The sequence below is a fragment of the Malus domestica genome, chromosome 01 (genome assembly GCF_042453785.1).
Source record: "Malus domestica chromosome 01, GDT2T_hap1".
Taxonomy (NCBI): Eukaryota; Viridiplantae; Streptophyta; class Magnoliopsida; order Rosales; family Rosaceae; genus Malus; species Malus domestica.
The window spans coordinates 13,758,622-13,901,777 of NC_091661.1; the positions used below are offsets into that span (position 1 = coordinate 13,758,622).

Consider the following 143,156-nt stretch of genomic DNA (forward strand, 5'->3'; position numbering starts at 1 on the left):
CAGTTGTTCTTTCAATAAGTTGTGAATCTCAACACTTCAGATTAACCGTGAACAGCACTTTTTTAATCTTCAAGTTTTCCTTAAGTTATTGAATTGGACGGGAAAACGCATACAACAATTCAAAACATTCTTCAAAAGTCCCCTACGTGAAAAGCACAATAGAGATACAATCAAAGATCATTAGACTTTGTGAAAACTATAAGCATTGACGAGGCATTCGTAACTATGAAAAGCATGATACTCTTGCCAAGAATTTACTTAACACGATTGTGGATAACAACCTTCACTACTTGTGAATATAAGTTCATAACGATTAGGTGAAATTCACTTATATTCTAGCATCAAATTCATGCATGTAAATTAAGTATGCATCCTTAATCGACATACAAAAATAAGTTATCAATCAAGCAATTAAGCAAATTAAATCACAACTCAGAAATCACAACTGAAGGTAATCAATTCATATTACAAATATATTCATGGCTTTGAATTAACCTCTAGCCAAAATAAAATTAGTTACACATTATTAAAACAGAAATAAAATATAAGTTTGGAAAGATTTAACCGAGAGAGAAGAGTGTTTCTGTCTGTGCCTTTGAACCCCTGCGTGCTGCTCTCTGTTCTCTGTCCTCCTCAGTCTCTCTGTGTTTCTGTGCGTCTCTCTGCTCCTTACTGACCTCTCCTCTTCCCGCATCTGTTCTTCTCTCCTTTCCGCGCCAGTCTCCCGCTGCCCGTCTCTCCCCTTTCCGCTTCTATCCTTCCTGTCTTCCCACGCTGCCCAAAGGCAGCCTTCTGCTTCTCGCGCCTTTTTCCAATCCCCCCGTTTCTGTCACTTTTTCTGCTCCATTTTCCCCTGTCTTCTTTTTTATTTTATTCTTTTCTCTTTTTCTCTGGCAGCCTCGCTGCCTTCTCCCTTCTGCCCGTGTGTTCTGCTGCCAGTCTCTTATTTTATATCTTTTTTTCTGACCTTCTCAAAGCTGCAAGGGCAGCTTACTCCTTTCCTCCCTCACGCTTTGGATCCCTCCTTTTCTGATTTCTTTCTCCCCCGTATGCCTTTCTTTTCTTCTACAAAACAAAACCATCATGATGATGTTTCAAACATCATCATGACTTATCATTATTATATATATTTTTTAATTTAATTTAAAAGCTGATCTACACAGACAGTTTTGACGAATTTATTACATAAAATTTCACTTGTTCTATTTTTATTTTCTTTGCATAACAAATCCTATAAACACAAAAATAACGTAAATAGCTCAAAAATATAAGGAACTAACTAAGAAAAGACGAGTGAATTCGAAGTAAAAATATATATAAATATGATCCAATCAGTAAAATGCAACAAGTTTAACTCAAAAATATCACAAATGGACTAGGAATGGATGATATAAATATATGAAATATATGAGTTATCAAGAAATGACAAGTGGAAATTGAAAAAAAAAAGAAAAAAAAGGTGCTATGTTGACCCCTAGGCCGCCTAAGCATTAGCAAGCAAACTCTCATTCAAGCTTGAAATGGTTAGGTGTTGAAGTGTTGAGCTTGAGGACTTGAAGAAGTGTGAAAGACATTGAACTTTAATGTTTATTTGAAATTTTCTAGTTGAAATGTTTATTTTAATTCATAATATTTATTTGAAGCTATGACTTTGGATTTTTTATATTAAGTGTGGAAGACTTGAACTTTGGTTTTTTGTTTTAAGCTAGAAGACTCGAACTTTGATGTATAGTTTAAGTTTGGACTTTAGAAGACTTTAACTTGGGAATGTTTATTTTAAGTGTGGAAGACTTGAACTTGAAATGTTTATTTTATTATGATTCTAGTTGGAATGTTAACTTTGAATTAAAAATAAAAAAACAAAAAAAAACTGAAGCGAATCGAAATCGAATTGAGGAAATTGAACCAATATAAAACCAAGCGAAAAACCGAATCGAACAGTGACTTCCATTCGATTTTCAATTTCGGCAAAAAACCAAAACGAATCAAGCCCACCCTCTAAAAGAAAAGGGTGGAGAGTGCATTTACAAAGGATAAAACAAAGATTGACAAAGTTATTGAATTACATGATTTGTAGAGCACATGCGTTCAAGATTTTAACACATTAAAACTTGTTTATTTAAATGTTTCTACAAGAAAATCAATTGAACCGATTCTTCATTTTATGAGCATGGTGGTTTTTTTATTTTTTTATTATAATGGTAGTTGGTAGGAGATCCAATCGGCTACGAACATTGAAAATCCGGGTTTCTCAAACTCTCCGCCACGACTACCATTGCACATGGCAGTGTGTGTGACCCGCTATAATGTGTTATCTAAGCACTAGAGACCTTCTAGTGACCTTGTGAACCTGTGTCTAGTTTGGTCTCCCGAGATTCCATTGTTTGGTGTAGTGATCAAATTGGACCGTTACTCGTTTGTATGATTGGCGCTGTCAATTTGTAGAATGTTGTTGTTCATATGTTTTAAGGACCTTAGGAACTTACGGACCGGAAATCCAATGCACGAACTTTCTGGATTGGATTACTAAGGTTGTTGATCATACGACCGACCGTTGGATCGTCACGAAATTATAATAGGTTGTTATACATAATATTTGACAACCTTAGAAACTTATAGATTGGAAATTCAACATAAAAATATTCTAGATTGGATTATTAGGGTTGTTGATCGTACCGTTGGCCACATTGACCAAGGGTTGACTTTTGGTCAACATGTTCCGAGTTGTTCCTAAATATTGAAACTGGTATTACTAGAGACCCAATAAAGTTTAACAGACTTACTCCAGTTAGCAGGCGATCATGGGGATGTGCACCTTGTTGTGGTATGTTTATTGAACTTCTAGATGATATAGATGATATGTATGATTGCTTGTGTGAATATATGAGTCTGGAACCCTATTAGAAGTATTATGTAGAACTTGTATGTCTGTATGACAAGATATTTAGTTGTTATGTGAAATTGATAGTATATGTGCTCAAGTTGTAAATCATAGGTGTTGTTGTAGAAGGTATGATGTGTGATGATGCGACTGCACCATGAAACAATGGTGGATAGTCCTGCTTGGTATATTTGCGATGGGGACCATACATATTTAGGGGTGATCATGCTTGGTATATCCGCGATGGAAGACCATACATAATCTAGAAGTGATTATGCTTGGTGTGGGACCATTATTTTCCAGGGTTAGAGTAAGGCTTATCCAAATACAGTTGCCTTAGAAGTCCAGTCATGGATTTACTAGCTCCGCGCAAAGCTGTATTAGACGGAGTAGCGATGCCACCATCACCCTATTCCAGGGCAATAGATGGAGTCTTTACAACACTGTTGGATGACCATACTTGTTCCGCAAGACACTCAATCTGATCCAAATATGGACACAATCAGATCCTTTAAGTCTTGGAGTTCCTACAATCTAGGGATATTGGTGTGCACTACAAATAATCATAACTCTTAAGAAAGTGCAGTATCTACTCATAAACATCCTCTAGGATTCTCCTAGCTTAGAATGAGGATTCTATCCTAAAAATGTCTCTCTTCCAAGGTATAAATACACTCATTTAGGGTTTATCTCTAGACACTTGAATTTTCCTGCTTATTGCTTGAGTCTAAACTCATTCACTAACTTTACTATCGGAGCCTTTAGCCAACATACCCCTCTCGGTCTTAGGCTTACTCACAGATGTTTATTGTTTTGCAGGTTGCTCGAGTTTGTACACACCCATCACTCACAACAATGCGTGAATTTTAATTCCAACAATTAGTGCTTCATTGAGAGTGAACTCTCATTCTTGTCGGCCATATCAGTTTACCCACTGACATGTATGAAAGTTCAATTAACAACAACGACTTTGTTGTCTTCCATTGCAATGCCCACCAATAGTACGATGGGATCACCGCTATAAATGAGATGTAGGAGAATGTCATGGAAATATGTCTGTCTCTGAAAAGTGTTCGGCAAAGCCCACTGGTTATAGAACCCACTCGACTTGCCAACATGAAAGTGCGCGTTGAAGACTTAAAGGAAACTATTTCCCATTTCAAAGAATTGGTTACCCGAAGGACAAAAGTAATCAATCTGACCTCTGAAGAATCACCTCAACCTCTTACCCTAGAAGAACATTGCAGGAAACCTAGAAGGCTTCTGGGTCTCCACCTTGTCTAGTGCCCAAGAGAGAAAACGTTTTCTGGAGTTAACTGCATATACGGCGAGCAAGAATACTTGGAAATACTTGGAGAGAAAGAAATGATGCTTGCAAGAAGCAAAAAATGGTGGCTTCTATTAACAAGCCATTAGCCATCGATTCCAATATCTAGATGTTCTCAGACCGAGACCTGGAAGATGTCAACTTGCCTCATGACGATACCCTCGTCATCAAAATACAAATCTCCAATGCCCTAGTAAACCGCATCCTGGTCAACAACTGCTGCCCAAGTTTCGTTCAAGCAAAAGTCTTATTAGAGATAAAAGAGCTTAAGAAAACAATAAAATCCCAATAAGGGCATGGGTACCCAATGACAAATATCTATTTTGAATACAATGGCCATAGAGAATTGTGGAATTACAAAGTGATGATCATCAATGATATACATTGGTTTATATAATTGTAACCCAAAAGCTTGAAAACCTCCAATTTGTGGAGTGGGACCCGCTGAGTGTAATACCCTTAAAAATTTTAAATATGTGATTATTTGGATTTTTTTTTTGATAAGTGGAAATAACGGAAATGCCCTAAGGGGGTTAAACGTAATTTTACGAGCACATATTTTATCCTCGTATATTATGTTATGTTTCTTGACATATTTAGATAAAGCTCGATCTCACGAACGCGTAGGTGAAAACTGTTCATGAAACAGAGTTATAACAAAGAAGTTATTAACGATTGAAGTTAAGGGCAAAGTAAGGATTTTTCCATTAAATTGAATGGCTCCAGATTTTCTGGAGAAATGGGAGTGCCACGTGTGTGGCAGAGATGAAGAGGGAAGGAGAGAAAGGAGAGATAAAGGGAGAGGGTTGCCCAATCAGAAAGGGGAGCAAGGAGGGGAAAAGAAGAGAAGAGGGAACCGGCCACACCTAGATCTCTTCGACCCGTTGACTAGACCTAGCCTTAACTCCCTATTTCGGCCACCGTTGACGACGAGGTCGGTGTCAAAATGCTCCTCTCTTCGAACCTAGTCAAACCCTCCCCTTAATTCCACCTATGGGTTACTAGGAATAACGAAGAAAGCTCGAGGAACCTCACTGGTTCGCTGAAACCCTAGAACTGTTACCTTCCATTCTGGCAACAAACATGGTGGCGCACCACTTGGGGTTAGTAACCCTTCCTCGTAGGAGTAAAACCCGTCAAGAATCTCGGCCATCAGATCTCCGATGAAGGAACGACGGTGTTCTCAAATTACCGTCCACTGGGCCTTTCGAGGTGGTTTCAAGCCACTTCTCGGCCGAATTGGACTTTGGCCCAGGTATGAAAAATGTTCCTCTCCTTGAGTTGTGCATTCTTGCAAAATTTGGTAAATTTTGGAAATAGTTAAATTTTCGGACGAGTTGAGGCGGTCGACAGCCACCCATGGCGGCGAGTGGCCAAAGGGCCATCATTGTTATTTTTAGGTTAAATTAGATGTCATGAATTCAGTTTTGATATTCTTATGACGTAGGTTGATCGTTTGAATCTAAATTCACTACGATATGTGGCTTGGTCAATATATGAATCGACGATCCGACCATTGGATAGTCACTAAACTTTGACACATTATAATACATAATATTTGAGGACCTTAGGAACTTACAGATCGGGAATCCGACGTACGAATCTTCCCGAATTGGATTTGTAAGTTCGTAAAATAAAACATCAACTGACACTTGATTTTGTGTTTGGCAGAGATCCGACCGTTGAATCGAAATGAAATTTTAGTATGTTGTTCTAGAAGCTTAAGGTGAACTACGAATGACTTAATCCCTCTGCTTAGGGTATATAGGCAGTCTAACCAGGATGTTAGATTCAGCCATAAATTAAACAAAATGATTATTTTTTTAGTGTGGTTAGTTAGAATTATAATTAACCATTATTTTATTGTGGTCTACCTGTGCGTTTGGCTTCCAAATTAGAAATTTCGGGTCATTACACTGAGGCAAACGTAAAATTGGTTCCCGTCACTACTGGAGCTATGATGCCAACACGAAGAAGCATAAGCTCCTCCAAGATGGCAGATTGAAAGGTCAAGTGTGGGGCTGCTTGCATGGACAATAGATGGATGTTAGCGATTTTTCGTTTGGAAACCGTCTTGTCGAGCCACCAAGGTTGCCATGGAGTCTGAAATTTCCCGATTTGGGTCCAAGAAAACCTCCACAGAGGAAGAAGGCTCTATTGTGGCAGCCCTCTTACCCATGGCGGAGAAGGCTCTGAAAACCAATTGATGGGCTCACAACAATGTCGCAGCGCGAAAAGGAAAGGAAATAAGAAAGTACTCTTCTTCATTCATACGCCAAATAACTGCAGCTAGGGTTCTAAATACATGAGAACCTACTCTTACCCTACGAGACCACTATTACGGAGATTACGACACGTAGCAAACCAAACAAGAAATATAAAAGGATAATATTAGAGACTAGGCTTAATAGTTTGAATGCCTTGGGCCTCCCATGACTCGGAGTCCATCATAATATGTACTAAAGTTCTTTAGAGCTAAGATGGTTGAACATCGTTTATTAATAATGCGTGTGTGCGACAAACGGGGAATGATGCAAACACCAATAGAGAAAAAGGTTACTGTTTAGGCCTGAAATCTTGGGTTTGGGCTAAAATAGTCTCTACTTAATAAGGGCGTATTCAATTGAGAATTTGAACTATTTTAATTATTTTAATGAATTTAGCGGTATTCAATTAGGATTTTAAGTGATTCTCTGAAATTTAACGTGTATTCAATCAGGATTTTAAGATAGTTTATTAAAATCCTAAGAAATCCAAGTGTATTCAATTATGACTTCAAAGAAGTTTATAACATTCCAGGTGTATTCAATTAGGAATTTATTTTAAAGAATTTCAAAAAAGTTTAGGAATTCGAGAGAATTGAAGATATTCCGTGATGCAATTTAAGCATTCATAAATCTCTCATCTCCCCCTGAGATTCGAGAGAATTGAATCAAATTTTTTTTTTATAAAATCTCTATAAATCAATTAAACTCCCTTAGGGGAGTGTATTCAATTGGGAATTTGACGGATTTTAATGGATTTTTATGGAGTTTAACTGATTTGTAGAGATTCTATGTAAAATTTTGATTCAATTCCCTAAAAATCTCACGGGGAGATGTGAGATTTGTGGGTTTTTAAAATACACTACAAAATCTCTCAAATTCTCTCTAATTCCTCAACTTTTCCAAATTTTTTAAATTATAATTCTAATTGAATACACCTGGAATGTTATAAACTTCTTTAAAATTCTAATTAAATACACTCAGATTTCAAAGAATTTTAAGAAACTATCTTAAAATCCTGATTTAATACACATTGAATTTTAGAGAATCACTTAAAATCCTTATTGAATACCCCTATATTCATTAAAAGAATTAAAATATTTCAAAATCCTAATTGAATACCCCTTAAACTTCATAAATTTATAAATCTATTAAAATCTTATGTATTGTTAATGAAATGCATAGATGGGGTTTGGTCTTCAGGTAGTGGCACTTTTGAGAATGTCCAAAAAGGGCATTCTGTCCCTTTTTCTTCCGCCAACACTGAGCTCTGTCTCCCTCCTCTCTCTCTCTCTAAGATCGAAAGAAGATCTATCTTTTTTATTGCTGTGATCAGAGATGAACTGTCTCCAGAATCTCACAGGGTCTCTCGTCCATTTCCCTACACACATATTCCATAAATATTCACCGATTAATGGATCTTTTTTCATTTCATTTTTTCCAAATTTCAGATCCTCTGTTTTGCCTCTCCGGAGCTTCGGAAGCAGTCCCAGGAGGCCTTCCTTCTCTATCGCAACTCTGGTATGATCATCTTTCTCCCCCATTACATATAATCTGCGTATGCAGGCGTGGTACTGAATGTTATGCAGATTTTACGAACTTCACTCACTCAAGTGCAGGGAACAATGAGCTGCATCGATCTACCCAGAATTAAGAATTTTTGAAAACTTGTGCGATTTTTTCATGCTTGGATCTTATAAACTTGTCTTTTTATTTTATTTTATTGGGTTGATTTCTTTTTTGGGTAGTTTTTCTCTCTATTGTTTTTTTTCTCGTGTTAATGAAAATTAAGTCTGGGAGATGGAAGCAGTTATGAATGCATTTTGTGTCATTTGAATTGAAATTACTTGAGCTGTATCATTTTCAGAATTCGGGGTTCGGTATTTCTCAGAAGATAATTTGAAATGAATAAGTGTAGTTCACAGCCTGGTGTTACTGGTTTAAGCATCTAAAGTAAGTGGTAAATTGTCATGGTTTAGGACAAGTGGATAATGGATTCATTGTTGATGCGCTAAGATATTAACCCGCATATCATATAAGCCTTTGGACCATAATTTATATCTCCTAGTAATGACATAGTACGTGCTAGGGTATGAATTATGCTCATTCATAAGCATCAACGGGTGACATAGTACATGATAGGATCTAAGTCTTTTCGCACAACCACAATATCATTTGACTGTGATGGCCCAATTATGTTAAGTAGTTTCTGTGGATCTATGTGTTTTTCTGTAGAGTAATTGGGGATGAGCTGTATGCATGCCTTCATTCAATTAGTTGTTCAATTTGTGAGACATGTTGTCTTGTATCTGTCGTCGATCATGCTACTTGGTGTATTCTATAGGCAATTTCTGGTTCCACCTGTAATGCTGAGACAAGTGGGGCTGAAGCAAAAGAGGAAAAGTCTGAGATATATAGTAATAACATGACAGAAGCCATGGGTGCTGGTAAGTTAAAATGCTTAAAGTTTTCATAGGAATGGCTCAATATACTGAGAAACGAGATATGAAATTGTAGGATTTTTCAGTGTTGGAAATCTGGGTTGGAGGGTGTGAACAGTGTTTAGAATTTAGATATTTCGGTGTTACATTTTTATTGTTACTTTGTTTGTCATTATAGCTAACAATTTCTCATATAATCTTGATGCAGTCTTGACCTATAGGCATGAGCCATAAACTACAACTTCATACTTCCAGACTTGATTGTGGGGTCTTGCCTACAGGTGATCATTGTTTTTATAACTGGTCATAGTAACAACTTTTATCCATTGTTAAAGTTTCCTAGACTGAGTATTTCGTTTTACTTATAACCAGACTCGTAAAGATGTTGACAAACTTCAAAGCATCGGTGTGAATACTATATTTTGCTTGCAACAAGATTCAGATTTGGAGTATCCTGAATATTTTGTCTTCGAAGTTTTCTTTTGCCATAAACTCATTACTGGAAAAAAAAAAATTATATTCACGTGATTCACTTCATTAGGCATGAGGTAATATTTGTAATGTGTTGGCCATTTGAGGCAACTGTCACAATTTAAGTTTATTTAGAGGAAAATTAAACTATAATTTCCTTAATTAAAACTTCCAGATGTTTTAGTGTTGACATCGGTGCCATTCAAGAGTAAGTCAAAACATTTGATGACATTGAACACTTGCGTGCTGAAATAAGGTCAGTTATTTGAAAACTGTTGGTGTTTCTCTTATTGTTGTTCGTTTTCTGGATGAATTTCAGACATTGAAGCATGACAGTTTGTCTGTCATTACTGAAAAGTAGAAGCAGTTAACTTCAGCTTCTATTTCCCAATTCTATCTATGCCAATCATATCGAATGATCTTTTTTGTTGTTTGGAGAGCAATATCAATAACCAGCTTATAAACTTTCACATGCAGTTTTTTTTCATTAGAAATTACTAATTATTCGTCTGTCTGTATGTCTCTGTCCCTCTCTGGAGGAGAGTCTGTGTCTGGATGAGCATGTACATTAGCACACATGACACAATACATATATAGTTGCTTCATATATTCAGCCGGGTAATGTTTGATGTTGCAGGGAGTTTGATTCATATGATCTACGTCTCCGGCTTCCTGTTGTCCTTAGCAAATTATATAAAGCCATAAATCAAAATGGAGGTGTCACTTATGTGCATTGCACTGCTGGACTTGGAAGAGCTCCTGCAGCTGTGGTATGTTGTTAATGGTGTATTTAAAAATAATGTTATTCTTCCCAATGTTTGCGTAAAATAGCAGACACCTTATGGAACTAATGGATTTAACCATTCACATGGAAGCTCACCCACCCGCCTATCAATTTCTTATTACTTATAAAATTAGTGTTATGCGTTTGTGCTTTCGGTATGCGTATTTTCATCCATGACCATTTATGTTTGTGTTTAGTACTTTGCGGCTTCTTCATCATTATTTTTTTTCAGCCAGAATTAATGCAATTGTATTTAGTTCAATATGAATTAAAATGAACCTGTTTGACGTCCAAGGTTTACTATTAGTAAATGGACCAGGGAAAATGAACAAGGGGGAAAGGTTTTAGTAAATTAACCTAAAATGTAGGAATAGTTTTTTGTCAAAGCCAAAACATATGTTAGTAGATTACGTACAAGGGAAAGCTCATACTGTTTAGACAAGGAGAAAATGTGGGAGTATTTTAGTTTCTTGTATTGTAGTGAACCCATGTGACTTGTGTTTTCTGCGTGGGGTCTCATATATCCCTGCAGCTAAAAATTTTCTTTTTTCTTTAGACCATCAGCAGACCTGGCAGTTTTTGAGCCCTCTTGACAGACGCTTCCAATCCTGTGAAGAAAAATTTTCAGTTATCTTTACAGTCTGTCAAGATACCTCAAGAAACTGCCAGGTCTGGGAAACAGACTCATTAGTAATTACCTATGTAGGGGGAGATGTGGTATTATTTTAATGTTAAATGCGAAACCTTTAACCTACACAGTCAAGAATTTAGTAAATTTGTTAGAAAATCATTTAAATCATATGAAGCCAGCAACGATAGACAGGCCTACACAAATAAATGCATATCCAAATAAGTCTTTGAAAGTAAGAAAAAACAATGAGAACTGTTAGTAACATCAATTTTTTTTAACATTCACCTTGCATTGTCTTTCATTTCATATACTTGTTGAATTGTCCATTACACAGATCAGTCTGGTGTGTTGGTTATCTCGTTTTAATGTTCTTGAATGTTGTTATGATGGCAGTTGGCTTACATGTTCTGGGTACTGGGATACAAACTTACAGATGCTGTCAATTTACTTATGGTAACCCTTTTTTTTACTCATTCTGATGTGGAATTTATCAATAATTCAATACAACATATCTTTTTGGTAAAAGAGCTCCTGTGCATTTTATTTAGCAAAAATGAAAAATCCTAGAAGTTTAGTTTTGTATTCACAAATCTTTGACAAGAGAACCTTGCATGTCAAGCTTTAAAATCATTAATGAGTTTTATGCAGTTGTAAGACATTGCTATTTTCAGAAGAAAAAAGATTCAGAAAGTTCGAATCAATGATATGACAGCTAAGCCGCTGTACTGCATGAATTTATCTGGAACTTGATAACGTCTCAGAAGTATCTTTCTTTGAATTTAATGCAGAGAAAACATCCGTGCTTCCCAAAACTGGATGCTATAAAAAAATGCTACTGCAGATATTGTAAGTATTGTTTTTTCTTTAATGATATTTTATATAAATAATTGCTTAAGTCGTCTTTACATGTTACCAGTTTTTCACATGTATCAATTTTCAACTTGAAGATATGATGATATTGTAAAAGTTTCAGGGTGCATGGTGACCATCTATTTAATAGAAAGTTTAGAAACTAGACCAGTATTCAACTGCAACACAGTAATCGATCCATTCCTTAATGAAAAAATCTTGCCAAAATTGCCAGGTGGTAAATGCATGCTGGTGATTGTTTTCATTTATTAATGCTTGAATTCATTAGTAATATGAATTACTGAGGGTGGATAGTTTCCCTTTCTTCTGTTTTTTTATTGAAATTTGCACAAGCCACCCAGACTTTCGGGGCATGTACATTTGCCACCCGAAGATTTTTTTTTAACAATTAGCACCGAGACTTTAGATTTTTCGCCAATTTACCATCTCCATCTATCACTGCAACAGAGTAAGTTCATTTAATCTGATATCTGTCTTCTTTTGTTATATAAAGAGGAAGTTATTAAAAACTCACGTGTCACATATCTTCTCGTATAAAGCTTACAGGCATGACAAAAAGGTTGTCACGTTGACTTGGGGAGGTGATAATTGCTCTACAGTGGAAATCTCTGGACTTGATATTGGATGGGATCAGGTAGTATTCTTTTTTATTTCAACGTTAGCGGCAGATTTCTATTCTTGCTATAGCCTCAAATTGTGGTTTTAATGTATAGTGCATGCTATCTCTAAATGCGTAGTATGGTATGGACTGTTTTGGACTGACTCTTGGGTATTGCTTTTCCGATGCTCATTTTTCAAGATAAAGTGATAGAGATGATGGGGAAGATTAGTCTTATAAGAAGAGTATACGTATATAATCATGTATAGAGATGCTCGCACCTTAAGAAAGCATGTGGTTCTCCAAATGACCAAGAAACAAGTAGAGCTGTTGCAACATATTGTTCAAAGCAGATTTGCATGTCCTAGTAAAAGAATTTAATGATAGCTGTCTGGCCTGTTTGTAAAGAAGGTCCAAGTCGCGGCTTATTAGATACGATACAGATGTTACGATTAAACTCATCGTGGGTCACTACAAGACATAATATGTCATTGTGGTGCAAATACATTAGATTGATTGATTGTTCTGTGCAGGAAGGTCAAGAAAGTTGGTGACCTGATGACGGAGAGCCAGTGACGGCTCATGATGTTCATATCAATCTATTATGTGCCTGTGCATAAAACTTTGGTTCGATTTGAGCAAGCAATCCATTAAATTTGAATAATTAACAATACATATCATTAAGATGTTGAAGAAGATTATATGGTATTGGACATGAAAAAGCATAGAAATAATGAAGTTTTTGTTCAAACATCATAAGAACAGAACTGCTGTTGACTTGAATGGTGCTGAGAAAAAGTAGTTGCTTCTTCTTTGAGCAATGGCCAAGAAGTTTTCCATTTTACTTATATGTTTATTGAGGACAAATGAAACATAGTGATTTTGAATGCTTAAGATCTTATAATTTCAACTGTTGGAATTCTGGTGATAGTGATACTGATACATATTTTACAGTTTGTGTTCATTTCAATCTGTGACTTTCTCTTGTGATGCTTGTCCAGAGGATTCCTTTAGAGTTTAATGAGGAACAGGGTTCATGGTTTCTCAAGAGGAAATTGCCGGTAAGGATTTTTCTGAATAAAAAATTTGCTTATGTTTGGTCTTTCAGGTTCAGCATTGGTTTTCATAACATTCAAACTTTGAATGTTTCATTCATCGACCAGCTTATTAAAATGAACTTATGCTTTACAGGAAGGACGATATGAATATAAATACATTATTGATGGTGGATGGACGCACAATAACACGAGCCTTTCACCTCTCCCAACAAGGATGGCCATGTCAACAATTATGTTCATGTAAGGTTCAGCTTTGAGTCTTTGTACATAATTAAATAATCTAAAAGGAAAATATAAATATATTCTTTTATAAAACAATCTTGAGGTTCTTTTGCCTATTGGGGACAAGAAGAAAACGGTAAAATCCTAAGATATGATGCCCTTCAGGGCTTTGTTTTGGAAACTTTTGTCTGCACATAATTTTTTTGTATAAGGAAGCAATTTGGCCACTGGGCATCAAGAATATGCCAGATATCTTTCTTTCTTTGTTAAATAATGCCAGATATGTTTCAAGGAAATTGGAAAGGAAGTTTTATAAATTTGCTGCTTACTATGTGGGATTAGAAACTTTGATCGCATGAACGGATTTTAATTGTTCAGGTCGCACCAATTTTCTTCTCATTGGCTGAGGTTCTCATGCAGGTTGTTGAGGAGGATCCTAACACTGCTAGTGCGGCCATACAGAAGAGGATGACTGGTGATGATCCTCAACTTACAACAGAGGAACGACTGAAAATAAGACAGTTTCTCGAATCTTGTCCCAGTGATGAGTGAATTACAAAAGGGCAATACATTTGTTCTAGCATGTAAAGTAGTTACTGTACGAGTTCCCTATTATTATATGTTAACATATATGAAATAATGTGGTGTAGTTAATGATCAATAAATGTAAATTCCTATTCCAGCAACAACTTAATAATAGAAAGGAGCGAAATTTAAAGTGACTGACCTGATTTGTGAATGAAGAGATTGGAAACTGCTGAGAAATGTTGTAGAGATCTTTTCAGAAGGATGAAGATAGGAAAGCTGTGTTTGATTGTGGTAGAGGTAAGTCCCGCTCAACATGAATTTTCCACAGCCTTGTTTCATGATTATTTGTTTGAGTATATTTGATGCGAGTTTGTTAAGAGGTTGATGATAATTGAATAATCGGTACTGGCACAAAATTCTACTTATATTTGTTTGATCCCTAAACCGTAAACTCACCTATTGGGGGGTTCAAGACTTATTACAGATTATGGTAAATTGCGTTCTGCAGAGATTATTAGAGATTACAATATTCTCGGGGTTTCTGTTAGGAGACCGATTTGTGGTGAGCTTGATTTTTGAATTATGTTAAACTGTTTGTTGAGTTCCTTTCTGTTGGTTTTGTGAATTATAATGTAGCATAATTATGAAGTATCTGGTTGTTACTCGTGTTTGATGTGAGACGTTGGCATCTCTAAGTTCAAAAGGGAAATTGTTTTAGTGACCTACTCATTATCATTAGATTGAAACTTTTTGTTTACTTGTGGTGATGGATAAATTCTGCTTTCTGCGTTTGATACTCGTGTGTTGTTGATACAAGACTGGGAAACTGCTGATATGAATTGTTAACTTAGATGTGTGGTGGGCTCCTGATGTTGCATTTCCGTGTACTTGCACTAGTATTGTATCTTTGTTTGATGTATAATTCTTTTCACCTGTTGAGGTTTCTGGTATCAGATTCTACAGCTGCTGCGCTTCTGCTTTCCGAGTATTTGACCCAATATGGCCCCTAGCTCCAAATCCCACAGCACCCTACTCTCCCGCTACTCTTTTATTGTATTTGTTTTGCTTTTCTTTCCTCCCCGAACCATCAAATGAATCATCCCGAACATAGACTTCTCAAAGCTCAAATAAGGAAAGAAAATAGTACTAATTGCTTCGGTTGTGTTTACAAAGTGATCTCGGCCGTGACCATTTGGTGTCCCATGTCGGTGTTAAACGCTCCAAATTTATAGGTTAACAAACTTAAAATAATTAGCCCTTGGTAGGTTGGAATTGAAATTGAAATTGAAATGAAAGACTCAAGATTTAAGTAGTTCACTTCTCAAATTGGACTACATTCATTGTGTTGCTTAGGTTGTACTGATTTTAAAGGTTACGAATAGCGTTCAGCTAAAGACTTATCTTTTTCTCTCTTTAGTCGTCCAACCACCTTACAAGAGGTTCCCACCTATTTATATAGGCCCTCCATGAACCCAGAAAAAACTCTTACATTTCTAGCATTTAATGTGTCACATGCATCGACTAGCGGGTTGGAACTTTCTTTAACCATCAGTCGACATTCGGTGCGTGAAGTGATGCTTGCTCAGTCAGGGAACGTCTTTCTAGATCGATATGTACCGAGCAACCAGCTTAGCCTTGATTTATCAAAAATGTCATTTCAAACAGTGGACGAACCACCTTTATGTCCCGTCCTTGAGTTCTACTTTTGATTGGTGATTGACACGTGGTTTGATTGGTGTCTGAGTAGGCCTACTCCTAAAACTTTGGGCCATAAAGTTATTAGTCTTCCCACGTGTCTTTGGGGGTCAAAAAGTACATTATGTTGCTTAGTCGGACTAGGCTAGTGAGCGGTCCACTCTAGCACTCAGGTATATCCTTCCTTGGGCTTCTCAATCTTCTAGGTTTGAATTGGGCCTTTTGGATCTCTTCCCTGACTTGCACCATTTTATGAGCCGAAAATAATCCTGAATTGACAATCGGTTCATTGCTTTGATTAGGTCTAAAAGATCACTCTATACCTAAACATTGGACACATTTCGGTTTGAAAGGCTTGGCTATTTTTATAGTGGATAAGAATCAACTCCGGGAAAGCTGGTCTTTACACCTGCCGTCACTTTGCGAGAGGACAGTCGGAAGAAAAAGAACCTGTGAAGCGTAAACTCAAATAGCTTATACACACCATCTCCTCGACAGAATTTACTGCTCCGCGCGGAATTTACCAGTAAAGAGGCAAGACCAGCATAGGCTTTTTGTTCCCAAAACTATTCATTTCATTGAGAATACAAGGACCAAACAACAAGTTTTGGAGAGAGGAGGGCCTGAGCAAATTCAAAGATATACAAACATGTCAATTTAAATCCCACTAGCCAGAAGTCGAATGATAAAAGAATCAACGAAATTATCAAGCAACCATTTATCACAGTGGTGGAAAGGGTGTTGAATCCTTGCATGACGGCGTAGGTTCCAACCCCGTCAGTGACTAATCTAACATCTAATCTAACAAATCTATCGTTTAAAAAAAAAAAAAACGAAATTATCAATATTGGGTCATTGGACAGAGTTTTATCATACAAACTATAATTAAAAAAGGTAAAGTTATGTAAAATTTTGAATCACTGTATATATCAAACATTCAATACAAAACCTTTAGTATGCAATCTTTGTATCCCTACAAAAGCTCAATAAGACGCAAGGATATTGCCGGTCAATATGGTGGATCATGTACACGCTCGCTCTTACACAAGTTCATTTGTTCCAAAATATTCCTATCTTCCTGCGTGCGTGACTCAGACGACACTGAATGCTGATTGTATTGTAGACGAGAACCGGGATGCAATGGTCTGGGAGGCAAACTGTTGGATCTGCTTTTTCGCGTCTGGAAGCAAAATCAAAGTGTTATTAACCAAGAATATGAAGACAAATTATCCCATCAGAAACTACGGGGAGAAAGAAAAAGGAAAGCCAACTAGTGAATCTATCTTCAAATATGGAACCATTCCAATCTAACAGTTGTAGGTGATGAGTAACATGCGTGTTACCTGCAAGAATGAGAGCTTAATAGCTACAGTACAACATCATCTACTTATTTATACAAACCGTTCATATGTTTTGGGTGTAAAAGAAAACTTTTGGGGTTCTGTCTTATTTGTGAGTTTTCCACATTCTTGAGTTTTATGTTTGGGTTTTGTGGTTCCAAATTTGTTGGTTTTATCAATTATCATCATTAAAGATCGCCCCAACATAAGTAGAATCCCGAACCAACAACTGTAATAGGCTACATGATGTGCGTCCAGCATAACATGCACTTCATGTAAAATGTTTTTCATGTAATCTGTCCCAATAGTTTTTAAACCCCATCCATCCTGTGACACAAAACACAGAAAAATATCCTATATATCCATATATCTAACAACAAAATCAAATCAATGCTTCCATACCTTTACGGCATTTGGTAAAGCCAACAATATTCGCAATGCTAAGGGTCAAACACACTCCTACTACGAGGAGATAATCTGCCTGAAACTTTATTAGAGAAAATATTCCAAGCACAATCCATGCAACAGCCTGCCCAAACATGTAAAACAGCAACTTGAGACGTCAAAATAAAACAGTTCACAACTATGTGCACCTTTTACATTCACGCACAGTGGACCTTGCTATATATATTTTTAAAATACTTTTTCAGTTTCAATATTATTCATATCATCTTCAACTCCAAGCAGATCCATCCAGCTTCTTGTAGAACACACAAGTAACACAATGCTTTTAATATCTACTTTTATAACCTAATGCATATAATTTATCAGTATAAATCTTTATGAAAAATCGTATAAATGAAAATTGGTGCTGCACCACTTGTTATATTGAAGCTTATTTGCTTACCGTGATGTAAAGTGTCCACCAGAAGAGCCATGAATCCTTTTTGTTCATCCGAGCCAATGACTAAAGACATACAAGTCAGGTGGTAACAGGGTCAACAGTAAACACTCTTATATCATTGAGCTTAGTAACAAAGGGAAGAGAAAACGATAATACAGATTTTTGTGATGGTAATACTAACCTCCTGGTCAAGGCATTCAAATTTCCACACACTCTCACCAAGATCATTTATTTCATTCCACCACCTCAACCCAACTAAGATGCGTCCACTAACATTCTTAACTACCCAGAAATCAAGAGCGGAAAGAAGAACAGTCACAACAAAAATGATGACAAAGTTATCAAAAAAGAGGGCAGAAAGTATGTAAAAAGCCAATGCTCCAGCCTGTGAAAGAGAGGGAACATAATGTTACTTAGTGAAGGAGGCACCACATTTAAATGACAATCTTTCGTTTATAAGAAACAGTAAACAAGAAAACTATAGATACTAGACCTTGAAAAGAACGTGGAAGAAACAAGTCTTTGGGTTGGCATAGTTTTCCCCTTGTGGCTGCAGATGAAAGTAGAGTAGAATTAGCTAAATGGAAACAAAAATGAGAAATGGTTACAATATAATGGGTCCCCGAGTTCAAAACAACACCATCTTCCTTTCAACCACAACATAACGAGTCCCCCAGTTCATCGGAAAGGGCCAAAATTAAGGGGAAGTTTTCACATTCAGAGTTGCATTCATATTATTATCTAGTTTCTGCTAAGGGCAAAAAAGGTAACACCTTTGATAAGAAACTCAATCCTCTTGCGACATATTACACTCTGAAATTGAACTCTTTCTTTGGGTGACATAACAACATAAACCCTCTTCCTATTTTTTGTTTCCCTTCAATAAAACCCTTCCTATTCGAAAATTAGATTTAGCTGCTGATTGTACAGCAGATTAGAATTAAGTCCCTGCACAATGCTAGACCTCCTCGAAAATTAATGAATGATACTCAATTTCCTCTCCCTTTCCACAATTTTCTACTCAACCAAACAAATTACTAAGCTCAAAACATATCAACAAAAACATCCACCTTCAGAAAATCTGAAATCCAGATCTACCATGGAAAATTTCCAAATGAAATGTTAGCTAATATTCTAATCGTTTTCCATTATTTTCTCAGCAACCAAACAAGAATGCAAAACGCATAAGCCAGATCAAGTAATCGCAATCCCAACATTAAACCCAGCAACGAATGGCCCAGAAATCCGAGAAACTGGAGCAACTGAAATCGGAAATGGTAAGCAAGAAATTGAAGAAACGAGTCAACTCACCTGGCTGAGATCCATATTTCCCAGCTTGCGGATTTATGGGGTTATCTCCGCTCTTCTGTCTGGATTCCGAACAACAATTTTCTGAGCTCTCTTCTTCTTCCTCTTCTTCTTGTGTGTAACACGTTTGCTTCGTTGGATGTAGCATCTTTTTTTTTTTCTTTTCTTTTTTTAAATTTTCTTTTATTTTCACAATATTCAGGTGGCCTCGGCCTCAACTCAACTAACTTGGGCCCAAGATGGGCTTAGCCCTGTCCAAAGTAAACGTGGGTGGGAACATTTTTTTTTTTTTTGGACAGAAAGAAACATTCATTAAGTAAAAAAGGTTACAGGCCAATCCAAACAGAAAGGAAAAATAACCCAAAGCAAATTGGGGGGAATCATATACATAAAGCCCAGCCCAAAAAGCAAGCTAACGAAAATTAAAACCCTAATCCCTAACTTCCAAAAGCAGACTGCTGCCGCTGCCGGTATTACGAACGTCTTGCCAGTAGCCACCAAAGCAGCAATACTAGAGAAAGCAACCGAGAGGTCAATTCGACCAAGACATCGTAACAGAAAACGTACAAACTCGAAACTAACAGAACACCACAACCAAAAGTCAACACTGGAGATGCGAAACCGAGAAATGGTTACCATATCCGATACACCATCACAAATCCCTGCAAAGATAAACAAACATAGGAACACATGGATAGAAGGTGAGGCTAAGGGGGTATGTAAAATACCCTTACTTTGGTCGGAACCGCAGAACACTTGGCCTCGAGGGGATGCCGGCATGCCGGTTGGGGGGAGGGAAGTGAGCAAGGGAGATGGATCTGGCAACCATTTTCGAGGCGGCGCACACAGGTCGGGGCCCAGGAAGGGGTGCGGGTGGAGTATGAGGAGATGAGGTAGAGAGGAAAGGTGGGGGGAGAACAATTAATGAAATGTCTTTGTGAGTATTCTCGGCTTCTAAAATGGTAGACCACCGTAGGGAAGTCATCAGCTAGTCCCTAGTCCCCTTTTAAACAAAAAGAAAAATTAAAATATGGTATGAGCGATTTAAAAACAATACAATATACGGAACGATACGTATAACGTGAACGGAAAGATTGACGTCATATAACAATGTTAAATTGAGGTACTGGTACTAAGTATGGATGTGATATCAACGGAATCTCATAATGGCACCATATCAACAACATCACTGAATATCGTCAAATTTGCCGACGACGACCAAATAGAAGATGGTGCAGGATAACCCAGAGCGCAACAACATCCATATTAGATCTTCATCTTGGTGATAGCAGACATCGTTGAAACCATTACCACCACCAAGATTAAGTGGTTTTGGTGGTTGTAAGTTAAACCTCATTATTATCAGGTCCATTGTCTAAGATCCTTTTTTCGAATGCGGTCTTAAAAACTCCCTCATGAAACCTCCTTAGTGTAGAATTTTCAAATGTGAGTTGGGCCAGTTACAATTCGATATTTTTGTCTCTACATTACAATAGTTTAACGTTCTTTCTATTTCTTATACATCCTTGTTAAGTTTAGTCCCTTAATCTTTTTCAATTCATTCGGTTCAGCTATTAGAAACTGAAAAGCGGGTGTGAGATGTAAAAACTGGTTGTGGATAGCACCACTCGTTTACAATATGTCAAGTCTGCTAGGGTGGGCATCTGACTAAATAGATTATTAAAGTAATGGATGGTTTTGAGGACTCCAGTGGGTTAAGGTGTTTCAAATATGTTCACCATTTGGTCAGTGAAGTTACATTAAGCACACCCTAGATCACACGGGTTAGTGACCAGGATTCTCTCTTATTTTCTTTCCATCCCTTTCCATCCCCTCCTCTCACATTCTCTATTTTGTATTTCTTTTTTTATATATATAAAAAATTAATATAAGATGCTGACATGATTTAACCGTAACCGTTCAAATAGGAGGGGAGAGAAGGAGAGGGAAAAAAAAAAAAGAGGGAGAGAATCTTACTCCTTCGTTTTATGAGTGGTAGTATGACAACCTCATTCGCTATGAGCGGCAACAATCAATAGTTTACAACATCACTTGTATCCAAAAACCAATTTCAAAAAAGGCTTATTTTTAGCACATCCCTTGGAAGGCTATTTTATTTTTCACTTTGCTCCTTATAACTCAAAAGTTGCTACTTTATTAATTGAAACTCAAAATTTGCTCCACTTTGCCTTTTGGAACTCAATTTTGATCTCATTTTGCTCCTTGAAACCTAAAAGTTGTCTTTGTAAAACTCAAAATTCGCTCTACATTGCCTTATATCTATTAATTTCTTATGTGGGTTTGATTTAGGTGCACCAGACTAATCAATTTATTTATTTATTTTCTTTAAACTTAATATTCTCTGATTGTTGGATGTTAACGCATAATAAAGATTTATAATCTAATTTATTGCACACGTGACATAGTCATATTGGGTGTTGAGTTCCATATGTGTTTCAAGAGGCGGCCTATAATTTTTAGGGAGCAGAGAGAGTCCACATGCCAAAGTGAGACGAATTATGAATTTCAATGAGTAAAATAGTAACTTTTGAGTTACAAGAGGTAAAGTGAGATCAAAATAGAGTTTCAAAGGCCATAAATAAAAATACCAAAATATTATTATTACACTTGTATTATATTGAGCAGTGTGCCTGACACTTATTATACTGGATCGTGTGTTTGATACACTAAAAAATCTCTTTTATGGGCCGGGTCACACGCAACTCTCTCCAAACACAATAATGTAAGAAAGATAAGGTTTTGGGGTCAGGGGAGGAATGGAGAAAATCAGCATTGATTTCTTGTTGCTCCAACAGCAGGCACAAGCAAAAGCAACCATCTTACCCTAGTTCCCGTTATGGCTTTGTATCAATAAGATTCAGAGGTTTGCAAATTTGGACATTGGAGAAAGTCCAAATACCAAAATACTAGAAAACAACAATTGAGTGAAGCATCTTTGAGCCACCACAAATTTGCACATTTTGTTTGGAGGGATTCAATTTCCACTTCGTGAATTTTTATTTTATTTTTTTTTATACAAAGATATAGTATATACTAATGGGTCTGATCCCGTTACTTCAAATATTCAAATCTAAAAATTCTTATCTACAAATGCAGAGAAATATTGTTAATTGTAGTAATAAACGAAATCAATCCTTCCAATATAGGTTAGAAAGATCATTCTATATGCCTAAAACATGCAGAAATAACATACACGAAGCCGAAACATCCCATGTGATGTAATTCCCAGGTTCCTCCATGCAAAATTTGAACAGTTACTAACTGACTGTAGTGTCGGTGCTGCCTGGCTGGAGCACCAAAAGCCAATCTAGTAAGTATGGATAAGAATCCTCTCCTGATCTCTTTTGTAGAATTTCGGAAGTCATTTTTTATTGTTCATATATCGTACATCGTTCGATCAATTTTCATCAAATATTATTTGTGTTTAATTTTAAATAAAAAATAAAATATAATTTCTGACCGCAGGATATCAGATAAACAGACAAGATAAAATAAACTTTACGATCCTTCACAAAAAAAGATTTGGATAAGATCCTATTCCATCAAGTACATAGAGTCATCGAGATACCCTAAAAAAATTATAAAAGAGTCATAGAGATACTCACCCAGAAGCCGAACCTAATGCTCCAATTTGCAAGCCTTGTACACTGCAATTATCCTCTCACTCATCACTCTCTCCCCCTAAAAAAACCAATGGAAAAAAAAATAGATGAGTCCTACAATTAATGCTAATATCTTGTCAACGTTTACGTGTGTGATAATTAGTCTTTGTATGCTAATTTTTATAGTTTTTTTACAGAAAAAAGGAAATTTAAGGTTTTTGTTTGTATATTTGTATTAAAAATATAAATTGGAAGGTAACCACAAACCGCCCTTGGGGTTTTTTTCTTTTGGAAAGCAATGGGAACTGTGTTTAATTAGACGGAGGGTTCCGAAAGCAAACAAAAGTACTCTGTTTTGCTTCTTTTTTTTTTTTTGTTTTTTTTATCTTTAACGGAAGACTCTCGGTACTGTTTATTTTAACGAAAAAATCATATTTTTATACTAAAAAAATCAATCTTGGTACTATTCATTTTACTCTTTATTTTATCATTTTTGTTAAAACTTAAAACCATTTTCATTAGGTTTTTTTTTGTTCGCACAAAAAACTCTCATAAGAAAAAAAAAAAAAAAAAAACTTTATCTCTGAGAGTGACACGCTTTACATAATCAATCCAAACTAGAAAGCAAGCAGTCCAGGTGTCCTCCCAAAGTGCCTTTACTCTCTCGCAGACTCTCCCCTCGGCTTTCTAGGCCGCTACATTTATAGTTGCGTTATTCCCTTCGTCTTCGTCTTCCTCTTTCTGCGTCTTTGTAGTTTCCACTGCAGAGCAAAACCCAGATTTTAGTTTTCAGATTGAAGTTTTGGAACAATGGTGGTCCAGTTTCAGTTTTCTCCCAGAGGAGGAGCTCTCGGTGCTCTTCTGCTCCTTCTCCTCCCAGTTTTCTTGCCCACTTTGTTCAGTCCGTTGGGCCATGCTTCTCCTTCCATGTACTCGGTATGTTTCTTCCTCTTATTTAATTACCCGTTTTCCTTGGATTATACTTCTCCTTCCATGTACTCGGTAAGTGGTAACGAGGTTTTCCTGCTTTTTCTCAGAGGGATTTTCTGGCCTTTTTCTAGTGGTTTTGGTTATTGTTCAATTTACTAATGCTGTAAACGTAAAATGCAACGTGGTAATTTCTTTGCCAAGCTTTTAGCATGGGCCAGATTGCATTCAGTTTTTTGCTTTGATTTGTTTGCTGCTGCCATTTTTCTTGTAAATTCGATCACCGACAAACTGAGGAACAATGATTATCATAGCAATTGAAATGCCGAGGCGCCCATCAATTGTTACGCGATGTTTGTGCAAGTAGATATGTGTGCCATTAGTGATATATAAGTGCATTTCCCACCTGTTGCAGAGATCAGGATCATTTAAACACTGCTTTTCTTTTAGGGGCTTGATGTGATGACGAAGCCGACTTTTCAGGAATGGAATGTTCCAAAATCTAAGCACCTACGCCTTCTCAAGAGTGCTTTACAACGCCAAACCGTGAGTAACAGTTGATTAGTTTGACTGATTTGTACGCATAAAATTAGACTGACAAGAAAAAAAAAAAAAATCTTTACCTTGTGTAGTCAGAAGGAGAACTCTCGGATCTGTGGACCCCATTGGCTAACGAATCATGGAAGCCTTGTGCAGAATCATCAATTGCCCCTTGTGAGTGTTTACGGAAAACAGCGTTACTTTGGTTATGTCTCTGTATCAATTGCCCCTTGTTAAGTGCTACTTTTTCGCAATTGATTCTTTAATCTCATGCAGCATTACCGGAAAAATCTGAGGGATTTATCCAAGTTTTTCTTGATGGAGGGCTGAACCAGCAGAGGATGGGGGTAGGTCTTAAAAGTTTGTAATTCATCCAACGTGTATCTGTTTCAAAGTTGTGTATAACCACCTGGCTAGTTCTTAAAATTATTTTATTTGTAGATATGTGATGCAGTAGCAGTTGCTAAAATACTGAATGCAACCCTTGTGATCCCGTACCTTGAAGTGAATCCTGTATGGCGAGATTCAAGGTATTTGTAGAAGCAAATGTTGATTTATATTTGCATTATACATGTTCTTTATCTCTTGAATCCTTATTGGTACTTATTCTTCTGCCGGTTCTTTTCTCTGCAGCTCCTTCATGGATATATTTGATGTTGACCATTTCATTAATGTATTGAAGGATGATATTAGAATAGTTAAAGAGCTCCCTTCTGATTTCTCGTGGAGCACAAGGGAGTACTATGCAACGGCCATCCGAGCTACGAGAGTTAAGACAGCACCTGTCCATGCTTCAGCAAACTGGTATCTAGAGAATGTATTGCCCCTAGTTCAGAGGTCTGTATCACCTGAACTTGTTGGCTTAAATGATAGTGTTCTTGTTGTTTAATTTTCAGACCTTTAGTAGCTATTGAAGTCAATGGCAAATTATGGCTTTATATCTTAAATTTCGTATATGCTGAATTGTATGTGGTTCAGTTATGGAATAGCAGCAATTGCCCCATTCTCACACCGCCTGACATTTGACAACTTGCCTATGGATATCCAACGACTACGCTGTAAGGTCAACTTTCAAGCATTAGTGTTTGTCCCGCATATTAGAGCTCTTGGAGATGCTCTGGTCAGCCGTCTTAGATATCCTTCTAGCAAAAGTGGGGGAGCTAGCACCAATTACTTGCAGGAGATGCCTGATGTGAATGACAAGCAAGGGGCAGGGAAATTTGTTGTGCTGCATCTACGGTTTGATAAGGTTTGCCCCTCATAATTTGATTCACATCCATTTGGATTGACTCCTTTATTTTTCCCCAAAATTTGTGTTGTGCACAGTGAAATTCTGTCATCGCTGGTATATGTAACTGCTATATTTAAACAATCAATGTCTAACTTGCAGTATTTTATGTTCTGCGGTACACAAACAATGGACAGATTGTAACACATTATGTGCCACTTTAACAACTTACAATTAATTTGTAACTGTTGAAAAGTATGAAAAATTGTGTTTGCAATATGGAAATTATGTTCTGGATTTATTTTTTCGTTCTGCAGGATATGGCAGCCCATTCGGCCTGTGATTTTGGTGGTGGAAAAGCTGAAAAATTGGCTCTGGCCAAATACCGACAAGTGATCTGGCAGGGAAGAGTCCTTAACTCCCAGTTCACGGACGAGGAGCTGAGGAGTCAGGGGCGTTGTCCATTAACTCCAGAAGAGATTGGATTGCTTCTTGCGGCTTTAGGATTTGACAACAATACTCGGCTCTATCTTGCTTCCCACAAGGTTATCAGTGTTCCTTATATCCAACTCATGTTAGCTAAAGTCTCATCCAGTGAATTTGGCAAATATCAATTAGGAAAGTAAAATCTAATGTTTCCGGTTACCATAGTTCTAATTATCAATTTCGTTTTGTTTTCTTCAGGTATACGGTGGGGAAGCTAGGATTGCTACTTTGCGAAAAGTGTTTCCACTTATGGAAGATAAAAAGAGCCTTGCTTCTTCAGAAGAACGGGCCCAAATCAAAGGAAAGGCTTCTCTGTTAGCAGCAGTTGATTACTACGTTAGCATGCACAGTGATATCTTCGTATCTGCTTCCCCGGGAAATATGCACAATGCACTGGTAAGACTTCCAAATAACTTTTTTATCAACTCTATGATGTCATATATTCCCGTTGCCATGGCCGGTACTTTCAACTTGTGAGGGTTGTCACTCACCTGCATAATGTCTTTGAGCACCCATCCTTACACAAAGGCATGAGATTTTCACAGCAATATGGTGCACAATAGATATGTTTTCACATGCTCTCCATTTCATAATGTTCTGCAACTCATAAAATGCTGACGAAAAAGAAATTAATGTCAACAGGTAGGGCACCGAACTTACGAGAACTTGAAGACCATCAGGCCGAGTATGCCACTATTGGGGCAACTCTTCCTAAACAAAACTCTTAGCTGGTCGGAATTCCAGCAGTCGGTAGTAAAAGGGCACGAAAACAGGCAGGGACAAATCAGGATTAGAAAGCCTAAGCAGTCCATATACACGTATCCTGCTCCCGACTGCATGTGCCAGGCATGAGTTTAATGTCACAGCGAAGGCGGGTATGGCGAGTTTGGCATCTCGTTATTTGGTACCACTAGATTTTGAGACTTGTATTATTTGGTAAATAAAAAAACAATGCCCATTTCCGTTACTCGTAAAACTACATAGCTAATATCTTTCGATAGGGTGCAATAGGTGTGATAGGTGCTTGTGGGGATGTAGTGGGAGGAAAAAATAGTGTAAAAGTGGGGTTGTAAACTTGTAATATTTGTCGATGGGTTCGGATGTAATTGTGACCTTTACGGGCAATACTCTTTTGAAACAAATGTGTTTGTTCGGATTCCGACTTTCATCTCCCGCCAAATAAGAACATATCAAGTTGCAAAAGTTCAGCCATTCTCTACAACCTTGAAAGACAAAAGGAATGTGGAGGCTGGTTTCGTATTCTTGTATCGAAATCGAAAGGGGAAGAGCGATGAAATGAAAGGCAAATGAATACGATATAATTTCATTAAAAAAGGTCGTACCCAGTGCACAAGGCTCCTGCTTTACGCAGGGTCTGGGAGAGGTGAATGTCGCCTAGCCTTACCCCCATTTATGGAGAGGCTGCTCCCAAGTCTCGAACCCGAGACCTACCGCTCATGGGCGAAGGCACTTGCCATTAAAAGCCAATAATAGGTTACTCAGTACACGGGATGGAGAGATCCTCCTTAATCAAATTACAAATCAATAAGGGAGTTTCATCAAATCATGTACAATGACCTTCGTAGACGACAAAATGAGCAAGCATATGGGCAATAGAGTTAGCTTGACGGCGAACGTGGAACGCAGTAGCTTCAGTGATCAATTGCAATCTTCAATGATAGGTCCATTATTAGACAAATTCATAGAAGACATCTTTAAAGCACAAATGAATTGAAGCAAATCACTATCCAACGAAATATTGTTTATTTCCTTCTTGTAAAATGTTTGGTTTTTTGGCCCGTCGGCATATTCTTTTGAGTTAGTTTCATGTTTGCCCCTAACTTTTGTGGGTTTCCATTCTGGTCCTTTATTTCTTTTCGTCCCTAGTTTTTTGTTCTGATACTTTGGAGTTTGGAGATTGGTTAACTCGATCAGCATAATTTGGTAAAGAGATATCGAACATAAAACTTCTCATTTTCATCTCATAATAAATAGTACCAGAGATGATAGTTTTCTCTACTGACTTATTGATCAACTGTGAAGGTGTTTGGGCCAAAAAAAAATATTGTTTTGGGCCGAGCTTAGATCTTTTTCGGCCCAATATCGGATAGGCCAAGTTTAGATTCGTTCTCGGCCCAGAATTCGTGTATAGGTGTTATTGATATTTAGTCCATGGGCCGCACAGTTAAATTTGGCCGTATCATATGGGAAGTTGGAATGTAGACAAATCTTGTTTTGAAAAGGAGTTACGACAGGATAAGGATAATGAGATTGAATAAAGTTTGATAACAAGTTACGTTCAAAGTCCTATTGGGAATAAGATTGGCCGAGATAAAAGAGTTCTAATCCGAGAAGGATTGGGATTCAATACAAGTTGGCCGCTATAAATAGAGGAGGTTGTGCATCATTCTGACCCCCTTCAATTTAACACACAACTGCCCTGCTCAAATTCTCTCAACAACCTTGAGATTTTTTTCTTTTTCTTTTTTCGCCAACACACCTTCAGTTTGGATAAACAGCACTGTGAAAACAACCGGTGATATCTTCAATCAGCATAGATAGCACTGTCACCGTAGAACCAGTCGGTCTCGCAGCATCTTCAGTCGGCATAGATAGCACTGCGTCGAGGGTGACTGGTTATCTATCCAAGTCTCGGTTGAAAAGGATTTCCGAATCCTTATTGGTCGAGGTCATCTCATTAGCCTTCTCGGCGAAGTGAGGTGTTACAGTTTCTTAGGCTCGATACATTGCACGCCGAGTTAGTTTATGATTGGATACTCTCAAGTGGGATTTAGAGTTCGGCATTCCGACGGCCGAAACACGTTTATTGTTAAGACATATATCCGCTTTGAGTATTTGTGCCCTTACACTTTGGTGTCGATCGGCGTGAGTTTACTCTAACGAATACCATCATTGGGACCGAATCCGATGACAACGATTTGTGAACTTCGTAAGAATAGTAGCCTTGTTTTCAGGTTCGAGAACCCAAGAGGCCGAGACGTGTTCCTTCCTCGGTCGCAATCACAAGACGCAGAAGTCGGTCGCGCACTCAACACAACATCAACATATTTTACTCCTCGGCCGACGAGTTGGCACGCCCCGCATTCAACCGAAGGACGTAGTTAGCTCATAGATTACTCGGTCTACGCGCCATGTAGGCTTGGTAGTTTTTAGGGTCAACAGAAGGATAAAAAGCAGAATGAGAACGAGAATGATGAAATTTTCTCGTATCTGTTTTGTTTGAAGTATATTTAGTTATTTTTTTATACAATAATATTTTAGTATATGTGTTATAAAAAATAAAAAATAGAACATGAAAGCGTGGTAGTAGCACTGTTTCTAATTCTTTCTCACGTCAAAATAAAAATAAAAAATTGTGTGCACTTGATTTATTAGAAAACATCTTTTGATGATCAATCCTTACAAAACATTCAATTTTGTAGTCATATTTAGAATATGAATACGATTGTGTAAATCCTAGTGTATCTAAGAATATCTTGGAATATTCTTTTTAGTAGATATTATCTTATTAGAGTTGTAATTCTATTAAGGTAAGGATTTAACCTATCATACTATTATAAATAAAGCCACAATAGGGTGATACAAATCACACCTTACAATAAAATCTTTATTTTCTCTCTTATTGCCGCCAGCCTCCCCCTCTATATTCCCCTAGAATAGTTCAGTTAATTAGGTCTACAACACGTTATCAGCACTCACTTGTCAGAAGCTAAGGAACTGAAGGATCGTAGGAGGATACTTTCTTCTACAAAATTGAAAGGCTCTTATTTGTTTTCTGCCAATTAGGTACGGTTAAAATAAAGTAAGATATTTGGAACGTTCATGAAGCATCAAAACATTCTCCATGATACGTGAACCCCCTATATTTATATTTTCCTTCCGATATATATTGTGTATGATTAATATATTTGTCAACACACACACACACACACACACACACACACACACACATATATATATATACATGTTTCATGCATTACGCAATTATTATTTTGCTATGTGGAATTTGTGGGTCAAAGCATATAAATAAATTAGAAGCAATTAGGGTTTTTCAAACCCTAGAGAAGTAGTAAAAAAAAAAGAGGAAATATGCGGCATTGGCTGCGGATCGCCGCCAACTCCGTCGTGTAAATTTATCTTACATTGCCGGTCCCAAGCCCGGATAAAGGATGAGGGGGAGGGCGTCAGGTAGTCGACAGCCGGCACTCCATGATCACGTCGAATCCTTATGAAAATGAATCCAGAACGAAATCGCGCTAAAGCTAGGGCGTCACCTGTAAGTGGCGCGCTGTGTGGCCCGAGCACAGTGATAAGTGAGCAAGGGTCGCTGTATCTCCATCGGCACCCGGATGCAGTGTTAAATGAGCAAGGGGGCTATAGAAACTTCTTTTCGAACGACTCCACTCAAAGTTGTTTGGGAGCATATGCTCCTATCAACTTTACACGGGACACACAAAAGAAGTACTTTGATCCTATTAGACGGGGAAGGGTGAAGAAGCTAGGACAGAAGGGTAGAGTTCAAGAGAGCAAAATGCGTTTAGGAACGTGGAATATAGGAACCTTGACGGGAAAATCTATGGAAGTAGTAGAAGTTATGGTGAGGAGAAGGATAAATATTATGTGCCTACAAGAAACTAAGTGGGTTGGGCGTAAGGCAAATGATCTAGAAAACTCAGGGTTTAAACTATGGTATTCGGGCACAAATAGAACGAGAAACGGTGTTGGCATCATCGTGGACAAGACCTTGACACAAGATGTTGTAGATGTCAAGAGGGTAGGAGATAGAATCATGGCAATCAAGATTGTAATAGGACAAGAACTTATCAATGTGATTAGTGCGTACGCACCTCAAGTAGGGTTGGATACGAGTTCGAAGGAGAAATTTTGGGAAGACCTTGGAGACTTGGTGCAAGGAATTGCTCAGACGGAGAAGTTATTTATAGGAGGAGATTTAAATGGACATGTGGGCAGGGAGACAGGCAACTATGGAGGTTTTCATGGTGGCCATGGTTTTGGGGAGAGAAACGAGGATGGGGAAGCTATCTTGGATTTTGCAATGGCATATGATCTCTTCTTAGCCAACACCTTCTTTAAGAAGCGGGAAGAACATGTGATCACCTACAAGAGTGGGTCGTCAAAAACACAAATAGATTTTCTTCTAATGAGGAAAAGGGATCGTATAACTTGTAAGGATTGCAAAGTTATACCAGGAGAGAGCGTGGCTAATCAACATCGCTTGTTGGTGATGAATGTACATATCAAAAGAGTGAGAAAAAAGAACAAGACTTGGAAGTGCCCAAGGACTAGATGGTGGAATCTAAAAGAAGAAAAACAAGCCATTTTCAAAGAGAAAATAACCACCCAGTGTGTGTGGGATAGAGAGGGGGAAGCTAACCAAATGTGGGATTCCATGGCTAGTTGTATCCGAAAAGTAGCAAAAGATGTATTAGGAGAGTCCAAGGGCTTTGCCCCACACCAAAAGGAATCTTGGTGGTGGAATGAGGAGGTACAAACAAAGGTGAAGGCTAAGAAGGAATGTTGTAAAGCCTTATACAAGGATAGGACCGATGAAAATGGTGAAAGGTATAGAAAAGCGAAGCAAGAGGCGAAGAAAGCTGTGAGAGAAGCTAAGTTAGCGGCTTATGACGATATGTATAAACGACTAGATACCAAAGAAGGAGAGTTGGATATCTATAAACTAGCTAGAGCAAGGGAAAAGAAGACAAGGGACCTAAACCAAGTGAGGTGCATCAAGGATGAGGATGGAAAGGTTCTTGCTACAGAAAACGCGGTTAAAGACAGATGGAAAGGTTATTTTCATAATCTTTTCAATGAAGGACATGAAAGGAGTGCTTCTTTAGGGGAGTTGAGTAACTCAGAAGAGTGTAGAAACTACTCTTTTTATCGTAGAATCCGGAAGGAAGAAGTGGTTGTAGCTTTGAAGAAGATGAAGCATAGAAAAGCAGTAGGCCCAGACGATATACCAATCGAAGTGTGGAAAGTTTTGGGAGAGACAGGTATAACATGGCTCACTGACCTTTTCAATAGGATTTTGAAAACGAAGAAGATGCCAAATGAGTGGCGAACGAGCACTTTGGTGCCTATCTACAAGAATAAGGGCGATGTACAAAATTGCATGAACTATAGGGGTATTAAGCTAATGAGTCATACAATGAAGCTCTGGGAGAGAGTCATTGAGCATAGATTGAGGCAAGAGACACGGGTTTTGGACAACCAATTCGGGTTCATGCCAGGGCGCTCAACCATGGAGGCAATCTATCTCTTACGAAGATTGATGGAAAGATATAGAGATGGGAAAAAGGATTTACACATGGTCTTTATAGATTTGGAAAAAGCGTATGATAGGGTCCCAAGAGACATTCTTTGGAGGATTTTAGAGAAGAAAGGAGTACGAGTAGCATATATCCAAGCTATACAGGATATGTATGAAGAAGCAAAGACTGCCGTAAGAACTCATGAAGGACAAACCGAAAGCTTTCCCATAACTGTAGGATTACATCAAGGCTCATCCTTAAGTCCTTACCTTTTTGCGTTGGTAATGGATGAGTTAACAGGACATATTCAAGATGATATTCCTTGGTGTATGCTTTTCGCAGACGATATAGTGTTGATAGATGAAACTCAAGAAGGGGTAAATGCAAAGCTTAACCTTTGGAGAGAAGTGTTGGAATCTAAAGGTCTTCGCCTAAGCCGATCAAAGACAGAATATATGGAGTGCAAGTTCAGTGCAAATGGAGGCCAAAACGAGTTAGGGGTGAGGATCGGAGATCAAGAAATACCAAAGAGCGACCGTTTTCGTTACCTAGGATCTATCTTGCAAAAGAACGGAGAATTAGATGGAGATCTCAACCATAGAATACAAGCTGGATGGATGAAGTGGAAGAGTGCATCCGACGTGTTGTGTGACCGCCGTATGCCACTGAAGCTCAAGGAAAAATTTTATAGGACGGCAATAAGGCCGACGATGCTGTATGGCACAGAATGTTGGGCGGTGAAGCATCAACACGTACACAAAATGGGTGTAGCGGAGATGAGGATGCTTCGTTGGATGTGTGGGCACACGAGAAAGGATAAGATTAGGAATGAGGATATCCGGGGTAAAGTAGGAGTAGCCGAAATTGAAGGAAAGATGAGAGAAAATCGGTTACGGTGGTTTGGACATGTGCAAAGAAGGCCTACTGACGTTCCGATTAGAAGATGCGACTATGGGACAGAGGTTCAGGGCCGAAGGGGTAGAGGAAGATCCAGGAAAACTTTGAGAGAGACCTTAAGAAAAGACTTAGAGTACTTGGATCTAACGGAGGACATGACACAGGACAGAATACAATGGCGTTCTAAGATTCATATAGCCGATCCCACTCAGTGACTTGGATTTTCCAAGTCTCCAACCGAGAAGTTGTCCTCGCTCGGGAAATTAAGGGAACACTACCTCAACCTACATGCTCCACTCACAAAGCTCCAACATACAAGCTTCAACAAAAGATAATTCAAAGAACTTAGCGAAGAAGGCTTTGGTGATTTAACACAATACGTTGAAATGAAGGAAAGCTTATTTATTGATATCCCCGATAAATTACAAATATGTACATATACTTGAGTCAAAATAAACAAACAAGAGGGAGCCTTCACAAAGGTTGCTTAGGAGAAGTCTCGGCAGTCGGTAGAGCCCCAGAAAGAGAAGGCACCGGAGGGGGATCATTCGGAGCCTCAGTACTGGACAGAACCCTAGAAGGAGGAGGCATCAGAGGTTGATCATTTGGAGCTTCATTACGCGGTACAGCCCCAGAAGACGAAGGCAATAAATGCCTTTGGAACAAACCCACAAATCTCTGATGATAAAGTAAAACCTGACCATCAGATTCCTTCATCTGGTCAAGCTTCCTCTTCATGTTTGTAGCATAGTCATGTGCGAGCCGGTGCAACTGTTTATTCTCATGCTTGAGCCCTCTAATCTCCTGTTTGAGACTCATCACTTCAGCCGCCAATGATTCAACTTGGCGGGTTCGAGCAAATAGGCGTTGGGCCATATTATACACAGAACCTGCACACTGAACACTAAGAGCCAGAGAATCCTTAACAGCCAACTCATCAGACCGTTTGGAAAGTAGTCTGTTATCTTTGGGAGTGAGAAGGTTCCTGGCCACTACCGCAGCGGTCATATCATTCTTCATCACGGAATCCCCAACGGTAAGAGGACCAGTAGGGGAGACGAAGGATGGACGCCATATGTTGTCTGGAGAAGGCGGGGCTACCTCTTCAACAAGGTTCAAGTCAAAACGACGGTCGGAGGGGCCAGACATTTTCAAAGGTGTAGAAGAGAGAAGAGGTCAGACAAATCAAGATCTTAGAAGTGCAAGAATGGAGCTTCTACTGGTGGATATTCAAGTGTGCTTTGGAACTTAATGTCAGCCTCTATAAAAATCTGCACTCGACGAAGCTTCAGAAATCGAAGAGGCGTTTGCTTTCTCAAAAGCTGGGCTGCTCAGAGACCACGATGGTGGATCTCAGAAATCGAAGAGGCGTTTGCTTTCTCAAAAGCTGGGCTGCTCAAAGACCACGAAGGCCGATCTCAGAAATCGAAGAGGTTTGCTTTCTCAAAAGCTGGGTTGCTCAAAGACCACGAGGGCCGATCTCAGAAATCGAAGAGGTTTGCTTTCTCAAAAGCTGGGCTGTTCAGAGACCACGAGGGTCGATCTCAGAAATCGAAGAGGCACCTACTTTTCCAGCCTTGTCAGCACCTGTCACACGCACACTCAGCTTTGCGGAAATTATGGGCATTCTGTCGAAGATTTCTGGCGAAGTAGAAAGCACATGAATCGTACTGTTCAATCACCCACTTCCCACACGCAACAGTAGCTCATGGGTACCACATATAACTTTGCCAAAGTTCTCTGACAAAGTTGAGACTACTTTTCCAGCCTTGTCAGCACCTGTCACACGCACACTCAGCTTTGCGGAAATTATGGGCATTCTGTCGAAGATTTCTGGCGAAGTAGAAAGCACATGAATCGTACTGTTCAATCACCCACTTCCCACACGCAACAGTAGCTCATGGGTACCACATATAACTTTGCCAAAGTTCTCTGACAAAGTCAAGACACGTGAAGCTTGCAACTCTCACTACATCGCTCTGACCAAGAAGGGTAAAAGAATAGCAAAGAAACAACACTAACAAAGTTTAGACACATAAATTTTGACGGCCTAGCTACCATATTATTACCCACAAGGGTAAAGGAACAGTACCACTGCTGGATAATTGGAAAGTTCCGGTGTGTCAACCTCTGTGCTTCATGGCAAGGTAGACTAGCAAACATGCCCAACCTTTACTCACATTCGAGAAAACACTCACAACAAGATTGCTTGCCCCAAAATTGAAGAGGCATCGCCCTCCGAATCTCGAGAGCCAGACTTCCAACATGATTACTTTCTCAAAAATCGAAGAGAGGGTAAAGGAACAGTACCACTGCTGGATAATTTGAAAGTCCCTGTGTGTCATCCTCTGTGCTTCGTGGCAAGGTAGACTAGCAAACATGCCCAACCTTTACTCACATTCGAGAAAACACCCCCAACAAGATTGCTTGCTCCAAAATCGAAGAGGCACCGCCCTCCGAATCTCGAGAGCCAGACTCCTAACATGATTACTTTCTCAAAAATCGAAGAGAGGGTAAAGGAACAGTACCACTACTAGATAATTGGAAAGTCCATGTGTGTCAACCTCTGTGCTTCGTGGCAAGGTAGACTAGCAAACATGCCCAATCTTTACTCATATTCGAGAAAACACTCCCAACTCCCAACATGATTACTTTCTCAAAAATCGAAGACACCGCTCTCCGAATCTCGAGAGCCAGACCCCCAGCATGATTGCTTTCTAAAAAATCGAAGAGGCATCGTTCTCCGAATCTCGAGAGCCAGATCCCCGACAGGATTGCTTGTTCGAAAACCGAAGAGGCACCACTTTCCCAACTTCAAGAGCCGGATCTCCTTGGATAAAGCTTGTCTGTAATCTTCACACGCAACATCAGCTTTCCAGATACCACAGACCACTTTTTCAAAGTGCTCTGACAGAGTTAAAACTTGTGAAGCTGGCAGCTCCCACTACCGTGCTATGACCAAGCAGGGTAAAGGAATAGCATTATTACTTGATGTTAGGGAGACTCCTATATATGTCGACCTTCATCCCCAACGGACAGGCAGACCTGCAAAAATGCTCAACCCTTCCTCTTATCTGAGAGGGCACTCCCAACGAAGCCTTTCGAAATATTCAGCTTTCTTTCCCCCCGATAATACCTCTGTAAACAAGCTATACTAGAGCAAGAATATCTCATATCATCAGGGTTAAAAGCAAGAGTATCCCATATCATGCTTTTTCCCTGTCTTTTCCTTTGGCCTTGTTTTTACCTGCAAGACAAGGAGAAAGAGAGCAATCAGTCAGCACTTGGAATCAAGCTTCCAGCCAGGAACTGACTGCCTGGAACCCCTTACCCTGGCATTGCTCTCGAGTACTCATCTTCAACATCTTATGCTTCCAGGGAAGATACCGCATTTGCCTGAGGAACATATAGAGCAAGTGAGAAGGATACAAGGAAGCATGTGGAGACAAGCGTAACAGCACACGTGCCGATACATCCACTACTCTGTCAAAAGCAAAAGTATCCCATATCAGCAGGGTCGAACGTACTCTAGATTTGATGGACTTGTTTTGACCCTCAAATTCTTCAGTCGGCCTTATACTTTGGAGGAAACCAGAAAACCCTCCAGCCCAGTTCAAGAATAAGCCTGTGGAAAGTTACTTCTTCAAAAGCAAAAGTATCCCATATCATCTATTCTCATTTTTCTTCTCTTTATCCTTCATGCTGCCTGCAAGATAGGGAGAATGTGAACAATCAGCCGGAGCTCTGATTGCTTACCTTGTCTGTTACCTCTTTCAGCAGATCCCCTAGCTCGGCGACTTGGGGGACTCCTACTACATGGTTTGTATCGCGCTTGACCAAGCCTGAAACTACAAGTAAGCTTCAAGTGACATTGATACATTACCTTGTGCATCTCCACCAGTTACAGATACCACCCCTGGATGGAGGAAGAGTACTTCCAGAGAAGATTCCACATCTACCTATGAGACAGATAAGGAAAGTCAAGCCGATACCACACTCCGGGACTTAGAAGTTTCGTGGTTACGAGATCATTCTCCCACAATATTTCCTAATGTCATTTGTACTAAATCATTCACTTGTACTCCTTAAAGGAAAGCTTGAACCTATGTACTTGTGTAAACCCTTCACAATTAATGAGAACTCCTCTATTCCGTGGACGTAGCCAATCTGGGTGAATCACGTACATCTTGTGTTTGCTTTCCTATCTCTATCCATTTATATACTTATCCACATTAATGACCGGAGCAATCTAGCGAAGATCACAAAAAGTGACCGTTTTCGCTACCTAGGATCTATCTTGCAAGAGAACGGAGAATTAGATGGAGATCTCAACCATAGAATACAAGCTGGATGGATGAAGTGTAAGAGTGTATCCGGCGTGTTGTGTGATCGTCGTAGGCCACTGAAGCTCAAGGGAAAATTTTATAGGACGGCAATAAGGCCAACGATGTTGTATGGCACAGAATGTTGGGCGGTGAAGCATCAACACGTACACAAAATGGGTGTAGCGGAGATGAGGATGCTTCGTGGGATGTATGGGCACACGAGAAAGGATAAGATTGGGAATGAGGATATCCAAGGTAAAGTAGGAGTAGCCAAAATTGAAGGAAATATGAGAGAAAATCGGTTCCGGTGGTTTGGACATGTGCAAAGAAGGCCTACTGACGCTCCGGTTCGAAAATGTGACTACGGGACAGAAGTTCAGGGCCGAAGGGGTAGAGGAAGACCTAGGAAAACTTTGGAAGAGACCCTAAGAAAAGACTTGATTACTTGGATCTAACGGAGGACATGACACAAAACCGAGCGCAATGGCGTTCTAGGATTCATATAGCCGACCCCACTTAGTGGGAAAAGGCTTTGTTGTTGTTGTTGTTGTGGCTGCGGATCGCCGCCGCTAGCACTACCGCCAACCACAGCAACTAGCTTGCAGCCCGCCGCGTGGAGCACACATGGGAACAACGTCGTCTGATGCCTACCACATGATAGTAGCCCTTTGGGCTTTGCTACTCACACATGACAACCCAGGCCCTCGGCTTGGTAGGGTACTCACTGGCATGCAACCCCAGCCCAACCTGAGAATTATGGATATTATTTTTTGATATTATTTCTCGAATGATTAATTAAATGAATGGAATTGTATTTATGCATGTGACCAATTCAATTAATTTATTTCTAGGTATGACTAATGGGGAAGTTAGTTGTTTGGCTGATAGTGCTACCACACACACCATCTTGTGTGAGCGACACTATTTTACTAACTTCGTACCTAAGAATGCACTTTTGACAACCCTCCCAAGCTCATCCAACTTGATTGAAGGATACGGAAATGCCCGTATAATGTTGTCTAATGGTACTGTCTTAACTATTAAAAAGGCTTCTATTCTCCACGTTCCGGAAGAACGTTGTTGAGTTTTAGAGATATTAGAGATAATCAATATCATGTTGAAACCATTGAAGAGAATGGTTCTGAACTTCTTTGTATCACTTCTTACGAGTATGGCCAGAAGCATATTCATAAGAAGCTGGAACGTCTCCCGAGTAGGTTGTACATCACAACCATTCGAGACATAGAGACCCACCATGTGGCCGGCCTTGAGCCTAGGTTCCAGAGCACCTTATTGCTTTGGCATGACCGTATGGGACATCCCGAACGTGATATGATGCACTGTATCCTCAGTTCATCATATGAGCATCATTTACCTCCCTATGTTGGATTCCCACTATGCAAAGCTTGTTCTTGGGAGAAGTTGAATTCTTAATCCTCAATTACAAAGATTATTCACACCCCTCATCAGTTTCTCTTATTTGAAAGTTATGTCTAACTTAAGGGGAGTATCCTGAAGTATAATCACTTAATCTTTATGTACTCTTTTTCCTACGATTAGTAGCATTTTTCCCACTGGGTTTTTGCTACCTAACGAGGTTTTGATGAGACACCTATCCTAGGATGATCATACTCCGTTAAGTTCACTACTTTCGTCCTGTATGACGTTTATTTTAGACATTATGGATACTTCTCACTTTTTTCCTTAGTCTATGGGTTCATTTGCCTTAAGGTTTTACTATAGCGAGGTTTTGTGAGTTTTATTACCAATGCATACTTTCTTTAAATTTGAGACTAACATTTTCCTGTTGTGTCAACAATTTCATCAACTATTATACCTTATCTGCTGAAGACTTGATGCGATGTTTTGTTTAAGTATTCTACCCTATCTGACTCAACTGGGCCTCATGAAAAATACTTGGGGGACTTAGCCCATTATTTATGTACTGAGGAACGAGCCCTTATTCTATAAAAGTGACTCCCTCACTTTCATTAGAGAGCACCCATTATTCATGTACTGAGGAGCGAACCCTTATTTTATAAAAGAGACTCCCTCACCTTCATTGGAGAGCATCGCAGCCAGCTGAGCAACCGCCTCGCCGCGAGCATCACTCCTAATTCATGTACTGAGAAGCGAGCTCTTATTTTATAAAAGGGACTCTCTCACCATCATTAGAGAGCATCGCCGCCTGCTGAGCAACCGCCTCGCTGCGAGCATCAACTCTAGCCCATCATTTTTTGTATTGAGGAGCGATCCCTTATTCTATAAAGGGGACTCTCTTACCTTCAACGCCACAAGCCGAGCCAACCAAGACAACATAAGCAACAAGCAGAGCAGCCTCGCAACATGTGCTATTTCTAATTGAGCATCATTTCAGATTGAGCACCGCCTCATATCGAATATCAGTCCTAGACGACATCTAGTTACTTCGGCCTACACATGGACTTAATTTCAAATCTCCAGCCAAAAGACTCTCTTGACTGAAGACTTGGGGGACTATTGTTTGTACCATACTTAGGGCCTCCATATTTAGACATCGTATAAATACTCGAGGGACTCAAATGTAATTATGTAATAAATGAAGGGGCAAATATGTAATAAGTGAGGAGCCCTTATTCTATAAAAGGATCCCTCACTTTCCTCATTAAGGAAGGCCAATTCTTAGGCCATGGGAAGAGCTCTCTCACCCTCAGAAGCTCTAACCCTCTCATCCTCTCACAAATAGAGAAATACAATATCAGTGTGGACATAGCCCAAACATTGGGGTGAACCACGATACATCTTGTGTTCTTTACATTTCTTGCAGATTCACGGTCAGATTTACGTTGTTCCAAGATCTTCGGTTTTGTGCATCAACAACCTCCCTATGTTGGATTCCCACCATGCAAAGCTTGCTTTTTGGATAAGTTGAATTCTTAACCCTTAATTACAAAGATTATTCACACCCCTCATCAGTTTCTCTTATTTGAAAGTTATGTCTAACTCAGGGGGAGTATCCTGAAGCATACTCACTTGATCTTTATGTACTCTTTTTCCTACGATTAGTAGCATTTTTCTCATTGGGTTTTTGCTACCTAACGAAGTTTTGATGAGACACCTATCCTAGGATGATCATACTCTGTTGAGTTCACTACTTTCGTCCTGTATGACGTTTATTTTAGACATTATTGATACTTCTCACTTTTCTCCTTAGTCTATGGGTTCATCTGCCTTAGGTTTTACTATAGCGAGGTTTTGTGAGTTTTATTACCAATGCAAACTTTCTTTAAATTTGAGACTCACATTTTCCCGTTGTGTCAACGATTTCATCAACTATTCTACCTTATCTATTGAAGATTTGATGCGATGTTTTGTTTAAGTATTTACACACTCAAGGTGAGTGTTGCAGTTATATTTAGAATAAGAATGTGATTTTGTAAATCTTAGTGTATATAGGGATATATTGAAATATTCTCTTTAATAGATATTATCCTATTATGGTAAGAATTTAACCTATCTTATTAATATAAATAAATGCATAATAAAATGACAACACACCTCACACCTAAATATCTCTCTTTTCTCTCTTGTTGCAACCGGCCTCCCCCTCTCTCTTAGTTAATTAGGCGTACAACAATACGGTCAAATTTTGATTATTTTTTCAGATTTTCAACCTAGGCCAAAAGGGAACAATGGGCGACGACGAGAAGGTGAAGAGCGAGGCTCTGCAGATAATCGAACGACACCAGAACTTGCCGAGTCTCGTCGTCTTCGATCTCGACTACACCCTCTGGCCCTTCTTCTGCGAGTGCTTCTACTACGACGACACACCGTATCTTTACCCGCAAGCCTCGGGAATATTGTATGCGCTCAAGGACAAGGGAATATCCATGGCTGTTGCTTCGAGATCTCCAACTTCTGACGTTGCCAAATCTTTCCTCCAAAGACTGGGTATCCACTTGTTGTTTCTTACCCAGGTTGGTTGATGATTTTCTTGTTTTATTTTCCAATCTGTAATTCGCAATTCTTTAATTGAAATTAAAAGTAAAAGACCTAATAGTTATGAAAATCCAATCGATCGAATCTATCGAGTGGTAAGTAGAATTGTATTTTCATAACTATTTGTGATTAGTTCTTGGTTATCATGTGTTTGTAATTATGCAGGAGATTTTCTCCAGTTGGACTCACAAAACACAGCATTTCCAAAGAATTCATGCAACCACTGGGGTACCCTTTACTGAGATGCTTTTCTTTGACGACGAGGATAGAAATATTCAAACGGTAATCCATCTACTATTTATATCCGTTTTGGAAGATTTTCCCAATAAGACTGCATTGAATTGAAAAACATAGATATTAAAATGGATTTCGGGTTTGGATTTGAACTGATTAGATTCAATGAGTCATTCAAAGCTCGTGTGTTTGATCAATTACATGGTGTTTACAGGTTTCAAAAATGGGTGTGACAAGCGTTTTAGTTGGTAATGGGGTGAACCTTGGAGCTTTGAGGCAGGGTTTGTCCGAATTTGCTCGAAAGTCAGCTTCATCTAGCAGGAGCTAGTAGGGATCGTTTCCCCCCGTCTCAGGACTGCAATGCGTAGTTTCGCATTTGGTTGTTCTGGTGCCAATTCATGCGATGAGATTGATGTATTGTTGCTCGGAAATGAAGTTCATGCATGCTTGTGAACTACTCAAATGTAACTATCATTCATTTAGTGACCTAGATACATTGTATTGATCAACCTGTCATTGGCTAAATTGTACCACATTCTTGTACTACTTAGAAAGAAATGATCATTTATGTTAGTAAATTTGAAACATGCGGTGTGTACTGTCCATTTCCTTTAGATTTTAGGACAGTTGATATTGTTTCGATGTAGCTCCTAAACCTTTTGAGTTTGACTAAAGGCGAACCATTGTTCTGATGAACCGATTTCAATTTTTCTTGTCGAAAACGAGTTTGCAAAGAGAAACTTAATAAATTGCAGAAACATTGGCTGATGCACATAAGCAAAAGAAAATTACATGCTTAAGGGATAAGTCAAATTTGTGGAAACTTGTTCTAGTTAGAAATAAAATACTTATACACGCGTGGGTCGTCATACACAAGCTAAAAAATTCCATGCTATGACTAAACTGCATGATATTCTGAAACATATACTAGCTAATGGTTGAGGTCTCTAAATGGAGATCTTTGATCAGAAATGGCTTCAGATATCTTGACGATGATAGGCGTACGCACATTCTCTTGTTCTGGATCAACAAGTTCATCATTCCATTTCAAATCCATTCCTGAACCTTTGTCGTCAAAAGAGAGCATTATCCTTTCCAACATTCCTATCAGTTGTTTATCTTTAGTGGAGAACTCCCCGATCTTATCACCCAGCCCTCCTATAAACCGCAATAAATTTTCCTTTTCCGATGACAACTGAATGACATCTTCAAGTAAATTTCTTCTTTTATTCTTGAGCTCCTCAACCAAGGGATCCGAGTTTATTAGCTTTGTCTTCATTTGATTAGTCAGTCTCTTCACTTCCTGCTCTTTTGTTTCCAACTGAGCTTCAACCTCCAATGCTTGCTGTTTTGACTTGCACAAGGATTTTTGTTGTGATTCGAGTTTCCGCTGTATATTACAGATTTCCTCCTCAAGTTCCACGGCCATCAATTTCTTTTCTTCAATTTCAAGTGCAGCCATAACCTCAGCAGCAGTGATTTTCTCCCAAGCTTCATAAATCATATCAATTTCTGCCTGTTTCTCGGCTAGCTGTGAAGAGAAAGAAGCTAATGAGCAGTTAAACTTGTGTTCCAAGGACTCCACAAGCTGGAGAAGAACATTCAGTCTCTGGTATTTCTCTTCGACATGCTGGATGAGTTTCTCTTTCTCATACTCAAATGTTCTCTCTGCATCAGTTTGTGCCATCACGAGACCTGCGAATTCCCTTCTCAATGATTCCTGCTCTAGCCAGTGGACCTCTTTCTCAAGTTGCTCAAAGTTCTTGTCCTTCGCTCTTGTGAATTGGAGAAAGATTGAATTCTGTGACTCAAAGGACATCGATGCCTCTGTCTTTACTGACTCAGCATTGTCAAGCTTCTGCTCCAGTAACACGATCTTCTCCTGGAGGTTATCTATTATTTTGTCTTTCTCTTCAAAAATAGAAAGAAGACCCTTTTTTTGTTGCTTTATGGTTTCCTCGACTTCTACCTGTGCAAGAAGAGAAGCTTCCAACTCTTTACGCATTCCTACACTTGCTTCAAGATCACTTCTTAAGCGCTCTGCAATCGATTTCCACATTTGCAATTCGAATTCAATTTCATTTTCTTCAAATATTTTTTCATCCAACACAACATTTGCTCTCTCTAAGGCATCATTAACTTCTCTAAGCTCTCTTTCAACTTCTTTCTGTATAGGAAGCTTCTGGTTATCAATGAGATCCATAACTTCAATTCTACTTGATAAAGATGCTGCCTTTTCATGCTCTTCTTCAGTACCTACCCGTGCTATAATAAGACCATCATTCTTCATCTCCAGCTGTTGCATCAACACAGAAATCTTTTCTTCGTTCTCTTTATCATGCCTATCCATTTCAGACTTCTCATTTGCAATCTTCAACTGTGCCTCAGAAATTCCAAGTTTTAAAACCAATAACATGACGGAAAGCTCCTCATTTTCCAACTTTAGCTGCATACTTAGAAAATGACTGGATTCCAACTCCATCTCGAGCTCTTTTATCGTTGCATCTTTACTCTCTAGCTCATTCATATAGTTGTGCACATCACTCGTCATCTTTTCTAGTTGAGAGTTGCATACAACTCTGTTGGGCCAATTTTCTGTGCGGTCCCTGTGCATCTGCTCCACTTCCATCCTAAGCTCTTCTAATGCTGCACCTTTACTCTTTAACTCAGATTTATGGTTGTTCAGGTCTGCCGTCATACTTTCCAGTTGAGAGCTCCATTCAGCTTCTTTAGCCCTATGATTGGCAACAGATTCTCTGTGCATCTGCTCCAAACTTTTGAGCTTGTTTCGTAGCTTTGCCAGAGAAGGTGAACCTGGTGCTGATTGGATTTGGGCTTCCTGGAGTTCTTTGAGCGAAGCTCGCAACTCCTGATTTTCTTGTTCCAGCTTCCTTGTTTGATATCCCATTTCTTTATGAAGTGCCTCTTTGGTGCTTAGAGACTGTCTTAGTGATGCAATTTGTTTGTCCCTCTGAGCAGTCAAGCATTCCAGCTGCAATTTGGTATGCTCACGATCAATAAAGACGTTCTCAAAGCGTGTTTGGAATTCAGAAACTTGAACCTCCAGATACTTTCTCCGGCTTTCTTCATGAGCCAGGGCTTGGTTGCACCTCTGCAGCCGGTTTTGAAGATCATCTAAAATTTGGGTTTTAGAATCAAAACTTGTCTGCAATTGACAAATCTCATCGAGCAATGAAGACTTCTCCGTCTCCCATTCCTTCTTACTAGCCTTGAACTGTTCACGTAGCTTGTTGTGTGCTTCTTCCAGATGTCTGAACTGCTCCGTCTTCCATTTTAGTTTATCTTGAACTTTCTGACTTTCCTCCTCTAGTTTGAGTATCACCTCATTTCTTTCTCTCAGCTCTTTGGGTGCATTTGCTTTCTTTTCTGCTTCCGACCATTTCCTCTGTGAGACTGATAGACTGCCTTTGAGGTCTTTAATCTCATCTTTATATGCACAAACTGTTTGCTCTTGATCCATTTTCTTTTCATTTGCCTCATCTAAAGCCAATGCCAACGCTCTGTTCGTATCTTCCAATTTTCTGAACTTCTCATGACAATCAACTCGAAGTTTATCGTTTGCAGCCCTGAGATGTTGAACTATGGACTCTTTCTCTTTCAAAGTGCATTTAAGATCTTCACACATCTGCTGTGCCACCGAGATTTTCTCTGCCTTCTCGTTTAGTTCTTGAGTCTGTTGCTCGATTTTGGAACTTGCCTGCTGGAATTTAGTGAGCTGCTCATTGTGTGCTTTCCTCAAGCTTTCGTATAGTTCTGCTTTGCTTTTATATTCTGCCCTGAGCTTCTCAAGCTCAGCTTTAACTTCGTCCAACTCTTCGTAAACCTTATCCATATTTTTTCCCCCTTCAGTTTAACAAAAAGGACCTGTTTGCAAACAGAACAAAACTTCAATATCCAACATATCACAAATTCTTATCACATGAACTAAGAAAAATATAACACAAGACAACATGAACCGAAAACAATGCAGCTGAAGTGTTACACTGGAAATGGCATATCATGTTTCGACGGCTCAAGAACACAAAAAACCTCTTTCTTTCTGCCCTTTTTCTTTCCTTACAAGATGAACCATACTTATAAGAAATGTCAAGAATGTAGCACGATTAGATGACAACTTGAAATTTTGCAGGTAGTTTGGCCAAACACTTGTTTTTTCAGTTAAAATTTGTGGCTAAATGTGTGTGGACACTCAAATTTATTCACTTCTAGAAAACATTTCAGCCAAGAGTCAATACATTCTAACAGAAAATAATGAGGACTCCAAGGAATCCGAAAATGTTCCGAACCAACATATGAGTACATGTATATCAAATGAATAGAGAAACAAAATGATATGAATAGATAAGAACATCCCCATAAAATCTGAATGTGGAATTGCATGCTTTGTTCCATTGTTTGTTTGGTGAGAAAAAGTGAGAAGCACGAAGACACTAAGAGCTTGAATCTAAACCCAACAAAGAACAACAGGGCAAAATCAAGAACTCAATTTTTCTTCTTCTTTTTCTGGGCATTCTTAGCAACCAAATGTTGTTCGAGACCCCGCACCGGAGATTTGACAGAACAAATTCTATAGAAATCAACTTGGAAATTAAGAATTTGACTTTACCCAAACCCAGAAATCACAAGGAAGAAAAAACAAAATGGAACAAATAGTGAAGGAAAATTGCTTAAATCTAGCATAACACAACCAATGACTCAGTGTTTGGTCTCCAAGAAAATACGGGAAATGAAAATGTTTCCTAGTTAGCCTGGTTTTATATCCAAAACCGAGAATTCTATCAATTTCCTGAAATTTTCTCACTAACCAAACAAGATTTGAGAAAAACAAAGAGAACCCAGAAAGTGCTGTGGTTTTATATCAATTACCTGGCTGCGAGATCACAGATTCGACATTCGAGTAGGACTTTACGCAAGTGCTGTGGGTTTTCGATTTGTGGTTGTTTCACTTCTTTGTGCCGAGGAAAATGAGAGGAAAGGCAAACGGGAGGAAAACTCAGAAAAGATAGAGAGAGAAGTAGCCGTTAGGATTCGAGTGGAAATTGAAAAGGTTTTGTACGACCCTACACTAACGGCGTTATAGTGTTGGCTACTAACGGCGTTAGTGCTTTAAACTGTGTTGGAAGTTTAGGACAGGATGGGAATCGTGAAATACTAGCCGTTGGAATTTGGGATTGGATTTGTGTTGGGCTTTTCAATCCCAATTCCTAAGAAATTCGTTTAGGGTTTGCAACATCTACAGAAACAAAAAGGGGTCGATAATGGATGAAACCTACAACACAAATCCTAGCTTTAACCAAGATTTGATTAGGCCTCAGGAATCTCTAATGAACTTTTGACATTTGGTAAAGGAATAATTTAGAAGGGTTCAACCAGATGTTTGCTTGAATGAAAATAGAAATCTAAAATCCATATGAATGAGTCGCAAAGATTTTGTTAAGCCTGAATTAACAAATTGCGTACCAGGTCAAACTTTGGTTGAGCTCGGAATTATGAGTTCAACATGTCCAAACTTAGAGATCTTGGCCTTTGGTTAAAACCATTGGCCAAGATTGAAACATAAATCGACGGTATCACTTTCACCCCATTTTATCACAATATCCGCGAAACTCTCTTTAATGCTTTCTCCATATCATGTAGCCTTCATTTGACCCAAAGAAGTGATTCCCCTTCATCTTACCTTGAAAATCCTTTGTGGCTTTTTTTCTTTTCACCTTGGAGTTTTACCATATGGTAAATTTGAGAGAGTTTTACCATAAGGTTTCTTCCTAAAATGGGTTGTGCGAGTGGAGGAAACAAATGAAATGTTGATGAAAATAAAGAAGAATGCACTCCGAATTTGAAGGAGAAGTTACAATTTCGGAAGGAGTGGAGTTTTTTTCTCAAATGAAAATAAAAAACGAAATGGTTGTACAAAATTGAGTCAAATTGATACCTTTTGTTTTGAAAAAAAAAAACTGTCTTTTTTATTTCTAAACTGCATCTATATTATTTTTCGTTTGGCATTGTAAATTACGTTTTAGCTAACAAACAAAAAAAAAAAACAACAACTAACAAGATTTCATAATGCTCTACAACAACCATTGTTTAAAGAAAATTAACCGATAACATGAGCTACCACATTGGCCTCACGACATTGTCAGCGACATGAAAACTCACGAAAACATAGAGACATAGCCTTAATCGCCTTTGAGAAACCCAGGGTTAAGTTAACCCAAAGAATTTCCCTATCAATTGGTTGTTCGATAACTGTCAATAGTAGGTGGTGTCATCCATATGAATGGTACATTTCATTCATGTGCACTTTTGGCGTTGAAAGAGGGTCCATTTTGACGATTTCAATTTGTAGGACGGTAGCAACTAGCAAGTCATCCATTTGCCATTTTTGTGCCACACAACACAAGTTATGATAAGATCCTTGTCACCACAACCACATGCTCAAAAACACTAGATACACCACATTCTACTGCCTCTTTGTAATTACACTATTATATCCAAAGCTCAAACCTTGAAAGCTTTGCTTGCACACACCAATACTTGGCTTCACAAAAAAAATTGTTAGGAATTCATCCTTTAAATATTTCGTGGCTAGCTAACGGAACTTTTCATGTTATAGATCGTGTACATATCATTATTTTAAAAAATGAATATAAAATGAGATCATGTAGTCATCAAGCTATATAAGAATAGATGATAAGAATGAGTAACCTTTAGTAATTTCCTAGCTGGCTCACAGAACTTTTCATGTTATAGATTGTGTAAATATCATCATTTTAAAAAATGAATATAAAATGAGATCATGTAGTCATCGAGTTGTATAAGAATAGATGATTGAAATTAGTAAAAACATTTATAATATGAGCTGTTTATTTATTTGCTACAATTAATTAACTAAATGATCTTAATTTTTTTTTTTTACATAAATAATATTTACAAAATGACTTATAATATAATACCGTCTTTCTCTTTTTTGGTTACCTTTTGGTGGTAGCCTTTTCATCATTTCATGCTCATGTAACGTGCCAAATGGAGGGGACTGTTGATCCTTTTTGTATCTATTAGGCTGTGCATATGAGTCTTTGATCACGACATTGCCCATGCAAATTGCAACCATTAAACGAGAGCACAAGACAAGAGTTTATTCAACTTGCGGTTCATTTTTTATAATATACATTTATTAAACATGTGATGCCACTAAGAATGTATCTCATTTTCAGCACTCTTATTGTTTCTGTTTCTTTTTCCAATGAAATAACAGTATTTTCACTCAGTAATATGATTTGGTGGTATTCCTCTTTCGCTTAGAAGTGAGAGATCTTAAATTTGAATATTGTAGATGACAAATTTAATACTAAATTAGATTTTCCATTATATGGCTTAGCCAAACTCCTATTTCCCCTAATGTAAAAAAATATGATGTATTCAAAAAAATGAAATAACAGTATTATTCATTGAGCCATGAGGAATCTGAGATGAGTTTATTTTTTTTAACAAACGATATTATTTACACTAAGAAAGATGTGATGGACTTCACCTCATAATGGGGTTAACAATTATATGGTTCAAATTTGGTTTTAGCGAGATTCGAATATAAAATCTCTTACTTATAAATAAAAAAAAAACCACTAAATCGTAGTACGAAATGGCAATCAGATGTCGGTTATAATTTCAATAATTCAATGCAAAGAGTCAAACTGCATATAATTTCATGCTCATTTCTTAATCTTTTCTCCGAAGCCTTAACCCATAGGTTGACATAGGTTACACGTGTCAGTAACTTGCACCGCAAACACACGCAGTGATTGGGTTTTGGATCCACCACGTCAGGAAATTTGGAATCCACCCCACTAATCACCCCAATTTTAAATTAGCCCATTAATTAATTACACGACTCGGAAATGATGCCAAACGATCGGAGGAGCACAATAAGATTCATACTCCGCCGCACTATCTGAACAGAAAGGCTAGATCGCGACCGTCGAATGTGCCACGGTAGAGTCCAAAATAAAAATGAAAAATAAATAAATAAATAAATTGGAGAGGATTTTTTTTATAAATTCGGAAGCATACGTTAACTAGCAGTTGGTTTCTCAGAAAACACAGGGAGAGGGAGAGGAAGAAGAAGAAAGAAGAAGAAGACGACGGTGGCGATGACGAGGCTGCGAAAACCCAATTAATTCCTCTTCTCTTTCTGAATTTTTGCTTCGCGGTTACTCGACCTCCGTCTGCCGCCATAGTTTTGTTTTGTTTTTTTTTCTGGGCAATAAAGTACCGATTTCACCCCTTTGGAATCTCGAAAAATTCAGACTTTGTACTCGTGGTCGTGACCCAAGTCTTCCTTTTCAAGTTTTTGGGGTGGGTTTTGTTCTATAAGTAAGATATTGTCAGTTTGCGGACTTAAAATTTGGGGATTGTTTTTTCAGGGTTTGTGATTTTCCGATGTTTTTACAGTGAAATTTTCTGGGTATATTTGGAACTAAAAAAAAGAGGAAATTGAAGTAATTTTTGAATTTTTTGAATTGGGTCATTGTGTGTTTGGAGTTTGATTAAGTTCAAGTTGGTCTTCTTTGAGTTTGATTCTTGAGACTTTTCTATTAATGGAAAGTTTTAAGCTTGATTATTGAAATTTGATTTTACTAATTCATTGGACTAAAGTTTCTATCGTGTTTGATTTGACCCCTTTGGTCTATGAGGAAAACAAGATCGATGGCTTTTAGCTATCTTTAGATTTGGTTAATTGATCCTTACCTTTTTAAATGTTGTCTTAATTATTGCTTTGGGTAGTGGATTTTGAGTTAGGATATGATTTACTTTTGTTAGTGATTGACAGTTGGTTGCCGCTGCAACAGGGAGGAACCATTTGGGCTTCCCATTCTTTTGGTCTCAAATTTTGAGTCTCTCTGGCCTTTCTACTCCTTTTTCCCTCAATTCTTTGCCATCATCTTTTACCTTTCCACTAAATTGGGGTTCCGAAAAATGGCAGTCTCTTTCACACGTCTGTCATGGTGTTGGTGGGGTGGGAAGGAGAAGGAGCCTGCTAACAGTGGCTCCTCAATGAATTCTTCTTTTGAGTGTGGTTTTGGTGGTCTGAGGGAACCGGGGGCGGTTCAATTCTCTTCGGTTAAGGGCCCAAAAATGGCCTCGTCTCCGAGGAAGGTTAAGAGGAAATGGCAGAGTAGGGAAGAGAGGAGGGTTGATAGGGAGTATGATATTGTTATTGTGCCATCAGATGGTGGTGGGTTTTTGTCAGGGTCCGAATCCGACGATTCGGACTGGTCTATTGGGTGGTTGGAGCCTCATGGCTCTGGCTTCCAGAGTGACGATGACGAATCGGATAATAGCTTTGCAGTGCTGGTCCCTTGCTATACCCCTGGCTGCAAGGAGGTGGTGGATGATTCTAACAAGGAGCTCTTGAGTGCCATCAAGAACCTCCCTGATGAATTCTCATCTGGTAAGAAATATTCTTCTTGTATCTTTTCTGCTTTTGATTGAGTATGACTGCAAACAGCAATCTATTGAAACTGTTGAGTAATTTTTTATTCGAGAGATAATCTAATTTAAATGCGAACTGTTGGGGAATTTAAGTTAATTGATATTTGGATGCTTCTTAGGTAAAACAAAATCTTGTTTTGGGTGATTACTTGCTCTAGGAATAGATAAGGTTGGGTTGTTCATTTCATACCAAACAATTTGTTGGTTCTATTTTGGGGATTTCGAGTCAATTATTGTCATTTATGAAGACATCAATCTGTGACCTTTTATGTTGGGAAATCTGGTGGATAGGATCCTCCTCTTCATCCCACTGCATTCCGTGTTCCAACCTTCCCCTCCCCTTAGATAAGCTTAGATTAAAGTAGAAATATCGCTTGTAATATGGGGGGAAGTTGAAATGCACTGCTCTGTGCAAAATATTATGGTTTTTGGGACCTCATGTTCCAGTTTTTTGGAGACTAGTCGAAAAGGTTGTAACTTGCAGGACTCATTTTCTTGGAGCTTCAAGTTGATTGATCAGCCACTTGGATAACTCTCATCTTTACAACCTGGTCTGATTGGCAGATTGACTGCATGACCTTTGCAAAACTTGAAGAAACACTTGGTTTTTGACCTTATCTTTCCGAATGCTGTGAAAGCACATGAGAATATTTCCAAGTGAACTGCAAATTGTGCATGATAACAAAATCACAGTTACCCTTTTGTGAGCATAAGTCTTGAGATGATTTATTGCTATTTTTGTTTTCTTCTTTGGGGGGTGCGTGGGGCAATTGTGCCGAACATTTCTGAACTTATTATGTCAGTTGGCTCCTCGTTTGCACGAGGAATGAAATTGCTTGTTCGTTTCCTGATCTTCTCAGACTTAACTGATTTTGTAATATTGCAAGGGTTCTGCTAAGTTTTTATGCTCTTAGTATGTCATCCGTGTCAATCAGCATTTTGGTTGCATATGCAGATTGCAAGAACTATATGGAACAGTGGCTTTCTTCTCTTCAGAACTTCGACGCCTAAACTAGCTTATATGTATCTCAAGACTGGCCCTATTTTGACGAGTTGTTTGCCGTGTGATCCTTTTTTCGAAGAATCAAGTCTGTTACATAATTGGATATAAGTAGAAAATAATGCGATTAGGCCTCCCTGCATCAGCAAAATCCTGCCGAGAAACGCAGAAAGATTAACATCCATCAGACTTACGAGAATGATTTCGACACGCCTTTAATTTTAAAGATAGCTGGGAAGACAAACACTTGTTGCTTTCCAGCATATGCAGCGCCGAATGTGAAATATCAAATATCCTTGGAGAATGGAGAATGCTATTTTTGGGTTTGTAAATACTGATTTTGTAAATATAATCATGTTTGTGGTCTCTAAGCTCGCTACTATTGTAACTAAACATTTTCCTGCCGTAGTTAATTAAGGGCCAATGCTGTACTGAATTTTGCAGTAAACACTAACATGTTTGCAAGTGCTTTTAAGATAGTTAAAAGTGTTTTCAGATGGTCAAATATATTTTTGGTAGAGCTTGACAGAAAATAAGAAAATGTTTCTGCGTTTTAAAAGAACTTTTTCACAGAACACTTTTAACAGTTCATGAGTAAGAGTGCCTCTTGCGTTGGCCAAAAAAAAAGTTAGTGCTTCTTTCAAAAGCATTTTCAAACAAACAATTGCGAGTGGGACTATTTTCTTTAGAAAACACTTATGCTCACAACACATTGAAAGTGCCTTTGGAAGAAGCATTTGATAAGTGCTTCTTCCAAAATCACCTTTATAAATGAGAAGCATTTATTTTGTCAAATATAGTTAGAAACGCTTTTAGTGGTCAGAAACACTCAGAATTAAAATTTCGAAAGAGCTCGTTTGAAGGGTCAATTTGTGTGGTTGGTACTTCGAGCCTACTGCCGCATTTTTCTGTGGTGGTGGATTGCAGTGACAATGATGAGAGTCTGAGTGTTTATTTTAGTATTTGTCCTTTGAGATGTGCAACTTGCAATTGAGGGAAAAATTGATTCGTTGTTGGTAGTGGCCAAGTAGCCTTTAGTCTGTCTTTGACGCTGCACAAAGCTCCTTTAATTAACTCCCTTTTCATTGGGTGGAGGAGAGAATGTGTTTGGATTGTGGTGGGATGCCCCCTCATGGTCTTGACCTCTCCAATTTTGGTGTTGAAAATTCAACGTAAACCTTACTATATTTATTGTACTTACGTGAGTAGAATGTTGAGAGTACAAAATTATCCGTCAAACGTTATAATTTTTTATTGTCGAAAATAATAGTATAATGATATATTTACATTAATAGGTGAGAAATTTGGAATATGCCGCACAATGAGTTAACTAAAATAATTTGATATCGAACTCATCATTCACAAAAATCGAATTTAAAACTCTTACATACAAATGAAAAGAAATTTCATTAGACTGTAATATTAAATAACATTCCCACATGCTTTTAAATTCAAGTATGAAATAAAACCACCATCACTAGAAATCGTGACGAATTAAAAGATAGTGGTGCTAGCTACTGAACGTAATTATGTTCACTAGAAAGCAACTGAAAAATGTTGAAGATTTTTGTTACTAACTATTAAGATGTTCATAGTTTTCAGTTAGTCATTTTGAACAAATTGACTATTAAAGCAATAAATAATATCTTCACAATGATTCTCTAATTTCTTTTATTCAATATGAATGACTAAACGTTCATCAAATCAAGTAATTTTTTCTAGAAATGATCTTTAGATGATAAAAATAATGAACAGTTTCAAATATAAAGTTTGAATAGTGAAATGATGCTATGTTAGGAGGGGAGAAATATTGTACGATTTTTGTTAATACAATGATATTATTCACCCTAAGAGAATGAATGATTGTACCATTGTATTAAAAAAAAAAATCTTAGTGTGAACAATACCATTCCCGTTATTCACACTAACAGAAAAACACAACGCGGGTGTCACACTAAGTCATTGAATGGACCAACCATGTTTGAATACGTCTTACATAAGAATCGACCATAAAACTTCTCACTTACTAGTTAAAATGAATACCACTAAACTATAATACTAAGTCACATTGTAAGAATAATAGTTGGCTCGATAAAATTGTGAAGGAATTCCTTCACAAATCATTTCTTGACCAAATTACAAAACTGCATACAATTTTATAAGGAATTAACTTAACTCCTCCTCAACACATTTTGTAGTGAAATCACAGAACTTCCCACTTATGATCAGAACTACTAAGTGTTCGAGGCAAAGGTGGATGGCCCCTTGCACAACTCCCCATAGGTGAATGGCACTTTTGGTGATGTTGGTTGTCAGGTGATCTCTTGCTGCTTGGTATGCTGCAAGATGAGTTTGAAGTTAGATTGAAAGGCACCTTTGTGGGGCCTTAGGTGTAGGCCTTGAGGCTCACAATCAAAACTAACAAAGTGCTAGGCGTGCCAATATTATCTCAGTATAACAGATGTTGAAATAGATATGTTTTAAGTGGTTACTTGCGCCCCAAGTTACTCAAACTTCTTGTTATTAAAGGACTGTCACAGATGGGTTAAGTCTGCATTAAGTTCTTTTTCTTGCCTTATAAATAAGGACTTTTAGTTTATGATCTTGTATGTTTAAATGAAGGGAGTCCAAAGCCCTTTAAACCATTTCCTCCATTTCAGATTATTTTTAATGAAAATAGGTTTATTAAGTTAACCAGATCTGGGTGCAAATGAGACTCTTAAGTAGGAAATAACTAGTGATAACCTGAATACATGCTGAAAAGTACATTTAAAAGATAGATCTGCTAAATTAAAGGATAAACAAAGAGACTTGGGCAAGATTTCTCCTTGTCGGGTAAGGTTGAACATCTTGCAGCCACTTCTCTTTGAGTTTACAAGGGTTGTATGCTAAAACGGATGGCTGGTAAACATGTTTTACACGAGGGAATCGATACTACAACACTAGGGAAGGTAGCATAGCTTTTAAACTAGACACAAGATAGCTTTTCTAAGGAGACTATGACTAAAAAGACTGAATCTATGGTGGTTTTAGCTTTTCTGGATGCAAATCTGGCTTGAGAGCAGAGTTTATATGTTGTTTTATTGGTTGTTTGAGTGTCCTTGTCTCTGTTGTCTCTTATTCCTTTCATAGGTGATTTGGCCCGATTATTAGAGCTTTGTTCTTGACCGAGGGCTCTCAGGGCCAGTGAGTTATCATGTATTTACACCTTTATGCCATTAGAAAATGCTTTTTGACTGGTAGTGAGCTGGTCTCTGTCAGTTGTCACTTTAGTCATAGGCACATGTCCTATGCCTTGGTTGAGAAAGCTTTAGTTTGTCTCTGGGCTTGATGCTGGGCTTCGGGCAAGTCCTTATTTAATTTGGCATCCTTGGGCCTTCCTTCATTCAAACCCAATATTCAAATATTAACCCAAACAATGCCCCTTTTAATCATTGTTAAGTTTGCAAACCGAGGCCTTAATGATGATTAAAACGAACTGCATGCTTTTACTTAGGACTTGCACCATTTTAAACAACCGTTTTTAACTAAACCTTTGCACTAACCCACGATCTACAACGTTAATTAAATGTTCCTTATATAATCTTCACTTAAATTCTTCAGCCAAATACCTTAGCAATTCTAATCCTTCGAATTTCCAGAATTTCTAGATTTCCTATAACTCACTTGCCTTCAACCTCTTTCTTGCTTTATGCCCTCAATTTTCTTCCATCTTTTCAAAAATCATCCAATGGCACCAAAAACTACTCGTCTTGCATACGAGTTTGATTGTAAACATGCGCCGCCTTCTCAACGGTCTTCATCGCCCTCGGGCTGGCCTTAACATTTCAATTTTTTTCGAAGAGGGAGGAGTACACTCCCTGGGGCCTGCCTAGACTTTTAGGGCCCCAATTGCTGTGGCGAACAACATGCCCAAAGCAAATTGATTCACCCCCAACTCATATTCCGCCGAAGCTGACATTTCCTCCTTCAAATGGTCTACTCATCAAATAGGCTTTCCTTTGATGAAGGACGAGGCCTAGGCACAATGGGTAAATGAGCTTGAGCCTATTTACAAAAAAAAAATGGATGAACAACAACATCTATGAGCTCATTTTGCTTTCCAAGGTCATGGTGGTTACCAAGCCTGAGCTTCTAACCACAGCTCTTCTATTTTGGAACATGGGGACCAACACATTCAATTTTCGAATGGGTCCCATGTCTCCGACAGTCCTTGACATGGCCCAAGTCTTCGGGCTAAGGCCCTCAGGCCAGTGCGTGGATGTGACCCACGACTAGTCTTTCTCTTCTCGCTTGACTGCTTAAGGTTCATGAGACTCTGACTCCATGATTCGGTTGGAGTACACCTTTTCAACGTTCAAGAGCTATGGGACTTCATTTGTAGGCTTCATCTTGTTTGCCAAGAGCACCTTTAGCCCACATTCTGCCACCACAAATAAGGACCAAGAGTACATGTACTTTCTTTTATACTGGCTGAACAAGCATGTCTTCCCTAATAAATACAAATGAGTGAAGTTAGAATGGATTCCTTTAGTAGAGGCACTGCAATCCTTCGATGATGTGGCCATAGGCCCCTTCGTCCTTGCCCACTTCTACCATTTCTTATACTAGATGACTAAGGGTGAGCCATTTGAGACTAACCTTAATGGGCCAACCTGGATGGTCCAATTGTGGCTACAATGGTATTTCCCCGACCTTCGGGCCCCAAACTTGAAGTTTCCCGAAGGAATGGCTCCAACCTGCATTCTGGTCGAGGCATCCCCAACTAATCATTCAACATTATCCTGTCTCTATTTCTTCCGAGTTTGCAGGATTTGGGCAGACTTGGAGTTGGGTGCTTCAGTTATGCAAATATACCTATGGTTCTCAGACTAAATCTTTCAGAACGCATTCGGGGAAGACACTAGCCCGTTTTGTAAGGAAAAGTTCGTGAGCTACATCCAACAATGAGACTTGGCTTAGGGAATGCAAAGTGACCGCACATGATATGAGCGTGGGCTGGAAGTTTACACCCCAACTTTAGTGCTAGGCAGTTAGGGGTTTAGACAAGCCATTCCAGTCTATTTTTCGACTATATGCACTGCGGAACCTTCTACTGCCTCCGTTCTCCTCAGGAGGTCACATTTTGGGTAGCTCGGTGTAGCTTAAAGACGATGATTAAGATTGCCCGCAAGACTGTGGCCCTCAATTTTGAGTGCACTTCTTTCTTCTCTACTTGGTGGGAGGCCAAGTGGTCGAGGAAATATGGAGGGGATGTCAAAAAGTCCCATGATTGTCTCTTCGAGCAATTCTCTATCAAATCTTATCCTAAGCCAAATAAGCTTAAGAATTGGAAGGAGATGATCCACCAAAAGAACAAGCTTCTTCTAATAGGTATCCTCTATTGCCTTAACTTGTACTTTATGACGCTTTTATAATCTGTCATCCACTAACCTTTCTCTTGGTTATTTTGAACTTGCAACCCAAGGTAACACTGGAAAAGTGGATGTCGGGCTGGATGAAGAAGTTGCAGATGCCTTAGTCATTCAGAAAGCTGCGATCGAGGCTGCCAGACAGGAAACTGGGTCTAGTCACGTTGCGGGAGAGGTTGGGGATATCTCTGAGCTATTTGGGGACTTTGAGGATGAAGCCGGGCCTGAAGTGGAGACTTAGGCACCTTGGGGGGGGCAAGGGCAGTTGTGGTGGAAACTTTAGAGTCCAAGCCTGAAGAACAGCCCGAGCCTCGACTTGCCTTGCCTGTTCCGTAGGCAACTCTAATAAGGAAGAGGACTAGAGCTCAAACCTCCAAAGCTTCCAAACCCTCCAAATCCTTCCTTGCCCCTTCAGTTGAAGCGGGTAGGAAAAAACAGAAGTCTTCTAGTGAGTAATATTCTTTTCTTAGTTGTTGTTTCAGTTTCCTTAAGGGCATGAGCTAATACCTCATTCTTTCTTTTAACTAGGGCCTTAAGCAACCGAAAGACCTACTATTGCTATAAAAGAGGAACCATTGGGTGGAAAAAATGCACCAAAGGGACAAGGGGCTTCTTGACAATATCCTTGAGGAGCTGAAGGTATGACCTCTATTCTTTTGAGCACTAAGTCACCTCTTTGAATTTTTTCCTTCTTTAACTATTGTATTAATCCTTTGCTTGATTTCTTGAAACAAGACACTAGGGAAGAATGGATTTTTCAGCCTGAAGCTTCTTCTCCTCCGGCTTGAGTGGTGCATGCTTCCCTTTCTCGGGCTAAACCTTCAAAGTTATACTTATTTTCTTTCTTGGATAAGGTTTGTGACTTTACAAATTTTGAAGTTAATGACCAATTTCCCTTCCTTCATAGGCCAAGGTTGGAGAATTTGCATCTTTAGTCGGGTAGAGATTTGCTTCCACTCATTCAACTCTTCCTCCAGCGCTTGTGGTGACTCCAACTTCTCAGTTCGGTCCAAGAACTAGGGAGATGCTACACTACGTGGAAGACGATATCACTTCAGTAAGTATCCTTCCCATCAAATTTTCCTGAATTCCTTTTTGAAGTTCTTTTCATCTGATATTCATACTTTATTTTTCTTTTTTTTTTAGTCATATCTAGTGCATGAGACCTATCAACCACCATCAACCACTTTTGAGGAGCCAATAATCCCTGAGATCCTAGTGGTATCAGAAGTGACTCGCCCGAGGGCTCCCCAAATTGCTTCTCAGGCCAACCCTCCGGTTTCTCCTAAGGCCACTACCACCACAAATGTGCCTCTTTCTTCTGTTCAGGGTCTCGCTCAAGTATACAAGTATTTCTACTTCTATTTTCTTCACTGCACAAGTTAGCTTGTTAACACTTGTGTTTTTTCTTGGTGTTTCAGGTTTTTGGTGTGGGCTCAGGTAACAATTCTCTTCCTTCAGCAAACGAGGTTGATCTTCCTCAACCTTTAAAGGTAACAGCAACTTTCCCTCCTTCTTCCAAAGCTCCAAGCTCAACCCAAGTATACAAACTCTACTTTTTTTCTTTTTCCTTATTTTAATTTTGTTTGTAGAATATCTTCCTAATCCACTTTTCCTTGGATTGCAACAGGGTTTTGGTGAGGGCTCGGGCTTGGGCCAATCTCCTTCACCTTTAGTGCGTAAAATAGCTATTCCTGGGCTTCTTTTGGCTTCTAGGGTTACAAGGATCCCTATTCCTTGGCCTAAGAAGAAGAAGAAGACTGCTGCTAGCACTTCCACTCCTATTTCTGGGTCTCTTCCCCCTCTTCCAACTTAAGATGCTTCTACTGTTTCTGCGTCTAGAGGAGCTGGAGTGATGCCCCTGCCACATTTTGCATCTATCCCTGCAACAGCTTATTTACCCGAGCTTGTCAGAGAGTTCAGTTAAATTAGGACAAGGCTAAGATCTCTAGGGCATCATTCTGAGCCTCAACTTCTTCAAGATATGCGCCAAGTCTTTAGGGAATGGATGATGAGAGATTTCACAGCTTTCTTCAGCCTCATGGCTCTCCATGATGCTGAGAAGGCTTTGACTGAGCTCTACAAGGCTTAGTTAATGTCAAAGGCTCAATACGAGTCTTTTCTCAATTTCTTTGAGAATCTGTGGGCTCTGAGGGATCAACATCAGCAGACGAAGCGAGTATCCAACAGAGTATAGTGTTATAAAGAAAAACACACTCGGACTTCGGCCACACTTCAACAGCTGGTAGATGAGGGATCAGCCACGGAAGATAGGATCGTGGTGGTAAAGTTTGAGATTCAAAGGTTGGAGGAGCAGCTTTCCACTTTAAAGGCTAAAAAGATGACCCTGGCAAGTCAACTTTACAAGAAAATAGAAGAAGTGAAGAAGGTGAACCAAGAGGTTGAAGACTCTGAAGCCCAACTAGCCAAAAACCACATGTATCTAGAATAACCTGGTAGGATTTTCACTATTATGCAAACATATTACTCTAGAATATTTGCCTTGGCCAAAGATGTAAAATTGTTGAGCTAAAGTTTTCGTAATCTTCCTTCTCTTGTTGAAATGAAATGACTTCCTTCTTCCTATCAAATTATCCTTTTTGTTCTTTGAAGCTTTAACTGTGGTAAATCTAGGAACTAACTTTGACTTTCTTAAAATGCTTAGACTTCTTCAATATAACAATCTCTAATATCCTACAAGGTTGGGTGATATTTCTTAAAAAACTTAGCATTGATTGGATGCCTTTGCAAGGTTCCTTCCAAATTTGCCAAGTAGTAACCCCCTTTTTCAAACACTTTGTTGATACTGAAAGGTCATTCCCAAGTGGGACTCCACTTCCCAAAACCTCTAAGTTGAGCTCCCAAGGGCAGAATTGCCTTCCATACTAACTCTTCTTCCTTGAATGTTTTCAACTTCACTTTCTTGTTATAGGCTTGGGCAATAGCTCTCTTCCCTTCTTGGATTTTGTTCAAGGCTTCAATTCGGGCTACATCTAAATCTTCAACTCATTGACACATAGCTTGAAGGTATTCCTCACTATGTAGACCAAACTAGCTTTGGAGTCTAATAGAACTAACATTGATTTCCATAGGAAGTATAACATCCTGCCTGAAGGTTAAAGCATAAAGAGTAGTTCCAGTTCCTACCTGCGTCGAGGTTTTATAAGCTCAAAGAGTGTATCTTAACTTTTCATGCCATTTCTTTAGACTATCTGCCACCATTCTCTTAATAATATTTACCAAGATCTTGTTGGTGACCTTTGCTTGACCATTTGATTGGGGGTAATAAGGACTAGATTGGATCATCTTTATCTTGAACTTGTTTGCAAATTCCTCTACTTCTTTCAAGATAAAAGATGGCCCGCGGTCTGTAACAATTATCTCAGGCACCCCATATATGTGTTAGATTTTGGTCCCAATGAACTTCTTAACAACAGCTGAAATGATAGTCTTCACAACTAAAACCTTTACCCATTTGGTAAAATAGTATGTTTCCATAATTAAGAAAGTGTGCCCCTTGCTGGAAGTTAGGTAAATTTTCCTGATGAAATCCATTGCCCACCCTTGGAAAAGCCAAGGCTTCACCACAGGATTTAAGGGTACTGACAGCACATGTTTGAGGGGTTCATGTCTTTGACATTCTTCACACCCTCTAGCATAATCCTTGCAATCATTTTCCATCTCGGGCTAGAAATAACCATATCTTCTTAGCAACCACCTCATTTTGGTTCCAACTTGATATGCTTCACAGATTCCTTCATGTACTTCAGCCATTACTCTCATCGATTCTTCTTGGCATTAACACTTCAACAAAAGTCCATATAGGGTCTTCCTTAGTAGAGTTTTATCCCACATGACAAACTTAGTTGCTTGTTGTTGATTCTTCTTACTTATGGGAAAAGAATGATCATTTAGGTATTGGATGATGCGTGTTCTCCAATCTTCTGTCTCAAGCTCTTTGGTCATTACATCTAGGCTGAACCTTCTCTCAAAGATATAAGAGATATTTCTCCTTTGTCCTTCCACATCTATCTTTAACCTTCTTTCTTAGATTGGTGCTCCATAAGCTAATTGTGCTATCTCATTGGCAATTGAAATTAATTTTTTTTGGGAATATTACTGATTGAAATCTCCTAATAACCCAGTAGTTGAGTAGCTGCCAAGTAATAACTTGCCATGGTGATGTGTCTACACGTGTAGTATCCATTTAGCTTATTGATCACCAATTCTGAATCACCAAACACCTTCAGTTGCCCCCAACTCCATCAAGATTTCTAAGCCAATTATCAGTGCCTCATACTCTGCTTGATTGTTGGTCGTATCTTGGTAATCTAGAAGGAATGAATAACAATATTGAACACCCTCGAGATCAATAATGACAATCCCAGCCCCAACAGCATGTTGAGTGCAAGATCCATCAAAATACAACTTCCAAAGAGTGATCTAGAGGCTGGTTATCCTCTTTATCTCATGCTGAATCCATTTCTCTTTGCCTGAGAGGGCTTTGCTTGGTGGGATCCAGAAGACTGGCCACTTCTAGAGTTCTTGGGACAATGATAAACTCATTATGTGATTCTTAGTGCTCGGCCAAGACGTCTGCAATTGTTTTCCCCTTTATTGCTTTTTGAGGATATTGAAAACTGAATTCTAATAATGCTAGAATCCATTTTCCAATTCTTCCAGTTAGCATCGTCTTTGACAGCATATACTTGATAGTCTTGGCAATAATATGGATGTGATAAGGCAACATGTAATGCCTCAACTTGCAAGCTGTGAAGTATAAGGCTAAACATAGCTTCTTAATTAGGGAATATCTTGTCTCCGCCTCAGTAAGGATCCTACTAAGGTAGTATACTGCTTGCTCCTTCCCTCATTCGTTGTTTTGGGCCAACAAGTTTCCAATCGACTTTTCTGAGGTAGAAAAATAAAACTTTAAAGGTTTTCCTCTTTAAGGTACTGGTGGAGATGCCAAATAAGCCTTTACTTTATCAAAGGATTCCTGGTGTTGTGGGCCCCACTCGAATTCTTCTTGGTTCTTCAACCTTAGAAAATGAGTCAACGGCTGAATCTTGCCCGCCAAGTTAGCAATAAATCTCCTTAAGAAGTTGATTTTTCCCAACAGCCTTTGCAACTACACTTTGTTGGTAGGGGATGGTGACTCTATTATTGTTTGAGCTTCATTTTTGTCTACCTCAACCCCTATTTGATGAACAAGGAATCCCAAAAAGTTGCCCGATCTGACTCCAAAAGCATATTTCTTGGGATTCATTTTCAATTTATGGGTTCGCATTCTGGTTAAGGCTTGTCTGAGGTCTTCCAAGTGTTGCTCTTTGGTTTTGGATTTCACCACAATGTCATCAATGTACACCTCCACACTATGGCCGATTAAATCATGAAAAATGGCATTCATTGCTCTTTGATAAGTTGCACCAACATTTTTCAGTCTGAATGGCATGACTACATATGCACCTAAATGCCCCTCCAAACTATTTCGGAAGATAATTACTATGATAGGCCCAAATTAAACTCTTTTTTATTTGCTACCATTAATCACAATTCTATTATTTAATTCTTAGTTACTCACAAAATCTATAACCCAATTCATTTACCAACACATAAGGTTAATTTTTAAATTAATCACCCAATTCATTTTCTTAGACAAATTTTCAACAAAAGATTAATCTTGGTTATTTTAAGGTTGCATCTAACTCCCATTAGACTGCCTACGTACCCTCGAATGGGATCAAGCCTTTCGTAGTTCACATTTCATTTCTAGTCCATTTTCGAAAATATTCAAGTGGTGGAAAAATTCAATATTGAACTTTAAAAATGAAATCACATTGAATGAATACTAATTATGGATTTAAATATTGAATTTTGTGTAAAAAGGGCAATGTTGGCCCATTAGCCACACGATGCCACCGGTGACGGTTTCCGGCGGACAGAAACCCGATTTTTCGACTAACTCTAAACATTACCAAATTTTAGAAGCAAGTAGAGTTCAATGAGAGGAACAAATTTAATACCTGGGCTGAAGTCCAATTCGGCCAAAAAATACCTGAAAACCACCTAAAACCGCCGAAAACCCTTAAACTGGGTGTTCTTGATTCGACTCCAAAACAACTCTGACGCCCCCAAACTTGTTTGGGCTTTGTTCCTAGGCTCAAAAGGATGCTATAGGTGGTGGTGATCAAAGAAAATCATTTCAGAATCGATGGATCAACGACAAATAACCCTTGCACCCACCGATGCGGTTTTTCCCAAATTCAAGGCCAATTTTCCTACATTTTTTGGTGGAATTGGTAGAAGGAAGGTCGTGAGGTATTTCTCAGGGGGTTTCTTGGTGCAATTCTCTTGAATTTGACCGGAAAATGCATCAGAAACCCTTGTTTCCGTCGGGTTGGATCACCAAAGAAAAATGGGCCAAGGGGAGGACCTGATTGTCTACCCTTCTCCCTCTCTCCTTTTCCCTCTTTTTCTCCTTTCCCATTGGTCATCTCCTTTTCTCCATTCCCCCTCATTCAGCCGACTTCCCTCCCCTCTTTCTCTTTTTTTCGTTTCCTATCCATCCATTTATCTCATTTCCCTTCTCATCCCACCATCCTGGCCACACATGTGGCACCATCTGAGTGTTCCATAAATCTGGTGTCTTCTAGATAAGGGCCTAAATTACAAAAATGTCCCTAACCTTAAACGTTAATAACTCTTTCGTTATAACTCCGTTTCACAAACGGTTTTTGCCTACGCGCTTGTAGGATGGTCCTCCATCCAAATATATCAAGAAATATGATAAAATATGTGAGGATAAATACATCCTCGTATAATTACATTGAGCCAACTAAGGGCATTTTCCTCTTTTCACTTATCGAATAAATATTTGCCGTAATTATAAATACGTCGTAATCACGAATACGACTACAAAATACTTAATTTAATAATCAAATCCAGGAACGGGATTTCACATTCCTCCACTGAAATATTCTGAACCATTTATTTATTCATTTCCCTATTTTGCCCACATATTCATAAATATGAATATCTTGTTCATATACTTACAATATTTCAGGGTATTACATTCGACCCTCATTAAAATAAATCTCGTCTTCGAGATTTCTACCTTTGATTATCGAAAAAGGATTAGAACTACCCCCACCATACCATTTATAGTGAATAAAATCATATCCTCAGTCTACGAGTTTATTCAAGCTCAAAATAAGTAAATTAACGAATAAATCATCGTGACTCTCACCCATATACTCAGATTCCCCACAACATTTATTGGCAAAATAAATATCAGAATTTCTAGCCATACACATTGGCAAAATAAACATCAAACATCAAGCCGCAATCCTCATTATCTAAATAAATACTAGATTATCAAACCACATCTACCATTGGCTTGATAAATACGAGCATAATAACCACAATCATTGGTAAAACCACTTACCATCATTGGTTATAAACAACCATTACCACGATTCTTCCTCAAAATTAAGGGGACTTTCCTCAGTTCCCAAATTAAGGGTTTCTAAGGGGTCTTGTACCTCTGGCACTGGCTTATCAGGCTCGGTGCACAAAAATTCAACTGACTCTAGGCCCTCGGGCACATCATCTGGCCAATCCAAGTCATATATACACTAAGCCATGTGTATGGCTACTTCCACATCTTCTCTAAAAAACTTGTATTCTTCTTCTTTGTTTTGGCTGCTTGAAGCCTTATTTTCCCACTCCGCCTCTTCTCTGGCTGAGCTATCTCTCTCTTCCATATACCAACAGTCTTTTGATTAAGGACCTAATTGCAACTACTTGGTCATTCCTTCTTTGTTCTGACATCATTGGTGTTGTCGGGCTGGGACAATATAAGGTTTGTCCCATTTCTCCCTAGTGAAACAATCATTGCTCTAGAAGCTTTTGGGTCGTCACCTTAGTTGGGCGGCCGTTCTCATAAGCTCATAGACACTGTAAAATCCCAATACTGGGGTTATAGAAGCTTGCCTCTGCCACATTGGCTGTGGGGAGAAATGGTCGCGACTCAGCCTCTTCCATATCCTAAAATCATGGTTCATCGGGCTTGGCTTCATGGTAAACTGCGACTTGCTGATGCAAAGTGGATGACATAGATAGACTTTGGTGAATCCAATCCCTACCAAGCAAAACTCGATAAGAAGAGCTATTATCCACCACAAAGAAAGCTAGCATAATTTGCTTGGACCCCAAGTCAACCTCTTAAGGCATTATTCCATGTGTTCTGGTAATGGCCCCAGAGAAACTGGAAACTAGAAACTGGAAACTGTCATGTCAGTGGGAATGAGATCTTCACTTCTACCCAATCTTTTCATTTGTTTAAATGGAAGAGCATTGACCGCAACACCACCATCAATCAATACCCTTTTGAAGGGTACTCCTTCCAGATAAGTAATCACTCATATGAGTTTGAGATGGTTGGCTAGGACCAAACTCGGTCTACTAAACACCATTTGGTTTAAATATATCCTTTCGAGCTCATTCCTTATTGGTTTGGGTAAACCTGTCATGCCTGTTTCTTATTTCCCAGATTCTTCAACCTTAATAAATGCCATCATTGGTTCTGTTGCCAAGTAATCACCCTCTATCGTGGCAGGTTGATTAGGTTCGGCGTAAAACATGGCAGATAGAACATAAGTCATGTTTACGTGGAAGTTGCTAGGTCTAGATAAATCTTTTTTTTTTCTTCCAATTTGACCTACAAATTCATCTATCCATGCCTGTACATGTTCGGGCACCTCTTCTTCTACTGTTATGTCAAAACTGAGTAATTTTCCTGACAATTGACAAGGTATATCTTCCAGTAGAGGTGGGGGTATCCCCCTCTCGGGGAAGATGGTCCCAAAACATACAGATTCTAGCCTTCAACCTAGTGTAGGCATCATTACTACATTTTCCTGAACTTTCTTCAACACTCTGTATTTTCCTGGATGGGGATTCTGAGGTACTTGATCTCCTTGTCGCTCCATCTTACTATTAGCCCTCTCTATCTCCTTCTTACTCCTCAATTGGAGTTGCCCTCCTTGCGTAGCTTTTTCAAACTTGACATTTCTAGAGGCTTCTTAAATGGTGAGGATCTTTAATGAGTTCATGTGGGCCATATGCTGCCTTTGGACCCTTCTAATCATAGATGTTCCTATTTCTCTAACAGGCTTGCCATCCTTCCCAACTATGTACCATTTAAGACCTAGTTGGGCTGAATCCTTCTTAGTAACAGGAGGAATTAAGTTCATGGACTTTTCTCTCCATCATTGCTTTGAACTGCCATGATAACTTGGCAGGGGTGGCCTCACTTTTACCCACTTTGGCATCTTGGCTTCCTTATCATCAGCTTCTTCAGATACTTCATAGTTTCCAAATACCTCAGATAAGCCTTTAGGTTCAGAGTCTCCACCCAACCTCTGGAATATATTCTTGGAAGTTTCATTTTTTGCTGCTCGCACAACACCTTTATGGGTATCCTGTTCTTCTTTCTCTTTTCTTTTGATTAATTCTCGATCAATGATTGCTCATGATGCTGGCACCTCGAGCTCGCACCATACCGGCACTTGTTATACAACACTACTCCCTTAACCACAGTTGATTGTGGTCTGTCAGGCAAACCTCTAACTCTTTTTGTAGGTCTGGCAACCTGCTTTCTTTCTCCTTTAGCTTCCTAAGTATCATTTGCCTTCCCTTTCTCTACCCAGTTCAGGTTAATCATGTTTAGTGGGCCTTTTAGGAAGGGATCTGTATCTATCATCATATTTGCCTGAGGTTTCTCCAGCAACAATTTTCCCTTAACTATCAAGTCATGGATCCAATCCCTGAATTGTACGCAGTTGGTGATAGAGTGATTAAAAGTGTAATACAGCTTGCAATACTTCTTTCCTCTCAACTATTCAGGCTTAAGCATCTTTTTGGTGTTGTCGGGCACAATCACTTTTGCCTGCACCAATTCTTCATAAATCTTTGCCGCCTTAGTCAATTTGAAAGAATAAGCTTGGTACTTGGGAGACTTCATAGGTACGAATCCTTCATCATTCATCACTACTTTTTGATCTCTCACTGGCTGGACCAACCCCTTCACCATTAATAGTTTGAAATGAGTGGTCATCTCGGTTGCACAAATCTCTATTCCCTCTCCTCCATTGATATCATTTTCTCCAGGCTCAGGACCTTCAAACTCCAACTGGTGAATTACAGCTTTGTTTTTTGTAGAAGGGAGGCACATTGGATGAATGGTTCACTTGTTGTTCTTTAATCAACAGCATATCATACTTCGTAGCAGCAATTTCCAATTCTTGTAGCTCATTAAATTGCACATCATAAAACTTCTTTCTCAAGGGCAGTCTTAATGCTTTCTGAGCAATGGATATAAGTTGGGCATGGTTGATAGGGAATTGGCACCTCATCTTTATCTTCCTAAACCTCATTATGAAGTCTTTTGTGGACTCGTTCTTATATTGTTTCACCTCAACTAAGTTGTTGATAGTCATCTACCCCCAGTTGGCAATGGAATTTGGGGGTAATAGAGAATACCATTGGGATGCTAGGCCTACCAATGAATTCCCAAACAACCTTAACTTGTAGTTAGGATTGTCTTCAAATGCCACACAGTAATTGGAAAACTTGAAGATGTGGTCTCTAGATGACACATTACAGTCATCCTCACTGAAGGTTGGGAATGCGAGCATCTTGAAGTTGAGGGGACAAGGGTTCTGTTCATCAATATACTTAGGGTAGGGCTTCTGGTAAGTGATCCTGAACAACGGGCGAGCTTGTGGTTGGGCATTCTAGATCACCATCCTTCTTAGCTTAGCCAATTCATTTCTAAGTTGCTGATTAGCTGCATTGTTGTGTGGAGCATAAGGAGGTCCTCACTTTGGGCTACGATCATTGCCTGAGAAAGTCTCATTCTTTGATTTAGGCTGTCTCCATCTAGCCTCTCCTCCCTTATCAACCAATGGTGGTGGCTTATAAGGAGGAGGCTTGCCCACAACTGGGGTCACACCTTTCGTACTAGATTATCCAATTTGATGAGTCATCCCATATTTCTTTCCATCTTGCCCCACCTGCCTCCTACTATCTGGTGGAAATAATAGAGGGTCGGGCAAATCTGCCTCTAGGATCTCTTCTACTCATGGCTAATTGGTTCCAGGTTCCACTTTCTTCTTCCCCTATCATTTTTTTTTCTCAAGCAAAGGAAATAGGAGAGTCACTAGTTCATTCTCAGGACTTGATTCTCTCATCACCTCCCTAGCATAACCCTCTTTTGGGGTAAAGTACTCTATATCTAATCTTCTTTGCAAACTCCCTATAAGAGAACAAAGTATACTCACTGCTCCTCTGGTTTCCAAAGAAATTTTCTCCATACTTTTCAATACTTGCACCATGGTGGCTTACAAGTCTTCATTGGTCACCTTTCCTCATGACTTCTTAGATGAAGTCGAGCTTTCCAGAATAGATGGTCCTCATAGGGAGGGGAAATCTTATGGATGGTCTGCCATGTCTGACCTTGGTAGACAACGGGATAGCCCATACAACACCTCTGTGTTCCACCTGAAGGTTTTCTCCTTCATTATTTTTCTTAGCATACAAGAAAATGGGTCCCACATTGCGTGCCAAAACTATGTTCAAGGAAAAAGTGGATGGCCCCTCACACAACTCCCCAAGGGTGAATGGCACTTTTGGTGATGTTGGTCGTCGGGTGATCTCTTGCTGCTTGGTATGCTGTAAGATGAGTTTGAAGTTAGTTTGAAAGGTGCCTTTATGGGGCCTTAGGTGTAGGCTATGAAACTCACAATCAAAACTAACAAAGTGCTAGGCGTGCCACTATTATCTCAGTATAACAGATGTTGAAATAGATGTGTTATGAGTGGTTACTTGTGCCCCAAGTTACTTAAACTTCTTGTTATCAAAGAACCGTCACAGATGAGTTAAGTTTGCATTAAATTCTTTTTTCTTGCCTTGTAAACAAGGACTTTTAGTTTATGATTTTGTATGTTCAAATGAAGGGAGTCCAGATCCCTTTAAACCATTTCCTCCATTTCAGATTATTCTTAATGAAAACGGGTTTATTAAGTTAACTAGATCTAGGTGCAAATAAGACTCTTAAGTAGGAAATAACTAGTGATAACTTGAATACATGCTGAAAAGTACATTTAAACAATAGATCTGCTAAATTAAAGGACAAACAAAGAGACTCAGGCAAGATTTCACCTTGTCGGGCAAGGTTGAGCATCTTGCAGCCACTTCTCTTTGAGTTTACAGGGGTTGTATGCTAAAAAGGATGGATGGAAAATAGGTTTTACATGAGGGAATCGATAATACAACACTAGGGAAGGTAGCAGAGCTTTTAAACTAGACAAAAGATAGCTTTTCTAAAGAGACTAGGACTAAAAAGACTAAATCTAGGTTGGTTTCAGCTTTTATGGATGCAAATCTGGCTTGAAAGCAGAGTTTGTATGTTGTTTGTTTGGTTGTTTGAGTGTCCTTATATCTGTTGTCTCTTCTTCCTTTTATAGGTGATTTGGCCTGATTGTTAAAGCTTTGTTCTTGGTCGAGGGCTCTCAGGGGTAGTGAGTCATCATGTATTTACACCTTTATGCCATTATAAAGTGCTTTTTGGCTGGTAGTGAGCTGGTCTCTGTCAATTGTCACTTCAGTCATACGCACATGGCTTATGCCTTGACTGAGAGGGCTTTAGTTTGTCTCTAGGCTCGATGTTGGGCTTTGGGCAAGTCCTCATTTAATTTGGCATCCTTGGGCATTCCTTCACTCAAACCTAATATTGAAATATTAACCCAAACACTAATATGATAAATCATTATGTAAAAGCCATCTATGCAAAAATCAATAAAATATAATATCATATGATCATCAAACTCAAACTATATAAAAAAAATGATAAAAATTAGTAACAGTATTACGAACCGTCTTTCCATTTGTTACCGTTGATTTTTAATCGATTTTTTACATAAATGATCTTTACAAAATAGTTTATACTATAAACGATTTCAATTATAAGCACACAAAAAAAAAAAAATTGTACATGCGATATGTTGAAAAACAATTTCTCGCCATCCTTGAAGAACCAACTCAACCAAGCATTCCTCAAATATATACGAAGGCTTAAAGTATATAAAGTTTTTTTGCTTTTTTGCTTTTGTTATTTCATTCCAACAATGTGCTTTCGAGAGAAGACAACAAGACAACTACATAGGCATAGGCTAGACTAGAGTCCCACGTCTTCATGCCAAAGAACAGAAAAAGCATCCCTAAAAAAATAACTAAAATACCTGTCCAGTCCTTGTTCCGATGATTTGGGCACCCAAGTCTGTTTCATGTAAGGCTGGTTCAGTATGGGACACCGCACCGAAAACGGCATATCAAGTCCCAAACCGACTATTTTCGAGATGGAAATCTGAGGACTGATCCTAAACCAAAATTTCGGTATTCCTGAAATATTTTCAGTATTTCAGGATTTCTCGAAACCGAACCTGCATTAAAAATCAGAGACACTGATGAATCGATGAAAATTGAAGGTTGAGAGAGAGAGATAGAGTGCGGAGATAGTCAGACCTTCGTCTTTCTCCTAACCCGAGCCCCCAATCGAAACCCTAAGCCCCAATTTGAAACTCTAACCTTGATTTGAAACCCCACACATATAGAGAATCGCTGGAGAGGATCAGAGTTGGGGATGAAGCAGTGAGGAGTGGTGGTGGTGGAGTGCAGAAAGTTGGTCAGAGTCTGATTGTGAGAGGATGGGTGGGTATTCAAATTCAAGAGGAGAGACAGAAAGAGTCTGAGATTTTGGCGAAGGCAGAGATGGAGACTTTGGCGAAGGCAGTGATGGGAGAGACATTTTGTCTAAAGAGTCTGAGTCTTTAGACATCTTTCTGCAAACTTTCCTCATTTTAATATTATATAATAGGCTATGTTTGCAGTTTTCTTGATTGTAATTTGGACAGCACACAACAGTCATGTGCTTTTCTGCACACTTTGATTATTTTAGTAATATATAATTGATATTGCAGTTTGCTTTTTTGCACACTTTGTTCTTTGGTAGCGTGGGAAGTACGAACCAAAAGCAAAAGGAAAAGAAGATTTCGGGATTTCGGGATTACCGAAAAATGAAATCTGAAAAACCAATCTCATATCGAATATTTTGGTATTTTTTGTCATGGGATTACAAAAGTTCGGGATAATTTCGGTTTCGGTTTGGGATTTTTTCAGTTTGGTTTGGGATTTTTGGGAATTTTTTCCAGCCCTAGTTTCATGTCCTCCAAACTATCCAAGGGTCCACCCTCCTTAGTCCTTAAGAATGGGGTGGCCACCTATCAAATTTAGGTTGCTTCCTAAAGATTTATTTTACCAGAAAAGTCCAATGTCGGTGACATATTGCTTGCAAGCCTTTTGCACCCAAATTTTCATTAGAAAATAAATACTCATAATTAACTATTCTTTTTTCTTTAGGAATTTTCTTTTTCAACTTTATTTTTCGTTACACGATTCATCATATTTTCATAGAAAGACAACGTAACTATTTATGTTTTTGATAATCTGGCACAGCCTATAGCCAACTTTATATTTGTTTTTGCTAATTTCTTGAAAATTTGAAAAGGAAGAAGAGAAAAGCAAATGGTTGGCAAAAAGTCACTTGTGCCGCCACAGGCACTTGGAAAAAGCAAACATGCACTTGCCGGGTGGCGTTCTTGCTATTGAGGGACTTTATTTTAATTTCTTGGTGTCCTTTTATTTATTATTTTTTTTCTTCAGCTAATTATTATCCTCATTTAATGATATTTTTTTTTTTTTTGTAAGTTAGAGATTTTACGTTCGATTATCGTCAAAGGTAAATTTGAGTCATATTATTGCTAGCATATTGTGAGACGTAGTCCACTCTTACATCAACTTAGTGTAAATAATATTGTATAATAAAAAAATTAATGTGTTTTTCAGAAAAGGAAGGGGTTTGACAAAACAAAATATTCGGAGCGAGGTTTGCTCCCCTCCATGATCCTAATATTAGAAAGGTGACACGGTTGGTGGCGTGCACGCACATTCCAGTGCACGTTCTTTCCTCCAGCTCGCTCTGTCTGTCTGTCTGTCTGTCTTTTCTTTTCTTTTAATTTCCCCAATTAAACATTAATTAACAATAATTAAGTTGGTTAATATTGTTGGTGTTTGGTTTAGAGAAGAAGGGTTGCATGGTTTTGGTCTGAAGAGAAAGAAGACGACGACGAAGAAAGATGTTGCAGAGAGCTGCAAGCAATGCATATTCATGGTGGTGGGCCAGCCACATCAGAACTAAGCAATCCAAATGGCTCGATCAAAACCTCCAAGGTACCCACCCGCCCACCCTCCTGTTTCTTTTTTTCCCAGTAGATTTGAAGAAAATCGAACCCTGAACCTTTGTTAATCGCATCCGCTCTTAAACGAGTTTTTGCTTCTTGTTTATTGGATATGTTATGATGATTTGGCTATCTGCATATTTTGGATCTGATCCAAATGGATTTAGAGTTAGAAGATTATAACTCAATTGGTTTGGTTCATAAAATATAATTAATATGAGAGAATATATAGTTGCATGCATGTACGCATTGAGATTTATGAACGCCTTCATATTTCATTTGAAATCTTCCAAATAGTGCAACTGATACAAACAATGTTTCAAGTTAATCATTCATCGTCGTCAAAGGTTCTGCAGGAACTGCTGCACTTTTGCTTGTCATGTATCGTTTTTCGCTTATCCGAAAACAGGTTGTATGTATCTGTCTGCTGAAAATTGAAGGTATAGTATTATGGAAATTGCAGATATGGAGGAAAAGGTGCAGAGTGTGCTTAAACTCATTGAAGAGGATGGAGACTCCTTTGCCAAGAGAGCAGAAATGTACTTCAAAAATAGACCGGAGCTGATACACTTCGTCGAAGAAACCTACAGAGCTTACCGGTCCTTAGCTGAGCGATATGATCACATTTCAACAGAGCTACAAAATGCCAACAACACAATCGCTTCTGTTTTCCCGGAACAAGTTCAGTTTGCCATGGATGACGAAGATGAATATCCCTCGACTAAAACGCCTAGAAGGCCTCCGGATATCTCAAAAGGGAACATCCCAAACGTTCCCCCGAAGGGTCCTACTAAAGATTTAAGGAGTCTTCTCACGAAAGCAACAGAGAAAAATATGCTGCAGCCTCAGCGCTCAATGAAATCCACGTCTGCTAAAACAGTTCCTAAATCCGGCTTGACCAAACCTCAGGCACGTGAAGAGATTGACAAGACGCAGAAACAGATTCTGTCCCTACAAACGGAGAAAGAGTTTGTAAAGAGTTCGTACGAGAATGGGCTTGCAAAGTACTGGGAAATTGAGAACCAAATAAAGGGAATGCAGGACAAAGTATGCGTTTTGCAAGATGAATTTGGTGATGGAACGGTCATTGAAGATGACGAGGCTCGAAATTTGATGGCAGCAGCTGCTTTAAAGTCATGCCAACAGACATTGGTTGATTTGCAGGCAAAACAGGAAACTACAGCTGAGGAAGCGAGGGTTGAGTCGAAAAGGGTTAAGGATGCCCGGAAGAACTTGGAGACTCTTAAGAATGAGTTTCATCCTGCTCAACCCAATCCGGAAAAGCCCAATGCAAACGATGAATCTGTAAATGCAGCAAATGAGAAAAGCTTGGACCAGGAAGTGGACAAGGCAGCCCATCAGAAGCAGAAATTAGAGTTGTTACGGGAGAAAATTAAGGAACACTATGACGCTGCACCAGATTCATCTCTCACTGTTTCGGAAATGGCAGAAAAGATTGACGAGCTCGTGACTAAGGTGATCAGTTTAGAGAGTGCAGTTTCATCACAGACTGCTCTAGTCAAGAGACTAAGAAGCGAAAATGATGAGATTCAAGAACAGATTAAAAATCTGGAAGGTGACAAGGCAACTCTCGTCGGTGACAAGAAAGACTTGAGCGAAAAGCTGAAGGAAATGGAGGAAAAGTTGCATCAAGTTCAGGATCTCAACCAAAGTGTTGAAAACCAGAATGACAATCTCCAGACACATTTTACTGAAGCGACTTGTAATCTAGATCACATTTCTCATAAACTTGAAGCCGTGAAGCCAGATGAGGAGGTCAAGGTCACAGGCTCATCAGAAACAAAAGAGGAATCTCTTGTCGAAACCAAGTTGCAGAAACAGCTTGAAGGAGAAGTAAATGCAGTTAATCCTGTTGCTGGATCCAAGGTACTGCAGGAAGCGAAGTCAGATGAGGAACTGAAGCCTACAGTTTCACTGCGAAAAGATGAAGAACTTCCGCCTGAATTGAGAGCATTAAAAGAGTCCACAGAACATAAGGAAATGGCAAAGTCTACTGATGGTTCTATAAAAGCTACAGATGCTCTCAGTACTTCTGCAGGAAAAGATGTTTCTCAATCCCTGGAAATTAAAAATGCGGTTAATCCTGTTGCTGAATCCAAGGTACTGCAGGAAGCGAAGTCAGATGAGGTTCAGCCTACAGTTTCGCTGCGAAAAGATGAAGAACTTCCACCTAAAGTGAGACCGTTAATAGAGTCAACCGAACATAAGGAAATGGAAAAGTCTACTGATGGTTCAGCTACAGATGCTCTCAGTACTTCTGCTGGCAATCAAGGAAAAGAAGTTTCTCAATCCCCGGAAATTGAAAAGTCAGTTAGTCCTGTTGCCGGCACCAAGGAAGTGCAGGAAACGAAGTCGGATGGGGAACTGAAGGCTACAGTTTCACATCAAAAAGAAGAAGAATCTCTGGATGAAGGGAGACTGTCCAAAGAGTCCATAGAGCATAAGCAAACAGAAAATCCTGCTGATGGTTCTCTAACAGCTACAGATGCTCCCAGTACTTCCGCTGGAAATCAAGGAAAAGATGTTTGTGAATCTCCGGAAATTAATAACGAAGTTGTGGAACAAGCAGCAAGGAACGAAGATGAGCCAGATTGGCAGAAATTGTTTGTGAATGGGATGGAGGGCAGAGAAAAGATTCTATTGACAGAGTACACAATAACTCTTCGGAACTACAAGGATCTGAAGAAGAAGTTCAGCGAAGCAGAGAACGACCTCTTTGAAACATCAGTGCAGATTAAAGAACTGAAGAGTGCCAGTGCCATGAAAGATGAAGAGATTAAATCATTGCATAAAAAACTGGATCTTCTGCTACAGAGTTTAGGTAAAAGTAAAGACTCAGAAGAGCTTAAAGCTTTAGATACCCAGCAGACCCCGACAAGTATTTCAGCAGATAGGAAAGAGGATGACGAATTTGAGGGAACTTCAGAAATAGAAGAAAAATTCCGATCGAACATTGATGAACTGTTGGAGGAGAACTTGGATTTCTGGTTAAAATTTAGCGCTTCATTCCACCAAGTACAACAATTTGAAACTACCGTCCAAGATTTGCAGTCTGAGATATCCAAGCTTGAGGAGAAAACTAAGAAACAAGACGGAAGTAGTCATGCAAAATATTCTATGAAATCAGATGCACGACCAATATACAAGCATCTAATGGAGATACAAACTGAACTGAATGTTTGGTTGGAAAAGGGTGCGCTACTGAAAGACGAACTGCAGTGCAGATTCACGTCTTTGTGCGACATTCAAGAAGAAATAACAAAGGCTCTGAAGACGAGTGCTGAGGATGGTGACTTCAAGTTTACAAGCTACCAAGCTGCAAAGTTCCAAGGCGAGATTTTAAATATGAAACAAGAGAATAACAAGGTTGCAGATGAGTTGCAAGCAGGATTGGATCATGTCAACGCACTCCAAATTGAAATAGAGAAAACTATGGCAAAGTTGAACGAGGATTACAGGCTCGTTGGATCAAAGAAGCAACCGCCTCCACAGCTGGCTCACTCTGAGAGTCGTTCACGAGTTCCCTTGAGGTCATTTATATTTGGCGTCACACCAAAGAAGCAAAAGCGATCAATCTTCTCCGTTGTGGCCCCTGCAATGCATAAGAGATACCAAGATTCAAAAGCTAAGTCATCTCAGCTGTAGATCGTTTCATTGTGTGCATTTTGTTTTCTTTGCTTTCGTTTCCACTTTTGAACAGCATTTCGACAGATTTCCTCCCTTTTTTTCCTGTTCTTTTAGGTCCCCTTCCTTTTCGGGATTTTTTTATATTTTTATTCTCTTTCTGGGAGAGCATGTCATTTAATTACCATACATTATTGTAGCTTGTGTAAGTATCAAACAGCAGGAGCATTTAGGCCATCTATTACCATTAAAACATGGTCTTTAACCCAAATTTTCATACATTATGTTACAATGAAGCATGAAACTGCAAGATTTCGTTCCACTTCCACATAATAGGACGAACAGCATACATGATCATCCAATTTGCCTTATTATTCAGTGAACTATAGTGAAAGATGTTTTCCTATACATTTATTGGTCACAAATCTAATTCTAAAGTCTTTATTCTGTGATCCTTCAAGCTGCCAACCGATAGTTGTAAAGCTTTTGGGATTTCTATACATGCACCACTTTTAGCTAACCTTTCATGTAACCTCCCACTTACCATATAGAGAACATCCTTTCACTCTTTAGAAGCTGGCATCCCTCGCGAAAGAGAAGGCTTCACTGCCAATCTCTATAGGATCATGGCTCTTTTGTGTCGAATGACACTTCTGACACTAACTTCGCTCCTCTTCCTTTGGCCATGTAAAGGCCTATGTGATGCATCAGCTCCTGGAAAAAACATTCAAAATATCAAGCATGAAGAGCTCTGTTACTTGAAACACAGATACCTGATAGCATTCTGCACTTGACGATGGATCTTTGTCAAAACTTAGCATCTTAATACATCCATTGCTGACTTAAAGAGAATATCAACTCACAGAACACACCTAGATGACAGATATAGGCATTTTGACACACAGAATTCATATCTGATTGATGCAGAAAACCAAATTAAAAAAAAAAAGGCAAGAAGAAGCGGAAAGAAGACAGATTTCTCTATTCCCCTTGCTTATACCTCATACTTTCTGGGATTACATTTTAACTTTCAAATTCAGCGCTGTCTCAATCTTAGGTATCCTAAATCATGTGAGTTCAAATTATCTGGTCAGAGTAGTGGCTTTTAAAGAAAAATTTCCAACGTATACACTGTCTAAAGGGAAAATGAGAAGTAAAAAATAACATATCAGAACAAGACAACGAGTAACGATAAAACGATCTGATCTGAAGTACCTGGGGATGAGTTATAACATCTTTGGCAGTTTTTGCAATCTCAACTGGAAGATCAAAAGTGGCACACCCACGGGAATACACAATGACATCCTCCAGAGGGGCAAGGAGACGATGATTTCTTGCAGACAAAGTGGTACATACAAAGTCTAGCACACATATATCCGTGCATATTCCTACAACCAAGATCTTAAAAAACAAGAACAAGAAATAGCAAAATTAGACAGAAATGATAGAATTCTGAAAGGCACCAACTAGCAAGTCAACATCAATTACAAACTGCAAAATCACAAGGGGATGAACACATTTTGGGGTTTAGGAAATGCTTACAGCTTTTATCTGATTACTTTGAACCCAATTAACAAACAGATTAGAGCCATCTTTCTCAATCGATCCTAGAAACCCGTTAATGCAATCTTTGCGCCTAAGTGTCACATTTGGTTCGTTCTCCAACCATTGCAGGTCTGTGTATGTAATTATATCATTAAAAGAGAGCTACTAACTTAACAAGACATAAGAGAGCTACAGCAATAACCGGAAAGAAAAAGATCGAAAGCAGAAACAAAAAAAAGGTACCTGGGACTAGATTTGATTCATCAGTTCCAACAATGCAATGAGGAGGGTAAGGATGCTCGGGAATGTCAGGGTGATGAGAATCAAGGAAAGCAAAGACAGGCCATTTCTTGTCACAGAAAACTCTGGCTAGTCTCACTGACTCTTCCACCATTTCAGATATTTGCTTATCAGGCTGTCTTGGTGCCTATTGCCAATTCCCACATGCATAAAAATGATATAATTCCACTAAAAATACAAACTTTTATATGTACAAAAGCTTATAGCCTGCGCTTGGTGTCTAAGATTGCGTTGGATAGGATAACTCACTGAATTCAATGTTTGTTAAACAAATTGGTTTAGTAAGGAAGAAAACTTATCCATCCCCATCCCAAAACGTTTGGAAGTTGGTATCCGTTTTATTCATTCAACATACATTAAATCCAGTAAATTATCCGTCCAAATCTCATCTGTGAAACCAAACAAAGATGTAGAGTAATACATCCAAAATCTTCTGTATTGGTTTTATTGTTTGTTTAGGAGGGTGTATTCAATTGAGATTTTGAAGGATTTAATGGATTTATAAATTATGGATTTTGATGAAGTTTAATTGATTTGTAGAGAATTATATATAAAATTTTGATTCAATTCTCTCGAAATCTCGAAGATATGAGATTTGTGAATGCTTAAAATACACTACGAAATCTCTCTAATTCTCTCAAATTCCTCAACTTTTTAAAATTCTTTAAAACAAATTCCTTGAATTCACGTAAAATGGTATAAACTTCTTTAAAATCCTTATTGAATTTGAATACACCCGGATTCTTAAGAATTTTAATAAACTATTCTGAAAATTCTGATTGAATACATATTGAATTTCAGCGAATCACTTAAAATCTTAATTTAATACCCCTTGATTCATTAAAGAATTAAAATCCCTCAAAATCTCAATTGAATACACCCTTATTCTAATCTAAACTTTAAAGAAAACTCTAGCCGACTTGGATACACCTAGGTCGACAAAATTTTATTGTTGTTTTTGACAGGGTTAACGCTTGGGAGACTAAATTTGAAGATTAAATTTTGTTAGTTGTTGATTAGTGTGTTTATTTCTATTGATGCCACATTATTTAGTTTATAAATTTAGTTTACAAATTTATTCTATCTAGCATTACCCTTTCTCATATTTGATCATGAAAAATAAAACGTCTGGAAGGAGAAGAATGAAATTACCAAATTGCCAGCACCAACGGTGCAGAAGCCATTAACGAGGTCGACGAGGACAAGGCCGGTGGTGGTGTGACCGGTGAGCAGCACGGATTCTTGGTTCACGGGAAGCTGCTCCTTCAACAAATCAATCGTATGAGGAACCATTTTTCTTCTTTTTTTGTTTCTTTCCTTCAAAGGTTTGCTGCTGATAAAGAAAATATGACCCCCCAGAAAGAATCAAGTGACTTTTGGACTCCGGGTGAAGGAAGGAACCTTGGCCAAGAAAATGAAAGGTGTTTTGGACCGTTGGATTAGATAAGTTAGTTGAATAAAGAACCTCATACTGACCACCACAGCAAGTGGTCCAGCAGTAAGAGCACAAATCTCGACTCCCAAAATACAAAAAGCAAGGAAGACTCAAGCTCGAGGCACAAGCTGATGAATTTGCTTAATTATGGCTAAAGAAGTTTTTCTTGATCCTTAAAATAAGTAGATAGCCGTAACTTAGTAGCAGTTATCTCTCTGCTTAAAAAAGAAAAAAGAACCTCACACTAGAATATGGCCCCCATATGTTTTCGTTCTACTAAAAAATAAAAGGATTATTACTTTTTAGAGTTGGTGCCTGAATTTCTCGTTAAAAAGAAATCATCAAATTGACTCATCATGTAATATCTCTCAAATTATTAATATACTTTTATTATATAAAGTCCACATGTCATAATCTAATAAGCCTACGTAAAGGTGGTATTCTCTGCGTATTTTCACTATTTTATTTGAGCTGATACAGAAAGCCGAAAAGAACGGAGGAACAGAAAGATCCAAACAGCAACTTTGGTTTTTGGCTTTTGGGTTTATATGAATGTTGGTATTTGGTACCATTTTGCTTTTTTGACTTTTAAGGAGCTTATCTCTCCCTTGAAAACTTGGAAAACAAAAGAAACAAAAACAGTGGGATTCTTCTTCCAGCCAATCAGCAATCTATGAGGAATGGATACGAGTGTAATTGCAGCTATTGTATCCCAAGCCCAAACAAGCTGCCCAGCACAAGGCCCAATTTTAATTGGGCTCCACCTCAGCCTGAAGAAAAAAACGAAGGGCCAGGCCCCAAGTAACTTATTGCACCTTTATTACACTATTTTAGCTTAAATTAAAAAATATAAAAGAAAGAAGTTGCAGTTCAATTGATTACAAATATTTTATCTTATATTCGGAACTTCGAGTTTGTGTTAGGGGTGGGCAAATGAGCATGGGTCCGTGGGTAAGGGTGGGTATTAGTAGTTGGGGACAAGTCCAAGAAGAAGAAGATTAAAACCTTCAATCTTGACCCAAAATTAACTTCGATATTCATTGTCCAATATGGGAATACCCATATCCGGATTAAACTTATCCTTGTTATTCTTTCACCTATTCATCCTGGTTCAGTTCTCCCTCAAAATCTCAGTCATCAGGTATTTTCAATTTTTTTTATATTGTCTCTTTGATTGCTAAGAAAAACAGAGGAAATGTTCAATCTTTGTGGTAATGCGGTTGTAAAGTTTGAATCTTTGATGGCGCTCCAAATCGGAGAAAATTGTGGGATCAAATAGATTGGCGAAGATGAAGGGAAACAACTTGCTTGGTGTCCACTCAATCTGGTCTGACGCAGCTGATTCTGCAGCGCTCTTGACTCATTCTTGACTCGCACGTCTTGAGGATGATGACCGAGGAAGACGGTAATTGCATCTGGGGAAAACTTGTTCTCCCATGGCCGATTCCCTTATGTGTTGAGGAAGACGACACCAACAGATTGTCCCTTCTGTATTGGCAAAAATAAAATAAAATAATTGGACCCATGGATCCGGCCTATTTCTACTCATTTCAAACGATCTAGGTTAGGTCCAGTTGCAAATTCTGAAATGCCATTACCCGGCTTGGCCTGCCCATTACCATTTACAATAGGTAAGGTTTGGTTTCTCCAAATTTCGGCCTAGCCCGGCCCATGCCCACCCCTAGTTTGTGTTGCTAGGAAGATGTCCAACTTTTTGTTTTTGTTTTTGTTTTTTTTTTTGAACAAACAATATTATCTACACTAAGGGGGTGGGGGTGGGCTTAGCCTCACAATGAGCTAAGCAATAATGTGATTCAAATTTGCCTTTGGCGAGAATCAAATGTAAGACTTTTTGCTTACAAATGAAGAGGAATACCACTAGACTGAGTACTAAGTGGAGGGAAGATGTCCCACTTAGCCTCATATCTAAATTATTTACGAGTGCTATGGGATTGAAACCAAGTTATTATGGACTGAATTATAAAATGTTAAAGAGAGGAGTTTTTTTTTTTGTCGGACGATATATTTTATGTTAGATTAGTCATCGACGGGGTTCGAACCCATGTCGTCATGCAAGGACTCAACTCATTTCCACCGCTGTGGTAAATGACCACTTGCAAAAAAAAACAAAAAAAAACAAAAAAAAAAAAACAGAGGAGATTAGAAATGTATCAACGATCATCACAAGTGCATGTATGTGAAATTTGTAGATGACTCATTTTAAGTAAGGATTTGCAAATCTATCTCGCATGCCTTTGCAATGGACATAGAGGGTATTCACAATCCATTATATTTAACATTTTTTGCTCTATTCATTCATAACTTGATCTCAATCGCTTAGGACTTGAAAATTCCTTACCCAAACATAGCCAAAAGAAATGATCACCTAGGATGTTGAAATCCCTTACCTAGCACGATGGCAATTAATTTGGCCTGATTGGCCTTTGTGTTTTGTTGAAATCTCCTTGGATTGACTATTGAGAATCTTTTGGATGTTATATTTTATGTCATTTTAATATTTGCAAAAAGTTGCTAATGGTTTAAGATCCGGGAACACATGTTTTTTATACGCATTTTGACATCAATTTTGTAGGCCCACTTTATAATGTATTTCAACGATCCAAGCAGTCTGTATTTTAGTATATCATTCATAGATCATCTTGCAAAAAGTTAGACAAATCCAAAAATTATTACAATATTCATTTGTAGTGAAGAAAATTGATGAATACAACTCTACAAAGAAATACTAAATTTAATCCAACGGCCAATTTGGTTTTGCATTTGGGTTTGGTAGACATGATCTTTGAGGTAAGACATAAGAAATAAAAAGTTGGATCGTTGATTACAGAGTGAGCCTCACAAAAAAATGTGACATCTGACTCCTTACCCGTTTTTAATATAGTAAAACAACTTTCGCTTCTCCCTAATAAAATAAAAAATAACAATACGAGACAATTTAAAATTTATAATTCTTTTAAAATCTGACAACAATACTTATATATGTATTTAATAGATTATTTAACAATCAATATAATTTATGTAAATAAATGTATTAACTACAAGGTCCACCCTTTTAAAACTCAGCCCCAATTCGATATTGTAGAAAATAGTTGGCAAAAGAAAATAAAAATCTTCATTCTTCCCCTTTTGCTGCAAAACCGTTCCAAACCTTCATTCAGCAATCAAATCATGTGTTACGGTCAGCAACCACCCTTCTCCAGAGACAACCCGACCCCACAACGCGCCGTCCGACCGCGGAACGACAACGCGGTGGCGGTCGCAGATCTGCGCGGCCGCCTTGCCCAGACGGAGGCGCGGCTGGCGCGAGCCAGGGCTCGTGAGGCGGAGCTCAGCCGTCGCCTGGAAGACATGAAACGATTCGTCTCCGTCATGGAGATCCTCGAAACGTTCCTCAAACGACGCTTCCGCGAGCAACGGGAATACGTAGCCCGACTCTTCTCTCCCTCTCACCTGCCATCACGGAAGTGAAAAAAAGGGAGTCGCCCTCTGCGACATTTTATCAAACACTTGGTGCGCATAGCCTTCCCTTTTTATTTTGGGTTAATTTTGCTGGGTCTGGATTTCTATATGTATCATACGGAACTACTTACCAATGTAATGCTGATTATTCGACATTGATCCTGTGTTATTCTGCAATGGTGCTTTTGATAAGAGTAATTACTGCTGTATTATAACTACTAACAGTTTTGTTCTTCCAAAATTAACAAAAAGGCTACATTGAAAGTTACCGTATTACATTGATCTGTAGGTTCATACAGTGGAGTACAAAAAATGTTTTTAAATAGGGTTCATGATAATCGAGTAGAGCTGCGAAATCTAGCCACGGAGACTTTACGCTTCGCGAAATCTCCAGGATGTAGATTCAAATTCAATCATCCGATAGCAGTGGTTGCAAGCTCTTTTGGAGAAATGCAGACATCTTTGCAGTGGCAGCGCGCCCTCGTTCTAAACAGCGAAGATAGTCGTCCACTGGAAAAATATAGAGTGAGGACCGGTTAGATCAAGTATCGTAAATCTTACTAACACAACCATTATAGCATAGAACACCAGGAAATTTCCCATGTTGTTAGAATAGAGGGGGGAGATGAAGAGTGGTAAATACCTGACATTGCTCCCTGGGTCACCGAGGTGATGATCCCGTGCTCCATGGGTTCACCTCCCACCTGTGATCCTCCTTCTTGAAGGATTGTGAGAGAGTTTGGGAAGACCAAGTACGCAAACGCCTTCATTTTCTGCCATTACAAATTCAAACACCATTAAGGATGGAGAACTAAGTAATGCCAAAGATTGTGAATCACCAGGTAAGGTATGGGTTGAGTGCGCCAACGGTCATAGTTCAAGGTATTATCAATATAGAGACAACGCAAATACACAAATTCAAACATCTCACATACAGAGATTGATGTGCCGTAAAAGAAACAGGTTCAGGGAGCGGTTAAGGTTTGAGTACATAGGTTCAACTTATACCAACATAATTGCATTTAGCACGTGCACACATTTAGTTATGAAAACAACCCGGCTTCTATAACTCCGGAAAGCTTATAGCATGGTGCCTCACTGCCTTAAAGAAAACGTATATGTAACAAAGACATGTATGTGCTAATAAGATCCTCCTTATTAGTGCTTAAAGAAGCTATAGAATTTTGGAGTATAATCGAACTACAATTAGATTTTTATAGAGATGAACTAAGAAAAACCTGTTCTTCCAGCTTGCTGGGGTCCAAAATGACGTATCCGCTCTCTGCCAGGCAACAACATATGGCAACTGCAAACAGCATAAAAACGCCTCAGGACATATTCATCAAACGAAGGATAGAAGAGCAAAACATAGGTCTCATTTACCAGCGAGATGTTTTAGAGGAGTCCCAGCATCAACAAGGGCAGCACACGCTGCATTTATGGCACATGGGAGAAGCTATACACATAGTTGTTAAGGTACTTCTACTTGTATCAACACGTAAAAGAAGATAACAAAGAAGAAAGGGAGAAGCTAACATGTTCTTGGATATGTGCAAATGTCAAACACGATATTTGCTTGCCTCGAGGTTATTCAGCACACAGAAAAAAAAATACTTGTTCCTTGTGCAGTATGGAACCTTACGTAACACATAAGGAAATGAATTCACTCCATGGGACTTCTAAAATACCTTTTGCCTGAGGAGCTGAGAATCCTGAGCTTTGAAATAGAAGACTAGTCCAATTTTGTCAATTAACTAATTTAACCTCCAAGGGACGTTGTAATGCCGTCATTTAGGATCAGAGAGAAAGAGAAAGGCACCCAGAGAATAACAACACTACCAGCAGGCAGCACCCCTAATGTACGAATAATTATTTTTATACTCCCAGGCCAACAAGAGACAATGAAAGAATAAACTGGCAAAAGGACGCTTAATGAATGTCAAAAATGAAGCTTCAATATGCCTATTAAAACTGCTAAACTCCTAATGTACGATAAATGCAAAACGTTTAAGGATACAGCACCATCATCATTGACAACCTGCAGCAGAACATAACACTTTTTAAACAAATGGATGATAACTTGACCATAGCTGTAAACGAGTTAATAACAAATACCCAAGGAAACTGAAGAAGTATTCGGTGACTCAGTTACCGGGTGTATAAAAAGGTCAAATCGCATACATGAAGATAAACAAGACATGGGAGCCTATATTACTAGATGGACATAACTTCAAACAAAATCAGCATTTAGGGAGACAACAATTAGTATACTGGTTTTGCATAACTATTCATCTTACGGGTTGGAAAAATTACATAATCTAGCCTGTCTCTTTAATACACAACTTATAATTGGCGGATGCATTTCCATGCACAGGCTCAAAAGCCAAACCACAGTTACACTTCCTGGAAACTTTTACCTGTCTACGTAACAAGGGCCAATGTCCATATTTACCACCACAAGCCCTTTAAAACTCATAAATTTAACATGTCCTTATAGTGATCTACTACTTGATTCTGCAAAACAATGCCTACGATTCGGACATAATGTTTTTCATATAAATAAAATCACCTCACCTGAACAATGACCGAGGTTGTGGTATTTGGGTTTAGAGTCAGTATGCAGATGCTTTGCAAGGTCCTCTTCAATATCATCTCATATTCCCTTTCAAGTTTTCCTATATCATGCAAAAAAAAAATGTTCAAATTAAACAGAAAGAACAGAATTCGCCGCACTCTATGTACACATTGTCCAGTCCAGAGCAATAAGAGTAAGTTAGTAGGGGCACAAACTCACCACTCTGGCCTGTTTTAGGCTTCCAAATAACCTCAATGCAAGCTTTTTCGGGATTTTCATTCTTCTTTGTTCCTGCTTTAGGTCCATAAACAGCAGCAAGAACTTTCGTATCTCCTATAGAAAGTTAAAAACCAACAAAACAAACCTAAACATAAATATTAATACCAATAAAAAACACAGTTAAGAAAATGAAATTCCAAATTTTAGCCAAAACCCACATAAAGTTATCAACTAAATTGGGCAATTAGTTAAAATAATCAGAAACCAAATCTCAACTGTTGGACTTATCATAATTAAATATGGATGACAGAGGTGGCAAATCAACACATTGGATTGTTATTAGGTAACCATTAAGAGAGATTTAGTTTGATTTCACTATACTAAGGTGTATTACACCATCATCACCACTACCAATCTCACCACCATATTATGTAATCAAACTAAAAAGGGGATTTAATGATTACCCATTAACAATCTAAAAGGTTGATTTGCACCTCTATCGACGACATATCAATTGAATATTGATCACATACTGAAAAACCGATCATTTCAGCAATTTTGAATAAAAACAGAATTTCAGTAGCAATAATATTCCAAAAGGCGGCCAGCCCATTGAAGAAGACAAGCTAAAAATACCGACCAGAATGGCCAGATTGCGCAGATAGAGAATATATGTGGATTTTGAGGTGAAGTAAGAACCTTGAGTCCAACTTGCAGAGCCATGAGCGCGGTTGAGGACGCTGCGAGAACAAGCCAACGGTCTCAACTGGTTTGGTGTGCGTCCGTCGACTCTGTCAATTTCCATTGTCTTTCGCTGTTAAAATTGGCGAAATTGATACTTCGGAGAGCCAGATTAACTGCGATGCAAGTTCAACAATCAAGACTGGTTGCTCTGTGAAAAATTGTAGCCGAAGAAGAAGAATGGGGTTTTGGGAATGGGCCGTTAGGGTTTTTGAGGGTCAATTTTCACTTTGTACTCCTCTGTTTTTGGTCAACTACGTATAGGCTTTACGAATCATTCTTTGGCTTATTTGCTTGTGCTTGACGTTCTTTTTATTACAAACACGTTAAAATTTTATTAAAAGTTTTAGTGCTTGTTAAACAAAACAATTAGAATTTCTTTTTGAAAAGCATGTCACAGGTAGGGGGGTGCATTTTCATGGGTCACCCGCCCAAACCGACCAACCCACCCATGATAAGTTGGGTTGGGTCGGTTTTACACTCTTAAAAACTGAAACTTAGGACATAACTCGCCCACCTCTTGGAAGGAGCAGTTGAAGTCGGTTTTCAACATTAATAACACATTCGAACCCAACCCATCCGCCTATGTTTCCTCAGTTGTTGCAATTGACAGAAGTAGAGAGCGAGCCTTGTTTTTTGAGAGAAAAAGGAAAAGGAGAGAGTTGGCAAATGATTGTCAACCAATGCTCTTTCTCATCCTTATTGGAAATTCCTTCACGAAGTTGGCTTTTACAGTATCTGTTGAATGATCACTATGAACTATTTGCAAAAAGATAGTTGTAAGAATGAAAGTTCAACCTCGCTTTGAATACAGATGAGGTAAAAAAGGCCATCATTGGGGCAAACGATGCAATAACTTTGGTTAGGGTAAAGCTCAAAGTAGCATAACTAAATGATTGTTTAGCCAATGATGGATTTCTGTTATCTACCACTTGAGTTTCTTTTTGGTCAACTACACGTGGCATGCTTGGGTTGGCTTTATTTCAAGACCAGCAAAATATTGTGATTAATATACTGGCACACTGCACCAATTCACAAATAAAAACCTCCATTACAGAAATTCTCCTACAGTCTTTCTTGCATCCGGTGCTTCTCTAAGCTTAACGTGTAGCCACAACTACTCACTCCTCCATCACTGTTCTATGTAATCCCTCCCTTTATCCCTCACTCCAAGTCTCAACCCGCCATAACACCCAACCCAACACGCTAATTACTGGATGGGGTGGTTTGGTCAACCAATTTTTCCGGGCCGGCAATGGTTTGGATGATTGTCAAATCGACACCCTTTGATCGGCCAATGGGTTGAGGTCAAATCCGAGTTGACCCGTCCGCTGCCCACCCCTAGTGACATGTGTTTTTCAAAAAAAAAAACAAAATACTTCAAAGATATGTCAAAGTGCTTTTGGAAACTAAAATCAAGTTTACCAAAAATCGGGAAAGACTTCAAATTAGGCTTGCAACAAAGCTCCTATGGGAATATAACTTTCGTGGGATTGATTTGTAGAACTAGAACAATTGGTGGATTCATGGAAAATTATGAAAGTTGGACACATAGATCTTCAGCCTCATAACTTTCTCCTCCAATTGGCCTTACACCAAAGCTCCTACGGAAAGTCCATTTATCATCCAAAACCTCTTAAGTGTACAAATTGGCTGAAATTGAAAAAAAAGGAAAAGTAATAAGGTTTTTTTAAGACCAATTCTTAAACAAAACCTATGGATATTAATTAACATGAAATATTAATTAACATGAAAATAATTTTTTGGTTGATTTTTAACATGAAAATATAGGAAATAATCAAGGTTTAAAATATCGATATTATCCTGATATTTTCATCGAAATTTCTGTGTTTTTGGACTACCGATATTTCCGATATCATCGATATTTTAGACATTGATAGGAACTCTATGTGGTACTAAGTCACTCATGTATCTTACCATGCAATGTATGAAGGGTAAAATATTGTACTAATTCATTATATATAAATGATTATGGTGTGTTTAAACTTCTTTCATTAATTACTACATATTTTCTACACTCACAATGTTTGCCAGCTCGCTATATAATCAACTTAAATCAGTTAAATCCATCATGCAATGCATTTCCTTCTAATTTTTTTTTTGTGATAAATTAATAGATAATTGACTAAATAAACATCCTACAAAGTTTCAATAAAAATTTCCAAGTTTTTCTTACAATTTCCGTGGTTTTTATTCAATTTTTATGGATATTGATAATATCCCGATATTTCCATCGAAATTTCCGTGTTTTTGGACTACAGATATTTCTGATATCATCGATATTTTATACCTTCGAAATAATACATCTATCAATGCCTAGTGTATAGCACGTGTGAATATCATGTTTTGATACCATTTAACAATTTAAGCATCCAACCTAATCAATTGACGACTAATAAAGATACAATGACTCTTGAGCATCTTTTGCCAGACTTCTAATGTAAAATTCTCTCAACAATTCTCAATATCATTTCACACATATTATGTTGAATTCATTTAATTACTAAAAATGAACACTTGATGAATCATATTAGACTATATATTTTATCATATTTTTAGTACTAATTTATTGGTTATTTTGGTGAAATTTGAGACTTTGAATTATATTTCCAATGTAGCACATTCAACTTCCTCTTGAGCATAAAGTACTCAAACGGATGAATATTAGAGTGATTCCAATTGAAGGATGTTTGTGAGTCTTTCAAAGTGATTATATCAAAATTCCAGATTCTTCTACAAAGTGGTTTGATTGTGGCGAAGAAAGAAAAGCGCACTGCGCAGCTTTCCCAGAATGACGTTTATAGACGTTTTGAGTATTTTGAACGTCAATATGGCATATTTTGAGGAAGGTTCTTTAGGAGGATTTGTTGGGGACATCTTAAGCTTTCAAAAGAGACATTTTGGGACCAAATCGAAGTTGATTTGGTCAGTCAAAGGTTTGTTTTATGAGAAGTTTGACTTTAAATAGGAAACATTTTATTTGCTAGTTTAATATTTTGTTTTATGATTGTTCGTAACTAATTTCTTTTGCTAGGGCAACGCCACGAGTCTTAACAAGAATATGTAGTTTATTTTTAGTTTACTTATGCTATTATGCATGCAGGTTTTGAATTATTAATCACCATGTTTGAAACTATCTGATGGTTTTGTTAATCGGCCACCATTAGGATATTTAGAAAAGTAATTTGATGCAATTTTGGCGGAGGGTTGTACTTGAGATTGACTAAGGCTTCTTATGGTTAATATGTGTAACTTCACTTAGGATAGACACCACGTCTTAAGGGTTACATAATTTTTCAAAAGGTTTTCACAAAGTTTAATGAGTCTTGCATTTTCACATTTGATATGGACATCGCGGATGGGGTGCATGTTTGATATACGTTCTATGTTGGGGGTCCAAGTAGAGCATACTTTAGGAAAATCTAACCTTCAAAATATGCATGTGTAAGTCATAAGTAATTGGAAGATCTACATAGGATTGTTAAGGTGATGGCGGAACTCTAGTACTTAAATTGATTTCCAAAACTATTTTCTTTTGTTTTCTTTACTTAGCCAATTTATTTAATTATTTTTAATATTTTTGATCATAAAATTAACATTTTCCAAACATTTATAATTAATTAAGATTTGATTTTAACATAAATTATTCATTCAATTCCTATGGAGAACGACATTGCTAGAGCCATCTATATTATGATTACCTTATTTCTCTTGCAAGTTATTTTAAGTGTTTTATCCTTACTTTTACAGGTCGTAAAAATCCTATCAAGAAATTGAAATACAATTTTTTTTTTGTAAAAAGGGAAAGGGAAATGGAGAGATCAAGCTACACCTTTAGTACCAGCTGAACTTTGGACATTATTCCGCTTTGCCCTCCCAACTTTTAATTAACTCGTTTTTGAGTCTCCTCGAACTTTCAGTTGGCGCCAATCTTTCCCCCAACCGTCAGTTTTGTCATTATATTTTTTGAAAACCAGGCCGTTTTAAAAAGAAAACAAACTTGTGTTGTTGAAATACATGATATTGGCATGAGGTCAACATGAATGACATGAGCAAAATAAGTGAAAGGTCTAAAACACTCTTGTATAGATTTAATAAGAGTTGTTTTATTGGCACCCCACTAAAAATTTTAATTAAATAATTTGCATGTCCTAATATGAAATGACTCTTTAGGCCAGAATTTGTTTAAAAATAATTATTTACTGTCTGCACCCCAAATCCTTTTTAGAGAGATCTAATCACCAATAAATATATATAATTTTATATAGACGCTTGCATTATCCGATCATTATATTTTTCCTCAAATGTGAAGTATTATGCAGCATAACAAAGGTAATCTAAATAATTAAATGTTTTTTAGATGGTGTAGTAGTAGTGTTTTCTTTTGTTTTGTTAAAAATTATTTAAGAATGGTTTCTATTTTATTTCTAATGATGGATGGGGGTGCAATTTCATTCAAGTATATATGATTGCAGAATCGAGAAACTAGAAGGGCTAATTGTTAAATTGTAGCCTTTCATGAATTATGATTATTTCCAGGGTGACACAATTTCAAACTTCACCGTTTAAAGTTTTTGAAAATTTCTACACAACCAGACAACATATGAAGCAGCAGAATTATGCACGTTGTGTTCGTGGTGAAGACATAGGCTTGGAATTTTTTCGGAACATAGGAAAACTTGAGATTGGTTTGGCGTGTGGGGTGTGTGGAGTACTGTGTGAGGTATGAGCGTAGTTTCGGTAAGTAAGTGGGGTGTATTTAAATAGCTTTTGATTTAAAAAGTAGGTATGAAGTGTTTTAAGTGGGGTGTAATTGTTAATGGCAATAGACAATTGCCAACACGAGATTATTATAATTTTTATATGCCTCGTTTAATAGTCTAATATTGTTGATAATTAATGGCAGTATATGGTAGTTCTTCTTTGTCTACACACCCATATCTACAAATTGGAAAAAGAAGACTTGATTGAAACTTGTGATTGTAGTTCGTATCATTCATGTCGATATGATGTTGAGAGTTGTCCCACATCGATGAGGAACAATGTTTGTTATGTGCTTATATGGGGCTACTTCTCATATTGCCAATTGGTTTTATGATGGAACCTCAATTTCATCATGGTATCAGAGCGGATTGTCCACATGTGAAGCCAAACGGCCACACGCGCTCCACGTCACGTGTGAGGGCGTGTTGAGAGTTGTCCCACATCGATGAGGGATAAGGTTTGCTATGTGCTTATATGGTCTTGGGCTACTCCTCATATTGTCAATTGTTTTATGGTGGAACCTTAATTTCATCAGATATGATTGTTTGATTTTGCTGCAACTCTAGCTCCTCTGTTTAGGGGTGGGTTCAAAAAATCGAAAATCGAAAAAAACTGAACCGAAAACCGAACTGAGATCGAAAAAAACCGAACCGAATGTGAAAAACCGAACCGAACTGAATCTAGTTGGTTCGGTTTCAGTTTCTGAGATTCGAAAACCGAACCGAATTGAACCGAACAGAAAATATATTAATTTTATTTATTTATTTATTATATTGGGTATTTATGTTTTTAGCCCAACTTTAAGCCCAATTTTCAAACCCAAATGTCTTGAAAGGCAAACTTAAGCCCAAATGTTTTGAGCCCTTTCACTGTAAGCTCTTCTCATCTAAAAATCCACTTCGCCACTTCGGATCGATTGATTCGTCTTCCTCCTCAGCTCATCGGAATCCATGGCGAAAGAACCAGCTTGCATCCTCGTTACTAAAGTCGCAGGTACTGTATCGATTCCATAATCTCACAGTTTCTTCGAATTTTTAACAAGTCCTATTCGATCTTCTAGATCTACGACTTTGTTCTTGCTTGTTAACTTGTAAATTCATATGATGGATGCACCGTCATGGTGGGTGGCTTCCCAAGGAAAGAAGGCATGAAAATGAAAGACGTCCTGACAAAGAACGTTTCCACTGCAAGTCCAAAGCTTCTGCACTGGAAAAGCATGCAGCTCCTAACTACAAGGTAAAAAAATATTTGAATAGAACAAAAATTATTGGGTAGTTTGTTGATTTTTATAAGGAGTATGTTACTGCATTATGATATGAATTTGTGTACAATTCAAATACATCTTTATGCAGAATCATGACTAATTTCGCGATTATGTTTATACAGATTGCGATTTTTAGCAAAAAAACCGAAAAAAACCGAAGGAAAACCGAACCGAACAGTAAATTCGGTTTGGTTTTCGGTTTCGGCAAAAAACCGAACTGAATGAAACCGAACCCACCCACCCCTACCTCTGTTTAGGGGTGTATGTTGTACTTAGTTCCAAGTCTTGTAATTTGACCCTGCATTTCATCAATGAAAATGATTATTATTGTAAAAAGGAAAAAACATAACAATGTCAAAAAGAATTACACACTACCAGAAATTATGGTTTGCCCCTATCAAATTTTGAGGGACAGACGAACTTTCGTAATACTTCTTACCCGACAAATTCATAGGTTTGCAGGGTTAGTAAAGTCAACATCTTAGGTGTATTGGAAAATCTTTAGAGATACGAGTCAACATCTGTAGGTTTATTGGAAAATCTTTAGAGATAGAACAATGTCGTATGGTAAAAATATTTCCGGCGGAAAACATTTGGCGGCAAAGGAAAAATTTGGCGTGCAATTAATGAGGGTTTATGGGGTGGATAACTGTTCATCATGTGAATATGGTTTAACCGACGAATTTATCTGTCGTGTAAGATTATGTTGTCATCTACAAAATCCTAATTTATGACGTGTAAAAAAGCAAGGGAACATGCACTTAGGAGCAAGCAGTTGAAATTGTGCGACGACTGATTTTGTCGAGCAAGATCTAGTTCACCTTTTAGCTCAGAGTCTGCTGCCTTGTTCCCCTATTTTCCCCTCACCATTTTTCATTGCCGTGCTCTGCAACCCCCAAGCCGTCCCCCGCTGCTTCTCTCTCCCTCTATCTCTTTCTCTGTCTGTCTTTCTCTCTCCCTCCATCCTCTGTTGCATCTCTCACCATTTCTTCCTCTTCGAAATATTTGAAGGTTAGTTTATTTTGAGTTTGTCATTATTTTTCCTTCGAATGTGTTATTTATGATTAGTTTTTAGTAGGAAGCATGAATTTTTTTAGTTGTGATATTTGTATATGTTGAACTGTGTAGGATGTAAAATTTGTAGTTGTTTTTGAAATATATGTGGAGTAGGGAAATTTAATTGTGCATCATTATTAGTGTACTTTATGACTTACTCCGCCTTTGGGATATGGCAAAGCACAACTCAAGAATCGAATCGTATAATAATTTTTCGTATACTTTATTACTGCATCTAACATCTTCGCTAGACTGTCTACGTACCCTAAATAGGGAGCAAGCCATTCGTAGTTAGTCCTTCACTACACTTGAACAATCCTCACATAAACCACTATGTCCCAACATAATACCATGATTCAGGCAATAATATGCTTTCCAACAACCCTTTCAATAATCATAGCAATCAATAACACATACAATACATAGAAATGCAGGGCTAGAGCGACACAATTTAGTCGAAGCCTACATCTCTGAAGTTGATATCAAATCCAAGGATCCAACAAGTCAAATGATGCAATTTCGGACCACTCAACGAAATCCATCAACATTGGGTTCCAGACCACTCAACGGAACCAAGACACCAAAGGGGATTCCGGACCACTTAACAGAATCCAAACTAGGATACGATTCCGGACCACTTAACGGAATCGCGGAGTAGAAGGGATTCCGGACCTCTCAACGAAATCTGAGTGGATACGATTCCGGACCACTTAACGGAATCGCGGAGTACAATATAAATCAGACCACTCAATTAAATTCAAGCTAGATACGATTCCGGACTACTCAACGGAATCGCGGAGCACAAGGGATTCAGGACCACTCCACGGAATCCATACAGAGCAGGGAACTGGACCACTCAACGGAACCCCAGTGGAACCCAGATCCGAATCCCTCAACGAAATTGAGCAGAAGTCCAAGAATATGACAACGACTCGAGGAAACAATACATGAACCAAGTACTCAATTTAGAAGGCTGAACGAAATGAAACAAAGCGCAAGTACTAAGTTTAGAACAGATCAACGAAGCAAGATATGAAACAATATCGAAGCAACGAATCCCTATGACAGTGGGTTAACGGTCCACTAGTAGCCTTCACATTTCATCACATCATACCAATCATACAAATCAAACCATATTCCACAAACATTTTCAACGCACAAATCAAAACATACTTAATAAACAAGTATAATATAATACGTTGTCACTAGTACGCGAATCGAGTCACACATCAATCGAGGAGACATGTTAGCACGATGAGCCCATCAAGCTCCATGAAATCTTATCCGCACTCTAGAATAACTGACACACTAGAAACTTAGTTTAGTTGACTAAAAAACCAATTGTTGATCAAGGTCGAGAGTAGGATCCACAACCCCAGAAATCTAAAACAGAAGATCTGCCTATCATATTTTTGATCCATAACTTCTAAAGTCCACATTATGCTTCTAGAACAATATATTAAAATTTCATTGCGATCCGATGATCGGATCTTCACCAATCATAAATTTAAGTGACCGTCAACATTTGATTTTACAAACTTAGAAATCCACTTCGGGAAGATCCGCACATCAAATTCCCAATCCGTCAGTTCCTAATGTTCTCAAATATTTCGTACTATTACGTATTAAAGTTTGGTGCCAATCCAACGGTCGGATCATCAATTCATATAATAATCAAGTGTCGGCCAACTAGGCAGTCAATTACGAAACTATGTTAAAATATCGAAATTTCACTAAACGGATGTCAAATATGGAATCGGGGCATCAAATTAGCCTACAATGGTCAGGTGGGGTTTCGGCCCATGTGCCACCGCTAAATGCCGCCGTACGTAGCGATCGACCGCCCCGATTCGTCGGAAAATTTAACCATTTTAAAAAATTACCAAATTTTATAGAAATGTAGAGCAAGTTAAGGGGAGAAACTTTCATACCTAGGCTGAAGTCCAATTCGGCTGGGAAACCCTTTGAAAGTCCCTCGATCCGTCGGAAACCCAAAAAGAGTGCTTTGATCCATCACTTCCGGTGCTCTGCTGCCCCCAAACCTGTTTGGGCTTTGTTCCTGGGTTCAAGGAGAGTCTAATGGTGGTGAAGATCTAAGAAAATTGTTTCACAAATGGTGGTTCAAAGCCGAGAACCACTCGGACTCGCTGGTGGTTTTTTTCGCATAATGAAGATTGATGGAAAAATGGCATGGAAATGATTTGGTAGTGGTGGGGAGCTTTCATTTCCTGGGAAAATGCCGCGAGGGTGTCGAAAATGAACACCGGTCGAATTGGGTCGGTGTCACATCCCGGTCCGAGGTCCACCACCGTAGCACGATATTGTCCACTTTGGGCCCCGACTACGCCCTCACGGTTTTGTTTCTGGGAACTCACACGAGAACTTCCCAGTGGGTCACCCATCATGGGATTGCTCTTGCGCGCTACTCGCTTAACTTCGGAGTTCCGATGAAACTCGAAACTAGTGAGCTCCTAAAAGACCTCATGCTAGGTAGGGATGAGAATATACATATAAGGATCACTCCCCTGGGCGATGTGTGATCTTATAATCCACCCCCTTAAGGGGCCCGACGACCTTATCGACACACCACGACCAGGGTTAGGCTCTGATACCAATCTGTCACATCCCGGCCCGGGGTCCACCACATCTCGGGCCCGCTCCACCACCGTAGCACAATATTGTCCGCTTTGGGCCCCGACTACGCCCTCACGGTTTTGTTTCTGGGAACTCACACGAGAACTTCCCAGTGGGTCACCCATCATGGAATGGCTCTCGCGCGTTACTTGTTTAACTTCGAAGTTCTGATGGAACTCGAAGCTAGTGAACTCTCAAAATGCCTCATGCTAGGTAGGGATGAGAATATACATATAAGGATCACTCCCCTAGACGATGTGGGATCTTATAGTCGGGGTGAAAGAAACGGGTCAAGGGGAAAAAGTTTTTGATTGGTGCCACTCACATCTTTCCTTTCCCCACCTTCATTCCTTTTCCATTCGTTGACATCCTCTCCCCCTCTTTCTCATTCCCAGTACCCCATCCTCCTTTCATTTCTTTTCTTTCAATCCTAGCCATCCATCTCTTTCCTTTCTCCATCACAGCCATCCACGTGGCACTTCCAAATTTTTTGGAGCATTCCAGATTATGATTAAATGACCATTTCGCCCATAACTTTGCTCATTCATATCTTATTTGTTATAACTCCGTTTCACGAACGGTTTGCACCTACGCGTTTGTGAGATCGAGCTCTATTCGAAAGTGTAAATTGTGACCTTGAACGGTCTACGAATTTTAAATAATTAATTTCCGAACTTCACTCTTCGTAATTAGTCAAATTTAAAAATCTAAATGTAAATAACTTAATAAATTTTTCCGAAATAATATAAAATCTCAATAATTCAAATACGTAGATTATAACAATGAAATACAGGAACGGGATTTCACATAATTATCTTTAAAAAAAAAATTCATGCTCTTATGCGACATACCTTTATCCCTTATGTAACATTATGCTATATTTTACACGATGGATGGTTTGTCTGGCACTTTATTAGGGTATTAGTCAAGCATAAATTAGGGTTTAGGATTTAGAGTATTTGTCGGGCACATATTTTAAGTTTGCCTGACGGAGGCTCCGTATTTTAAGTTTAGCACATATCCAAATCCATATACGATTGTTGAACTCTGTATAATTAATTTCTACAATCCAACCGTTAGTATTATTCATATAAACTATGAGATCGTATACACCAAAAATTACATAGAAAAAATATTTCGACGTTAGGTAACGTGACGAAATTATTTAATGATTACAAACTTAATGTAATTTTCAGCGGTCATTTGATCCCTAAACTTTCCCATTTTCTACCAAAACAATAACTGACTCCAGAATAATACAACGAACAAACCCGATCAAGAAATAAAAATACTTACAATAGGGATTAGAACAAAATCATAGATTACACCTAACAATGTTAAAACATAAGTTTTGGTTGAAACAACACTTGCATTGTGGGCAGTCAAACTCCACAAACATGCTTTCGACGATCCAACCGTCAAACTTGTTTGAACATAGCATGAGATCGTATATGTCAAAAATCATGACAAATACACTTGGATGAACTAGGGATCAGTTAAAAATATTGAACAGTTACAAACTTAGCATTATGATTGAACGGCTATATTACTAATGATTTCAGATTATTTTTTCAAATTGTGTTATTTGAGGGTTGAAAAACAAGTCCATCACCCCTTATCTAGAGAATCGATTATCTTAATTTATAAAAATAATGGATATCGTAATTTTAAATTTTTACCTGACGGAAGGTCCTATCATCGGGCAAACCTAACATAGTTTGTCTTTCAAACTCCCCCCATTTTTTTTCAGGAAAATCAAATGCCCGTCCAAATTATGGATTTACCTGACGAACGCTGTAACATTCCATCGGTTAGGATCTTTTTTCCAAGTTTGTTTTTTGTTTTTTCCAAGTTGGCTTAAATATGTTGACCTAACTGATGGACTTCCGCAGGGGAAGAAAAATTTTTAGTTGTGACAGGAACACAAGTGGTACACTACGTGTTTTAATAAGAGTGGTGAAATTTTTTATTTTTCTAGTTATTAACTTTTTAGTACACATATCCCACCATTTGTATAGTGACACATGGTGTACCACCCCGTGTACCAGTCACACTAAAAAATCTCTCGTCGGGGAAGTTCAAACGGTTGAACACGTGTTCAGAATGTGTGGGTTTACCAGACGAACGTGGTAAAGTACTTCATCCCTTATATTACAACAAAGACTCCTCCATTTCTATCATTCATTGAAGTTCACTCACTCATTTCTCTCTGTCTCTCTCCATCTCTCTGAAGGTATATATTAAATTAAACATGGTAAATACCAAAAATATATATGACAATATTTGAGAATTTCTTATATATTCATTAATCTCCAAAGTGGAGTATATATAGGAGTTACAATTGGTATTACATATGTACTTCATCAATGTGGGACAACATACTATTATTTACACTTTAACTAATATATAACTTGCAACACTCCCCCTCAAGTTGGTGCAAAGATGTCACGCATGCTCAACTTGTCAAGCGAGTTGGAAAACACACTATTAGACACATCTTTAGTAAGTACATCATCGAGTTGATCTTCAGATCCCACAAACGGAAACATAATAATTCCAGCATCCAATTTTTCCTTGATGAAATATCGATCAATCTCCACATGTTTTGTTTGATCATGTTGCACTGGATTATTATCACAATGAAGTTTCATAGCACCCTTGGGTTTAAACCCAAGATCTCTCAACAATTTTTTTCAACCACAACAACTCACATACACCATGAGACATACCATGAAACTCAGCTTCTGCACTTGATATAGCCACCATTTTTTGTTTCTTGCTTCTCCAAGTAACTAAATTACCACCCACAAACGTAAAGTATCCAGATGTAGATTGCCGATCAGTAATAGAACCTGCTGAATCTGCATTTGTATACCCTTCGACATTCAAATGACTATTCTTGGAGAAAACCAAGCCCCTGCCAAGAGCCATCTTCAAGTACCTCAAAATACGGGTTACTACATCCATATGAGCTTCACTAGGTGAGTGCACAGACTGGCTTACCACACTAACTGCATAAGCAATGTCAGGGCGAGTGTGAGACAAATAAATTAATCTCCCCACAAGTCTCTGATATTGTTCCTTATGAGTAGGAATTTGATTCGGAATTAAGCCCAAACGATGATTCTGCTCAATTGGAGTATCAACAGGTTTGCAATCTAATAAATCAAGAACATACTTCCGTTGAGACAGAAAAATACCATGCTTGGATCGTGCAACCTCGATTCCAAGAAAATACTTCCATTCACCCAATTCTTTCATCTCAAATTCAGTAGCTAGGTACTTTTGAAGGCGTTGTATCTCTTTCTGATCATTACCACTCACTATCATGTCATCAACATAAATAATCAATGCAGTTAGCTTACCAGTTTGTTGCTTTAGAAACAAAGTATGATCTGAATGACTCTGGACATACCCAAACTTCTTCATTGAACTTGTAAATCTCCCAAATCATGCTCTAGGAGATTGTTTTAAACCATACAAAGTCTTTCGTAACTTGCATACAACACCTCTTCCAGGAGATGTTCCAATACCAGGTGGAAGATCCATATAAACTTCCTCCTTGAGATCACCATGAAGGAAATTATTCTTAACATTAAACTGCAACAGAGGCCAATCCTAGTTTGCTGTTAAGGACAGAAGAACACACACAGTATTAAGTTTGGCAACAGGAGAAAAAGTCTCCTGATAGTCCATCCCATAGGTTTCAGTATAATCCTTAGCAAATAATTTGGCTTTATACCGGTCAATAGAACCATCTACTTTGTGCTTAATAGTGAACCCCCATCTCCATCGAATAGCTTTCTTCCAATTTGGTAAAGGAACCAAATCCCAAGTAGAATTCTTTCCCAAAGCTTCCATCTCAACTCTCATTGCATCAACCCATTTAGGATCAGACAAAGCATTATGCAATTTTGTTGGAATTGATACACTAGATAGATGACATATTTAAGATGCATATGGTTTGGACAAAGGATGAGTAGACATATAATTGTTGATAGGATATTTGACTTTGGCATGCATATCAGGTTCATATTGTACTTTAGGTTTTCCACGATTAGCTCGTGAAGGCAACTAATAAGTGGAATAATCGTTAGAATTTACCTCATGTATGCCATCATCTTGTAACAAATTGTTAGAAGAATCATCACTGGATGAACCATCATCAGGCAACGCATTAGACATACCAGCAGCAGGCAACTGGTCATCAGAAGGTAATTCATCAGACATACTAATAGGCAACTTATTGGGCATATATGATCTATCGTCAGTAGAAATAGTTTCAGGAATGACAAGTGACCGATCACTATCTATAGCTGACTGCTCAGTATCACGCAACATAATAGGTTCTATCCCCAACTCTGCCTGTAACACATCATCCATATCATCTCTTCGAATCTGCACTTCACTCCCCATCTCCCCCTAAAATGGAGAGTCGGAATAGGGCTTTACAAAATAAACAACGTCCTCGTGGAAGGTGACATCCATGGTAATATAAGTTTTCTGAGTCGGAAGATGATAACACTTATAGCCTTTCTGATTGTTAGCATACCCAATAAATACACATCGGAGAGCACATGCATCAAGTTTACTCTGCTGATGAGAGTAGACATGCACATACGCAATACGCCCAAACACCTTCGGATGAAGTTTTGATACAGAAACAAGAGAAACATGTTTTTGTAGCACATCAAACGGTGTCTGAAAATCAAGAACCCTACTTAGAACACGATTGATCAAATACACAACAGCCAAAACAGCATGACCCCACAAATGATTTGGAACACATTTATCCAACATCAAGGAGCGAGCAATCTCCATTATTTGACGATTCTTCCATTTGGACACACCATTTTGTTAAGGTGTAAACGGAGTAGTCGTCTGATGAATAATACCCTGATCACGAAAAAACATGCCAAAGTGTGATTCACATATTCTCATCCGTTATCAGACCTGGAGACCTTAACTTTGGTCTGAAATTGAGTAGACACCATTGCACAAAATTCTTGAAGAAGTAAAGGAACATCACTCTTATTCTTCATCAAGAACACCCAAGTTAATTGAGTACAATCATCAATAAAAGTAACAAACCAACGGAATCCATTAGAAGTAACTTTTGTCAGACCCCACACATCAGAATGTATTAAATCAAATGGCAAAGTAGCTTTAGAATCACTTATGGGAAATGAATGACGATGACTCTTAGCCATGACACATGTTTCACACTGGAACTTTGAATCACTACAAGTGCGAAACAAAGAAGGAAATAGATGCTTCATATAGCTGAATGATGGATGTCCCAATCGTCGATGCCACAACCAAATTTGATGTCTGCCATCCACTTTGGCACTTAAAGCTTGATGATTATTTGAATCGAAAACAACAGTATCCTCTATAGTTAAGATGTACAAACCCCCTATTCTTTTACCATGACCAATTATCTTCTGAGTTTGAATGTCTTGAAAATAACAATACGTAGGGTAGAAATGAGTAGAACAATATAAGGTATCAAGAAGTTTTCCCACTGACAAAAGATTGCATATAACATCAGGAATAAGTAAAGCGCAGACCAATGATAACGTCGGAGTAAGAGAGATAATGCCTTCACCCTTCACAGGGGAAGGTGCTCCATTTGCACTAGTAATATACGGATCACGAACATAGTCACATAACTCATCAAACACTCTAGGGTCACTAGTTACATGATCAGTAGTCTCAGTATCAATTATCTTTTTATTTGTTCCTCCAAGATGCATAACAACACTATGATTATATTGAGCCATTGAACTAAATCACGAACAATAAAGGCACAAAAAATACGCAGCGGAACGAAAACAATTTATCAGAACACTGTAGCAGAATACTGTTCACGACACTAGCAAACACTGTTCACGCAATGTAGTAAGATGTACTGTAGCACGCCACTATTCACTCTTTTTTTTTTTAACGAAGGAAATCACGACAAAAGTGGGCGGAAAATTAAAATACACAGGTCATCAAGAGCGAACTGCTTTGATGCCATATTAAATTAAACATGGTAAATACCAAAAATATATATACATAACAATATTTGGGAATTTCTTATATATTCATTAATCTCCAAAGTGGAGTATATATATGAGTTACAATTGGTATTACATATGTATTTCATCAATGTGGGACAACATACTACTATTTACACTTTAACTAATATATAATTCGCAACAATATATACGCTCCAATTTTTACATTGTTGTTGTTAATTAATTATATAATTTTTTTGTTGTAGTTGTGGTTGGTTGGGGGTGAGGGTGAAGGGACATGGGGAAGGGGAGGGTGTTGGGAAAGGTGAGGACTTGCGCCGAGTGGGGGCATTGGGGGTGTGCAAAAGGTGCAGTGGCACATGGCCTCGAATTTTTTAGGGGCCCCAAAATTTTTAATCCTCCCTTACATTACACATGAGTATAAATTTCTAATAAAAAAAGTTTTAAACTGAAAAGAAAAATCATCATCATTACAATTGGTTAAGTGGATGTTGTACTCAATATAATAATTTTCTACTTTTTTTTTAACAATAAAAAACTTGTGTACTACTTTCTTCAACTTTTCTATTAAGCAATAAAAAACTAACTTGTGTATTACTTTCTTCCACCAATAGAAACGTATTTCCATATCTCTCTTTTAGTTGTGCTCCATTTTTTTTTTATAGATGAACCCTAAATCATGACTTTATTTTGGAGATTATTCAATTAGTAAGAGAGATGTTGATTTCAATTAGGTTTGAATATTGATTGTTGAGCTTTGTATAGATATTGTTGATGCACAAAACCGGAGGTCTTGGAACAACGTAAATCCGACCGTGAATCTGCAAGAAATGTAAATAACACAAGATGTATCGTGGTTCACCCCAATGTTTGGATTACGTCCACACTGATTATGTATTTATCTGAGGGAGAGAGAGCTATGAGAGTGAGAGCTTTGAGAGGGGGGAGAGGGCCTAGGAATTGGGCTCCCCTAATTGTGAGGGTGAGGGGTCCTTTTATAGAATAAGGACTCCTCACTTATTACATATTTGCCCATTCTTTTATCACATAATTACATTTAAGTCCTCCGAGTATTTGTATGAGATCTAAATACGAGGCCCTAAATATGGTATAAACAGTAGTCCCTCAAGTCTTCAGTCAATAGAGTCTTTTGGCTGGAGACTTGAAATTCAGTCTATGTGTGGGCCGAAGTAACTAGATGTTGTCTTGAACTGATGTTCGATATGAGACGGTGCTCAATCTGAAATGATGCTCAACTAGAAGTAGCATATGCTGCGAGGATGCTCGGCTCGTGGCTTATGTTGCCTTGGTTGGCTTGGCTTGTGGCGTCGAAGGTGAGGGAGTCCCTTTTATAGAATAAGGACTCGTTCCTCAATACATAAATGATGAGCTAGAGTTGATGTTTTCTAATGATGGTGAGGGAGTCCCTTTTATAGAATAAGGGATCGCTCCTCAATACATAAATGATGGGTTAGGAATGGTGCTCGCGGCGAGGCGGTTGCTCAGTAGGTGACGATGCTCTCTAATGATGGTGAGGGAGTCCCTTTTATAGAATAAGGGCTCGTTCCTCAATACATAAGTGATGGGTTAGGAGTGATACTCGCGGCGAGGCAGTTGCTCAGCTGGCGGTGTTGCTATCTAATGAAGGTGAGGGAGTCCCTTTTATAGAATAAGGGCTCGCTCCTCAATACATAAGTGATGAGCTATGAGTGATGCTCGCGGCAAGACGGTTGCTCAGTTGGCGGCGTTGCTCTCTAATGAAGGTGAGGGAGTCCCTTTTATAAGGGCTTGCTCCTCAGTACATGAATAATGGGTGTTCTCTAATGAAAGTGAGGGAGTCTCTTTTATAGAGTAAGGGCTCGCTCCTTAATACATAAATAATGGGCTAAGGTCCCCAAGTATTTTTCATGAGGCCCAGTTGAGGCCCGATAATGGTACATGATGTAGTCCCCCAATTCTTCGGTCAATAGAGTCTGTTGGCTGGAGACTTCAAATTGAATCTATGTATGGGCCGAAGTGGCGGTTGTTCGGAGGCGGTATTTGTATACCTTGCACTGAAGCTTTGTAGGTGAAGCTTTGCAAGTGAAGCTTTGAAGCTAGAGCTTTGTAAATGAAGCCTTTGAAGCTGGAGCTTTTGTAAATGAAGCTTTTGAAGCTGATTGACATGAGTGATGCTCATGAATGTTTTTGTTGATTGACATGAGTGATGCTCATAGATGCTGTCATAAGTGATGCTCATGAATGTTAACATGAATGATGCTCATGAATATTGACATGAATGATGGTCATGAATGTTTATGTATGATTGTCATGAGTGATGCTCATGAATGTTTATGTATGAATGACATGAGTAATGCTCATGTATAATTTGGAGTACTGGGCGTACTTTTGATCACCTCGTTGGTGGCATGAAGGAGAGTACGGGTTGTACATTTCATCACCTGGTTGGTGGCATGAATGGCTAGTTGCCAAATGATATTAGAGTACGGGTTGTACATTTCATCACCTGGTTGGTGGTAATAGCGGCGGATTGCTGAATAATTTTGGAGTACTGGGCGTACTTTTGATCACCTGGTTAGTGATAATAGAGGGAGGTTGCCGAATAATTGTGGAGTACTGGGCGTACTTTTGATCGCCTGGTTGGAGCTATTTTGGGCTTATGGGCCTTCGCCTTCTACACAACATTCCAGCCCATTTATTTTGGGCTTGTTGTTTTTTTTTATTACCTTCTGATGAGGTTTATACATATTACCCTCTGATGGGGTTTATACAGATATTTCCGAAAGATAAGGAAAATAAATTACATCATTCTGGTGGGGTGTTTATTCCTTGCTTTTGCAGTGTTTTTCTGCTGCACTCTCTCTGTCTCTTTATCTGGTAGACATGAGGAATCATAATAATAGGAAGATCTTTTGCTTTTCTTATTTTCTCTTTTCCTTTTCTGCTTTTCCTTTTGCTTTCTCTTTTTTCTCTTTTCCATTGCACTGCAGGTTTATAGCATGGGTGAGTGCATGGTTGGAGTTCGTGGAGGACCCATTGGTGGTGCCTGTGCTACTGCTAGTGGATGATTGCTTTTGCCTGATGATGATGTCTTTTTCTTTTTGAGTTGGTGGTCGACACATTAATTCGTCAGATAAAAAAAAAAAAAAACTCTTATCTTCTTTCATCAGCTTTCTCTGTCCCCCCTGACATTGAACCTCAGCTCCATGATATGGGTCAATCTGAAAAGCAACTTGGTTTAAGCTGTGTGAAGCTTGGCGACGTGAACTGGATCGGAGAATCTGGGAGTTGAGGAGCTCTGAGCAGGAGTTTCTGAGGGCGTGTATATCAGAGATGTGGCGTAGATCCGGTATTTGAGTCGGGTTGATCAGAAATGGGGATTTGGTATGGCGATGAACATCTTCAATCAATATAGCTGCTGAGAGCGAGTTGGATGTCTGACATCAGCAACCATGGGCAGCAAACCTGTTATAGTTGCTAACTTTGCCTGCAAACGACTTCTATCCTAAGAAAGAATATGGTCAACACATGAGTTTAAAGACCTCGAGAAATTCCATAGTCCAAATATAGCAGTAACTCCTGTAGAAGCATAAAACTTTGTTCATAGGAGAATTTCATAGGTAGAGAAATTTGGAGCTGCTTCTGCCAAAGTTCGAGACCCAAAAACAAGATCTTGGCCTCCTTCTGCCAAAGTCCGAGCGATGTAAGAACCCCATAGAACCAATCCAACAAGAACATGGTGTTTCCAACCAGAAATCGTCAGATCGAGAGCCTTCCCCCAATACCACAATTCTGTCAATTTGTTCGCCGAGGTAGTAAGCTCGAGGACAGGATCTCCTGGTGACGTGGCGAAAACCCATAAGCCGATTGGAAGTTGGGCCAGCGTTTGTCCTTGACGAGGGCCTGGTCGAGGCGGCAGTAGCCGTTGAGGACCTCGACGACGACGTAGTTGATGCGGTTCTCGAGGCTGAGGTTGTGGATGAGCAATTAGGGAATCCGGGGCACATGTTTTGAGGAAAATGGAGGAATGGTGCGCCTGCACTGGTCGAAGTAGAGCTGGTCGATCCGGCTGGCGATCTCGCCGATTTCCAAACAGTTCAAGCCGGCGGCGACGAGCTTAGCGCGATTCTCTTACTGGTACTTCCACAGGTGCCTGTAGGCCTTGAAGATCTTTCGGAAGTAGTGGTGGTTGTGGAGGCGTCTGTAGGCCGAGGAGAAAGAAGGGGATGAAATGCTTTTAGGTCTTCTGCTGGTGGGGATGAGTGAGAGGAAGGCTCTGATTTTCATATTAAAGGAAGAGGCTACTCTGTCGTATTCCTCAATGAGATTAACGAGATCCTCATCGGACTTGATGGATACGATACAAGGGCGTTGAGATCCTTGGTGGGCAGTTGACAGCGCAGATTGACGGCCGTCACGGATGGCCCACATAACTTAGTCAGCTGATTTTGTGTTTGTGAGGGATTGGTTTATTGGGTTTTTGTGTTTGTGGGGATTTTCTGGAAAAGCCCAAGGAGGTTCTGGGTTTCTGCAGATTTTGCAGATTCGCGGTGGAGGTGAAAAAATGAAAGAGAACCGCCATAGTTTTTCGTATCGATTCTCACAGACGGCGCCAAATGTTGATGCACAAAACCGGAGGTCTTGGAACAACGTAAATCCGACCGTGAATCTGCAAGAAATGTAAATAACACAAGATGTATCGTGGTTCACCCCAAGGTTTGGGCTACGTCCACACTGATTATGTATTTATCTGAGGGAGTGAGAGCTCTGAGAGTGAGAGCTTTGAGAGGGGGGAGAGGGCCTAGGAATTGGCCTTCCCTAATTGTGAGGGTGAGTGGTCATTTTATATAATAAGGACTCCTCACTTATTACATATTTGCCTATTCTTTTATCACATAATTACATTTAAGTCTCCCGAGTATTTGTATGAGATCTAAATACGAAGCCCTAAATATGGTATAAACAGATATATTGTCCAATAACATTTTTTTTTAAAATAAGGAGGACATTTTTATTAAATTTGCACAGGCCCCAAAATGCCTTGGTGGTGGGAAGGGTGACGGGGAAGTAGGAAGTGGGAGGGTCAAGGGGAATGGGAAGGGTTATAGGAATTTTAGTTTTATTATATTTTAATTAATTTGTAGTTTATATTATAAATTAGGGTTTTGAAAAGTCTTATTTATTTATTTAAATAGATTTCTAGGAACATTGTTCTTGTCAACGGACGAGTTAAAGTTGCCTACGACGAACGATATAGGTGTCCGACATGTCCTCAAGTTCGGGCTCCATGGAGCACTCATTCATACTCAGTGCCCTATTACTACGCACAAATGGAAGTATGTCCCCCACAATGCGAAGCACAACCTAATGGAAAAACTCTTGGTACGTATTTTTTTTTTAAAACAAGTACGATATTCAATTCAAGGTGGAACAACGTCCAAGTAAATGGTTTTATTTGTTCATATAATATTTTCATTAAATTTAATTATATTCATCATTACCAATTTATTTATTTTTTAACTAACATTTGTTTTTCTTTTCTTTTTTTTCTATTTCAAACCGAGTTTGATATTGATTGTGTACCGCAAATGTTTGACTACTCTACATTAATTCGCTGTGGATGGCACATTTCAAAGAGTGAATGTTCGAGCTACGCAGCTACTATGCTGATCAAGGAAGTCATCAACAAGCTCTGAACAATCCACCCAATGAATTTGAGGATCAGAGGGGAGTAGTGGATGTGGCTATGCGAGTTTTTATTTTATTTTATATTTTTCTAATAATTATTTTTATGAGTAATTTTCGAAGGACAATTACTTTAATTAAATAATTGTTTTTAATATTTTAATATTAAATAAGTTAATTTAAAAAAAGAAATTAATTAATCAAACATTAATGTCTGTCGAAAATAATTTAACTGACAATTTGCCATCGGTTAGATTACACATAATTTATTAAATTTTTTTTTTTGTTATATGATAGATTTTGTTAGATTAGATGTTAGATTAACCATAGACAGGATTCGAATCTACATCGTTATGTAAAGGCTTAACACCTTTTTATCACTGTGGTAAAATGCCACTTGCATAATTTATTGAAATTTAAAACAAATGTTGACACGACTAGCAAAATTTCGTCAATTAAACTTCATTCCATCAGGTAAAACTTGATCAACACAAGTTTGCTCGCAGAATTGCCGTCACAAACTTCGTCGGGTAAATATAAGTTAACCAACGTAATCATTTGCCATCGGGAACTACATTTACGACAGTGACAAACTTCTGTCGAGTAAAAGATCAAACGACAACCCTTGATTTTAGTAGACGGTTCTCGTTGGTCACGCAATTTATTTTTTCCAGTAGTGACACATCAACATCATAGACATAATTGATATCACACTATATCCAGGACATTGTATTTTGTCGCATACATCACACACTTAACTTCGTTTTTGTTTTTAGAGTAATGATATTCATACCATATTTATGTATTATATTTTCATACCACTTTAGGTAATATTTGTTGTGAACAGCCACATCATTTGAATTAATCATATTTTTAAATTTAGTTCATTATTTAATAAACTAATAATTAAGAAAAACTAGTTAATTAAACGATGATTGTGGTATACGATGAGTCTTTCTCATTCATTTCCTTGGGTTTTGCAAATTTTTCAAATGATATGGCTGCCCACATTAGATGCCACCTAAGGTGGGATAGAAATGTCGTATTAAAACATGAGAGATTTTTCAGTGTGGCCGTCATACGAGATGGTACACCACATGTCCCTATATAAATGGTGAGTTATGTGTGTTAAAAGGTTAGTAACTTAAAAATTAAAATTTTTCACCACTTCCATAAAAACACGTAGTGTATCATTCGTGTTCCCGTCACAACTAAAAATTTCTCTAAAAACATGGTATGAATAACATTACTCTTGTTTAAGAGAGACTGCGTACCAACAACAATCTTGGGGCAATGATTTCGATTGCTGCACAAAATATTTGATTACGCTAACTAATAACCATACTGTTTGTTATGGTTGATATAAGTTGATTATATGGATTAAGTTTGTTAGAAACTGGTGAAATATAAAGAGGGTAGTATTGTAAATCTAGGTGAACGAGTCCACACTATAAAAGCAGAGTTGTAAGGCTTTTGCCATGAAGTGTGTGTTGTAAGATTCCTCCAAAAGATTGAATACAAGAGCTCTTTCTCTCTTTCTTTCTCTAAAACCTCTCAGAGATTCTGCATAGTTTTTCTTTGATTTCTACTGTTAATATTAACCATATCAAAACATAATTGATTAATCCACAACACACTTACAGTTTTTATTCTTCCATTGTAAAAACTACAAATAACACATAAAGACCAGATTAATTAAGAAGAAAAAGTTGGACATTATTAACATTTTTTGTTGCATATTCTTCACACATTCTACGTTCTGAGATTGATCTTATATATTATTTTTCATGAGGATGGCATCTGCATGCTCCTGAACCAACTTCCAGGCCATGGCTATGTGTTTTTCTTCCGTCAACGTTACACCGATTGCGCAGCGTATCACATACATACCTCCAACCACAGCGTGAGTCATGAACGCATGACCTGATGCATTGATGCCCTCCAGTAACTTTCGATTAACCTCATTTATATGGTTTTCGACATTAATCTCATCATCACTAATTATTATTGCAGCAGACGGTGAAACCCTAAAACAAACCATGGAGAAAACCCTAGGCACCACAACCTCAAACCTTCTGTCCGTGGAAACAAGCCCTTCAAAAAGCATGGCCATTTTGACGTGGCTCCTAAGATAGTTCCTGAGGTTAACAGCGCCATAGCTCTTAAGCACAAGCCATAGTTTCATGGCCCGGAACCTCCGGCTTAGGGCTATTTGCCAGTCTTTGTAGTCCACCACTTGCTTTGAGTCAGTGGCCTTGTTCCTCAAAAACTCGGGATTAGTTGACAATGAACTTGTTAATGTGCTTGGATCTTTAATCCAAACACAGCAACAGTCGAGTGCAGTGAAGAGCCATTTGTGCGCATTAAGACTGAATGAATTCGCACCCTCAACACCATCAATGAAATGGCGAAATTCAGGGCACATGCAGGCACTTCCTGCATATGCCGCATCCACATGAACCCATATGCCATAATATTTTGCCACTTGGCATAGTGAGTCCAGTGGATCAACCGCAGTGGTCGCAGTTGTACCAACGGTAGCACATAGAAACAATGGCATTAGCCCAGCTTCAACATCTGAAGAAATTGCCAATTTTAAGGATTCAGGTGATAAGGCAAATAATGTTGACTTTGTAGTTTTGATGACCCGGAAATTGTTTGGGTTGATACCAACAATTTGGCAAGCTTTTTGAAGTGCACTGTGTGTTTGATCTGACCCGTACACAACTAACTTCTGGATGTTGTCTAGACCAATTTGCCTTAGCATTTGATCCCTGGCGGCTACCATGGTGCAAATAATGGCCTCACAAGTACTACCATGTATTACACCGCCACCATTGCCGGAGAAAAGGAAAGATTTGGGAAGCGTAAGCAGGTTTCCAAGCCAGTCCATGACAATGCTTTCGAGCTCAGTTGCAGCTGGTGAAGATACCCAACTGAATCCCACCACGTTGAATCCAGTGCTAAGCATTTCACCAAGAAACCCAGCAATGCTAACATTTGAAGCAAAGTATGCAAAGAAACTAGGACTTTGCCAATGTGTCAGGCCAGGCACAATGTGTTTCTGCACATCTTGGAGGATGGATTCAATGGGCTCTGGGTTATCTGGGGCAGACTCCGGCAAGCACTTTCGGAGATAACCCGGTTCAACTTGACTTAGGACTGGGTACTTCTCTATATTTTGGTAGTAATCTGCTATGAAGTCTACCATCATGTGGCCTTGCCTCCTAAATTCCACAGGGTCCAGAGCGCTAGGCATGTCCGTGGGGGAGGATAGATAAAATAGAAGACTGATTGACTAGAAATAATGGTACTAATTGGTCTCGATGCGTTGAGTTCCAATTAAGGATGAATTCAAGTGCTTATTATAGTGGTTTAGAGCACATGCGACAAAGAGAAAACGGGTCTTTTAATTAGTGGTGTGGATCACATGTGGGATATAAATCCTGTTTCATTGTCTACTATTAGGTATAGCCCAAATAAATGTAAGGTCATCTCCAATCGGGAGCTAAATCCCCAACTTTTGAACAAACGATATTATCTACACTAAAATGGTGGGGGGAATAAGTTAAGCTTCACAATGGACTAGCAATAATGTGGTTCAAATTCGCATTTGATGAGAATCGAAACCTAAAGCCTCTCATTTACAAGTTGACGCAACACGAAACGATGAAAGGATTACCATCGTAATCCCTTATAGACCAAAGTCTGGAACCCACCAGAAAGTTGAGAAAATCGCAAACGATAATTTGATAATTGATTCAGATGAAAGATGCTTACAAGTGAGAAGCCAAATGGCTTAAATAAACAAATTACAATCCTTTGGGGCATCTCAAAAGGCTTAGGTAATTAAAACAAAAACTAAAAGACATATAATAAAGCCCTTGAAACCCCAAAAGACAAATAATAAAAAGCTCCATTTATTAGTAAGTTGTTGCTATTGACGAATTTATGCAAAAGATGGTTCAAGCCACTTTTGTAGGAGAATTGAACGCCACTTCTACGTCATGATCCCAATTCTAATCAAAAGTATTTGTTGCTACCTTTTACGTCGCCATATTGAATGAATCCAACATTTTCCAACTTTGATTCTTCTTTTCCATAATTTGAAACATTTTAATTATTTTATTTTTATTTTTCTTTCTTTGTTGGAAGTGACCTGTATCTTGTCCTATATCAGACTCCTCCACTTGAAAAGAACTTGCCTCGAGTACATCTTGAAAAGAACTAGGGTTGATATAAATCTTGATGAGTAAATAAATTCTTCAATCCAAGGAACCCAATATTCTTGGCATTTAGTTGGAGTCACAAATGAACTAATACCATACAAAAGATTATAATATACAACTTCATAATCTAACCCCTTCTTGGTTGAATCTTCTTGCACTCCAAATATACTTCTTTTCTTGCAATTTTATTCCACATCAACTTTGTCTCCTACAACCATGTCAATCATACTATTTTCAGATTGAACCATACCTTGATTTTCATGGATGCATTCTTGGGGAATTTCAACTTACATGATCTTGTTGTCATCGATATTGATAAGATCAACTTCTTTTTCTTCAATTTCTTCTTCCATCTTTTCTTGGCATGTGGGACCATCAGATAATTTTTCTTCCACTACTTTTTTTTTTTTTGAAAATAACATTTTTAGTTTTTAAAAGATACAAATCATATTCAAATAAGAACCATACCTTAACAATAACTCTCTTCATCCTATGCCAAGATCGGATATGATTCTTTCTTCTTTCTTTCGTGGCTTTTGCAAACTATCCCACCAAAAAACAATATTTCCCTTTAAATGAAGAGCAGCTATCTTGACTATTTTTTCCACTGGAATAGTAATTTAGTCGAAGAATTGCTCTACACTTGCAACCCAATTTAGAAAATCTTCAATGCATTCGCCAACCTCAAAATAAGGAATCTTTTGAATATCAAGTTGATGATTCTGGCTTGAGGCAAATCCTCCAGCATATTCCCCATCAACAAAAGACTTTTTGCAACCACCATAGAAGATATTTGGTGTGCCACAAATAGCCTTCCTCTCACAATCAACACTGAAGAGAGGTTTGTTTCTATGATCGCTTGCCATTAGAACAGGGCAAATCCCTGCTCTAATACCAATTGACACAGCATGAAATGATGAAAGGGTTACCAGCGTAATCCCTTATGGACCAAAGCCTGGAGTCTACTAGAAAGTTGAGAAAATCCTAAAGAATAGTTTGATAATTGATTGAAAGATGAAAGATGCTTACAAATGAGAAGTCAAATGGCTTAAATAAACAAATTACAACCCCCTGGGGCATCTCAAAAAACTTAAGTCATTAAGACGAAAACTAAAAGACAAATAATAAGGCCCTTGAAACCCCAAAAGACAAATAATAAAAAGCTCCATTTATTAGTAAGCTACTGCTATTGACGAATTTATGCAAAAGATGGCTCAAGCCACTTTTGTAGGAGAATTAAACACCACTTCTATGACCTCATCACGATCCCAATTCTGACACCAGAAAATTTGTTGCTGCCTTTTATGTCGTCATATCAAATGAATCCAACATTTTCCAACTTTAATTCTTCTTTTTCAGAATTTGAAACATTTTATTTGCTTTTTCTTTCTTTATTGGAAGTGACCCTATCTTGTCATACATCACAAGTGTAAAGGAATACCACTAGACTGTAGTACTAAGTGACAGCTAAATTCCCAACTTAGCCCTTTAAAAAAAAAAAAAAAAAAACTCTATCTCCAATGGTGAGGTGTACATAACCACCTAAAATGCCTAATTTTTTGGGAGTGCTAGCAAACTTTGTACTAACCTTTACATTTGGATGTTTTCACTTTATCAAGTCATAAGTCATTTATACAAAAAAAATAAAAATAAATAAAACTAGACGTTTAACAATTTTCGACGGTCTAGTGGTATTCCTCTTCACTTGTGAGTGAGAGGTCTTATGTTTGATTCTCACCAAAGTCGAAGTTGAATCATGTTATTATTGCAAGATCAGTGTAATGCTTAACCCACTCCCTCACACCCTTAGTATAGATACTACCATTTATTAAGAAAAAAAAAATTCGACGAAAATTTAACTTTGCCCTTTAAAATTCATTTTCTCTCACCTCCAACCCATCATATTTAAATTTCCTGAGAAAAACCCATTGTTTAGGCTCCAACTAAGCAAGTTGCTATTAACTTGCTTGATGACTCAAATTACGTATAATTTATCTCCCAAGAATACCCCCGTTATAATTTAACTTGATTATTGGGGTGGGATTTTATGGAATTTAATATTATTTGTCTTTAATTGATTAGAGCCTATCTAGTATTCTATTAGAGTTCAAGGTTTTTAACTTAAAAACAGTTTCTCAATTCACAACTCAAAAACTTGTTTTGCGAAATTTGAACTAAAAAATAACTCAAAAAGTAGCCTAAAATCCAAGAACAACAAAAGGTTTGGTTTTACAATTTTTTTCTTTCTTCTTCACGACATTTGTAGGACCTTGGCATTGAGGCCAGCGACACCAAACATCAACTGAGAGTAACTGGCGGTGATGAGAGATATGTTTCCGGTGACTGAGAGAGATGTTCCGACAACCATGACATGGATTTTTCCGGCGACTAAGATATTTTCTTCCCACTATCCCCGACCTACCGTCCTCTCACTCTAATCACGTTGTCAAGATATTGGGTCTTGGTAAATATTTTCTGGGTCACTTCTCGGATCCCGACCTGACCTTAATATCCTCCCTCAGCCACCACCACCTAATGATTTTGTACATACAAGTTTTTTAGGGTTGTATAACCTAAATTCTTTAAGATTTAAAATAGTTCCAGGTTAGATACCAAATAAGTTTTTGGTTTGTAAAAATTTTTGTTCTTGAGAGACGTTCATCCAAGTTGTTTTTAAGAATTATAATTTTTTTTAAATTTTTAGTAGAATACCAAACAGACGCTTAGCTTTCTCAAATGTTTTTGCTCTAACAATGGTTTTTCAAATGGATTTCAGTCTGTCACTTTTTTTTTTTAAAACTTGTTCAAAATGCTTTTACAATTTGTGAATCTTTTGAAAGAGTTTTTCAAATGGATATCAATCTGTCACTTCTACTTTAAACTTGTTCAAAATTCTTTTACGATTTGTGGGTCTTTTGTTTTTTCAATTGTTGGAGCTTGTTATATTAGTTTTTCATGGTTCAAGTTCTATCAGAACCTTTTTCAGGTTTGATTTGTTATGTTCTCAGTTTTTTTTTTTTTTTGAATTAATCGGTTTGCTTCAGTGCCTTCTATAAATTTTTGTTACTTTGATGTTTTATATTAGTAATTTTTTTAAAAAAAAAAGAAGAATATGTCAGTTTTTTTTTTTAATTCATGGGTTTGCTTCAGTGCCTTCTACAACCCAACCTTGTTATTCACTTTAGTTGGTAACTGGATACGTGCTCGACAACTTATATCTATGCGTCTTCGGTTGTGCATCTATGTGCCAATTGCGCCGCCCTTACATACGAAAATGGGTCCTTAGAGAATGCTGAGAATCAATGTCGGATATGATTCTCCTTCATTCATTTGCTATTTAGAACCTTTGAAGGGCGATCTCTTTACCACTTATTTCGCGGATTGTCATTTTTACGAGACAGTATTGTCGCCCTTAAGGGGAGATAAGAACGTCACCATTCCAAAAGATTGATGTGAATTATCATTTTGGATCCCCGATCGCACAGTCTGAAACTGAAGTAAAAGAATCTTAGATCTTCAGAGAGTTGCTCAAAGCATGCTGGATGCCTTTACCAATCTAGCGAAAGTGATGAGATTATATATATCAACTATAAATGTGCCTGCAAAGATCGACATACCGTATCAACGTCTAACCTTTATCTTAGAAGGATAGGACGCCATGAGCGTGTTGAGCAAATTGCCCAACCTCACGACGTGACCAACACTCTGGTGGTTGACCAATCATCTGCTTCTACCGAGAAGCTTGGTAGACTAGTGATTCAAAGGATTCACAACCTCGAATGGGAAATCCACGACACATGTTAGTGAAACTAATGGGAAATCCACGATGCATGATGGTATTTTAGATTATGGAAGTGTCCTAAAAGATATGAATCCTCCTCTTGAAAAATCTAGAGTTTTCGGTCTACCATGCTAGCTTGGATGATATTTAGGCAAAGAATAAGATGATAACTGAGAACACATTAGTATATGTAGTAGCTAAACATGCAACTCATGACGTGATAACTGCGTATCTTTTGGGATCTTGATACAGAAAGCTATATGAAAGTTCCAGAAGGATTTCCATTTACTGTATTAGATAGCTCTAGGCCATGAAACACTCTCATGGTTAGATTGAGGCATTCACTTTACGGACTGAAGCAATCCGGGCAGATATGGTATAACCGTACGATTGAGTATTTGACTAGTCAGGGATATGTGAACAATGAACTACTCCCTTGCATGTTCATTAAAAATTCACATTCTGGATTTGTTTATAGTTTATGTCGATGACATGAATCTCATCTGGATTTTAGAAGAGCTTGAGACAACTGCCGGGCATCTGAAGTAGAATTTGAGATGAAGGATCTAGGAAAAACTCAATACTGTTTTGACCTGGAGATCGAGTATCATTCAAATGGTCTTCTTGTTCATCAATTGAACTACACACCATAAGGTGTTGCGTGTTTTAATGAAGATAAAAAGTGAAGCCTTCGGGTACTTCTATGGTCGTCCGAATGCTAGATGCAACACGAGATCCTTTCTGTCCTAAGGATGATGAGCAAAAGGTCTTGGAATTAGAAGTTTCTTACCTTAGTGCAATTGGCGCATTATTGTACTTAACTCAGTGTACTAAACCAGACATCTCATTCTCTATGAATCTTTTAGCGAGATATATTAAATACCTCTTCCGCTACCTCAAAGGTACGACAAATTTGGATTTGTTTTATCCTAACGAATCTTTGAGTGGAGCTATCCCCCCCCTCAGTTCTCGGGTTGATTCTTGCCTAGTTGGTTATGTTGACACATGGTACTTGTTTGAACTGCACAAGGCACATTCTCAAACGGGTTACGTCTTTACCGTTGGAGACGCCACAATATTTTGAAGGTCAACCAAACAGGCTTTAGTTGCGAATTCTTTGAACCTGCTGAATACTCGCTCTACATGAAGTGATTCAGGAGTGCTTTTGGTTTAGAGTAGTTGTGGAATATATTCGAAACACCCGCAGACTTTCTTCTGTCGTTAATGTTCTTACAATGATGTATAAAGATAACGCAACATGTATCAAACAATCCAAAAAGGGATACATCAAAGACAACCCCAAGCATATTATGTTGAATTTATTTTCTCTCATCAGCAAGAAGAATATTAGAACATTAACGTCAAGCAAATCCGTTCCCATGACAACCTGGTCGGCCTTTTCATCAAGCCACTACCAAACTTTACTTTCTAGAAAATTGTTCAAGGAACTAGTATGCGTAAGCTTTATGAGTTTTAGCATTGTTAGTTCTTTTTGGTATTATGTCAAACTTATGGGGAGTATCCTGAAGTATACTCACTTTGCCTTAATGTACTTTTTACCCTACAATTAGGAGCATTTTTCCTTTGGGTTTTTGCTACCTGACTAGGTTTTGACGAGGCACCCATTCTGGGCAAGTCATACCCTTGTGTACATCCTGTAGGTGTTTGTATTGGCTTTGCATCCAGCTCACTGCTTTCCTTAGACTATGGGTTTTTGTCCCATATTGGATTTTACCATAGCTGGATTTTGTGAGACTTATTTCCATATGTAAGTTCAATGTTTTAGACTATCATGTTGTTCCCTAGATCAGTGCTGATGAATCAACTTCCTCAATTATTTTGAACCTGATGTCACATCTACTTGAGTATTTACACACTCAAGAGGGAGGGTTTTAAATATTATCTAATTGTGATGGTGAAAATCCTAAATAGATTTGGTTTCTAGATTATCCATTATTCTAGTAATTGTTTCCTTAAAGGGTTGTACTTAGTTGGAGGACAAGTTTAATCAACTCCTCTTGGTTTACTATAAATAATGTCGATGCACTGACCTTTTCAATAGGATTTTGAAAATGAAGAAGATGCCAAATGAGTGGCAAAAGAGCACTTTGGTGCCTATCTACAAGAATAAGGGCGACGTACAAAATTGCATGAACTATAGGGGTATTAAGCTAATGAGTCATACAATGAAGCTATGGGAGAGAGTCATTGAGCATAGATTGAGGCAAGAGACACGGGTTTTGGACAACCAATTCGGGTTCATGCCAGGACGCTCAACCATGGAGGCAATTTATCTCTTACGAAGATTGATGGAAAGATATAGAGAGGGGAGAAAGGATTTACACATGGTCTTTATATATTTGGAAAAAGCGTATGATAGGGTCCCAAGAGACATTCTCTAGAGGATTTTGGAGAAGAAAGGAGTACAAGTAACATATATCCAAGCTATAAAGGATATGTATGAAGGAGCAAAGACTGCTGTAAGAACTCATGAAGGACAAACCGAAAGCTTCCCCATAACTGTAGGATTACATCAAGGCTTATCCTTAAGTCCTTACCTTTTTGCGTTGGTAATGGATGAGTTAACAGGACATATTCAAGATGATATTCCTTGGTGTATGCTTTTCGCAGACGATATAATGTTGATAGATAAAACTCAAGAAGGGGTAAATGTGAAGCTTAACCTTTGGAGAGAAGTGTTGGAATCTAAAGGTCTTCGCCTAAGCCGATCAAAGACAGAATATATGGAGTGCAAGTTCAATGCAAATGGAGGCCAAAATGAGTTAGGGGTAAGGATCGGAGATCAGGAAATACCAAAGAGCGACTGCTTTCGCTACCTAGGATCTATCTTGCAAAAGAACAGAGAATTAGATGGAGATCTCAACCATAGAATACAAGCTGGATGGATGAAGTGGAAGAGTGCATCCGGCGTGTTGTGTGACCGCCGTATGCCACTGAAGCTCAAGGGAAAAATTTTATAGGACGGCAATAAGGCCGGTGATGCTGTATGGCACAGAATGTTGGGCGGTGAAGCATCAACACGTACACAAAATGGGTGTAGCGGAGATGAGGATGCTCCGTTAGATGTATGGGCACACGAGAAAGGATAAGATTAGGAATGAGGATATCCGAGGTAAAGTAGGAGTAGCCGAAATTGTAGGAAAGTTGAGAGAAAATTGGTTACGGTGGTTTGGACATGTGCAAAGAAGGCCTACTGACACTCCGGTTAGAAGATGCGACTACGGGATAGAGGTTCAGGGCCGAAGGGGTAGAGGAAGACCTAGGAAAACTTTGGAAGAGACTCTAAGAAAAGACTTAGAGTACTTGGATCTAACGGAGGACATGACACAGGACCGAGCACAATGGCATTCTAAGATTCATAAAGCCGACCCCACTCAGTGACTTAGATTTTTCATCTCCAATCGAGAAGTTTTCCTCACTCGAGAAATTAAGGGAACACTACCCCAACCTACATGCTCCACTCACAAAGCTTCAACATACAAGCTTCAACAAAAGAAAAATTCAAAGAACTTAGTGAAGAAGGCTTTGGTGTATTTAACACAATACGTTGAAATTAAGCAAAACTTATTTATTAATATATCCGATAAGTTACAAATACGTACATATACATGAGTCAAAATAAACAAACAAGATGAGGCCTTCACAAAGGTTGCTTAGGAGAAGTCTCAGCAGTCGGTAGAGCCCCAGAAATAGAAGGCACCAGAGGGTGATGACTCGGAGCCTCAGTATTGGACAGAACCCTAGAAGGAATAGGCATCAGAGGCTGATCATTTGGAGCTTCATTACACGATACAGCCCCAAAAGACGAAGGCAATAAATGCCCTTGGAACAAACCCACAAACCTCTGATGATCAAGTAAAATCTGACCATCAGATTCTTTCATCTGGTCAATCTTCCTCTTCATGTTTGTAGCATAGTCATGTGCGAGCCTGTGCAACTGTTTATTCTCATGCTTGAGCCCTCTAATCTCCTGCTTGAGACTCATCACTTCAGCCGCCAATGATTCAACTTGGCGGGTTCGAGCAAATAGGCGTTGGGCCATATTAGACACAGAACCTGCACATTGAACACTGAAAGTCAGATAATCCTTAACAGCCAACTCATCAGACCGTTTGGAAAGAAGTCTGTTATCTTTGGGAGTGAGAATGTTCCTGGCCACCACCGCAGCGGTCATATAATTTTTCATCACGGAATCCCCAACGGTAAGAAGACCATGAGGGGATAAGAAGGATAGGCGCCATATGTTGTCTGGAGAAGACGCGGCTGCCTCTTCACCAAGGTTCAAGTCAAAACGACGGTCGGAAGGGCCAGACATTTTCAAAGGTGTTGAAGAGAGAAGAGGTCGGACAAATCAAGATCTTAGAAGTGCAAGAAGGGAGATTCTACTGGTGGAGATTCAAGTGTGCTTTGGAACTTAATGTTAGCCTCTATAAAAATCTGCACTCGACGGAGCTTCAGAAATCGAAGAGGCGCCTGTTCAGAAATCGAAGAGGCGCCTGTTCAGAAATCGAAGAGGCGTTTGCTTTCTCAAAAGCTGGGCTGCTCAGAGACCACGGGGGCCGATCTCAGAGATCGAAGAGGTGTTTGCTTTCTCAAAAGCTGGGTTGCTCAAAGACCATAAAGGCCGATCTAAAAAAATCGAAGAGGCGCTTGCTTTCTCAAAAGCTGGGCTGCTCAGAGACTACGATGGCTGATCTCATAAATCGAAGAGGCACCTGCTTTCTCAGCCTTGTCAGCACCTGTCACATGCACACTCAGCTTTGCAGAAATTACGGGCAATCTGTCGAAGATTTCTGGTGAAGTAGAAAACACGTGAATCTTACTGTTCAATCATCCACTTTCCACACGTAACATTAGCTCATGGGTACCACATATAACTTTGTCAAAGATCTCTGACAAAGTTTAGACACATGAAGCTTGCAGCTCCCACTACATCACTATGACCAAGAAGGGTAAAAGAATAGCAAAGAAACATCACTAACAAAGTTTAAACACATAAATTTTGAAGGTTTAGCTACCATATTATTACCCACAAGGGTAAAGGAACAACACCACTGTTGGATAATTGGAAAGTCCCTGTGTGTCAACCTCTGTGCTCCGTGGCAAGGTAGACTAGCAAAAATGCCCAACCTTTACTCATATTCAAAAAAACACTCCCAACAAGATTGCTTGCTCCAAAATCAAAGAGGCACCGCCCTCCAAATCTCGAGAGCCCGACTTCCAACAAGATTACTTTCTCAAAAATCGAAGAGACACCGCTCTCTGAATTTCAAGAGCCAGACTCCCAGCAGGATTGCTTTCTCAAAAATCGAAGAAGCACCGTTCTCTGAATCTCGAGAGCCAGATCCCCGACAGGATCGCTTGTTCGAAAACCGAAGAGGCATCGCTTTCTCAACTTCGAGAGCCAAATCTCCTTGGATAAAGCTTGTCTGTAATCTTCACACACAACATCAGCTTTCCAGATACCACAGACCAATTTTTCAAAGTGCTCTGATAGAGTTAAAAAACGTGAAGCTGGCAGCTCCCACTACAGTGCTATGACCAAGAAGGGTAAAGGAATAACATTACTACTTGTTGTTAGGGAGACTTCTATATATGTCGACCTCCATCCTCAACGGAGGCAGACCTGCAAAAATGCTCAACCCTTCCTCATATTTGAGAGGGCACTCCCAACGAAGCCTCTCGAAATACTTAGCTTTCTTTCCCCCCGATAATACCTTTGCAAACAAGCTACACCAGAGCAAGAATATCTCATATCATCAGGGTTAAAAGCAAGAGTATCCCATATCATGTTTTTTCCCTGTCTTTTCCTTTGGCCTTGTTCTTACCTGCAAGACAAGGAGAAAGAGAGCAATCAGTCAGCACTTGGAATCAAGCTTCCAGTTAGGAACTGACTACCTGGAACCCCTTACTTGATTACTTACCTGACATTGCTCTCGAGTACTCATCTTCAACATCTTATGCTTCCAGAGAAGATACCACATCTGCCTGAGGAATAAATAGGGCAAGTGAGAATGATACAAGGAAGCATGTGGAGACAAGCGTAACAGAACACGTGCCGATACTTCCACTACTTTGTCAACAGTAAAAGTATCCCATATCAGCAGGGTCGAACGTACTCTAGATTTGATGGACTTGTTTTGACCCTCAAATTATTCAGTCGGCATTATACTTTGGAGGTAACTAGAAAACCCTCCAGCCCGGTTCAAGAATAAGCCTGTGGAAAGTTACTTCTTCAAAAGCAAAAGTATCTCATATCATCTCTTCTCTTTTTCTTCTCTTTATCCTTCATGCTGCCTGCAAGATAAGAAATGAGAACAATCAGCCGGAACTCGAAATCAAACTTCTGATCTGGGACTGATTGCTTGGAGCTCTGATTGCTTACCTTGTCTGTCACCTCTTTCAGCAGATCCCCTAGCTCGGCGACTTGGGGGACTCCTACTAGATGGTTTGTATCGCGCTTGACCAAGCCTGAAACTACAAGTAAGCTTCAAGTGAAATTGATACATTACCTTATGCATCTCCACCAGTTAAAGATACCACCCCTGGACGGAGGAAGAGTACTTCCAGAGAAGATGCCACATCTACCTATGAGACAGATAAGGCAAGTGAAGACGATACCACACTTCGGTACTTAGAAGTTTCGTGATTACTCAGCGGCTTGGATCTTGCAAGTCCCCAACCGAGGGGCTTCCCCTCCAACCAGGAGGCCAATCACAGAACGACACGTGTCGACATCAGAAGCCAATCATAGCGCTACACGTGTCAACATCGGAAGCCAATCACAACACAACACGTGTCAATGTCAGAACAAGGCTAGAAACTCTCTTCTATAAAAGGAGATCATTCTCCCAAAATATTTCCTATTGCTATTTGTACTAAATCATTCACTCGTACCCACTAAAGGAGAGCTTGAACCTATGTACTTGTGTAAACCCTTCACAATTAATGAGAACTCCTCTACTCCGTGGACGTAGCCAATCTGGGTGAACCACGTATATCTTGTGTTTGCTCTCCTGTCTCTATCCTTTTACATACTTATCCACACTAATGATCGGAGCAATCTAGCAAAGGTCACAAACTTAATACTTTATGTTGTACCAAAGTCCTCACTGATTTTGTGCATCAACAATCCTTAAGTCCTTACCTTTTTGCATTGGTAATGGATGAGTTAACATGACATATTCAAGATGTTATTCCTTGGTGTATGCTTTTCGCAGATGATATAGGGTTGATAGATGAAACTCAGGAAGGGGTAAATGCGAAGCTTAACCTTTGGAGAGAAGTGTTGGAATCTAAAGGTCTTCGCCTAAGCCGATCAAAGACAGAATATATGGAATACAAGCGGGATGGATGAAGTGGAAGAGTGTATCCGGCGTGTTGTGTGACCGTCGTATGCCACTGAAGCTCAAGGGAAAATTTTATAGGACGACAATAAAGTCGGCGATGCTGTATGGCACAGAATGTTGGGCGGTGAAGCATCAATACGTACACAAAATGGGTGTAGCGGAGATAAGGATGCTTCGTTGGAGGTGTGGGCTCACGAGAAAGGATAAGATTAGGAATGAGTGAGTTGGACATGTGCAAAGAAGGCCTACTGACGCTCCAATTCGAAGATGTGACTACGGGACAGAGGTTCAGGGCCGAAGGGGTAGAGGAAGACCTAGGAAAACTTTGGAAGAGACCCTAAGAAAAGACTTAGAGTACTTGGATCTAACGGAGGACATGTCACAAAACCGAGCGCAATGACGTTCTAGGATTCACATAGCCGACCCCACTTAGTAGGAAAAGGCTTTGTTGTTGTTGTTGTTGTTGTTGTATTCAAAATTCAAAATTAAAATCAGAATTTATATTAAAGGGTGAAATGAGTATAAAGAAAAATCAACACAGGTCTTCTATTGGGGGGCCAAAAAATTGAGTGTGGTGTAATAATATGAGAATCACACTCCTATAGTGGGCTAAAATTATGAATGCAATGAGAGTGATTCTTATTTTTAAGTTCAATATATTGGACTCATGATGTAATTCATGGACAATAAATGATCAATTATTTGAGGGGAGAGAGAAAGGAGAATAACCAATCATAAATTAGAGAAAAGAAAAACAAATAAGTCCCACAATTAATATATAAAACTCGACTCTATTAAAATGCACACCATTGCAAGGTTCTAAAAAATGCTAGGCGCTAGTTGGGCGGTGGGCTAGCGCCTAGCGCCTAGGCGGCTAGGCGGCCTAGGCGAATTTAGGTAAATTTCTTATGTATTATATGAATTAATTAAATTTACTATATAAAATGTAAATAATTATTGACTAATATGCTATTTCTTATAGAAGAACATATATATGAATGTTTTATATACATATATGAAATGCTTGCCTAGGAAAAAAAAAATATTATCTAAATAATTTATAATTTATATAAGATATATATATACACACATAATATATATCCCAAACTTTTAAAAATAAAAAAGCCCACATAGTGGGTGGTTTTCATTGTTAAAACCATCAAACCGTCCATCACCCATCCACCCAAGGTGGTTTTCACATCACCTGTCCACAAAACCATAAGAGTCCATGGTTTTCAATTTTAAAATCACAAACCGTCCATGCTCTTTCACATCACCCAAAGTCCTCAACTTGCACACATATTGAAATGTTACTCTATCTCTCTCTCTCTCTCTCTCTCTCTCTCTCTCTCTCTCTCTCTCTCTCTTTTTCTATCTCTTTTCACACTTTCTCTTCGCACTCTCTTCTTTGCTCTCATCTTCGCCTTATAAACAGACCGATTTCGAGTCCCCAACATCTTCGACAGCAGCAACACTTGCATCGTCTCTTGTAATGCTAATTATTGAGGCTCCAGATGAGCCAACAGCTTTTGGCAAATTCATATCTCCAGGTTGCAAGTAGATTGCCTTTCTTTTGCCTCTGCTTCATTGCCATTTTCTTAGCAGATCTTGAACATCCTCGCTCTCATCGTCTCCAGATGTGGCTCGTGATCCCCTAGCACGTCGCCTCCGTTCTGGGGATGATGATTCTCTTTCACTGCTATAACTTGGGACGTCAATGATGTCCCCTGCTGCGTTGCGGCAGTACTTGCGAAATTTGCAGCGAGATTCAAACCGCCTAGACTGCCGCCTAGCCTGCCTCAGGCGCCTAGGGAGCGCTTAGGCGGCCGCCTATATCCTCCCCGCCTAACTGAGCGTTTTGGTCTAAATCGAGTCGGAGCTCCACTGCCTAGCGCCTAGGCCGATTTTTAGAACACTGCACCATTGTACTAGTAATTTTATTAAAACCAAACTCAGACTGCCTGATTCCTTATATAGGAATGAAACGCATCTAAATCACTGTACAAAGCCTTAGGTACACCAACCAACTATTAAGTATTTCAAATATATGTAAACACATGGTATTTTTGTTAAAGATTCACTAAGCCCGTTAAGACGTGTTGCATAATCTATTCCATTTTGTATGGAATAAAAAGAAAAAATGTTTACCTTTTTCTTTCTTCTCTCCCTCATCCAACCTCATCCAAGAACCTTAATTCACAAACCCTAGCTCTTTGCCGCCGGCCCTTCCTCTTGGTTGGGGTCGGTGGCAACCCTTTAGCTTTAACTTTTTTTGCAATTTCTTCTTACCTTACTATCTTTGCTTTCCTCTTAACTTGTTAATTTATGGTGATTTTGTTCTTTGAGTTGAGTTTCACCTTCCTTTGAGATTTGTCTCAAATTCTCTGAGCTTGTCTCACTTTATAGTGGTTCTCATCTCAAATATGGGATTTAAGCTTATTTCGTCTCCATGTTGTTCCTAGCTGCAAGTCATTTTTTACCGACCCTGCTAGTCGAATCATCAAGCGTTTCCTCCATGAATCTCATTTGGAGACATGCTTTAGGTTTGGGTGACTCTTGAAGTACGTTTAGCAATATTTGGTAAGATTATGAGAGCGCTCATGGCACGGATGGCTTGCCCACCCCCATTTTTCTTTTGTCTCTTATGTTTGTTGACTCTACTTTGTTGGAAATTTGAGTAGTTTGAGTAGAAATTTCCTTGTCCCACATTGGCCATTCCCAAAAGATTTTATCACTTTATAAGGTTTTGTCCTTTAAAGAAAGTGATTGGAGTAATAGGCATGGAGACTAAAATTGGGCTCACCCTTGGGGTTGGGCTTTGGGGTGTAATAATTAATTGGTAATTAATATATAATTAATTATAATTAATATATAATTAATTATAATTAATATATAATTAATATATATTTAATTGTCAAAAGATGGGCCTTGGGCCTTGGGGCTCTAATAATTAAATTATTTAATTAATTATTTTTCGGATTTACTTAATTATTTTTTAATTAAATTCGAATTTAATTAATTAATTATTTTTTTATGAAAAGACTCATCCTTTCAGATGAAGTCTGAGAGTTCTTTCTGAACACAGAGCAAAGCACCCTTCTGAAGAGATGTCTCCCAACAGTCACACCCCATTCTCATACCTGTTGCAAACAGGCATCTATCTGCTATATATACATACATCTGCATAGCATTTAGAACACAGAAATACTAAACTTCATCTTCTACATTCATAAACCTTCTTACTGAGAGAACCACACTAAATTCGCCAGAAGTTAAATTTTCCGGTGCTGGAATTTTAACTTGATCGTTGAATCCTGGTGAAGCAGACGTCCGTAGAACTACAAGCACAGAGTAGGGACGAAATTTCTGTTTCAAGGACATTGCGGTACGCAAGCCTCGATCTTCAAGTTGTCTGTTTTATAATTCATATTCTAGTTTATATTTTGTTAGTTTCTATTGCATTTATTATTTATTAGCATATATAAATTATCACAGATTGTTGACTTATATCCAACAATCTTGAAACAGAAAATTATGGATCAACAATCTGTAAATGTGAATGGCGCTGTGCCAAAGTACTCAGAAAAGCCTGAGAAGTTCAAAGGTTTGGACTTCAAGAGATGGCAACAGAAGATGTTGTTCTTCCTGACAACAATGAATCTCGCTCATGTTGTTAAGGAAGAAGCTCCGAAGTCTAATGAGAATCCAATGACGAGAGAGACTGTCATGGCAATTGAAGCTTGGAATCATTCCGAGTTTTGTTGCAGAAACTATATCCTGAATAGTTTGGATGACAATCTCTACGACATTTATTCTCTGTGCAAGACAGCGAAGGAGTTGTGGGAATCCCTGGAGAAAAAGTATAAGATTGATGATGACGGTTCAAAGAAATTTGTTATCGGTAAGTTTCTCAAATATACAATGGTGGATTCAAAATCTGTTGTATCTCAGGTCGAAGAAATCCAGAAGTTGATCTATGAACTGCATTCTGAGGGATGCGAGATCAATGGGCATTTCCAAGTTGGGGCGATAATCGAGAAATTGCCAACTTCCTGGAATGACTTCAAAATTTATCTCAAGCACAAGCGTCGTGAGATGAATATAGAGGATTTGATTCTGAGGCTACGTGTGGAAGAAGACCACAGAAAGGCAGACCGTTCTGGAGGGTTTGCAGCCATTGAAGCCAATGCAAATTATGTTGAGGGAAGAAACTCCAAGGCTAAGCCGAAAAAGAATAAGGCTCCTGCTCCGAAAACCAAGCAGTTTGTGCAATCTGCCCTTGCTCCTAAAGGCAAGAATCTGAAGAAGATTAAGGGCGCCTGCTATGTGTGTGGCAAATCTGGTCACAAGGCACAAGATTGTTATCATCGCAAGGATGGAAATCATGGCCACGGAAACAACAACAACCATGCTAACATGGCAACCACCGATGAAGAATTGGCTGCTGTTGTGTCCGAGGTTAACATGGTCTCAAATGTGAGTGAATGGTTGATGGATACTGGTGCTACAAAGCACATCTGCGCTGACAGAAATCTGTTCACAGAATATCACCCTGCTGCCCTTGGAGAAAAGCTGTATATGGGCAATTCTGCCACATCTATTGTGGAGGGATATGGCAAGGTGGTACTTAAATTCACATCTGGGAAAAGTTTGACCTTGCTGAATGTGCTGCATGTTCCTGAAATGAGGAGGAACTTGGTTTCTGGACCAATTCTAATTGCTAAGGGCTTTAAACTTGTAATGGAATCCAACAAATTTGTACTTACCAAGGGTGGGATGTTTGTTGGAAAGGGTTATGTGGCTGATGGCCTTGTGAAACTCAATGTAATTGCCATTGATGATGCTAATAAAATAAATGCTTCTACTTATATTGTTGAGTCTTCTAATATTTGGCATGCTAGATTAGGACATGTTAATTTTCGTTCCATGCATAGAATGGTTAAATTAGACTTATTACCTAAATTCGAAATTGATTTTAATCATAAGTGTGAAACATGTACAGAATCGAAATTTGCTAAGCAAACGAGAAAGTCAATTCTGGAAAGATCAAATGAATTACTTGGATTAATTCATAGTGATCTTTGTGACTTTAAATCCACACCAACTCGTGGAGGAAAGAATTATTATGTCACTTTTATTGATGATTGCAGTAAGTATTGCTATGTTTATTTGATTCATAGCAAGGACGAAGCTTTGAATATGTTTAAGACATATAAAGCCGAAGTTGAAAATCAACTTGAGAGAAAAATCAAAGCACTTAGATCTGATAGAGGAGGAGAGTATGAGTCTACTGCCTTCTCCGATTTTTGTGCACAACATGGAATTATACATCAAACAACGGCTCCATACACACCACAACAAAATGGTGTTGCCGAAAGAAAAAATAGAACATTCAAAGATATGATTAATTCCATGTTAAATAGTTCTGGGCTTCCACACAGTTTGTGGGGTGAAGCTTTACTTACTGCAAATACCATATTGAATAAGGTTCCTCTAAAAAAGATTGACGAGTCACCTTATGAGATATGGAAAGGACATAAACCCACTTATAAAACCCTCAAAGTGTGGGGTTGCTTAGCAAAGGTGCAAGTTCCGTTACAAAAAAGAACGAAACTAGGACCTAAAACTATTGATTGCGTATTCATTGGATATGCAAATAATAGTGCTGCTTATAGGTTCCTTGTTGTGAAATCTTCGATTTCTGACATACATGTTAACACTATATTAGAATCAGCGGATGCAGAATTCTTTGAGGATATATTCCCTTACAAAGAAAAGGAATCTGGTTCTAATACAAAGAGAGTTCATGATCATAGTCATGATGAAGCCTCTTCTTCTGGTGTCCAAGGAAATGATGTGGAACCAAGAAGAGGAAAAAGAATCAAAGTTTCTAAAAACTTTGGACCAGATTTCATTTCTTTCTTGTCCGAGAATGAACCTAGAACTTTTAAAGAAGCAATGTCTTCTTCTGAGGCTCCTTTATGGAAGGAAGCAATTAAAAGTGAAATGGAATCCATTATGGAAAATAACACATGGGAATTGGTTGATTTACCTCCCGGTAGTAAACCAATTGGTCATAAATGGATTTTCAAGAAGAAACTCAAGGCGGATGGAACCATTGACAAGTTCAAGGCACGTTTAGTAGCCAAAGGTTATCGCCAAAAAGAAGGGTTGGATTATTTCGACACCTATTCTCCAGTTTCTCGCATAACGTCAATTAGGACGTTAATAGCGATTGCGGCTGTATACAACTTTGATATCCATCAAATGGATGTAAAAACAACATTTTTAAATGGAGAACTAGATGAAGAAATATACATGGAACAACCTGAAGGGTTTGTGCTTAAAGGACAAGAAAGCAAAGTGTGCAAATTAGTTAAGTCATTATATGGACTTAAACAAGCACCAAAACAATGGCACGAGAAGTTTGATCATACTTTGTTGACACATGGGGTCAAAATAAATGAATCTGATAAATGTGTCTACATTAAGGGTAATGATAAAACTTGTGTTATTGTCTGCTTGTATGTGGATGATATGCTCATAATGGGAAGCAATAAAGATGTAATAAACAAAACAAAGAAAATGTTGAATTCAAGTTTTGACATGAAAGACATAGGTCAAGCCGATGTCATTTTAGGAATTCAAATTAAGAGAAATAGTGAAGGATATGTCCTTACACAATCCCATTATGCAGAAAAAATATTACGAAGGTTTGGTCAATTTGACTGCAAACCTGCTGCGACTCCTTTTGATGCTGGATGCAAGTTGGAGAAAAATAAAGGCGATGCCAAATCTCAACTTGAATATTCTCAAGTAATTGGAAGTCTAATGTACTTGATGAATTCAACTAGGCCCGACTTAGCTTATGCAGTAAGTAGGCTTAGTAGATATACAAGTAATCCGGCACAAGAGCATTGGGATGCTTTAGTAAGAGTGTTAAGGTATTTGAAAAATACACTTGACTACGGATTACACTACACCAAATATCCACCTGTTGTAGAAGGCTTCAGTGATGCCAATTGGATTTCTGACACTACAGAATCCAAGTCGACAAGTGGATATGTTTTTACCTTGGGAGGTGCAGCAATATCTTGGAAATCCTCTAAACAGAAATGTATAGCTCGGTCCACCATGGAGTCTGAGTTTATAGCTTTAGACTTGGCTGGCGAAGAAGCCGAGTGGCTCAAACATTTTCTGGAGGATATTCCAATGTGGCCAAAGCCGGTAACGGCTATATGTATACATTGTGATAGTATGGCCGCCCAATCAAGGGCCAAAAGTCATGTATACAATGGGAAGTCACGTCACATCAGACGTCGACACAATACTCTTAAGAAGATGCTCTCCAATGGAATAATATCCATTGATTATGTGAAGTCAAAGGAAAATATAGCTGATCCTTTGACAAAAGGCCTACCAAGAGAGCAAATATTATTTACATCGAGGGGAATGGGTCTTAAGCCAATTCAATGAATCGAACTGGGCGGAAACCTAACCTAGCTGATTGGAGATCCCATGGTCTAGGTTCAATAGGCAAACTGGTTGAGTTTGATTCAAAAGTTGAACACACAACTTACCCATTCTTATGATAAAATGTGTGTTGTCTGTTGACGTTTGAGGGGTTATGTTTTATACATTTAAATGACATTAATATCTTGTTATCAAGAGGAATATGGCAGACTATTCTTAATTAATGTCACCTATATAGGAGTAAATGGGGGCCACATTTATGAGAATTGACATGGCTAAATTCTCTAAAGCTCCTATGAAATCCGGGATCTGTTCAGGGCCAAAATGAACACAACCGTATGAATTGACGTGTGGCAGCCATGATATGTGTGTAGCATATTGTCTTGGTTTACTACTGCGGTGAACAGTTCAAGATCTTCCACATCCACTGCGTCACCAAGTAAACCCGATATGTTTTCACTAGGGTAAGTTCAAGTCCAAAAGACACTTCACCCGATGCATATCATGACTATTCTCTCTCAGTTTTAGGCAGCCTAGTCACACATTTGCATTTACATTTGCATTCAAATGTGGGGTCATTGTTGGAGTTTGAATGAAATTTCAACTCAAATGTGGGGTATTGTTGGAAATTTGAGTAGTTTGAGTAGAAATTTCCTTGTCCCACATTGGCCATTCCCAAAAGATTTTATCACTTTATAAGGTTTTGTCCTTTAAAGAAAGTGATTGGAGTAATAGGCCTGGAGACTAAAATTGGGCTCACCCTTGGGGTTGGGCTTTGGGGTGTAATAATTAATTGGTAATTAATATATAATTAATTATAATTAATATATAATTAATATATATTTAATTGTCAAAAGATGGGCCTTGGGGCTCTAATAATTAAATTATTTAATTAATTATTTTTCGGATTTACTTAATTATTTTTTAATTAAATTCGAATTTAATTAATTAATTATTTTTTTATGAAAAGACTCATCCTTTCAGATGAAGTCTGAGAGTTCTTTCTGAACACAGAGCAAAGCACCCTTCTGAAGAGATGTCTCCCAACAGTCACACCCCATTCTCATACCTGTTGCAAACAGGCATCTATCTGCTATATATACATACATCTGCATAGCATTTAGAACACAGAAATAATAAACTTCATCTTCTACATTCATAAACCTTCTTACTGAGAGAACCACACTAAATTCGCCAGAAGTTAAATTTTCCGGTGCTGGAATTTTAACTTGATCGTTGAATCCTGGTGAAGCAGACGTCCGTAGAACTACAAGCACAGAGTAGGGACGAAATTTCTGTTTCAAGGACATTGCGGTACGCAAGCTTCGATCTTCAAGTTGTCTGTTTTATAATTCATATTCTAGTTTATATTTTGTTAGTTTCTATTGCATTTATTATTTATTAGCATATATAAATTATCACAGATTGTTGACTTATATCCAACATACTTCACAGTGGCAGTGGCTTCACGATGGTGGTGTGGCTATTTGGGTGGAGGTGGCTGCTTTACCTACCCAAGATCTAGGGTTCTATTTTAGTGCTGTTATGGAACCTCTTATTGGGCTCGTTTTCTTGTATTTTCTTTGTTTTAAGTTGTACTCTTACTTGGTTGTTTTGAATTATTTTTCAACTTTCCTAACCTTGGATTAGTATTTTATTTAATCAAATTAGCTATGTTTGACAAAATAAAAATAAAAATAAAATGTTTAGCGAATCGTATCGCCATAGCAACCAATAGAAAGAGCTCAAATGCTTTAGAGATTTGCAGCCGCACGAAGACTTTGTTTGGTTCCGAGAGTCTCAATACGAGGGCAGGAATCTTCCGATGGCCACTCTGTTAATTGTTAGCACCGTTCGCGTCCCTACTCACGTGCTTGTATTCGACTTTGCCGGAAGTACTCCATAAAGTATCTTAGCCTCATCGATTAGTACAGCAGAAAGTATCTTAGCCTCATCGATTAGCACATTTGAGATCTTTGTCTAGCTGCTATAGCGACTAGATTCAGTACACAATTTTCCTAGTACGGTACGCAAAGTCGAAAAAAGGAGAATTGTCTGGTATAATAAGGAAAACCCACCAGTGTCTTCAATGAGGACACGTTCCATCAGACCAAAAAACAAAGGAGAACAAACTCCAAAGCAAAGGCCAATAGCAAAAGACAAACCCAGCATGTGAATTATATAGGAAGAGTTTTTTATTTTAAACACCTCCACCTATTTAAGTTCATCCACATTTTTATCTACTCATTACAAATTTCGAATTCTACTTTTTTCTAAGAATTACACACCCTTATTCCTAAACTACCCTTCATACACCTGTTGACCTTAAAAATTACACTACATGGAGCGTGAGCAAATACTTCTGAGTGTGGTTATGTGATAGAATACGCTTTTAACTTCTGAATCAGGCGACCTCGGCCGAGGAAGAAACACTATTAGCCTTGGGTTCTAAAACCTGCAAACAAGGTTATACAGATCGCGGTGAAGTTCAAAATCCTCTACACCAGATTCGGCAGCCTCAACTATATTGATAAAAATATGGTTTCGCATAATAGATATCAAACTGCAGGTGCAAAGATACTAAAAAAAGGATGAGTGTCTTTGTGGTAAAAGTGATTCAGTTGCCGATATGTCGAACTTTGAATGTCACCTTAAAAATATCCTATCATAGAACACTCTACTTTGCCGAGAAAACTAATTAAGTGACCTCATTTGGCAAAATAATCAAAGACTCTTGACCTCAAAGACTTGGGATAAATAATCAGTCAAGCTTAGGAAACTTGTTGTTTAGCCAAACCGTTAAGCCTCCGAAACCGAACTAATTCTACAACTCTGACGTTATTTAATCAAATTGTCATATTCATTGGTTGCTTCTAGAAAACACTGTCTAACTATGTTGTCGTCGTCCATCGACTGCCAAATCGGTTTAGCCAAACTAAATTTGTGTTGAGTGTCAGTAAAAACAGTTAGTATTTTTCTCAAAAGTGTGAAAGTGTTCACATAGAGTATTGGTTTGTGTATTGAGTTGGAGATCCTTTATATGTTGCCAAACTTCTTGTATTTATAGAGATTGAATGCTTACTTAGCCAAATTGTGTAATTACAAATAAAAAAAAGGAACTTTAATGAAAATGGCTTCTCAAAACTTTTAATTAACCAAAAACCATCTACTAACTTTATTTAATAAAAAGGGCTTAAACTTTAATAAAAAGGATTCAAATTTTAATGAAAATGACAAAAGTTTTACATAACAACAAAACAGATAAAACAAATAAAAACATATACTGATGTGCGGTCCCGTGCTTCACATCACACACACTCTCTTTCTCACTTAGCCGTTCAACCTCTTTCTCTCTCTTCCTCTTTCATATATTCCCATTCATTTTTTTCTCTCATTTCACCTCACCCATCTACATCAACTTTTTCTCTTTTCTTTTTTCTTTTTTGTTTTTCACCTCTCCCCACTCTTCTCTCTCCTTTCACGTCGCACCATAAACATTTTATTTTTATTTTATTATTTGTGTATTTGACTATTTTTTGAATTGTTTTAGAACAAACTAAGTAATAATATTACAAAATCAAAAAATAAAGAAAATTTTCATTATTCAATTTTATGAACATTAATATTGTGACTATTTCTTAAACAGAACATTGACTACTTAAACTGAACACTATTTCTTAAATTGAACATTGACTACTTCTTAAACGGAACACTATTTTTTAAATTGAACATTGACTACTTCTTAGACTGAACAATATTTCTTAAACTAAACACTAACTATATTTTAAACAGAACACTAATACTATCATTACTTCTTGAACTAGACACTGACTATTTCGTAAACTGAACAATGACTATTTCTTAAACTGAACGCTAGTACTATTACTATTTCGTAAACTAAACACTGACTATTTATTAAACTGAACACAATACACTATATATTAAACCAAGTAATAATACTATCACTATTTCGTAAACTGAGCACTGACTATTTTTCAAACCAAACACTAGTATTATCATTGTTTCGTAAACTAGTACTGTTTCTATTTCATAAACTAACCACTAACTATTTCTTAAACAAAAAACTAACTATTTCGTAAATTAAACACTGACTATTTCTTAAAATCGAACATTAGCACTATCACTATTTTTTAAACTATTTCCTTACAAATTACTGTCATGTATTGATGTCAGCAAAATATTTTTTTTATCTCAAATTTCTCTCTCTTTTTAAATTTTTTTGGAGTTTGTTGATGTCAGTTTGAAAGGATTTGGTTGGCTCTACCCTCACAATCTCTTCCTTACACTCCCTCTCTCTCTCTCTCTCTCTCTCTCTCTCTCTCTGAACCTTTTCCTTTCCGATGAAATATTTAAAAAGTAATTTAGGTGCTGCTTTTGCACTATTGATTTTCTGTTGAAAATTACTACTTTTCTTTTCTTTCTTTCTGTACGTAAATAGATTTCTCTCTCTCCCTCTCTAAAAGAATAAAAGCCATTGAAGCTTCTTTCTCACGTTTTCCTTCCCAATGAAATGTTTTAAAAATAATTTATTTCATCCATCCATTCCATCTCATCATTCATTGTACTACTCCCACTACTTATTTTGCACTGCACGTTAGTCTTCTTATTAGTTCTATCTGCTCACAGTCATAGCAGAGGCTTGATTTGATAATTGAATTGGTAGGCGCGTGCTTACACGCGGTTGGGTTGGATTGTTTTATATTTTTTTATTTCTTGTCCTTATCATTAAATAAAGTTTGTATATGGTTTTTGGTTAAAATTCAAAATTTTGAAGCCCTTTTGGTTAGTTTTCTTAAAAAAGAAAGCACTAAAGCACCGCACCATCATCTTGATATCTCGAAAACGTTTGGCGGCTATGCTTTCCTTCAATTCAAGCTAGGTATTTAGGTTATCTCCAACCGAATGAGCTAAATATAGACCTATTCAGAATTATAGCCTTGTAGAAAATTATTTTTTAATGAACATTTACGGACCATATTCATATGTCATCTCCAATCAAAGAGACTAAACATAACCTCTTAATAATTTATTATTTTTAAATTAATTCTTTAAATTCATCACTAACTTAATTCACCAACTCAATAAATTCAATCTATACTAAAACTGAAAACACACTGAATCACTGTTCATAAGCACAGTGCAATGACGATTTTGCTCCTGTTTAATTTTTTTAATTTCATTTCTGCTAGGTTTACACATGGTGGACGCGTGTTTTTTATCGTGGACGCGTGTTTTTGATCGAAGGTTCAGTAAACATTTCCATTTCCTTCCAGTGCATATCTCTCCAATCGGAACCCACGAACGACAAACACAAATCCACTAAATGTCTTCCTTCTTTCTTCCTCTCGCTAGCCTTTCTGCTTTCTTTCTCTTTAAATTCCATCTCTCTCCAAAATTCCATTTCTCTCTCCTCCTTCAAACCACTTTATCTCTCCAGAAGTCCATCGCCACTGCCTTTTCTCTAATGGTTGAATTTGGGTATGCATAAACCCTTCCATCTGTTATTTGTAGGGTTTTGAAAAGGGTAAGCTGATTTGATTAGAGAAGAATGAGAATCTGAGAAAAAAAGAATCTTTTAAATTTTTATTCCTATCATTTTGATGTCTTTTTTTTGTTGTATTTTAATTGCAGAGGATGAGCATGATGTTGTTTGGTTTTGGCTGGAGAAAGGGAAGCCACATGAATGCCCAGTCTGCACACATTAGTTTGTGGTAAGTGGAGGCTTGAACTTGATGTGGTAGAATTTTTTTTTAAATTTTTTTCCAGCTTCCTACGACTTTTATGTTATTATTTGGATAATGATCCAATGGCACGTGGTTGGAACTACTGGTAGAACCCGAATGGGAAGAAGAAAGAAGAAAGCCAACTTTTCAACCGATAAGCTAAAATCAATCCCCTCGATCTCCTCATCGGTGACGGCGGCGACCAGCAGGTTCACCTTTTTAATTTCATTTTAATTTTTTCTCTTTTAAGTCGATTTAAGAAATGAAGAATTTGAAAACCTTAGGCACTCCAAACGGTTGACCAAATTTAAACTGAAAATTGAGCCCATTTGAGATAGTTAATTAGTGAAGAATGCTTACTTTTGTTACCTAGAGGTGTTTATAAAGAATCTGATGTAACATATAGTATTAACAAGAAGCCTATCACAACATCCCACAATCTATCATTATCTCTGTATACCCTTTTTTCCTTGATATTGTGTGTCCTGCAAAACTTATTTTTTGTGAAGATTAATTCAAAATCATGCTATGGATATACATGGGAAATTGCAAACAAGTTTCCATCTATCCCAGGTATCCTTTTTTTCTCTCTGTTTTATGTGTTTTTTACAATTAGTTTGTCTATCTGCTCTGTGTCACAGCCCGTCCCGGAATTATAAATTCCGAGGACGTGAAAGTACGAAAATAACCTTAAACGTGACAAGGTGCGTAAGTGTGAAGTTGGTTCAATCTAAGTTCATAACTTTTGGTTAATTAAAATATCTTGTGGGATAAGAACTTAGAATTAGGTTTACATTTATTGTATTAATTTTAGTTAAAGACTGAGAAGGGGCCACGTGGGATCCCCATTCCATATTTCCCTCCCTAAAACCCGTAACTCCTTCTCTCTCTTTTTCTTCTTTCATCTCAGAAAACTCTCTCACTCTCTCTCTTACTCTCGAACTCACGGCAACCACCAAGAACCACCACAATCTTGTACCAACGTTCCATTTAAGACCACCATCGAACTCCTGGAACCTCCACGATCACGTAGACACCAATTTCAGGTAAGTTTTACTTCGGAAAACCTAGATTCTAAACTTCCCGTGAAAGTGTACTGTTCATGAGCTTTGAATTGGTTGTGTTTTAGGCCAAACTAAGCTCACAGTGAGCTTAAGGAAGTCCCAAGGAAGCTCGGAGTGCTTCGTTGGCATGAATTGGACGTCGGGATCACCTAGTTCAAAGGTAGGCCGAATTTTCATATTTTTGAAAAGTTTGATCCCGTTGTTTTTGAAGCTTAAAATTAGTCCATCGTGATAGGTTATGATTAGGGCTTCAATTTGGTATAAATTACGTGAAAAATGGATGAAAAACGAAGGAGAATAGCAAGTTTGAAAATTTTCCAGAAACCGGTGAACAGTCGCCGACGACCGGCAACTCACCGGAGAAGACAGGGAATATTCCGTCAGTTTTGACGGAATATGCTAACGGCGTGACTGACGCCGTTAATTATTTAACGGAATATGCTAGGATTTAACGGAATATTCCCTAACTGCCGTTACTGTGCCGTCAGTGTGCATGGCACGTGGCCGCGCGTGGGGGGCGCGTAGGTCCGTGCCACGTCAGGCGCGTGGGGGCGCGTGAGACCTCCAAAAATTATTTTAAAAATATGGGGATGATCCTGAGGTTGTGTAGGTCACGGTGGTATATTCATATACCCAATTTGAGCAATATATGAGGAGTTATTAGCTAAGAATTGGGTTAGGCGTTAAATAACGCCAAATTGGTTACTTTTGTATAGGTGAGGCTTATGCGGGCATCGGGCATGGCCAAGGGATGCTCAGGGACTTACGAGACGTCGATGTAATCTGTGAGTGGGCAGTTTTGTTTTCCGTATATATATATACTTGACGTTTCCCAGAAATTGAATTGAAATGAAAATATGTTTAAAATGAAATGCATATGAGTTATGTGGAAAAACGGAAAGTGAAATACCATGCATAGAATTGATATGAAAAGTATATAGAAATGTGAGTTGAAATGCCATGCATGAATTAATATATGATGCATATGTATGAATTGGTGCGGTGGACGCACAGGTAAGAATTGATTTATGATGCATATGTATGAAATGGTGCGGTGGACGCACATGTGAGTATTTATTTCTGTTATGATGATGTTGATGTATATTGAGCTCAAATCCTGCACCATAGTTTAGTGCTTATAGTATTCACCGCATCGGACGCTCGTCTTGGATCCAAGTAGATGCTAGTCGTACAGTCCACGCGGAGTGGGTACGACAGGCCAGTCGCGAGAGTGTTAGTGAGATTCCGACTGGTGGGTGACCTTAGATTATGTGCACAGATGATTTATGAGAAGCACTAGAGCGTAACTTGTGTGCAGAAGGCCGTACAGGTCACGCGGAGTGACTCCGGCAGAGTGTGAGAGTGATAGATTTTGAGCTCTAGGTTCAACCGGGCTAATAGAGGGCCTCCGGTTGATTATCTTATTGCACCTGATATGATTTATGTTGATGCATTCATACCTTATTACTGTTGAGATGATGTGGCATGGCATAATTAATATGAGAAATGTTGAGATGATGTGGCATGGCATAATTATGATGAAAATGTTGAGTTAATGAATTGAAGTATTGAGAATATATATATGTATATTTATATTTTATATTTCTGGGAAAGTATACAGGTTTTACGGAGAGGGGTTACAACGTTTTGAGAAATGTTTGGATTTGGAAAAGAATTGTTTTACTGACCCACTCAATTTTGGTTTTGCGCCCCTCCAGGTTCAGGAATCACAAAGGTGTGGTGACTACGAGGAATTTGACGGTGTTCTGACAGATTGGACAAAATTAGGACTCACCTTCGGGTGTATCAACTTGTAAATTGTATTTAAAAGCTTCCGTACTGTGCAAATGGTTACGTCATTCTCACGTGACGGCCAGCATGCCCTCCTTCGGGACGGGGTGTGTCACTCTGGCTTTAAAGAAAAGATCTAAAATTTACACTGCTTGGTAATCTTTAAACATTGAAAACAATAGAAGGTTAGTTGTTGTATGCAAGTTTTTAAGAAAATGGTATTAAGAATATGATGATTTGGGAGTTGCAAGGTTTTGAAAAAATGGTATTGAGAATCTGATAATTTGGGAGTGAACGATCATAGGACCAAAACAAATCAGAATTGTTATTTCTGACAGCACTTCTTTATTTCAACTTCAGGCCTTTCGTAGCTTAGAATTTGAGAACCAGAATGTAGTTTTCGTTTTTAGAATATTGTCATTTGACTTGCTGAAAATATTTAGGGACCTAAGTTTATATGGTGCTCTCATCTCTGTGATGCAGAGCTAATCAAATTTTATGACTAATTAAACTATTGTTTGCTTGTAAAGATGTCATTAACTTTCAATTAGCTTTTGCAGTGCGTTTGGAACCAAGCTGAATTTGATATCAGTAAGCTAAAGACAAGAATTAGTCCATTTCCATCTCAAAAAGCAGCAGATGACAATTAAACCACCATGCATCAGGTAACCATGACGCTCAGATTGCATTCAATGGCTATCTAGACCAAAAGAACCTACAGTAGATCGTTACTAACTCGGGGTAGATTGAAAAGAGTTTAAGTCTAGCGAGGCTTCTATAGTTTAGGGAAGAATACCAAGATTTACATTTTGTTTAACTCCCTGAATAAACATGTGCATTTTGTTAACAGTATTGAAAACTATTGTATGGAACATTTTCCATGGGGTTCTGTTGATTATATAACTGTGAATTTTGGGTATTCAGAGAGTTTTGGAGGTTCTGCAATTTCTGGTACCGAGCATCGTATAAGGCTATGAAGTCACCATTACATCTCTTATCTAAGAGCCAATATTTAAGTTGGTGAGTAAGCAATAAAATGAGTGTTGTGCAAGTTAATTAAGTTCTGCATATTGATTTTAAGGCTAATTATGTGGTGTTACGTATAAGTACACACCAATTATATTCTTTCGAAGAATACATCAGTTTATATAGTAGCAGAATGATTGCGAACATTGAAAAATCTCAAGTAACTTAAATTATCATGCTAGATCCTAAACTTTTCTAATCTTTGCTTACAAAGAGTTGATGACTAGGCAGTGATTTCTATTGAGCACCAGTTATTTGCACCTCTTTTCCCTCCTTCCATAATTGAAGTGCTTTTGACTCTATGTAGTAATGATTTACGAGATAAAATTGTCGATTTTTTTTTCTTCCATTGTGTTTCCTTTTTCAAAAATTAAGATAGAAAGGGAATGCTATAATAATTTGAGGTTTTCATTTTGATATTCATATGTGTACTTTAGCAGATACAAAAAAAGAGATTTGGTTTGCAGATATAGTGATTAGTAATGCTTTTATGGTTTTCTTTAATGTGGAGAAAATTAGGATTCCTTTTAAAAGATTTTATTGCTCATATGGTTAGGGAGTACTTACAGGAACTTCATTTTCTTTATCAGACACTAGAAGAATAGTGCAAGTGAATGAACTTATGAGGACTGGCTTATAGATGGATGACTTCCTACTCTGTATGACTACCATGTTTAGTATTATTGTCGATTCTTCATTAACTCATTCATGGTAAATCAATTTGAAATTTCATTCATCTCCTGCAACCTATTGGTTTGTCCATTTCATTGTAAAAACTTGCTCAAAGAGCAGACTGTCAATGTGATTTGAGTTGGTTGTACATAGTATCATCTTTTTTGTAAATAACACTTTAAAATCATCTCTTTCAGTCTAAACATATTATATGTAAAATAATATCATCTTAAAATGGTCGTATAACCCGCGACATTGCGCGGGGGCTCAATTGCTAGTATTAACTATTCAGCTATCATCGTGAAATGGGTTAAATCGAAATCAAGTCATTCTCACAAAACCCCATCCATAAGAATCCTATTTAAAAATAAAAACAAGAGTGATGCACTTCCATAATTTACCCAGGTGGCAATTACCACCTCCTTTTGGTGCTAACTCGAAAATGTCGTTGTCATTGTTATGATCCCACATCGGCAATGGCAGAGCAACAGTGGACTTAGGGGGGGGTGGATGCCCCCACTGAGAAAGTTGTATGCATTCTAATTCCCTATGAGTAACACTAATTAAATAACAATTAAAAATTTGTCTTTTCTGACCAAACTGGTCTTATTTATTTTTTATTTTTAAATCCAATCCAAAACGACGTTGTTTTGGTCTATAAAAAAATAATAAATAAATAAATGAAACGGCGTCGTTTCATATATGTTTGAAAAAAAAAAGTATGTATAGTGGGGGACCGCTTGTCCCCCCCCAACACAAATTCCATCTTTGTTTTTTTTTTTATTGTGGATATGTGATCTAGCATTGAGTTTTCAGGTTTAAAAGAGATTGGAGAACTTGCAAAAAAAAGAAAAAAAGGGTTCAGTGCAAAAAACCCAAGGTGTATTCGCTGGTTTACTTGCTTGTGACATTAACACTAACTCTTCTAGTTGCTATTGCAATCGTTGAAATAGCATTTTCGGCTATGAAATTTCTGAAGAATCGATTGAGAAATCAGATGGATGATCAATGGATGAATGATAACATGGTTATTTTTATAAAGAGTGAGATATTTGATGGTATTGGTAATGATGTTATCATGCAACGCTTTCAGAACATGAAAATGCGTCAAGGGATATTGTAAGGGAATGTTGTATGAAAAACCTTCTAGATTAATATATAAGTATTGTGTTTAGTAAATTCTTGAGCTTTTTAATTATGACTTTGTTGTTTGAGGATGCCCTCATTCATATAAATCTCTGGCTTTGTCCTTGCACATCGGCTACACCAGAAATGGTGTAGTGGTACTTAAGTCATTGGAGTCCTCCCACCTATTGGACTAGTCTTTTGGGTTGGGCTCTTCCCTTGGGCTCGAGTACCTAACATTGGTATCAAAGCCAGGTTCCCGACGCTGGGGATGGAGCGACCTGGAAAGGGCTACCCTAACGAGACGACCAAAGGGTGCGCCGTCATGGGCATCGGGTCTTCTGAAGGGTGATGTGAGGTTATGATCCCACATCGGCTACACCAGAAATGGTGTAGTGGTACTTAAGTCCTTGGGGTC

The 143,156-nt window shown here is 38.4% G+C and overlaps 11 protein-coding genes, 2 long non-coding RNA genes and 1 pseudogene across 26 annotated transcripts; 7 read left to right on the forward strand and 7 right to left on the reverse strand.

Moving 5' to 3' along the window:
- Positions 1-7,665: 7,665 nt before the first annotated feature.
- LOC103448193 (phosphoglucan phosphatase DSP4, amyloplastic-like) lies at positions 7,666-14,270 on the forward strand (annotated as a pseudogene).
- A 2,400-nt stretch (positions 14,271-16,670) lies between these two features.
- On the reverse strand, positions 16,671-19,429 carry LOC103448191 (Golgi apparatus membrane protein-like protein ECHIDNA). The gene is made up of 6 exons (XM_008387447.4): positions 19,266-19,429; positions 18,448-18,504; positions 18,136-18,339; positions 17,958-18,017; positions 17,513-17,639; positions 16,671-16,950 (listed from the first exon to the last, which is right to left on the reverse strand). The coding sequence occupies exons 1-6, from the start codon at positions 19,278-19,280 to the stop codon at positions 16,862-16,864; spliced, it is 552 nt and encodes a 183-aa protein (XP_008385669.1). The 5' UTR covers positions 19,281-19,429; the 3' UTR covers positions 16,671-16,861.
- Positions 19,430-22,894: 3,465 nt separating this feature from the next.
- LOC103448190 (O-fucosyltransferase 39) lies at positions 22,895-27,225 on the forward strand. 2 transcript variants are annotated; one of them, XM_008387445.4, is made up of 10 exons: positions 22,895-23,821; positions 24,263-24,358; positions 24,445-24,526; positions 24,629-24,699; positions 24,794-24,882; positions 24,986-25,189; positions 25,331-25,601; positions 25,898-26,125; positions 26,265-26,462; positions 26,709-27,225. In XM_008387445.4, the coding sequence occupies exons 1-10, from the start codon at positions 23,696-23,698 to the stop codon at positions 26,916-26,918; spliced, it is 1,575 nt and encodes a 524-aa protein (XP_008385667.1). In that variant the 5' UTR covers positions 22,895-23,695; the 3' UTR covers positions 26,919-27,225. The 2 variants fall into 2 exon arrangements, with proteins under 2 accessions (XP_008385667.1, XP_028965978.1); XM_029110145.2 differs by having other exon boundaries at positions 23,545-23,887.
- A 13,853-nt stretch (positions 27,226-41,078) lies between these two features.
- Positions 41,079-42,381, forward strand: LOC103422920 (uncharacterized). Its single transcript, XM_008360981.4, has 3 exons — positions 41,079-41,540; positions 41,728-41,844; positions 42,011-42,381. Exons 1-3 carry the CDS (start codon positions 41,256-41,258, stop codon positions 42,122-42,124), a joined length of 516 nt encoding a protein of 171 aa, XP_008359203.2. The 5' UTR covers positions 41,079-41,255; the 3' UTR covers positions 42,125-42,381.
- Positions 42,382-42,609: 228 nt separating this feature from the next.
- On the reverse strand, positions 42,610-46,825 carry LOC103422921 (uncharacterized protein At4g38062-like). Its single transcript, XM_008360982.4, has 2 exons — positions 46,684-46,825; positions 42,610-45,681 (listed from the first exon to the last, which is right to left on the reverse strand). Exon 2 carries the CDS (start codon positions 45,647-45,649, stop codon positions 42,728-42,730), a length of 2,922 nt encoding a protein of 973 aa, XP_008359204.2. The 5' UTR covers positions 45,650-45,681; positions 46,684-46,825; the 3' UTR covers positions 42,610-42,727.
- A 2,892-nt stretch (positions 46,826-49,717) lies between these two features.
- On the forward strand, positions 49,718-52,754 carry LOC103422922 (uncharacterized). The gene is made up of 2 exons (XM_008360984.4): positions 49,718-51,265; positions 52,262-52,754. Exons 1-2 carry the CDS (start codon positions 50,791-50,793, stop codon positions 52,315-52,317), a joined length of 531 nt encoding a protein of 176 aa, XP_008359206.1. The 5' UTR covers positions 49,718-50,790; the 3' UTR covers positions 52,318-52,754.
- Positions 52,755-69,839: 17,085 nt separating this feature from the next.
- LOC114826548 (uncharacterized) lies at positions 69,840-71,688 on the reverse strand. Its single transcript, XR_011580897.1, has 2 exons — positions 71,022-71,688; positions 69,840-70,507 (listed from the first exon to the last, which is right to left on the reverse strand). It is a non-coding gene; the product is annotated as an uncharacterized lncRNA (long non-coding RNA).
- A 1,083-nt stretch (positions 71,689-72,771) lies between these two features.
- On the forward strand, positions 72,772-76,992 carry LOC103448188 (protein NETWORKED 2D-like). Its single transcript, XM_008387443.4, has 2 exons — positions 72,772-73,068; positions 73,540-76,992. Exons 1-2 carry the CDS (start codon positions 72,975-72,977, stop codon positions 76,740-76,742), a joined length of 3,297 nt encoding a protein of 1,098 aa, XP_008385665.2. The 5' UTR covers positions 72,772-72,974; the 3' UTR covers positions 76,743-76,992.
- On the reverse strand, positions 76,196-80,284 carry LOC103448186 (nicotinamidase 1-like). 3 transcript variants are annotated; one of them, XR_003777065.2, is made up of 7 exons: positions 79,719-80,248; positions 78,510-78,693; positions 78,264-78,397; positions 77,937-78,122; positions 77,266-77,435; positions 76,554-76,689; positions 76,196-76,413 (listed from the first exon to the last, which is right to left on the reverse strand). XR_003777065.2 is itself a non-coding variant. In XM_008387442.4 (5 exons), the coding sequence occupies exons 1-5, from the start codon at positions 79,857-79,859 to the stop codon at positions 77,346-77,348; spliced, it is 735 nt and encodes a 244-aa protein (XP_008385664.2). In that variant the 5' UTR covers positions 79,860-80,284; the 3' UTR covers positions 76,963-77,345. The 3 variants fall into 3 exon arrangements, 1 of the variants encoding a protein (XP_008385664.2); XR_003777060.2 differs by having other exon boundaries at positions 76,196-76,689; XM_008387442.4 differs by lacking the exons at positions 76,196-76,413; positions 76,554-76,689 and having other exon boundaries at positions 76,963-77,435; positions 79,719-80,284.
- A 2,725-nt stretch (positions 80,285-83,009) lies between these two features.
- LOC103448184 (protein SKIP34) lies at positions 83,010-83,679 on the forward strand. The gene has a single exon (XM_008387440.4). The coding sequence runs from the start codon at positions 83,191-83,193 to the stop codon at positions 83,488-83,490; it is 300 nt and encodes a 99-aa protein (XP_008385662.2). The 5' UTR covers positions 83,010-83,190; the 3' UTR covers positions 83,491-83,679.
- Positions 83,665-87,344, reverse strand: LOC103448185 (exosome complex exonuclease RRP46 homolog). Its single transcript, XM_008387441.4, has 8 exons — positions 86,975-87,344; positions 86,276-86,389; positions 86,056-86,156; positions 85,499-85,519; positions 84,865-84,937; positions 84,720-84,787; positions 84,125-84,254; positions 83,665-83,991 (listed from the first exon to the last, which is right to left on the reverse strand). Exons 1-8 carry the CDS (start codon positions 87,078-87,080, stop codon positions 83,891-83,893), a joined length of 714 nt encoding a protein of 237 aa, XP_008385663.1. The 5' UTR covers positions 87,081-87,344; the 3' UTR covers positions 83,665-83,890.
- Positions 87,345-99,181: 11,837 nt separating this feature from the next.
- LOC139196986 (uncharacterized) lies at positions 99,182-102,538 on the reverse strand. The gene is made up of 8 exons (XM_070823402.1): positions 101,881-102,538; positions 101,554-101,651; positions 101,319-101,456; positions 100,860-101,177; positions 100,260-100,355; positions 100,004-100,160; positions 99,485-99,913; positions 99,182-99,378 (listed from the first exon to the last, which is right to left on the reverse strand). Exons 1-8 carry the CDS (start codon positions 102,536-102,538, stop codon positions 99,182-99,184), a joined length of 2,091 nt encoding a protein of 696 aa, XP_070679503.1.
- Positions 102,539-110,084: 7,546 nt separating this feature from the next.
- LOC103448183 (phenylacetaldehyde synthase) lies at positions 110,085-111,798 on the reverse strand. Its single transcript, XM_008387439.3, has one exon. The coding sequence runs from the start codon at positions 111,720-111,722 to the stop codon at positions 110,235-110,237; it is 1,488 nt and encodes a 495-aa protein (XP_008385661.2). The 5' UTR covers positions 111,723-111,798; the 3' UTR covers positions 110,085-110,234.
- Positions 111,799-136,161: 24,363 nt separating this feature from the next.
- On the forward strand, positions 136,162-141,800 carry LOC103448182 (uncharacterized). Of its 11 annotated transcripts, XR_011581864.1 has the most exons (11): positions 136,162-136,861; positions 136,969-137,048; positions 137,171-137,269; positions 137,570-137,633; positions 137,971-138,106; positions 138,190-138,284; positions 138,841-138,909; positions 139,843-140,022; positions 140,476-140,580; positions 140,840-140,935; positions 141,532-141,800. It is a non-coding gene; the product is annotated as an uncharacterized lncRNA (long non-coding RNA). The 11 variants fall into 11 exon arrangements; XR_011581861.1 differs by having other exon boundaries at positions 136,164-136,861; positions 137,171-137,633; positions 139,843-140,070; XR_011581865.1 differs by lacking the exon at positions 137,570-137,633 and having other exon boundaries at positions 136,165-136,861.
- The last annotated feature ends 1,356 nt before the right edge of the window (positions 141,801-143,156 follow it).

Bases quoted from the DNA above. Each gene is read 5' to 3' on its own strand.
- LOC103448185 (XM_008387441.4), bottom strand. From the start codon at position 87,080: ATGGAAATTGACAGAGTCGACGGACGCACACCAAACCAGTTGAGACCG. The intron at 84,788-84,864 runs GTAAATGAGACC...TGCTGTTTGCAG, and splicing joins TCCTCTAAAACATCTCGCTG to TTGCCATATGTTGTTGCCTG. The intron at 84,255-84,719 runs GTTTTTCTTAGT...TTGTAATGGCAG, and splicing joins CCAGCAAGCTGGAAGAACAG to AAAATGAAGGCGTTTGCGTA.
- LOC103422922 (XM_008360984.4), top strand. From the start codon at position 50,791: ATGGCAGTCTCTTTCACACGTCTGTCATGGTGTTGGTGGGGTGGGAAG. The intron at 51,266-52,261 runs GTAAGAAATATT...TTGCATATGCAG, and splicing joins CCCTGATGAATTCTCATCTG to ATTGCAAGAACTATATGGAA.
- LOC103448186 (XM_008387442.4), bottom strand. From the start codon at position 79,859: ATGGTTCCTCATACGATTGATTTGTTGAAGGAGCAGCTTCCCGTGAAC. The intron at 78,694-79,718 runs GTAATTTCATTC...AATTGGCAATAG, and splicing joins CCGTTGGTGCTGGCAATTTG to GCACCAAGACAGCCTGATAA. The intron at 78,398-78,509 runs GTACCTTTTTTT...TTACATACACAG, and splicing joins TGAATCAAATCTAGTCCCAG to ACCTGCAATGGTTGGAGAAC.
- LOC103448188 (XM_008387443.4), top strand. From the start codon at position 72,975: ATGTTGCAGAGAGCTGCAAGCAATGCATATTCATGGTGGTGGGCCAGC. The intron at 73,069-73,539 runs GTACCCACCCGC...TGGAAATTGCAG, and splicing joins GCTCGATCAAAACCTCCAAG to ATATGGAGGAAAAGGTGCAG.
- LOC103448183 (XM_008387439.3), bottom strand. From the start codon at position 111,722: ATGCCTAGCGCTCTGGACCCTGTGGAATTTAGGAGGCAAGGCCACATG.
- LOC103422921 (XM_008360982.4), bottom strand. From the start codon at position 45,649: ATGGATAAGGTTTACGAAGAGTTGGACGAAGTTAAAGCTGAGCTTGAG.
- LOC103422920 (XM_008360981.4), top strand. From the start codon at position 41,256: ATGGGCGACGACGAGAAGGTGAAGAGCGAGGCTCTGCAGATAATCGAA. The intron at 41,541-41,727 runs GTTGGTTGATGA...GTAATTATGCAG, and splicing joins ACTTGTTGTTTCTTACCCAG to GAGATTTTCTCCAGTTGGAC. The intron at 41,845-42,010 runs GTAATCCATCTA...TGGTGTTTACAG, and splicing joins AGGATAGAAATATTCAAACG to GTTTCAAAAATGGGTGTGAC.
- LOC103448191 (XM_008387447.4), bottom strand. The intron at 18,018-18,135 runs GTTAGTATTACC...GTATGTCTTTAG, and splicing joins TTGAATGCCTTGACCAGGAG to TCATTGGCTCGGATGAACAA. The intron at 16,951-17,512 runs GTATGGAAGCAT...TTTTGCTTCCAG, and splicing joins CTTTACCAAATGCCGTAAAG to ACGCGAAAAAGCAGATCCAA.
- LOC103448184 (XM_008387440.4), top strand. From the start codon at position 83,191: ATGTGTTACGGTCAGCAACCACCCTTCTCCAGAGACAACCCGACCCCA.
- LOC139196986 (XM_070823402.1), bottom strand. From the start codon at position 102,538: ATGGCTCAATATAATCATAGTGTTGTTATGCATCTTGGAGGAACAAAT. The intron at 100,161-100,259 runs GTATGCAAGTTA...GGGTATGTCCAG, and splicing joins CATCTCCTGGAAGAGGTGTT to AGTCATTCAGATCATACTTT. The intron at 99,914-100,003 runs GTGAATGGAAGT...TTGATTTATTAG, and splicing joins ATTTGAGATGAAAGAATTGG to ATTGCAAACCTGTTGATACT.
- LOC103448190 (XM_029110145.2), top strand. From the start codon at position 23,696: ATGGTGGTCCAGTTTCAGTTTTCTCCCAGAGGAGGAGCTCTCGGTGCT. The intron at 24,527-24,628 runs GTGAGTGTTTAC...AATCTCATGCAG, and splicing joins AGAATCATCAATTGCCCCTT to CATTACCGGAAAAATCTGAG. The intron at 25,602-25,897 runs GTTTGCCCCTCA...TTCGTTCTGCAG, and splicing joins TGCATCTACGGTTTGATAAG to GATATGGCAGCCCATTCGGC.